We start from the raw sequence: 144,179 nt of genomic DNA, 5'->3' as shown, positions 1-144,179 counted from the left end.
GAGGAACTAAAGAGCCTCTTGATGTGGGTAAAGGAGGAGAGCGCAAAAGTTGGCTTGAAACTCAACATTAAGAAAATTAAGATCTGTGCACTCTGTGAATGTAGCTGTCCTTCTCTGTCTTTCAATTTCACGATCAATCTCTTCTCTTTTTCTTTCTTAACTTTATGTGCTTACCATCTCCCTGGTTTATTAGCGTTTTCGAAGAAATTCTGTTTGGTCAATTTCATTTGTTTAGTAAGCTCATTTGTATCCAAAAGGTTTAACTTATGCCTTAAAATATCCAGCTGAGACTTAAAACTTTGTTTTGATGGGTCCTCCTGCAGCATTTGTTCCAATTTCATCCATTCCTCTACTATCAGTGCTCGCTCTTGTTTTTTCTTTTTATTTATTTGTGCTGACTATGTTATTATCACTCCTCTAATATAGGCTTTGGCTGTATCCCAGACAGTCTGTAAAGAAGTTTCTTCTGGTTTATTTATTTGAAAAAATACTTGCATTTCCTTATTCATCTTTTCTGTGAATTTTTTATCTTTTAACAATGCTTTATCTAGGCTCCATCTGGGCGTCCTTACAGTTCCTTTTAGTGATAAGAATACCGGGTTGTGATCTGCCCAGACATTTGCCTCTATTTCAGCTTCTATCAGATCTGGTACTAAGTCTGGAGTTATCCAAACCATATCAATTCTAGGCCATGACCTATGTCTGTTTGAGTAAAAAGAGTATTTGGCAGAAGATGGATTTTTGTGCCTCCAAGTGTCTGTCAGTCTAAATTCCTCAATCATGGGAGGACTTTGGGAGTATCCTCCTATCCTTTTTTCCTTTACTAACATTCTTATAATCCATTTGTTTATCCACAATCACGTTAAAATCTCCCATTAGACACATCGTCTGGAAATCCACTTGTAGAAGTAACATGTGTAATTTTTGGTAAAAAGTCTCCTGATGATCGTTTGGTGCACATATTGCCACTAAAAGTACTTTTTTCCATTTAATTGTAATTTCAACCATCAGAATTCTACCTTCCTCATCAGCAAGAATAAATTTAGGTTCCAGTTTTTCCTTAACATAGAGTGCTAGACCTCTTTTCTTTTGAGAAGTAGAAGATACAAACAATTTTCCTAGTTTTAAACATTCCAAAAGTTTAACACTTTGCTTCTTAATATGTGTTTCTTGTAACCAAATTATATCTAATTTTCATTTTTGAAGTTGGGCGAAAACTCTTCTTCTCTTAGCGAGTCCATTCATTCCATTAACATTTAAGGAGAGGAACTCAATTCTCCCTTCTCTTTTTGTAGCCATATTTAAGAAAAATTATATGTGTGTGTGTGTATATATATATCTACTTATTTTTCGCCTTTACAGCTCTACCCTTTCTCTTCTCCTTTGGGTCCAAAATTTGTGCTTCTTGCTGTACGTCGAGATTCGTTACTTCTCCTTCTTCCAAACGATACTCTGTTACTTCCATTACTTCAATACTTTTTCCTTCTTCTTTTGCAATGCCCGGTTCAAGCATCAATCTAAATTTTTCATAGAATTCTTGGGCTTTAGAATTAGAATTTAGAATAGATTAGAATTGAATAGAATTGAATTAGAATAGAATAGAATTAGAATTTAGAATAGATTAGAATTGAGTCAATCTATATCTTACAGAGTTCCAAGTGAAAAATATTCCTTCTGGTATTAACCACTTGAAAATAATCTCTTTCTTAATCAATTTCGTGGTAAGAAATAAGTATTTCTTTCTCCCATCTCTAACTCTCCATGGTATTTGTTTCAGAACCTTCACTTCTTGATGATCATCTCTCTTTAACGGTTTCTCACGTGTAGCCCTCAAAACATTGTCTCTTATAGACCTTAGAGAAAATTTGACATGAACTTCTCTCGGGAGTTGTTTCTTCTAGTATAGCTTGAATTGACCCTATATATCAGGTCGATCCCCAATTCCATGGCTTCATTATCTACTCCTAAGAGGTCTGCCAGCATATTGGTCATCAATTCCCGCAAGTTCTCACTCTTCCCCTCTAATATATTCTGAAATCTTAAGTAATAAGATGCTTTTTCTATCTCTAGTACGGTCACGGCATCCCGTGTTGACTTACATGTTTGTTTGATTAACTGAGTTTCTTTATCCACCATTTCTAGCTTTCCCTGTTTGCTGTATTTTTTGCGTATTCTGTTCAGCTTTGAGTCGAACATCATAAAGCTGAGTTGTTATCTCCTTAATAGAGTTATCCAATTTATCCCATTGCTCTTTCTGTTCACTTGACATACTCTCCAGCCGTGTTACCATCGCTTCTTGAGAAGCTTGCATTCTCTCTTGGGATGCTTGCAAAGCTGTTAAGGCCGTCTGTATCGCCAAAGTCATCGTTTGCAATTCCCTTAAGCTTTTTGCCATCTCTTCTATCTTAGGTTGGTGAGTTGGGCTCTCAGTCACTGAACAGGCAGCTGAGGAAGAGGTCTGTGTTTTCCTCATGATGAAAGTTATTCACCAAAAAGGAGAAAAAAAAAATAGAAAAGAGAGGTGAAGTTGAAAGGAAGAAGAACTACAGGAAAAAAGGGGGAGAAAAAAAAAGAGCTTGCAGTAATTCCAATGTCCACCGTAATTCCAATGTCCACCGGGTGTCAGCAGACCACAGTCTTCTCTAATTAGCCTGTCAGGAATTTATTTTGGCAGTCATCCTATTATTATTATTATTATTATTATTATTATTATTATTTTGGCAGAAGTCCCAGAAAGCGAATAGATGGTCAAGAACACAAAAAGCCACTTTCAACAAGTTATATTCTGGTATAGCTTAATTCCACCGTAATTGTTACTTTAGTTTTTCTCCCTTGAGGAGGTTTAAGAGACATGATTTCAGCTTTTTACACAAGCCTTAAGTCCTCTCCCCATAACGTTAGATTGCTGCGGGGGGGAAAGCTTCCTCCCTCCCTCAAAGGGACTTACTTTCTTTGTTCTCATACCAATTAGTAACAAGTACAGCTTTTCCACAAATAGTCTTCTAAGAAAGGAAAGCAATGCTCACCCAAGGATGATCATAAAATAGAGAAAAACGCTACATAATACAAAAGTTTCTTGGCAGATATCCAGATATCCTTGGCAGGAGTCCAGTATAGAGAAAGATTTTCTATCAATCAATTCCACCTTAATTGCTTATTTTTTTTTATTTTTTCGCCCTGGAGAGATTAGAAAAAGAAAGACTTTTCTTTACTTACAAACGGCCCCATCTCCCTCCTTCATCTCAATTGCCGCTTGCAGTTCTGTGAAAGGAGGGCTTCCCTTATTTTCCCCTTATATCAGTTATCCAAAAAAAAAAAAAAAACCAGCATTCCCATGGGTAATAATGAAAAAAAAAAAAAGAGAGAGAGAGAAAATAAGTGTGTCCCAGTAAATCCAATGGCAAATACATTCCTAATCTTCTGGCATGTCAGAGACTGATGGGAGGCTGATCTCCTCCCTGTGATGTCCAGCTGAAAATGCCTGATTCTCCCCCAGTAGGCATGGAATTGCCGTCCTACACCGCCTAGGAGATTTCCCAAGCACTTATTTCCCACCCCGACAGAGCTTAGATTGGGCTCAGGGCCCACCACTGGACATTGACCAGCGTGATAACGACAGAGCGTCATTAATCACGTCTGCCTTGTCTCAACACCATGACCGGAATAGTGGAAGACTTTTTTACAAAGCTTTATCAGAAGGAGGAGATTTCAATCGAGAAAGTTAAAGAATATATTCAAAAGGAAGAGTTACCAAAACTACCAGAGAAATATCAAAAATTATTAAACCAAAAAGTCACAATCATGGAAGTAATAGAAGCAATCAAGCAACAAAAGAATGACAAAACTCCTGGCCCGGATGGACTACCAGCCAAGTTTTACAAATCTTTCAAAGCAATTTTTGCTACACTCTTAAAAGACATATGTAATGAAGCATTGTTAAATGATAAAATACCGACTACTTGGACCAAGGCAACTATTACATTAATACCGAAAGAAGATATGGATGTAGTACAGATTCAAAATTACCAACCTATATCACTATTGAATGTGGATTACAAAATTTTTGCTTCCATACTTGCAGAAAGATTAAAGAAGTTATTAATAGACTTTATCCATCCAGACCAGAATGGCTTTTTGCCAAAAAGACAAATGAAGAATAACCTGAGAACTATCTTGGATATTTTAGAATATTATGAGATACATACCGAAAAACCAATGGCTTTATTGTTTTTAGATGTCCAAAAAGCCTTTGATAATGTTAATTAGCAGTTTATGAAACAACAGATGATTCAAATGGAGTTTGGTGAAAGATTTATGAATGCGATATCAAGTATTTATCAAAAACAATCGGCCAGAATCTTAATTAATGGAGAACTTTCAAACCCTATAGAGATTCAAAAGGGCACAAGACAAGGATGTCCTCTGTCACCCCTCTTGTTCATTATGATTTTAGAGGTATTGAATAGATGTGTTAGGGATGACGAGGACATCAAAGGAACTAGAATTAGGGATGAAAGTTATAAATTGCAAGCATTTGCGGATGATCTGGTTTTTATAACAGAGGAACCTTTCTCAACAATGCCCAAACTTCTACAATGGATTGAAGAATATGGTGAGGTTACGGGAATGAAAATAAATAGAGAAAAAACAAAATTGTTAGTTAAAAACCTTACGCGAGAACAAAAAGACTCCAGGAACAAGTAGATTTGCAGATTGTTAAAAAGGTTAAATACTTGGGAATCTATCTTACAGCTAAATGTACTACCTTGAAAGAAGATAATTATGATAAATTATTGAAGGACATTAAAGTCTTTTTGGAAAAATGGGCCAATTTACAATTATCTTTGATGGGAAGAATAGCACTTGTCAAAATGAATATATTACCTAAACTTTTGTTTCTGTTTCAAATGATTCCCATAAAAATTGATAAAAAATTCTTTGATGACTTAAATTTTCATATCTCGAGATTTATCTGGAGAAAAAAGAAACCAAGGATTAAATTAAAAATGCTTCAGGAAGTTAAAAGGAATGGAGGTTTTGGTCTTCCTGATTGCATGTTGTATTATCAAGCGTCTGTTTTAACTTGGCTAAAAGAATGGGTAATGTTGCAAAATAAGAGAATTTTGTATCTTGAAGGTCATGACTTGCAGATGGGATGGCATGCTTATATGTGGTATGAAAAAGCTAAGTCATATGGGTCCTTCCTGAGTCATTTTATTAGAAGATCTTTAATGTCAGTGTGGGAAAAACTAAAGCTAAAACTGTATAATAAATTACCAAGATGGCTTTCACCTATGGAAGCTTTTGTCTATCCAAATGTACTGAACTTTGAAAAGATCGTAAGATATGGCAATATCCTGGATAAGGATGGTGGCCTGAAACTGGAGCAAGAAATACAAGAACAGGGACTTAATATTTCCTGGTGGTATAAGGTGCAGATGCAATCAAGATATGCCAAGGACTGTAAAACATGGGGGTTCTATAGAGACCTAACAGAATTTGATCAAGTGATGCTTAAAACAGATGAGAAAATTATTAAAAGACTGTATGATTTTTTACTTGACAGGAAAATGGAAGGGGAACAGGTTAAGGAAACTATGATAACATGGGCACAAAACTTTGGATTTAATGTTGAACTAGAAAAGTGGCAAAAACTATGGGAAAGAAACATTAAAGTAACTTTAGCAACTTTGTATAAAGAAAACTTATATAAAATGTTCTATAGATGGTATTTATCTATAGTCAACTAGCTAAGATGTTTCCAAATATGTCAAATAGATGTTGGAAATGTAAACATAAAGTGGGTACTTTTTATCATATGTGGTGGATTTGTGACAATGCAAAAAAGTACTGGATTAAAATACATAGATGGATGGAGGAAATATTACAAAAACCCTTTGCTTTTAAACCCGAAGTTTTCTTGGTAGGCATTATACCGGAAGATGTTAACAGACAGGAAATCTATTTGATGTTGCATCTAATCACAGCGGCGAGGATTGCATTTGCTCAATATTGGAAAAGTGAGGAGCTGCCCACCGGTGGATTGATTGTAAGAAAGATCTTGGACTGTGCAGAAATGGATAGACTGACTTTCTCGTTGAAGGAGAAAGAGGATACTGACTTCTATTGAACTTGGGGCTCTTTTTATAATTGGCTGGAGAAACGGGACTTGGCATAAATTTAGAGATGTTTTTCAAACTTGATAAATTAATTGGAATTTGATACTAGAATGTTAAAAAATATGTAGTAGGAGGTTGACCCAGTAAATCCAATGTTTGTGATGTTTGATTTTTTTATTTTTTTTAGTGTTAGTTTAATATATATATATATATATATATATATATATATATATATATATATTTAAAAAAGAAAATTAAGATCATGGCATCTGGTCCTATCACTTCCTGGCAAATAGATGGGGAAGAAATGGAGGTAGTAACAGATTTTATTTTTCTGGGCTCCAAGATCACCACAGATGGGGACTGCAGCCAAGAAATTAAAAGACGGTTGCTCCTTGGGAGGATTGCCCCCTTACTCACTGCTGAGAGGCAACCAAAAGGGGAGAATCAGCTGGGTAATGCTGCCCTGAACCGGGACAGCATCTTCCAACTTCCTCTCTGCACTTGAGCTGGAGGGGGAAGATCCAGCTGGGATGTGCTGTCCTGGGAAGAAGTGGGAGAGAAAGGCATTCTGGTGTGTGTTGCTGCCCACAATTGCAGAGCTGATTGCCTCCCCTTGTGCCTGTGAATGGATTAGAAAGCCAGTGTGGTATAGTGGTTAAGAGTGTGGGGTCTGGGATTCAGGCACTCTGGGTTCTAGTCTCCACTCAGTCATGGAGCCAACTGGGGTACTTTAGGTCAGGCACAGACTCCCCACCTACCTCACTGTTGCTGTGAGGAGGAGAATGAGCCACTTTAAGTTCTTTTTTAAAAGGGGGCAAAAAAGCAGAATATAAATCTAATAAATACATAAGGTACTGGAGCTGCTGTTCCGGAACAGGAGAGGGAACCTGATCAGCTTCCCTGCCGCACTTCAGGTTATGAGCCCTGTTTGTGCAGCACAGACTGCCTGACAATCGCACCAAATTGAACTTGGCTTGTGGAAACAAGCCTCATCCCTCCCTGCATTGTCCCCAGTGATACCACTAGCAGGAATGTGCGGGAAGAAGGTGCAGGGAGGAAGAAAAGCATCCATGATGAGCCCAGTCTCTGGAAGACTCATTGTGGCTGCTCGCCAGTTCAGAGCACCCCATCATAGTAATTAATCATCATGCATTTTTCTGACATGCAAAGTTTGAGTGTAAATTAGTGGTCTGTGGGCAACGTCTGTTCGGAGAGAGGAAAATGAAAGAGCTGAATGTTTTGCAGGGATCCTCCTACATCCAAGGAAATCTACTTTGAGGGCAATCTCTCTCTCTTAATGGGGCTCTAGTAGGAGACAGGGGAGAATTGAGTACATGCATTGGGGTGGAGGAAACCCTTTATGTGGATTAAATAGTTTGGGGGGGGGGCATATAAGAGCTTCCCAGGAGTAAGTCCAATTGAACTGCATCGGTCTTATTTCTCATTATAGATATGTACAGGATTCTGCTGTTAACCTTACAAGAGCTGTTTAGCATTTTACAGGTGAGATTTGTTGTGGTTTTTTATGTATTATAGGCTTAATTTGTTTTTGTTTCTGAAAGCCTCTTAAAACAATTATGAAATGTGCTCTAGAAAGAGAATCATAAATAAATAAATGAAAAGATATTCTAATTGAATTAGCAGTCCAAACTGCTATTTTTGTTCTTGCTCTCAAAGAAACTTGAGAGATGAAAAATCAGAGTGGGATGTATAAGAATGTACACCATGTTGTCTTATTTCATACCTGGACTAAATTAAGCTTGAGACAAGGATGGAACACTTACACTACAGGTGCTCCCTGAGTTATGAATGCCCTGCTTACAGGCAACCCACATTTAATGAACTACCATAAAATCCTATATGAATATCTACAGCAGAGATGGCAAACCTTTTACAGACCTAGTGCCCAAACTGCAACCCGGAACACCCTTATTTATCACAAAGTGCCAACACTACAATTAAACCTGAAAACTGAGGTTTTAGTTTAGAAAAAAAACAACTCACAGCCAGTCCAAGCAAATATATATAAATCCTTGGGAGCGCACTGACCGGCCATGCGAAAGCTCGGATGAGTCATGGCTAATGAGTCGTGGCCTGTGATGTCATTGCCTGGCACTGCTCCTCCTTTCTGAGCATGCGCATGGCCCCTATGTGCACTGTTATCCGATGCTCGGCTGCTGGGGCGATGCCGGGGCGACTTAGCTCATGTGCCAACAGAGAGGGCTCTGCGTGCCTGCTGCGGCACTCGTGCCATAGGTTCACCATCACTGATCTATAGTGAAAAGCTGTTAATACCTCTAGGGAACTATGTGACGATATTGGCAACAGGTCATCAGTGGCAGCCTAGTTCCCTAAAAATATTCATGGTTTTTCCCTAAAGATATTCATGGCTTTTTCTAGGGACCTAAGCAACACATTTGGTGACCTATCTCTCAATGGCGGCATAGTTCACTGGAAATAGTCACAGAAACCCATTTCCTTAGACCAAATGCTTTCACCTTCTCCAAAAAGCTCTTCAGCACCTCAAACAACTTGTTTGCCCCTCTTCCACATAAGCCATGTGTTCTATCAGGAACTGGAACTGGAACTGGAAGCTCAGCCAGGTCTGCCAGTGTATATGCAGCCATTGAGACAAATTCACCAGGGATTAAAGAGCTTTAAATGTAAGAAGCAGGCATTGGACTATATTGCTCTAGCAGCCCATATCAGATAAGTTCAGAAGATAATAAGGGATTGGTAAGTCACTTTTAAAGATTCAAGTTATTTTCTATTGGGCTTACGTTAAAATTAAAGATGGACAGATAGTGAAGATCATACATACATTAAGTTAGGCATAAGTGTCAAGTTACAACAGTTTTTTTACTACCAACCCACATACATACTGATTATTTCTCTCTCTTCGGTACCTGTAGTTACATTATTTTTATTACTCTATTATTATCAATATTAAATTGCTGTATTGTGTTTAATATGGTTTAATGAATATGTAAGTATTTCTTAAGTGTTTTATATGCATAGAAATGTAAAATAAATACATATACTAAGACTGAACATTTGGATTGCTCATGCGATCCAACTTACATACAAATTTTACTTAAGGACATTCCCAAGAATGGAACTTGTCCATAACCTGGGGACGACCTGTACTTTTAAAATTACTAGCTATTGGGCAGCAGAAATGCATGCACCAGCATTATATTGGTAAGGACAAGAAATTATTATTTTTGCTGTCACTACATCAAAACTGCTGAGCCCTTAAAATTCTGTTTTGGATAGTTGCTTAATTTCACTTGTTGGGAAGCCCACGGACCAACTTCCATCCATTGTCTATGTAACGTGAACTGTCTGGTGGGCTACAGAGAGCAAGGGAAGTTTAATTTTGTAACTAGGAAAATGTTGTAAACCCAGGTGCCAACCTAGTGGGGATCTGTTGCCCAAGGTCTTGGGGGTCATCCTTCTCCCTTTGTCAAGTGAACTGTCTAAAATTATGGACTCAAGGATGCCTGGAACAAATGACTGGCCCCAAGGACTGGGAGATGGGCCATCTCCCCATGGGGCAAATGACCTAGGCTGACAGGGGTGTGAGATAAAGCCAGGAGAGAGAAAGGCTCTTTCTTCCTCTCTTGGGAGGTTCTGGTCTACTGCTCTTTCTCCATGCTGAAGGCTGCTGTGTTACCCTGTGTATCCTGAGCCTGTTGAAGGTAGAAGCTCTGCATGCAAGTTGATACTAGGACCTAGATTTCTTGTTTTCTGTCCAGCAAGGCCCTGGGAGCTGGGGTTTCTTGGTTGGACAGCAACAACTTTACAGTATACAGCCAATTTCCCCTTCCCCCTTCCTTCCCTTATTTTACCTTTGAGACTGTATCCCTCCATCCCTATGTTTTATCCTTTTAATCAGTGCTTTTTTTGTCATAGAACGCACTGGAACAGCGTTCCAGCACCTTTTTTCGACAGATTTTCCAAGTTTTAAAAGTAACTTTTGATCATTTGATGTTTGGTCCACTTGGATTTGAATCGCCCTGTCGAGCGTAGCAGGTTGGCGGCAAAATCATTAATGCGGGCTGGTTGTGTGTCAAGTCCGATACATGCGTACGTCGTCCACGGTGGTCGTGATGGCGCTGCTCGGCTTGTGGCACTGCTCGGCTTGTGATTGGTCGTGTGGTCACGCGCTGAGTGCTTACTGCAGGCGGCGACCGTTATGTTTGTCACACAACTGACATGTGTGGGTGTGTGTACGGTGATTGACTGCATGCGAAAGGTAAATAATTGCATGAGTTCCGGCACCATTTTTCTTACAAAAAAAGCACTGCTTTTAATAAACTGTTTGTTCTCCAAGCTTGGGTGTGCCATGTGCTGAATCCAGTGACTGGTCCAGGATTGAGGGACCAGGGAAGTTCTGGGTGGGATTTTGCCTAGTTGGCTGGGGGTGCAGGGAGTCCTTGATGGGTTTCCATTACAGTCTATGCAACACAACATGTTGTTGCTGGCTTTATCTTACCTGCAGCATACCTTTTACTCAACTCATTAGCAAAAGAGAAGCAGAGTTATGATAATGAATTAGCCTTATGATAATGACTTCGCCTTTCAGGCACAATCTAGTACTGCCTTCATCTTTTGATTTTTAATTATTTTCCACTACAGTAGGCAGTGCATTCACAGACACTTTCTACATGTATTTGGACTAGAAGCAGGCAATGAATAATTGTAATCAGCCTGTGTTTCCAAGCACTGTATGTGTTGTGAATTAGAAATATGTATGCATGCATGCCTCGGCATGTACGCACGCGCGCAAGCACACACACAGAACTTCAAAGGAAAACAAGTATTTGCCCCCAGCTGAAGTATCTCTCTGCCTCAGGGGCTATCCTTCCAGAAAATAAAATACAACATGTTGAAAGAAAAGGGATGTCAGAAAGCAAACACTTCTGTGAGTGGAATAAAATCTGTAATTTAAGTTGTTAGTACAAAGACAGAAGATGTCACAACCAAATGAGGAGTGACATCAAATAGCGTGCTGATGAAATATCATTTAATTAATGTGTAGATAGAAATGCAGTGGCATGAAACTACAGTCTTGCCAGCTCTTCTTATTACAATTGCTGTGAGGGGTCACACTTTGCATTTCCTGCAGCAAACATGTCATGTCCTGAAATCATATACACATGGATGAGCATCCTTAAACAATATGCACATGTAGAGATATGTAGGAAAACTTGTTGGCCTAGGTTTCCAGATGCGTATGGATAGGAATTTAAAAATCAGCACATGCACATGTGCAATGCCCACAGTTTACGCATCCGGTACAGGAAACACAGATGTGATAGTGATGCAGTAAAGTAAGGCACTATCAAATAGTATTTCTGCTCAGAAGTAAGACCCACTGATACTAGTGCTCACATGGATGAACAGAACTGCAGCCTTAATAAATTAGATGGGAAAGCTATTGTAAATGGGAATAAAGAAGATTGGCTTTTCATTTAAGCTGCACATGCGCCAAAAATAACCATGATATGCATAAAGATACACATGATACACTAAAACATTTTTGAGTTAGTAAATTTTTAAAGCCTATTCACAAGATCACTCAACATGAGTGAGTACCTTTAGTGAACAGCAAAATTTTATCTTGAATTAATTTAATACATATTAAATTATTAATTTATAATTGTAGCTTGATACAACTTACTTTGTAGTAGCATTTTTTTACCAATTTGATTGCCTCATGATCACAAAGCTGTTCTTTGGTTGTGTATCTGCTCTGAAAGATTAAGTCTAATCTGCATATATCTAAGTGTATTTGTAGGCAATATCATTTCCCAGAAAAATTTCAGTCAGAGGGCAATTTCTGTTTTCAACCAAACTGCATATTTAGTCTATGAGTTCTGATTTCAGATTCACAATAGAGCATTTTTAAAATTAACAACTATCACTCCTAATTCATCATTTGTTTTAATGCTGGTTCAAGTCTCGTAGTACTCATGGTTATAACATCTAAACTGCCATGTGTACACATATAGGCTTTCTGAGGCACAAGACAACCCTGAGATGTTCCGATGCTCAAAAAGCAGGGTTAAGGGAGGACCTCAAACACAGTTCAGTAAAAACTCAGTGGCACAGACTGTTAAGAGACCAAGAAGAAAAAAAATCCTTGAAAAATGGGTAGGAAAGGGAATGGAATGATTTCCATGGTAGGGGAAATAAACGAAGTAGAGCCCCCCAGCCCCAAAATAGGGTAAAGAATAGTGGGAATGCTCAAGATACCTGTTACCTGGACTGACTGTTGACAGGTAGTGTGCAATGGAAAACCATCAGGGAGAGGTCATGGCATTAAATGGCTGGGATCTTTTATGGAGGCAGTCCACATGGAAACATTTTCTTGAGGGCCCCACTTTGGATATGAGAAAGTTACTCTGCTTCTTCTGTGTTCTGTATACATTCACTTTTGTTGTAGAAACATGTAGGATAAAAGGAAGTAAAGAAACGTAGAATATTTCCAGAATGTAAGAAGCTGCCATGCTAGAAAGGCCTGATTACATTCAATGTATCTATTGTTCTGATTCTTTACAACTACCTCCACAACAAACCCTTCTAAGATTGTAGAGTTCATTCCTCCTATAAGATTACTGAAACAATGAGAATGAGCCTGATATGGTACATGAATCTGTTAAGAGGAAGTCATTAATAACAACGTGAGAAATGTGTTTTCATTAAAAAGAGAGAGACCTTACTAATTTCCTGAAGCGTAATTGGCAAAACTTTCAGAATTATAAACTAGTTAAAGCTAGCACCTGGACAGGGTGGTGATGGAGATAAAGCTTCTTCTCCCCATTTTCTACAGTCCAGCTTCCTATATGCTCACAGAAAGAAAGACAGATATTTCTCTATCTGCATAAACCTGCCTTGAGCCATCTCTTAGTTACTGCTCATGACTTAGGCATTTATAAGCATGATAAAATGTGGGTTGCTGTTAATGTCACTGTGTTCAATACCCATTTGAAAACATTTAGGTTTTTTTTAAAAGCCTGCAAAGTTTCTGCTTCTCCTTTTAGTCCATAGGCAAAATATTATCTGAAGTAGTATTATAAGCTTGAATGTCAAATAAAACAATGTTTGAGCTCCCTCTTGTGGGACTGTAGGAGGAGTTAAAAGAAAATAAACTCAATTTCTGTACAATTAGTCATGCAGCAGCCTGGAATCCAAAAGCAAATTATATACAGATGTGCACGTGCACGCACACACATGCACACACTTAGTAACAACTATAATTTGATTATTTAATTCTGCTGTTTGTTTAATTCATTCACTCCACTTTCATTGACCATCTTCACACAACATGACAACCCTCCAGCAACTGGCAATGGTTGGTAGTCATGTCATGTGAACCTGATGCGGGGTAATCACTGCAGGCCAGCCAGCACCAAAATGACCCATGATAATAATCCATGGCCTGTTTAGAGGTTTCTTTTTGGTTTATCTCACAGCTCACTGGCCTTAATCATTGATCTCAGCATTTCAACCCCTCTCCTTCCAGTTCTGATTCAGAGTTTGAAATATCCACCTTAGAATGCTGTATTTTGGAAATAACTAACCAATCTCTACATTCATCCAAACCCAGAAAATTGGTCCCATTGTGAGTAAAGAACTGCAATTTGCTCAGTGAGAGCTTGGTGTGATCCTGGCATTGGGTGGGGGGACTACGTGGAAACTACATGGCCAGGAGAGCTATCTGCTCCCTCCCCCCCCCCCCCCAAAAAAAAAGCAAGGATCATGATATTAAAGGGTCTCTTATTGCAAATCATGAACACGTAGGGCTTTGTTGTGAATTATTAGACCTCTCAAAGGCTTACTGCTTAATCTGCATTCTGGGGCAGGTACCATATAGGGAGTATACCTTCTTGATTTGGGCAACATAAACTTCTCTTGTCCAGTACTTATACCAAGAACTTCCACACTACCTGCCCTGCTGAATTTGCACAGATCTGGCAGGACAGCTTTAAAGATGAATAATGTGCCAGATATTTATGTGCATTATCAGACATTTTAAAAAAGGAAAGGGGAAAAAGAGAGGAAGCAATTGCAAGCAGCTCTCTGATGGGGGCTACCTGGAGGAAAACCTCTCAAACTGGCTTTTGCAATCTCCCTCATTCCTAAGCTTTACAAATACAAATAAAAGTGTGGTAGAATTAAAAATGGATCATACAAAGGAGTGGGGAGGAACTCAGTGCTCCTGGAGTGTCCCCTGGGATACCTGTGGAAGGGCCGATGGGGGATGTAGGAGTCAAGCGACCCATATTGTGTCTGGTCATTTGTCAGGAGACTTCTCATGCCATCCAAATCCACCCATCGTGAGGAAAAGGCACCTTTGACTGAAAGGGCTGATGAAATGATTAAGACAAATGAACACAGTCTTGAGAGTATTTCCATACAGTATCCCATTTAATCAACAAGGATAAATAATAAGAAAATAACCCCTCTTCCATTTAATTTAAAATTAGCATTTTGAGGATATTTTTGCCTGATTTTTTCCCACCATAGGACAGGACAGGGATGTTGGATTGCAACTTCTACCACCCCTCAATTTGGCTATGCTGGCAAGGGCTGGTGTAAGCCTCACCAAGGGTGTAATGGACTCCTCAGAACATCCCCACTTATTTTGGAGGAGGCCCTCAGAGGGAATCACTGGATCCCTGAAGCCAAGGACACTGTCCCTCCTCCTCCACCTTTCAAGGGACTTAATTTTGCTGTTTTGTGACTGGTAGCTGCCATGATGTTAGGGTCCTGAATTGAATGGGTTTTATAGAAATGGAGAAAATGGCAGAAGCCTCACCTTTATAAAACACATGGGGAAGGGGATGGGGATCCAGCCAAAACACCTAGCTAGGGAATCTCCCTGACAATAGGTCCTGTGCAGGCACAGAGGCCACAAAGAAACGGGTGTTTTTTCAGCAGTTCCCAACAGTTCCTAGAAACTACCTATCTGGAAAGACCTGCCAGGCATTGTAAAGATCTCGTGTTGTTATGGGAACATGTTCCTTCAAATGTTGGGAAGTTTCAGAAGAGCGAGGGAGTAAAAGAGGTGGATGATTGAGTGGGGTGATTGCCTGGTGACTGCGAGTGTGAGGGCAGAGCTTGGAAGTATGTCAGGAGAGAGAAATAGATGTTTTCAGTCAGTCATTTGAGGTCTGTCAGCAGTTCAGTCAGGTGTGATCTGTCAGACATTAACAGACAGTGTTGTGGTCTGCCAGCAAATCTAAAGAATCTGAAGAGGCAGTCTTCTCATTACAACCCCAGATAATAAAAACATGGAAACAACGCGAGTCAGAAGAGGCCTCCCAGGCCATCTAGTCTGATGCCCGGCTCTGCTCATGACATGCCCCAGTGTGTTTGTATGTGTTGGGAAAGGGGGAGAGGAAAGTAGGAAGATGCACAAATAAGCTGAGAGCTGAGACAGAGATCTGATAGCACCCACATTACAATACACGATGTATGCAGAACCAAAGGAGCGTTCTAATTCCTGCACACAGGAAACAACAGGATACAAAGAACTTACTAAGTCAGTTGTGCTTTTGGGCACCACACACAAGCCAAAGAAATGGCACAAGAGTAACACATTCCTAAGGTTGGGCAAAATTGCAGTATGACAACAAACCTGACTGCCTCCAGGAATACAAACAAAGTTTTCAACCACAGTCCTGGGCATTCTGGAAGATGGCTAATCAATTAATTTTATTCATCTGTGGGCTTTGGGCAGCAAGCATGCCATTTTAATGTTTTCTACCAGGCTGCATAAGATTTGTAGGATTCAGTGTTAAATCATAAGCTAGTTTATACCATATTTTCCCCATATTGTGGTCTTTGGGTTTTTTATAAGGACCTTTTCCCCATCCTCGTGAGGTGAACCCCATCCCTTGCCAGAAGTTCATTGGCAAGAATCTGGGTGCCGTGGTTGAGGAACCCAAAGCGTTCTTTCTGACAGCATGCCAAGCCAGTTCACCTTGTCAACCTTCCTTTCCCAGGCTGGCTCAACTCCCCAAACAAGGGATGTGTAAAGCATTCTAAAGAAGGAAGTAGAATACTTGGAGCACATATTAGTGACTATGGAGAGTCAAAATTTGATATTGTTAAGTATGATATGTGTGTGTGAGAAGCTGACAAAAACCTGAGTGCAGGAGAGAAAGAAAGATATGTGTGTGAGGATTATGAAAGAAAGAGTGAGATACTTCAATTAGAAGTTATTATTATACATTGTTTTATTTACCAACAATGTTAACAATTGCTAAAAATTAACTAAAACAAGTATAAACAACAATAAGGCTGATCTGGGAAGTAATCTTGGAAGGCTTGTCAAAAGAGATAGATGTTTAATTTCCTCCTGAAGGTAACAATCTGAAATATCAGATTCATTGGTCCCAGCAGACCATTCCATAGTTTAGGAGAAACCACAGAGAAAATCCTTGGGTAGTTGACATTAAGCTTACAGAAGAAAACGTCAGAAGATTATCCTCAGAGAACCTTAGCAGGCATGGTGGAGTATGTGGGCAAAGGCACTCCAGAAGATTATTTAGACCCAAGCCACAAAATTGAAACAGTAATTAACAACAGCTTTTACTGTACCTGGAAGTATATTGACAGCAAGTGCAGAAAATTTAATATTGGTGATGTGTGATCACTCCTTGATGTTTCAGAGACCCACCTGGCTGCCATATTTAATATTAGTTGCAGTTTCTGGAGAAGGCACAAAGGTAGCCCTACATAGACCACATTGCAGAAATTGAGCTAGAAGTTACCAGCACATGCGGTACTGTTTTCAGCTCATTCTCCTCCAGTAAGGGACACAGTTGACAAATCAGCCGAACCTCATCGCAAAAACTCTTGACTATAGCTTCTACTTGTGCTAACATCTGAGGGCAAGGTCAAGCAACACCCACAAACTGCGAACATGGTCTTTTCAGGGGAGTGTGACCTCATCAAGAACTGGTAAACACACCTCTAATCCTGGATTTGGACCCTTTACAGCAGGGGTCTCAAACTTGCGGCCCGCAGGCCAATTGCCAGGACAGGCGGGGGCCCTGCAGCCTTCAAAGCACCAGCGGCGCCCGGGACAGCCTCCGGATGAGCGGCCCACCACCACCGCAGTGGTGGAATACTTGATGCGACCCAGCCTCACCCAGACTCTATCTCCAGTGGCCCCCAGGTAAGTTGAGTTTGAGACCACTGCTTTACAACAAGTACCTCTGTTTTGTCCAGATTCTACTTGGCTTTTCCTCATCCATCCCATTACCTGCTTCAGGCAGTCGAGGAGATGCTGTCTCTAAAAGCAGCAGCAGATAATGATGGTAAGGAGAAATGGATCTGGGTGTCATCAACATTGTGATAACATCCAGTGCTACTCCTCCAGATGATCTCTCCCAGTGGCTTCATGCAGATGTTAAACAGCATTGGAGACAAAATGGAGCCCAGTGGGACTCCACAAGTCAGCGTCTTCTTGGAGGAGAGACAGTTTCTAAACATCACTCCATCCGGAACTAATCTGAGAGGCAGGAGCAGACCCACTGCAAAGTAGTGTCTTTAATTTCTAACTCTGTCAGACAATCCAGAAGGATACTATGGGCAATAGTACAAAAGGCTGTTCGGAGATCTTACGGAATCAACAGGGACACACTCCCACTAGAGCAATCAAAGCAGTCTTAACTCTATATCCTGCTCAGAATCCTGTCTGGAGCTAGAGAGACACCACCTTCTCAATCACCTAACAGAGAAATAGTATGTTTGAGATTGGTGTAAAGCTGTTAAGGTCCAGAGGATTCAAATTAGGTTTCTTAAGGAGCGGCCATACAATAGTTCCCTTCAAGCAGGAGTCTTACCCTCTCTGAAGGAAGACATTAATGATAATAGCTCACTCAATGTTCTACCTCCTGAGCTACTAGTCAAGGACACAGATTGAGAGGGCAGGAGTGTTTTTCTCACCAGTGCAAGCAGCCTGTCAACATCATGACTTAGAAATTGAAATTGATCCAAGATAACCCCATTCACAGAGTTCCTGGACACCTCAGTGTCAATCTCCATATCCAAGATTGATCACATCAAGCTTGGTTATCAGATAAATTTTATCTACAAAATGCTGAAAGTGTCACAGCAGGCAATTGATGGTGCAAAAGATAGGTTAGAGGAAATTGGGGCTTGAGGCAAGTTCCTCACAACTCTTAAAAGCTCTGCTGAATGTAAATTTGCAGACACAGTAAGAGCAGAGAAGAAAAACCATTCTTTACTGCTTGTATTGCAATCCCATAGGAGTGAAGATGCTCTCTATACAGTGATTTGTCAGATATGAGGCCAGATTTCTGCCATCAGCAGTCCAGTTGTCCTTCCTGCTTTATATGTCAGAGTTCCTCTGTATAGTGGAGCAAAGGCTACTAAATTCCCAATTCCAATTTGTGACCAGGGACACAACAGGATCACTGACAGAACTGGGCAAAGAATCCTCCTAGACCTGACTGGAAACCTATTAGAACCCCAAGTATTTGGAAGTGGACCATTTAAATAAGACTATCATCTCTACATGGACAAAAACAAAGGGTTGTGATCTTAGCTTCAACCAAGATCAAGGCAAGACTAAGAGTATAGAAACCTCATTCTTCAAAATGAAGGGTTCAAAACTCAGTTTAGCATCGTGTGTCTAGCAGCATGTGTGGTTTAAGAAACCAACTGGGAAAGGCCCATGGCTGCCATGTTGTCATGAACTCATGGGCAGCACCTGACAAACTGGAATCAAAAGCAAGACTGAAATCCCCCAGGATTAACCATCTGGGGGAATCCAAAACCAGTTATGAATAGAGTTCTGTGAGTTTGACCAGAGATTCTGCTAGGCAACAAGGCTGGCTATGTATCAACAGAATCCTCAAGTCTGTTCCTAGTTCCCAACTCAAGCACACACACTCAGTGTATTTCAGCTCCATAATGGGGTACCTGGTTAATGGGATGGTATTCTTACAGATCACAACCACACCTTCTCCTCACCCACTTTCCCTTACTGACTCCACAACACAATAGCCATACAATGAAGAGAATAGGTAGCCAGGTGGCCTAACCTTAAAGGGCTTCCAATAGCCAAGATGTCACTTAGTCATTACAAAAGTGATCAAGAATGGCTAGTAGTCATTATGGCTATCTGAAGGATTAGAGAGAGGATGCCTCTGAATATCAGTTTGAGAAAACAACAGTTGGAGTGGGTGATTGCCCTCATGTCCTGCTTGTGGGTTTTCCACAGGCTGCAAATATTTCGCTGACGACTGCGAAATAGCATGCTGGACTAGACAGACCTTTGGCCTGAACTAGCAGGTCTCTTCTTACGTTGTTAGGAGTACCTACTGCAACGTTCTGTTACTAGTTCAATTTATATTAATACTTAACATTTACATGACACTTGTGAATGCAAACCATTGCATGTATTACTTTATTGCTTGTAACTTTTCTACCAGTATTGTGTAGGTCATTGTCATCGTCACCATCATTATCATCATTCCCATAGCACATGGAGTTAAGGCGGCCATTAGCACATGCCTTGTCTAAGGCTACCTAGTGAGCTCATCACGAGATCAAGAGCTAAAACAGGAACTAGCTGATTTATAATTCATATTCTTAACCACTACAACAGTTTTACTGCACCATAAGCAGAAAACTGTAGTGAAGAAGGAGCACTACATTAAGATCCTTGCATTGGCAGTAATAGAAAAAGAAGGACTAAGTCCAAAAGGCACAATGTGAAATATCTTTCTGTCAACTTTAATTCAGAAAGAACTGAAGGGAAAGGAGGTAGAGTAAAAATCCAAATAATCTCAAAAGTTATGAAATTATTATTATTATTATTATTATTATTAGAACAGTTCTATGCCGCCCCTTGCTGAAGCCTCGGGGCGGCTTACAACACAATAAAATACAATACAAAATTAACAATATAAAATTAAAATTAATAATATAAAATAAATAAAAAAATCTGAACAGGTGCCTTTAATGTTTGACAAGTTATCTCATATCAATAAATAAGTATCACTATGATGGTCCATCTTCTAGTCACAGGACTTCCAACATAGCCCCAAATCTATCTCAAATTCTAATTACAAGATTCTAAGATTCAGAATTAAACATTTTCGGTCTTGCATTTTAACTATAAATTTCCATTTGAATTTCTCATGCAGATTTACAGAACATTGTTCACATGTCCACTAAAATGATAATTTCTACCTCAAATTATTAATAGGCTGCAGAATGTTGCCAAATCTTGTTAGTTTTACTGATAGGTGATCATAGTTCTCCTCTGTATACTTAATGGAATCAGGAAAGATGTAGTACCTGACCTCCATTCTGCCTGTATCTTATGCCAGATGGTGACATCCTTCTTGTGTCCATTTCCATACTTCACAGACACCAAAATCTGGCCTACAAAGTGGCAAACCTCAGTCTTCACATGTGAGCCACTCCATGGGCTCCACAGCTTCATCTCGATGTCACCAAGTTCCATATACTGTCATTGCATTCTTCAAACAATAGTTTAACAGCAACATGTTGCTAAGGATATTGATGCAGTCCAGGAACATGGAGAATTTCAACCGGAGATCCTCAGTTCAGTTCCATTCTCAGTATGTAAAGTTTTTATCTTTAAACTTTCAGGATTTGGATTACATTTTTGTGTCAGATTTGACTGTAGTAGCTAACTGGACAAAATTATTAATAACAGTGATTAGTATTAATAAGACTAACTTCCTCATGAACATACTTTCAAGTCCAGGAGTGTAGTTAAAGTGATGTGAAGGAATTTGGATTAGAAAAACAATTAAATGGGAAAAATGAAGTACCTCCAATTCTTCTCAAAAATGGTACCCTTAAAATAAAAAGATAACTATTTTTATTACATGTATTTGTATGTGTTTTGTAATTTGGCCCTTGTCAAAAATTTAGTAAGTTGTAGGACAGAGTATAACATTCTCAGTAACACTTTACATGCCATATGTCAGAAAGGGTTGTATTCAATGTTAGCCCTCCCTAGAATAGGCCCACATATGTCAGAATAACACTAGACACAACCCGTAAACTATGAATCTTTGTGTCTATACACAGCTGCAGTTGCATATTATTATATCCATCATGAACTTTAATAATAATTTGGGAAAAAGCATGTTACCTCCTAATTTAGGGATGCGGTTTTGCCTGTCCTACATGAATCCAGCTACATCTGAAAGCTAATACTTTTTCCTATAAACCCTTTTTTAATACAACTTACCATTCCTTATTGGTATATTCAAGACCACAAAATGCAACTGAGACTTTTATTTATTTAAATTATTTTGATCCTATTCCCAAAAAGGCTCACAAATACAGAAGAAAGTCCCTTAGGGTTACAATCTAAAAGATATGGCTCACAAAGAAAAAAAGAATGGGAAGGTGGGAGAAATGAAACAAACCAGATGCCAGTTCTTAAAGTTAATTCTTGTAATCACCAGCTGATCACCAGCTGGAATGGAAACAGTTCAGGAAGCTTGTTGAAATGGCTACTGTTGGGGAAAAGATTAGCCAATGGTTTCTTAGTAAAGTCAATGGGATAGTGCTGTGTTCTTTCTTTCCCTGAGATGCAACATGAAAAGAACTGCAGCTAGTTGACAGTAGATGGAGAGATGCTCTTTAACACCCCATATCCTGTTATACTCAGTTACAGAGTAGGTAAAAAATGGCAATATGTATTTATGTATAGTATATTTATCCTACTTCTCACCCACAAAGGTTCCCAGAGTAGCTTACATATCAGTAAAATAAAGCAATAAAATGAAAGGCAGGCAGGTCACCTTCCATTTGTAATCTTCTGTGTGCTTCTCCACTGCTTCTTCCATCTTTTTTCCACAAAAAAAATCAGTTAGAAAGAAAGATGAAATAGCTACACAATGCCTTTTGATTGTTAGCGCTAGGAATATTCTTCCCAGAAGCACCCTAGTTCCCACTGATCTTAAGAGTTTGAGAGGCTCTAATTTCAGAGCTTCAAAGTCAGAAAGCAGATCAAGATTTACATGGAGGATCACTCAGTGACAAGGGTCCCTGCCCTCAGTTGTTTAACAATAGCAGAAACAAAATGGATTTCTTTCTTTTTCCAAATTGTTATGAGCCATCTAGTGGTCCTCCAAAATGGCCTGTTCACTACAGCTCCATTCAGCTTTTCTTTTCTTACTCTGAATAAATTATTAAAGTTTGTGAGAAAAGCAGAATACAAGTGGTGAAGAATGGACTGTGTACTGAAAGCAAACTGCTATGCTGTACACAAACTCAGAATAGTTCCATTATTTAAGTGATTGCTTCTCTGCACAAGAACCATTATGCATGCGACTCTGGTCGGTGGCCCCGAGTTCTAAAAAAATAATGTAGATCAGCAGAACCTGGTGTCTAACCACCCCTGTTCCAGATAACTACTTTGACAACTTCCTCCAGCAGAATGTAGAGGAAGAAGTAAGAGGATCAGCTATCCTTGATTTAATACCAACAGGGATGGCCTGGTAGACAAAATAGCACCCATGGGAATGCCGGGGGGGGGGGGGGGGGAGGAGTTGACCATGTGATACTTGAATTCATAATTATAAAGAGGACAAAGGTTAACTGCAGCCTAACACATATCCTGCACTTAAAGAAAGCCATGGCAACTCACTCTTAAGGCAAAAGGAGTCTAAGAGGGCTGGGAAATCTTGAAAACGAAGATTCTCCAAGCACAACTACGAACAATTTTAAAAAGAAAAAAAATGCAGAAGACAACAGAAGAAGCCCACGTGGCTCCACAAAAAAAATTAAGTGATAACATGAAACAAAAAATGAACATGCAGAAGAAGTGGAAGCAGGGCCAGGCCACAAAGGAAGAATATAAACAAACAGCAAGAAACTGCAGGGACAGCATCAGGGAGGCTAAAACAGGAACTGAGAATAGCAAGGGAGGCTAAGAACAACAAAAAAGTCTTCTTCAGATACACCCAGAATAGAAGTCATGTGAAAGAGAAGGGTGTCCAGCTACTTAAAGTGGATGGCAGAGCAATAACAGATGACAAGGAAGAGGCAGAGGCACTCAATTCCTACTTTGCCCCCGTCTTCTCCCACAAGAAAATCTACAACCAAGGAGAAGTACAAGTTGAAAGTGAGAGATGGCAGCCCAAGATTGACAGACAAATGGTCAAGGGATATCTAGATGGAATAAACACTTCCAAATCTCCAGGGTCCAATTAACTCCATGTCAGAGTAACGAAAGAGCTAGCAGAGGAACTCTCAGAACCATTGGCTATTATCTTTGATAAATCTTGGAAAACAGGAGAAGTGTCAGATGACTTGCAAAGGGCTTACATTGGTCCTTTCTTCAAAAAGGGGGAAAAGATGAATCTGGGAACTACAGACCTGTTAGTCTGACATCCATCCCTGGATAGATTCTGGAGAAATTTACTTGAAAAATCTGTCTGCAAGCATATTGATGAAAATGCAGTGATTAATAGAAGCCATCAAAGATTCATCAAAAATAGATCTTTTCAGACTAATTTAAGCTCAATTTTGTGGACATAATCTACCTAGACTTTAGCAAAGCTTTTGACGTAGTGCTCCACAACATTCTGATACGAAAATTGGCAAAAACTGGCCTAGGTAGAAAAATTATTAGGTGGATCCAAAATTGGCTGCTAAATCAGACACAAAGAGTGCTCATCAATGGCACCTTCTTAAACTGGATGGAGGTAACTGGTGGGACAAGTGCTAAGTCCTCCACCTAAGAAACCAAATGCATTGATACTAGATGGAGAATATGTGGCTCAACAGAACTGAAAAAGACCTCAGGGTAATTGTGGACAGCAAGTTAAATATGTGCCAACAATGTGATGCAGCAGTTAAAAAAAAAAAGCAAATGTTATTTTGGGATGCATTGATAGCAGTATTACTTCCAAATCACAATAAGTAGTAGTTCCCCTATACTCCTCACTAGTCAGACCTTATCTGGAATACTGTGTCCAGTTCTGGACACCAATATTTCAGAAAAATGAATTAAAAGTAGAAAGGGTGCAGAGGAGGGCAACAAAACTGATCTAGGGTTTGTAAACACTGCCCAGTGAGGCGAGACTGAGAGAACTGGGCATGTTCAGCCTTGAGAAGAGAAGACTGAGTGGGGACATGATATCCCTCTATAAGTACCTCAAAGGATGTCACAAGGAGGAGGTTCAAGATCTCTTCTTGCTGATACCAGGATGCAAGACATGGAATACTCAAGTCAAGTTGCAACAACCCACATTCAGGTTACATATCAGGAAAGAACAACACAACAGTGAAACCAGCTGCCTAGAGGTGGTGGGCTCTCCCACACTAGAGACATTCAGAAAGAAACTGGACAGCCATCTGAGTGGGATGGTGTAACTTGGTGTCCTGCAACAGCAGGAGTTCGGACCCAATGGCCTTCATGGCCCCTTCCAACTCTACTATTCTACGATTCTATGAAATCAAGGAAAATAATTTGAATACTGTATACCACTGAAAATAATTATTTTCCCCATGCTATCAGTAGTCGTTATGAATGCATGTGTACATGTATACATAGCTATAAAGAACAGCTTATTCCATAAAGTTACAGTCTGGACCTGAATTAAACAATCTATATCTAAAACATTATTTGTATGGAACATAAACTGAAAAGGAAGCAAGAGAGGGAATGGGATGGAAAAATATGCAAACACACTTTCGCCACAGTCTTAAACATATGCATTTCTCAGAAATGAGCCTATTTAAATCAACAGGATATAAATTATTTCTGAATAACCATAACATTTAATAGTGCAAGCCTACATATGTTTATTCAGAATTAAACCACATTGGGTTCAATGAGCTTGCTCATTAGTAAATCATTAGTGCACATTCACCTGGAAATAAACTCTACTGACAATAGGAATGTAGGAGGCTGTCCTTATACCAAGTCAGAGTAGCTCAGTATTGTTGATACTGGCAGATATTGTTGACTGGATTTCTAGGATTTATTTATTATTTTTCGATTTATATCCTGCCTTTTTCCTACAAAGGGCTCAAGGCAGCTTACATCTCCTCCTCCATCTTAGCCCCACAACAACAACCCTGTGAGGTAGGTTGGGCTGAGAGTCTGTGACTGGCCCAAAGTCACCCAGTTGGCTCCATGGCTGAGTGGGGACTAGAACCCAGATCATCTGAGTCCCAGTCCCAGCTCTTAACCCCTACACCACACTGGATTTAAGGAAAGATTCTTTCTAAACCCTGATGTCAGGGATTGAACCTGGAATTCTCTAGCACTATAGGGTTGCAATACTAAGGTTCAGATACTTTGTATCTAAGAAGCAAATCCCACTGAGACTTGAGAGGTTTTAGTACTAAGTTGAGCCTAAGAATCAAAGAGAGTGAGAAGTTTGACCTCCTTCTGAACATCAAAATATGAAGATCTAGGCAACTGCACAGAATGAAGCCATCAAAATAGCAGTTGATAATGTGGAAATTGAAGAGGAATTGTTTCCTGGGATCACTGATTACTTGCAGCAATGAATGAAGTCCAGAAATAAAGCAATGGATTTCACTAGGTCTTCTGGCAATGACAAGCATGAATTGTGTGTGAAAAAACAAGAACATCAGCTTGGCAACCAAGTGCAGACTGGTCTGACTGATCATTTTTCCTATAGGATCCTACAATCTACAGTTGGACAATGAAAAAGTCAGACAAGAGGAAAATCGATTTATTCAAGCTGTGGTGCTGGCGGAGGCTCCTGCACATTCCATGGACAGTGGGGGTGTCGAACAAGCAGGTGCTATAGCATATTAAACCAGGCACATCCCTTGGTCGACAAGATAACAAAGTTGAAACTCACATATTTTGGCCATGTTGTACAATCAAGCTCATTAGAAAACGATATAATATTTTGTTCTTTTAAATTTGTGTTTATCTTTTCAACTTTTGCTAACCATCCAGAAAGCCTCGATTATTGGGTGGTATAAAAACTAAATAAACAGAAGTTTTGTGGAACACAGAAGCGTCGCAAACATATGGTAGTTCTAAACAGACTGAGCTGCAATTATGGAGATACGCGAAGTGGGTGTCCATACGCGATTGCACAGCGGTGAAATTCTAATTCGTGCATGCAAGAATGCCAAAGGTCTGACCATACACGTTATTTCACGGGCTGTTCACCACCCCCTTCAGTCCCCGTGCGCCAGTCTTCGCCTCCTGAGGAAAACTTTTCTAAGATGTCAGGGCAAGAGCGCGGCCCTCGCCTTAGAAGACAGGTGAGGCCACGACGAATGAGACGAACAGGAAGCACACGTCCCGAAGCTGGCAGAGTCGGGGTATGCCCTTTCTTACAGTTTCCGGGGCGGGGGGTTGGAATCCTCTTTCCTGTGGAAAGACGAAGAGGAAGAAGAGCCCCGTTGGCGAACGCAGCCGCAACGGCGAGCGCGCCAGCACGGCCGCCCTGCCCTGGAGGACGCAGTCTCCTCCCTGCCCCGCCCGCCGCCCTCTCACCCTTCTCGTCTCCCGCTCGCGAGGTTTCCCGCAGTCTCGCGACAGCTCCACGCCACCATCTTAGTTGTTCTGGCGCGGCGGCGGCGGCAGCGGTGGCTGCGCGAGAGAAGTGCGGGGGGTGGGGGAGGAGTGGGAGGACGAGCGAGCGCTGAGCACGCGCGGGTCTGCCGGGCAAACGGGCGGCAGTCCGCCAGGATCGACGCCAGGCCGCCGCCGCCGAGGCCAAGCGCGCACTCGGGGCTGCACGGCCTGGTCCGGAGACCGCGTTCGGGCCGCCGAGGAGGGCTGTCGTGTCAACTGCCGCTGCTGGTCCCGCCCCTCTTTCGGTTCGGGCCCTGGGCCCTCGCGGCCCCCTTTTGCCATTGCTGCCTGGAGAGGCGGGGCTCGGCCGCTCTGGATGGTGGCTAAAATGATCATAGAAAACTTCGAGGCGCTGAAATCCTGGCTCAGCAAAACATTGGAGCCCATGTGAGTAACGGGGAGACCGATTGCCCCCCCCCCCTTAACGGCTTTGCAATCTACTGCATTTGCCTGTGTAGGTTAATATTTATTTAGTGGAACTTAATGTATTTATCATTTCCCATTTCACAAATATCGAGATTCGTTTACAAAGAATTATACAGCAATTGTAAAAAGCACCGTTCTGCTCCCATATGAGGTAGGGAGCACGGGAATTCCTTCTCACTGCAACTAGGATCCAATGCAAGAACCCAATTTGCAGTTGCATCAATATTACCCTCTTTATAGTAACCCCATTGACCTTCCACAATGCAGGGTCAGTGTAATGTTGATGAGCAGGGGAGGTATCTGGTACACAATGCTAAAATCTTTTCCCTTGAATGGGGAGGTAGGGAGAAGCACCTACTCATTTGAGTCCCCGTTTGCAATCTTACTGATGGGGAAGCAGCTGTATTATTTCAGTGACAACTTGATTATATAGATTAAAGCGTCTTCCCAGTCTTGTGCTTTCCACATGTGTTGGGCAACAGCTCTCATCATCTCAGCTGGGAATTCTGGTCTGGAAGGCAACAAGTTAGGGAAGACTAGAATGAAATTGCTACCAGGGTGGTAAGGCACTGGATTAAATTATACAAGAAAACGAATATTTAACTCACTCTTTCCATTTTAAAAAGTGTAATGTTCCATAAATATTTGATTGTATATTTATTTCATGCAATACAGATTTCATATGCATACTCCATATTTTCAGTTGATCGTGCACATGCAATTTTGATGTGTATGTTAAAGCTTACAACGTGTAAATAACTGATGTTTATATAATGTTTCTGCCGTATTATGGTGTCATTCAGGTTGCTTATTTCCACATGTGAAATTACTCAGTTTTACATATCCCTCTGTTTCTGCTGCTGTAACTAAGCTGTGTGCTTTGGAATTTAGTTTTCAGTGTTAGTTAAAGATGGTAATGAACAGCCAAGAACTTAAAAATTAAGTTATAAGTCATTTTCAGAATGTCAGCAACTAGAAATGAATTCTTTCCTGTTTGAGGTATTGATGAACACTGTATTAAACCAAATATTTAATGAAAATTGGATCACATTTTTGAGCTTTGAGTAGTAAAGTTGATGGCACAGATTAACTGTGCAGCTTCCTTTCATTTGGATTTTGTTTTCAGCAGCTGTTACTGGGACTGCCTTCCATTTGAAGTAACTGCAGTGTGCATCAGATCTACAAGAGCAAGTGTAAAAGAGTGAAATGTGGTAAAGCATGCCATGGTTGTAGTGAAAACTGTGCTGGGTTAAAGAATAGCCAACTTATGTAGTTATTGGACAGCCTTGTGATTCTTGCTTCAAAGGCCAAAGTGCGGGGTCCTTGAGTAGAAATGGTTGAGTACTTGAGTAGACTGCAAATGATTTTGTCTTAGAGTAAGCAACATTTTAGGTAAATAAAAGAAATAGGTTTTGATTTGTTTTTTTAAACACATGATTCTTGGAAGATCAGATTACCAGAAACTAAACTTTGGATGCGGGATGAAGACTGAAAATAAAAGGGATCCTCTTGACCTATTATGTATGACCAGGGACATGCTATGGTGTCAGTCTTCTCAAATGTAAACGTTACCCCTGTCAGTGACATCCATGTGTATACAAGTGAGCAAGCGAATATTGGATGATTTCCCTGAAGTTAGGTGCACTTTTGCATGGTTTTTTCAATTGGTTTCTAAAAAGTGGTGGCCAGTCCTTTGCTTGATTGTCTAGAAACACCATCTCTTCTTCCCCATCTTTCTGTGATAACACAGGACCAGCATGGGGAACACAAAGAGAAGGAAACAGAGTTGTCATAGTGTTGTGAATTTCTTTCAACTGAGAAGAAACATAATTCCTTTATGGGGGTTCTCTGACTTAACAAAGAATAGCGTATATGCAGCCACCATCATAGTGCTTTCTGTTGAGTTGTCCGGGGAAATGCAGCATTTTGGTTGATGTACTTCTAGTGTTCTGACTTCTGGCTTTAACAGGATAGAGGTTAGAAGACAGAGGCATAAAGAGAACCACCTACCTTGAAAAAGAATTATCCAGTGCAGCAATATTAGGATGAGATAGGTTGAATTTGCCCCTTAAAAATGGTATTTCTTGGCAACCTTTTGGGGCAGAAGTCATCCCAAGCTGGAATACATTAATAAAACACAAAATCAAAGCAGATATAATAAAACTATAAAAATATAATACGGCAGTAATAGCAGTAATCCTGAAAATAGCAAATACCAGCATAAAATAATAATTAAATCAGACAACTGCAGCTGCAGTGTAGTTGGATGAAATATAATCAGGGGAATGGCAAAGTAAAATAGTAAGTTTGTAAAGGCCTTAAGAGCCTGCCATGATGGATTTTGTCTGATCTTTGGGAACAATTACTACATGTCCCAGGTTAGTGGCAACTTGCATGATTACATGTGTGTCTACATGCACTGGACTGAATTTTAGACAATATGTGACCTTATCCATCCTGGTGCCTCCAGATGTGTTGGACAGCAACTCCCAGAATTCCAAGCCAGCACACACCAGGCTGCAGAAGAAAATAGCATACAATAAAATAACTTTCAGGCACAGCAGACCCACCATATCTGCTGACTCAGCAACTGTGTTCTTCCTTAACCACTGCTGACCAGAGTGATAAGTATCAGGTGTCTGAGAGCTGCAAGTGGGTGTGCATAGGCAGCAAATGGCTGCATGTGGCTCGCGAGTCTTGGCTCGGCCACCCCTTGTATACGTGTTGGATGGGTGGGAGTGAGGGACCCAGCACTAGCAACTCCCATGTGGAACTCTGGGGGCAGGCACCCAGGAATAGAGCTGTTGTTGGGGTTAGGAGAGAGGAGGGATAAGCTGAAGCTCAGCCTTGGCTGATAGAAGGAGATTTGGAAGCAGCAGAGTAGCAGGCTGCTTGCCAGCCCTTCTGCAGCAGCTGGCGCTTTCTAGGCTTGTGGTGCAATGTCTTATTGTGCCTAATTTATAAATTAAACATCATCACAGGTATGTGAAACATGTATAGTGTAATGTTTGGTACTATCCACAGTTTCAGGTATCCACTGGGGGATTTGGAACCTATCCCTGTGGATACAGAGGTTCTGCTGTTTACTGAACTGAACTGAAATGAAAACACATATCTTCCTGTATTTTTAACTGCATTAGATTGCAGCCTGAAACCTGGTTTGCACCTCTAACCAACCCACCGTGGCTGATCATGGTTTCTGCAGAATGGCTAATTTTTTACAAAGAAGGCTTGCTGAAAAAAAATCTGTGGCTTGTTTTAAGACTGATTGGTAGCCATGGTGGCTTATTGTGACTTCCCAGGAATAGCTGGAGAACCACCTGGTCATAGCAATGAAAACCATTGCAACTTTATGTGATCTTGTTTGTGCCACTATATTCTTTCATCCCTTCTCATTGCATTCTCTCTTAAAAAATTTAAATAGCAAATTATGACAACTAGCAGCAGAGGAAGGCAACAAGCAGGAAAGAGAAATGGGCAAAAATGGGTTAGAGAAGGGGGTTTGTCAGCTGCTGTTCTTATTCTGGTGTAAAGTGAAACAGTGTTTTAAAAGGCATGCTCTGAAATGGAAAATGAACTTGAGTAGAACAGTGACAAGAAAGGGATGTCAGTGCATGAAGCTGAAGAGTTGACCTTGTGCTATTGCATAGCAGCAAAATTTCTCCAGGGAAAAAGAAGCTGGTGGACATTCATGAGGGCTCTGAAAATTATTTCCATTAGGTGATCTGATGCAAAGAGGAGAGTTCCACTCAGCAGCCAGTAATAACAACGGACCAGTTGAAGAAACAGAGCTGACATAGAAATGGGGCTAAAGCAATGAAGGGTTCTCTCAAAAAATGTCCCGAGATATTTTCCAGAGGTGGCAAGGGGAATGAGGAGGAAAATAAGTCCTGGCAAGTGTGATTGTTTGCCACATTATTCAGGGAACAACCATCCCATGCTGGCTTAGTGTGATGTGCAAATCTGCCCCCTTCTGAGTTGATAGCTATTAAGTATGTAAAATATTTGAGTACTCTAGAACAGTGGTTTCAACCATTGGTATGTGGATTGGCGCCAGTCTGTGGTAGATTTCCTGCTGGTTCATGGGAGGGTCTCATCCTGTTTGCCACAGGCTGGCATGGGGACTGGCTGTGTTCTACCACCCTCGCTTGGCATCACAGTCATGGGGGGTGTGCCAGTGCCATGGAGGGCAGGGAGGGAAGAGATAGCTTGGTGGGAGCTGTCTGGGAGCCACCCTGTGCTGATTTCAGTATTTTGCTTTGTTGGCATTTTTTGTTGCTTGGTTTCTGGTTGTTTTGGACATTATTTTTGGTATCGTCTCTGGAAACTAATACAGAGAATACTGTATTATGTTTATGGTGCTTTTTGTTTCTGCCTTAATGGTCCCCAAGGTGGTTTTCCTGTTTTCGCTGGGCCCGCACTGTGGAAAGGTTGAAAACCACTGCTCTAGATCATTGATTCCCAAAGTGGGCAGGACTGTCTCCTGGGGATGCTGGAATGATCCAGGCAGACAGTGATGAAGAAGGCAGCTATGCGGGGGGAGAGGCATTAGGAGATTATAGATTACTACTACGAAATAAAGAGTTGAGGGCAAATTTTTAAAAATCAAATCAAGATTTTTGGTTGTCTCTCTTCCCCCCCGCCCCAATCTGCCTGCTACCCTGAACTGTGGACAAAGTCAAGATATGCTTTATTGCTGCCTCCAACATCATATTTAGTAGAGTGAGGATTCAGTGCAGTTACCCAGTTTCTTTCCACACAAACAGATTGAAAATGACTAAACTCAGAGTTTTAAGACTTCTAAGTGTCGTCCAGCCTGATATTAAAAAAAATTAATACCTCTGCACCAAGCATGTTCATCCCATTAAACTATGAAAACAATGTGTTTATAGATGAGAAGTAAATGATTTTTTATTGAAAAAATGAAACAATGTTTTCACAAAGTTAAGTTTTATTTATAAAATACATACACTTGCTTAACTTTTTAGTGCCAGATTGGTTTCTTTAAATTTGCAGTAGAGCTATAGACATAATACAGAGAAAGAGATGTGAAAGCACTTGGATTGTCACCCAAGAGGAAAGGTGGGGGAAGCCCAAAAAAATTTGAGTACCACTACTCTGCATGGTAGCTAAATGTTACATAAGGCAGTCCCCACATTATGAATGTTCGAGTTATAACAACATACTTAAGAACAAAGTGCCATAATTGATTTAAAAATTCAAGTTAAAGGTCTACTTCAGCAAATCGTCATCACCATAGAGAGAGAGGAAGTAGAAGGAGAGAGAGGGAAGGTCTCCAAAGAGAGAAGGGGAAAGGAGAGAGGGAGGCCTCCAAAGCATGCCTTCCTGTCCCACCCATCCAGAGAGGGAAATCTCACCAGGATTTCCTTGCTGGTAAGTTGCAGGAGTAGAGATATTTGCAGTTCTTCCGTTTTCATGGGGGCCCTGTGCCCCAAACTCCTGCATATGTGGAGGGTCAACTATATGTGATCCAACTTACATATAAATTCAACTTAATGACAAATTTCCATTTTCTCAGGAATGGAACTTCTTCATAACCCAGGAACTGCCTGTATATCAAACATGGAAGCATTTTGTTTGCAGTATGAAACTTGCTTTCTTACCTGTAAGCTGAAGAACACAGATCTGGTCTTCACATGCTGCAGAATGAAGTGGTAGATTTCTAGGCTGGTAGGATACTGTACCATTTCAGGCTGCTGATACAGAATGCCATCCTTCAAGTAATTAAGTTGCACATTGGGAAAAGAGGTTCCAACCCAGCTAGGAGTTTGTGCAATAGGAGTAATACAATATTTTTACAACATTTACCTCCATACACACCCTGCTTCCATACATGTCCATACAATCATATGTATGATCCAATGGAGAAAGTCTCTTCTGCCATTCTGTTTCTCATCTTATTCTGGTACATATTTAAAACCAGTTTTTTCCAGAGACTTAGGTTCTTTGTTCATTATGACTTTTTAATAATAATGAGACTTTTATGTGATGACTCCTAAAAAAAATCATATAGCTTTGCTTTCATGACTTTGCTTTCTTAACAGGCCTTTCATCTCTTAACAAACTGCATACATTTTCTTGACATAACATCAGTAAATATGGAATAGTGTGAAAATCAGTTTTGATTTATTACTCTGAGCAAATGGTCTTTTTTGTTTTCATGTCAGTTTATCAGTCTTCCAAATTGCAGCTGTCCCTAGAGGAGCTATGCATGCAGCTTGGGTAAACACTTGCAGTGTTCTTGCAACTGTTGATTCACTGCAATGCTCCCTGGGGTTTTTAATCACATTGATGTCTCATTTGAAGTTGTTGCTTTGGTTTGACTTTCATATATTGTTTTAAAGTATTTAACCAATATTGCCTTGTCCCTGTTCATATTATCGTTTCTACACAACTCGATCTTATTTGCATATTAATTAATTTCAACTTACTGGGAAATGGTAGTTGAACATTAGGTAATGCAGAGATACTGTGGCAGCATGGGCTCATTAAAAGTTTTAAAGGAAAGTTTTTCATATGCTTTGTTGAATACCTTGGGATTTTCTGTTGTAATACGTTATAAGGGGAACTTGCTCACTACACATAATGTAGTGCTCATATCCAACTTGCCTGCCTCAATTATTGTGTATTAGTTGTCAGATTAGAAAGGGTTGATTAATTGCACATCAACCTTCTTTACACATGATATTGTGTCTTGTATCCACTGGTGTCTTTCTGCTGGTGCAAATAACATTGCATTTAGAGGAAATCACTTTCCAAACTGTGCATACGGGAGAGAACCCAGCTGAAATTCCAGTTGCACAATGCGCTGCTTGAAAGATCTTAGGTTTCCAAGGTGGTCTGCTAGCATTTATATAACTTTTCACACAACAAGAAAAGGCAGCAGAGTTCTGTTAATACAACAGTTTTTTTCCACTAACAGGATGTTGTATTTAGGCTAAATACTTATAGCTTACTAATAGTTAAAGTGGATATAAGCTTCTGAACCTATGTATGCATTAGAAACATGCCATGGGAAGTTACAAATATTTTGGGCACACGAAGTGCGATCTTAACATGTCTATTGCCCTCCAGACTTGCAAGTACTATAGTACCAGCTGCTGTTCTTCCGATTCAATGACCTATTTGCTTTTTCCTTATTTGACATTGCTCTCATCCCAGAAAGGTTGTCCTGACCTTTAAGGAGTAGGTGATACTACCTAATTGTAGTGGTAGTATATTGTGCAGAATAAATTTTAGATTAAATATATGTATAAATTGATTTTTTTATTTACTCATGTGCATCTTGAATACACAAGCAAATGACCAAATACAAAACTCAGTATCTATTATTTTTAATATTTATCTTGCTAAAATAACATCATGTCACTTAGAGCACAGTGGTTTGTGCTTACTGGGAGTGAGTCCTTTTAATTCAGTGAGTCTTGCTTATTCTTATGCTGCAGCCCTCTACCTACTTTGCTATTTAAAAGCCCCATTCACTTTCATGGAAGTTTCTTACGCCTAGGCATGCATATGATTCAGCTGTTAAGCTCTTATATCCAGGCCACAAACTTTGTTTCCTTGGTGGTGCTTAATTCACTTCTAAATTAAGGCAATGGGTGGGCCTTGAAATTATTTGTGTTTCATAGAATCATATAGCATTTTAAGAATTGGAAATACCATGTTAAATATTATGCTGAGCTCTGTGCAAGTGAGTTTATTTTTTCTTTTTCTTGAAGAACATGTTTATAATTAAAATAATACAGAATTGATTCTTAAAGAACATTCTGTCTTCAGAAGATGTCTGTTCTTTTCCATTGTTCTCAGTTTCTCTGAACCATCTCTCAAGATTGCTTGGAGTATGACTTTTACTGAATATTACTTATATAAAAACAGATCAGTCAGCTACTAGGTTTAGACTCCAGGATGAAACAGAGCAGTCAGGTGTCAGTAAGGTCCTACATTATGGTTTTGTTGTGATCATCCTACATACAGTTCAAAAAGCTTCTGGTTAGATAAAACTTGGAAAGGAGCAGTCAGAGAGTTGAGACACTCTGCAGCAGTGTAAAGCTGCAGACATGTTCTCTTTCATACATGACCTAGTTCTAATGGAGTATGTTGTGAACAGGTAAACTAAAAATCATGTCCTGTCTCTGTTCAAAGTTTAGAGTAAAATCCTATTCATATTTAGGTAGAAAAAACTCTTAGCATTCCCCAGCCAGTTAAAACATGCATAGGTTACTAACAACGTGTTTAATAGGCTAAAGCAGTGATTCTCAAAGTGGGTGGTACTGTAGTGGAAAGATCCAGAGGGGTGGTGATTGGTTGTTTTAAATTTGTAGGAGAATGGTAAATCTAACGCAAAGAAAGGGGCATGAGGGCACCAGGGTTCTTGCCCAAGAGGAAAGGGTGCAGTAGCCTGAAAAATTTTGGGGACCAATGGGCTAAGGGATTCTACAGAAATCTTAGGATACAAATAAACCACCTGAGTTTTTGTCTAAGGGGTGGATTCACTTCTTTTGCTTCTTTGTTTCTTTCTCCCTATTTCTGTTCCCCTTGTGATTTGATGTAAAATAATAAACTTAAGTGTGAAGTAACCAACTCTGCTTTTGCAGTTGTATCGGTCTAAATTTTGGATATTTTAGTTAAAAAAGAATAGAGCTGCCAGGATGTTAACAGGGACCGGCAGGTATGAATGTATAATACCGGTCCTTTACCACCTACACTGCCTATCAACTGAATCCGGGCCCAATTTAAGGTGCCAGTGATCACCTATAAAGCCCTAAATGACTCAGGACCTAGATATCTGAAGCTCACTCTCTATGTGCCTTCTTGCCCCTTAAGATCTGGCACAGAGATCCTTCTTCAGGAGTCCTCCTTGAAGGAGATTAGAAGGGTGGCTACCCGGAGAAGGGCCTTCTCGGCATTGGTCCCCAGCTATGGAATGCACTCCCCAGAGAATTCTGCCTGGTGTCAACTCGGTATTCTTTTAAGCACCAGGCTAAAACCTTTTTATTCCCCATTATTTTAAGGTTGATTAGATTTTGATGTGGATTTTATTTTATTAGACTTTTTGGATACTGTGCTTCATTTTGTTCTGTTTTTATTGTAAACTATTCTGAGACTATAGTAGTCGGACGGTATATAAAAGCTTTGAATGAATGAATGAATGAATGAATGAATGAATGAATGAACAAATATTAGCAAAACTTTCTCCTTTATTGACATTTAGTATTTGGGCATTCTCTGAGATTCTCCAGTTGATTATCCCATATTCTTTGTGTGCCATTATATTATTTTTGCTTTATCTTGATTTTTTCCCCTTCTTACTTTTAACTGACACATTTTCAGTAAATCTTAATCACTAAATTTAGAAATTGTTGTACATACCAACACTTATATGCCAAGCTAGGGTTGCTAACACTTGAGGAAGCATTGCCTTCTGGTAGAATATTTCAAGACCTATTTATTTATTTATTTTATTAATTTAAAACTTACATACCATCCACTACTATGTCTTGGGACAGTCTTACAATAAAACAAAGTGGAACACAGTATCCAAATTGATTTTCTATACAGTAAAGCCCCACATTAAAATCAGACTCGTGTTAATGTTAAAATGGTCCAAAACGTGCAAGATATATTTTACTGGAGCTGTTCAACAATCACGAGGGACAGCTGCTTTGCTTATTTTTGCAGTCTAAGCATTAACCGGATTTTACATTTAAATATCACCTAATAAGGATATCAGCAGTTTTGTAATTCCGCTCAAAAGATTGAATAATTTATATCAAACTAGATCTGGGTTCAGACATGCAAAACTATAGATTGTACTAATACTAGTTAAAGACCCACACCATGGTTTGAGCTTGTCAAACAAGCCAGGATTTTAAGCCACAGTTAGATTGTTTGCAGAAACTCTAGTTAAGACTAACCACAGTTTTTCACGTTCAGAGGTAACAGTTGCAAACGAAAGCAATATTTTCAGGCTCCTCCTCTCAACTCTACAAGGTGATGATAGTACACAAGCCTGAGACTAATTCAGATAACACTAAAATATAATACAAATGCTGCTATTTAAAAAAAAATAAGTCATGGTTTCATATTTATGAACCAGTCCTGGAAGAATTCCAAAGCATTATCTTTAAAGACAGAAAATGCCCCTTGCCATTTGGAATCATAATATTTATTACTCGAGAAGCCCTTGTCATAAGCTACAGATGCATTACTTGGTTAAAAATACTCTGCAAAAAAATTGCCTGTGAAAAATTAATATTTAGTGTTATACAATTCATGGGCTAAGATGAACAAAAGTGGGTATGGTGCCTCTAGTATACCCCCACTTCTGTTTTTAATCAGTAAAGTTTGCTCTTCATAGATTGTTGTGCAAACCCAAAAATGCTGGATAGTTCAGGAGCTCAAGAGTTGAGCGGTTAACACCAAAGCATGGGTAACTGCTTGAATGTTTAGCTCCAAAACAACTCAATGATCCACATTTGCACATCAGACCCAACAACCTATGAACAAGCTGATAGCGGGTAGTTGATCAAAAGTGTACATGGGAAGTGCATAGGAGGCATTCCACACACTCTCTCCAGCTTATGTTTAACCATGACCTGCTGTGTGCAAATAGGTCACTGAGCTACCATTTTTTAAATAAGGGCAGCAGAAGCCATAATTCCCTTACCTCTTAGAATGTTAGTTACTTCAGTAGTCGAACAAAGGTTTAATCTGTCATGAGAGCTGCATTGAGGAGTGAAATGCTGATCATTTGGGGAAACATGCATATTCAGTTCATGTCAGTGAAAGCACACTCATCCTGTGTCACCCTACCCTTGACCACCTCAGCAGTTCAACATAAAATACAGTGTGTGACAGAAGGAATCTAGGAACTGGCTTGTTTGGGAGAAATTGAAACTTGGTGTGTTAGATATAACAAGTTTCAAACACCAGATTAGTGTTTGAAAGAATAGTGAACATGTTGTACAACATACTGAATTTGTTGGGCCAGTTTGATGTAACTTTTTCCAGTATCTTTGTTACCAACCATCTTGTTCGTCTTTGTTTGCAGATGTGATGCAGATCCATCAGCCCTAGCAAAGTATGTTCTTGCTTTGGTAAAGAAGGATAAAAGTGAAAAAGAACTGAAGGCGTTGTGTGTTGATCAGTTGGATGTGTTTCTCCAAAAGGGTAAGCTCTCATAAATACAAAGCTTCAGCAAGCTGATATGAATTCTAACTGCATTCAGTAATCACTGCTTTGATTTTCATTACATTTTCGATTAAATGACTCTGCATTAAGTAGGAAAAAAAGATTTATAACTCAACAGCTTTACTGCCTCATAGAAACAGAGTAAGTGCAGTACAGCAGCTAAACATCAAAACAAATATTCTAATACTCTGTGTCAAAGAAGTATCCCATGAGTTTCACTTTTGGAAGCTCTGAATAACACATCTTGAGTAATTAGTAGGCATACTTGGTGATCTGCAGTTGTTTTGGGCTACACTTCCCATAAGCTACAACAAACATGGCCACAGGTCATATCAGGGGGTTGTAATCCAAAGTTTCTGGAGGACACCAGATTGCCTTGCATTAAGTGTAAAAAACCCTTGCAAATAGTTATTTATTGTGTGCTTCACACCTCCCCTCTATGCTTTGTTTGCCTGAACTGCTCCACTTTCCTTATGTATTGACTGAAGGGTCTATTCCAGCATTTTAAGAGGTTGTCCCAACTTGAAAACTTCATCGCCATAGCAGCTGCATGTGTTTTTCCGGTTTCTTCCTTGTAAGTGGCTGATGTCTTGGTAGAGAATATGATGTAGGCTATCTACATTGTCTTTCCAAGAATGGTGGATCTGTGAAGTGGCATCTGGTACTGCACTGTGACAACATTTGGAGAGGGTTGACAACAGTGTACCAAGGGCTAAGCACTGTTTGCCATTTGTTTTCTCTCCTGATGCAGTTGCCACATATCACAACCATGTGAGTGGCCATTTACAGAAAAGACACAAAATGACTGATTAGTTTCTCAGCAGTATTTACCACAATTATTTTTTTTTCTGAATGTTAATTTGTATAACGTTTGGGCTCCATTTTAGAGACCCAGATATTTGTAGAAAAACTTTTTGATGCTGTGAATACAAAGAGCTACCTACCTCCGCCAGAGCAGCCATCATCAGGAAGCCTGAAATCAGACTTCTTTCAGCATCAAGAAAAAGACACTAAGAAGGAAGAGGTAATGCTCAGTGGTGCATATTTATTGTGCCCAGTCTGTATCTTTTGATTATGAGGCTATTGTACATTTCATTTGCTGTTTTAATTTTGGATAGCCATTAAATATCCATTTACTAAGGCTATGATAGTCCTCATGGGTGGCTCCTTGAAGATCGCCTTGAATCTTGGTGCCTTCCTGACATTAGATTTCAACTGTGGTTCAACCTCTGCCATATATGTAGAGGCCATCCTTACTCTAGTGTCCTTCAAATGTATTAAACTAAACTTCCAGCCTTTCTAATCATTGGCCTTGCTGGCTGTGGTTGATGGGAGTTGTAGTCCAAAGTAGCAGCATGTCGCTAGGCAGAAGGCTTTAGTAGAGATAGGAACCTGTAGGGACTAGGCTCTCTTCTCCTAAAATACAGTCTTCCAAAGTTTTTGTCTTAAAGTCTGAATCAGAATTGGAAGAAGAGGCAGGATCAGAATACTTAGCTGAAATGTTGAGGCCCAGAGATAAGCCAAAAGGCTGATGAGAACCAAAGTGCATCAGTTTCTGTGGGATATACTGTTGAAGAGGGGAGTAAACAGACTTTACATTATTAAGTTGATAATGATGTCTGATCAAACAGGGAGTCCAGTTGAGTCAGATGTGCTCACCAATAGTATCATGAACCACCCTGAAGGTAGAGTCAGCTGCTTTTAGTTGGAACGGGAGGAGAAGTTTGGAATCAACTGTTTATCATTAAGCTACATTTCCCTAGTGGCTGGTATACGAACATCGCTGATGCCTTTTGTTAATGACTAGTACAGTATTCTTATATTGTATCAGCAAGCCAGACTACGAGGGGTGTTCAGTGTATTCTCGGTATTGGGTTGATTTGCTATTGATGTGGGTAATTTAATTATTTCATTAGCTAATGACACTATCTGAGGGTATACATGCAAAATTTCAAATAAGTGTGGTCGTTAGTTCCCTAGTAATCCTCAGTGAAAGATGACCATAATGACTGACATGACAATGTTGAAGAAAATCGAGCACTGCACTGTGATTAAGTTCCTTACAAAACAAGGAAAAAGTAAAAATATTCACGAAGAGATGGTGGCCGTTTATCAGGACTCTGCACCTTCATTATCTACTGTTCAAAAGTGGTCAAGTGAATTTAAAAGAGGCAGAGAAAGCATTGAAGACGACCCTCGCTCGTTACTGGCTGGTTACTGCCACTACAAAAGAAAATGTGAAAAAAATTGAGAAACTTGTATTGGAAGATGCCCGAATAAAAATCAAAATGTTAGCAGAGATGACAAATGTATCCATTGGTACATATTTACTATTTTTCATGACCATCTTAACCTTTCAAAGGTCTGTGCAAGATGGGTGCCATGAATGCTCATGGCGCCTCAGAAACAAGTGCAAGTCAAGTGCTGTAGGGAGTTTTTAGAGCTCTGGTGAAGATCCATCTAGTATTTTCGACCGGATTGTTACTGGAGATGAAATTTGTGTTCATCAGTATGACTCTGAAAGTAAGCAGGAGTCCCATGCAGTGGCGTAAAAAAGGTGCTGACCTTCTGAAGAAATTCAAAGTCACTCTATCGGCTGGAAAAATCATGGCCACAGTGTTTTGAGACTCAAAGGGAATTTTATTGATCGAGTACACGAGAAAAGGTGAACCCATAAACGCAGCATTTTACACAACCACTCTGCGTAATTTAAGAGAAGCGATTAAAGAAAAAAGGCAGGGAAAACTGACCGCAGGTGTGTTGCTTCTTCACAACAGTGCACCTGTTCACACGGCACGTGTTTCGAAGGCTGCTGTGCGAGACTGTGGTTTCGAAGAAATAAACCACCCACCCTGTAGCCCAGACCTGGCCCCCAGTGACTAATACCTATTCCCTAATTTAAAGAAAGATCTTCATGGAAAGCTATTTTCTGATGATGAAGAGCTCAAGGCGGCAATTAACGCACATTTTTTAGATAAGGAGGAAGGGTTTTTTTTTAAAGGGAATTGAAAAGTTAATTTCTAGATGTAAGAAGTGTATTGAAGTTATGGGGGATTACATTGAAAAATAAAAATTATTTCAGTTTATTATTCCCTTTTCTTCATGCTGTTACCAAGAATACATTGAACGCCCCTCGTAACTGTCCAGTTTTAACATAATAAAGATTTCAGTTAGAACATTTTCCTGATGTTCTTGGAAGTAGGTGAGAAAAGGTCAGTTTATGGTGCAGCCTTAGAGATAGAAAGCGTGATTGTTAATACTGGAATATCTGAATGCAGCCATGAGAAATGAGTTGTATAGTAGCAAGAGTGAAATGACATAAAAAGGTTGAAAAGACATCGTTCATATTATATTAATAACTAGAAAATTCTTTTGTCTCTGAATGTTCTTCTGTATGGTGAAAAGTGTGCAGTGTTTTAATTCAGCAAGGCTGTTGGTGTGAGAAGAGCCCAAAAGTTGGAATAATGGTTTAAAGGAGGGACTTGAAAATGGCTTGATTTTAGTTAGTTGTTGGAAAAAATGTTTTCATGTGCTATGGTTATGCTTGAAATGCATTTTCCCGTTTCATCAAGGTCATTAAAGAGGAAGAGCGAGAGAAAAAGTTTTCTAGAAGGCTAAATCATAGTCCCCCTCAGTCAAGTTCACGATACCGAGAAACCAGGTAATCTCTTATTGTTCTTACTCTTTCAGCCAATACAGGTTTCAGTTTTTTCAAAAGCTTTGTTATAGGTTCTTATATATAAATATTCTGTCATTGGTTTATCTCAATACTTTTGATGTGGTAATTGTATCTGACAGTTACTTTTTAATACATAGTTAGGTGCAAAGACACAAATGAGCAAATTTCCATGCAAAATATAAAGTACATTTAGTTAAGCAGAATCATAATGATGCTTTGTTGTTTGATTTTTGTCATTCAGTTTATCCCTTCCTAGTCAGTAATTTTGTAGTTAAAGTACTAAATAAATTGATTAATTCTGTATTAGAAATTTCCCTGTGTCTACACCCTTATTGTTATACAGCATCAACAGGAACATCCAAATAAGCATTTAGTGGCATATATTACGAGATAAATGTCAGATTGTTATTCAGACATTCAAATGATTGATTGTTTTCTACATGATGCTTCATTCCAAGAGGGTTTATTGTGAGGATTGAATAGGAGTATCTTGTTCAAGTATCTGAACAAGTCAAGAGCCAAGATTGGCTTAAAGAAGACCTATGGTAGGTGATATGTAGTGTTCAATGTTAAGTTTTCCTAAGTATTGTGATTTAAAATATTGTGTTGTATTCGTATTTCTATTGAATATTTCCATTTATTTTGATACTAATGGATATATTTTATCTTTGCTATTAGTTCTAGGTTTCTGTTCTTTTTAGAATGTAGCATTTATTTCTGTATAATAATCCAAACTATTTAGAAGCAGGGATGAAAGAAAGAAAGAGGAACGCTCCCGCAAGAGAGAATATGATAGGAATCCTCCAAGAAGAGAGTCCTATAGAGACCGTTACAACAGAAGACGGGGCCGGAGCCGCAGCTACAGCAGAAGTCGCAGTAGAAGCTGGAGTAAAGAAAGATTACGGGATAGAGATAGGGATAGGAGCAGGAGTCGCACTAGAAGTAGAACAAGGAGCAGAGGTAATCAGCAATCTTTATTATGTCAACTTGTTGTATTGAAGTGAAGTACCATCTCAGAACTATGAGTTGGTTGTTAGTACAATGAATTGAACACTTTTCAAATTGAATAAAATTTGTGCATATACTGTTGTTAGACAGTATTTGATGCAGTTGTATGGTAATTAATATTGCATCCTATACCAGATATTCTAAAGGGTGATGATCGTTCAGTGCAAGGAGAACTATGTTTGTTGCCTTTACCTTCTTGGGGGAAAAATAGAATACAAACTATAGTAATAAATATATAAGCTATGATTACTTTAGCATGAATATTATGTGTAAATTCCAAGGAAGCCATGAGCTTTAGTTTGAGATGACTTTAGTGATGATTTACAATTATGCCACAGGAATTTGTGTAATGGTATTCTGCACTTGTTTACTTAGGAGTAAAACCTACTGTATTCAGTCAGATTTTTGTTTGACTTAAGGCCTGTTCAGACATTGTTCCTAGGATACATAAGGAGCAGGTTTCCAGTTTTATGCTCCCCCATGCTTTTTCTTTACTGTGGAAGGGCATGCTTTATTAATTTGAAAGACTCTGTCCAAGTTCAGTTGAGGATAGCACAATTTCATTGGATGACCTTTAGTTATTGGTGCCTGCATAAGTCTAGCCAAGCACTATCGTGCTCAACCCCCAACCTTTATGGCTTTAGTAAAGAAAGGATATTTATTAGGGTCCAGGAGGTTTAACATATCTCTGAGAAAGAATTCCCAGGGGTTTTTTTCTTTTAAAAATGCCTTTATCCAGTTGCTGTAGAAGAAACTGGAGACTAGCAAGTTATCAGCAATTATAGACTGTTAGCCAATTCTGGCCAAGTTGGAGAGGGCAGTGCCTGCCCAGTTCCCATGACAGATGTAGCTGGTTATTTACATAAGTGCTTGCCCAGACCTTAAGGTCACTGTCAGAGGTTCTCCTCTAGGAGCCATCTATAAAAGATACAAGGCAGGTGACTACTAGGAGAAGGGCCTTTCACCTGTGGCGCCCCATTTGTGGAACCAGCTTCCCAGAGAGGTGCACCTGTCACCCAAACTTTACAATTTTCCGTGCCAGGCTAAAACATTTTTTAAATTTTCTCAGTATTTGAATTGTTGAAATTGTACATTATATTTTATTCTATTGTGGCACTGTGGATTGTTTGATTATTTTTATTTATTATTGGTTTCATATATTGTTGCTTATTGTTATTGGGTGTTATACTTTGTTTTTATTGATTAATATTGTGAATTAATTGTTACCAGTTTTATCTCTTTGTGATGTTGGATTTTGTTTTACACATTTTAACTGCAAACCCTCCAAAGAGCTACCTGGCTAAGGGAATGGTAAAAAATGTTTTAAATAAATAATAAATAAATGTCTGGCTATGCTTCAGTCAGGCTTCAGACCTAGTTTTTGGACAGAAACTGTCTTCATCATCCTGTGTGATGTCCTTTGCTGGAAGAGATATGGGGACTGTGACCATGTTGATTCTCCTGAACCTATCAGCAATTTTTGGTACCTTCAGCATGGAATACTTCTGGATGGACCCTCCAAATTGGGTGTAGGAAACATTGCTCAATAATGATTCACAGTTAGTTCTAAATAAAGTCCCAGAAACTGGGCAGTTTTGATCATACCAGTGGATCTTTTACAGTTTGCCTACTACCCAGAGAATATTTATGAATGGGCTGCCATATAAATTGTAGTAGTAGTAGTAGTAATAATAATAATAAAGTTTCTACCTGTGGCATAGTGAAGAAGGAAAGAATTGCATACATCTGAGGCCCTCTGCTGATATTCCCTGAATGTAATTCAAAGAAACTACACCAGGACAAGTTCCTGGGTTTTGCCTTCTAATTAATGAAAGCTCATGGTAGTTTATATTCCTTTCCTCCATCAAGTACTTTAAAGTATGTGTTTCAGAAATCAAGGTGTTTAACCAATGATGTTTTAGATGCGTAACTTGAAATTGCCATCAATCGTCCTGTATGATTAATTATCCTGTATAATTTATACTAACTGGGCTTTGGAGTTTTTAAAATTTAAAAATAGTTCAGCCTGCATAATTGCAGACAATTTGCTTACATTACCATGACCCCTTGCACACTTTTTTTCTTGCAGAAAGGGATCTGGGGAAGCCAAAATATGACTTGGACAGAACTGAGCCATTAGAAAACAACTATACTCCTGTTTCTTCTGTGACAAACATTTCATCTGGCCACTACCCTGTCCCTACACTAAGTAGCACCATAACAGTTATTGCTCCTGCTCACCATGGAAATAATACTACTGAAAGTTGGTCAGAATTTCATGAGGAGCAGTTAGACCACAATTCCTATGGGAGACCTCCAATGCCCAAAAAACGTTGCAGAGACTATGATGGTAAGCCTAGAAAGTTAATGCCAAAAATGCTGCCTAGAATCATAGAATAGTAGAGTTGGAGGGGGCCATGAAGGCCATTGCATCCAACCCCCCGCTGTTGCAGGACACGGGTTTACACTCAGATGGCTGTCCAGTTTCCTTTTGAATGTATCTAGTGTGTTGCCCTGCTAGGTATTGATGAAAAATAATTATTATCTATTTCAAAAGTCTTAAATCTTTTTCTTAAATAATTTCATACCTTCAGTATTTTTATTTTATTGTGTTAAATCTACATCTAAAAAGAGAAGTTAAGAAGCCTGACTTTTTTTTTCTTTTCTTTCTTTCTTTCCTTTTTTGCAGTTTTTATAAAGCTGCAATCCCATGTCCATTAAATTCGTAAACTGAGAAAAAGTTAATTTATATTAAAACATTGCAGGATTTTCTGATACTATCTTTTAACTTCTCAGAAAAGGGATTCTGTATGAGAGGAGATATGTGTCCATTTGATCATGGAAGTGACCCTGTGGTTGTAGAAGATGTGAACCTCCCAGGCATATTACCTTTTCCAGCTCAGCCCCCAGTTGTTGAAGGACCACCTCCTCCAGGACTTCCTCCCCCTCCCCCCATTCTCACTCCTCCTCCTGTAAACCTTAGACCTCCTGTTCCACCTCCAGGCCCTTTACCACCAAGCCTTCCACCTGTTACAGGTATGGTATTTCTTTTTGAATTATAAAGTATCTTTTTAATATGTAGACATTTTAGATTTATTTTTTCTGTCGGAGCTACGTATTAGATTGTGGGACTATTTTCTTATTCTGTAAGCGGCTATAAACTGTTCACTGTGAATGCCAAATAGAGTGTATTAATAATGCTTGAATTTTATTGAAATCAATGGAAATTTAGAACACCTTAGCAGCAGCATGGGAACCTAAGATTGGTATATACTATATTTATATAATATTTCATAATGATTCTCTGAATGATTTACAACATAGCATAAAATCAAAGCCACAATATTAAGCAATCATAAAACAAAATGCTTTTAAAAATGCTCCTACATAAATGCACAGGAGAGAACTAAAACACAATACTTGAGGTTAAAATGCCATTCAGATAAAATATTACTGGAAAAAATGTTTTTTGCCTGCTTTATGAATGAATGAAAATGGGGAGGAAGATTAGACAGTTGCACAGCTGAGTTTCTATCACTGAGAAGGCTTTAAATCATATAGTTTTTTGTCCCACCTCAAACAACAGGAAGCCTTTCAAAGCCTAAGAAGTCTCACTGCATGGTGGTGGAAAAGACAGAAGGAAATAGTCCTTTAAGTAAATAGAGTCTAGACCATGTAAGTTTTACAGGTCAAATTTGGCACTTTAATGATGCTTTGAAAGGAACTGACAACCCATGTATATCTTTTAGGAAGAGTGTTACATCCTATTGTTTGCTTTGGTTAAAATGTTGGGAGTTGAATTTTGATTCTAATTCAGGTAGCAAGCTGTGACTCAGTAATATATCACTGCTGCCCCTTTTACTGCCTCTCTACTGCTATTTTTCACTTCACTCCAGTGGAGAAGAACGTGATAATATTGTTCTAGCGTGAACCAACATAGATGGATTCGTTTGTGGTTGTTACAGGCTCAAATATGTATCTATGTGCTGAGGTTTTAACAGCTTGAAGCCAAGTGAAGGAACCTATCAATAGGTTTCCCTATGGTACTCTTTGCTGAAGAAAATTCAGAACACAGTCATTGTCTGGATCTAACAGGAGTACATTTTCTGCTGAGGGTGATTGTGTGATTGCCTTTTCTTCACTTTTGATACTTTGGTATTCTGGTTTTGATAGGACCACCACCTCCACTTCCACCATTGCAGCCCTCCGGTATGGATGCGCCTCCAAATTCTGCAACCAGTTCTGTTCCCACAGTTGTAACGACGGGTATTCATCACCAGCCACCCCCTGCTCCACCTTCTTTATTTCCAGGTGCAGGACTGCATTTTTTAATCAAGGAAAAAGAAATACCTCTTTGTTGTACTTAGGATCTGTAGAAGATGAGACTGTTGTTAGATGAAATCTAACAATTCCACTTATACAGCAGGACTTTCCCACCTTTCCTGTCCATGCAACCTCCTAATGTCCCCCAAAACCTGCTCTAGAAAGCAAGACTTTGAAGTCAAATAGGGATGTTGAATGGAGAGAGAATTGCCCCTTCCACTTTCTGCTAATGGAAGATTTTACCATACAATGGAAACTTGTTACTGGCAAGGAAGGCAAACTCTAGGTATTATAAGATAGCAGACTATGCTTTAGGAGGAAAAAAATCTCATACTCAACTGGATAAAAAGTATTGTGAGACTAGTTCTGTGAGCCCAGTGGAACATTAAATTTGTTTTCCATCAAACAATCAACTTCCTTATAGCAAATTGCTTTTGAAATTCACAAGAGTTTCAAAAATAGTTTGAAAAATGTCTTAAGTAGTCAGCTATAAAAAGAAAAAAAGTTATAGTGATGTCACATAAGTTCCTAACTCTTTGGATATGATGACTGTTTTTCATCAAAAAAGAATGTTTTGATCTATTCTGTACAAATTGTGTACATTGTGGATGCAGTGTTGCAAAGTTGTTTCTCTTGTGGCTCAGCATATCTAGTTTGAACTTGGAATTTCATAATAAATGTAACTGCATTGTAATGCAACCAAATAATTTCTGTTTCCCCAGAAACATATGATACAGATGGCTATAATCCTGAAGCACCAAGTATAACCAGCACTTCAAGACCCATGTATAGGCACAGAGTGCATGCCCAAAGACCAAATTTGATAGGGCTCACATCGGGTGATATGGACTTGCCACCAAGAGGTATAGTATAAGATTAATGACTGTAAGACTCTTTTGTCTTAGATGTATTTATTGATCTTCATTGTACCCATCCTTTCTATCAAAAATGGCACTTTTATCCACTTACAGATATAATGTAAATTGATTAAAACAATACAGTATAGTAACACAAAATAAAGGCATAATGCCTACAAAATAAAAATTAAAAACAGCACTCAATCCAAAATACCCACTTAAAATCCAAAGGTCTTCTTAACTAAAGTGGTCTTTGCCTGCTAGAAGAAGGGCACTAGAGAGGAGCAGAACCTAACCTCTCTTGGGAAGGATTTCCACAGCCTGTGAACATTCACTGAAAAGGCCTTCTCTCGGATTGCCACTGAATGTGTCTCTGAAAGCAGTAGTCTTGAAGGATGGGCCTCTCCAACTGGGCGGCCATATGTGGTCATTAAACTCCTTGAATATAGCCCAGCAGTGTTATCTAAGTCCCAGTAACCTTTTTTGCACAGGCTTGCCATGCAGGCATGCTTTGTCTCCCACAATTGAATTGTGTTCCCTCAGCTTGCCAGGTTGGAGGAGGCTTGTCCTGGGAGGATGGCTCTCACTGTGTGTGCCGTTCTCCCATCACATTCCCTTTGGCCCTGTCTGTGTTGGGGGAACTTGATATAAATGGGAAGGACAGTGAAGGGGCAAAGTCAGATCTTCATGGCATCCTTCTCATTTCAGTTGCACTCCTGCCTCCCAGCTGAATAAGTTAGGATGTGATGATGGGAAATATAGGAAGGCATCTCAGTGTGAGGCTTACACTGAGATTGGAAGATTTGGGGGGGTGAGGGGGGGATGTGTTCACATATCAAACTAAGTAACCCAGGGTGTTCCTTGTGCAACAACCAACCGAGTGTAAGCCAAACAAACTGGCACTCAGACCTTGCGCTGCAGACACCTTGGAAGGAGTCTTTGCTCCCCATCCCTACCACAGCTATGTGTCCTTATGGGCTCACTGCAGTTTTCTCCCCCCCCCCCCCGCCTTTTTGTGGGAAATCATGAAAGCCTGCTGCTAAACTGACTTTTATCATTTAATCTTTGACAGTCATGAGACACCTCTGCACCTTGTGCATCCCATTTTCACCTTGAAGGAACTGCCCAACATTTCTTTTTTTAAAAGTTTGGGTAGAAACCAGTATTTTTTAATTTGCAAGGGAATAATTGTGCAAAATAAAATTAAGTAAAAAAACCTTTTTAACATAGTTATGCAGTGTGGACTTTTGCAGTAGTTTGAGCATGGGAATTTGAAGCTTTGGATGAATCAAAGTCTAGATTCATTCTGGATATTGCTATAGCCAAGGATCCAAATTCATTTTTCACTCTTTGGCTCCTTTCTAACAGCTTTGTCCTTTAAAAGGACAATTAAAAGTGTGAGGGACCTTTTGCCGAGAATGGAGACCTTTTGCTGTTTATACACCCTTCATAGCAAGATCCTCACCTTATTCCCCCCCACCCCCATTTAGTTCCCATCAGAGTATACACTTTCCCTTTTTCATTTGGGGCCCTTCTTCTTTCTGGAGATCCCTTTTGCAACTTTGGGAACCATGCAAAAATAGCAGTTGCTACTATGATTGGTGGGTTAGGACTGTGAAAGGCATGGACTTTTTCCTCTTGTTTAGCCAATGACACAGATAAGTTGCACATTAATGCAACAATAATGAGTTGCCCAACTCTCATCCTGATTCCCTATTCTGCATTCAAAATATAGGGGGTATGCCTTTTTTTACCACTGCCATCATACTGCACTTTTGAGATGCAAAAGTAACCTTGCCACAAATGTAGCAGAAGTTATCTGCATTGTTTATACAGTTGCCAGGCATCTTGGCTACTAGGGGAAAATATCACACAGCTGTTCCTTGGAAATGTTAGGCAATGACACTTTCACAAGCCACTAGATGTAACTGTGTTGGGTAGATCTGACCAAGACAAATGTACCTTGCAATAAAAGAACAATAAATTACAGTTAGGTAATAATCTTTAGTCTCAAAGTGAAGATAAATTTATACACTTCCATGTGGTAACATTTTCATTGTTCTACCGTTCTTTGTCAAGAAATTCAGAGGCATCATGATCATCAGACACCTCCCTCCCCTGTAGGCAAATATACTCACCTGTGCATAAATCTTTATTGTGAAATATCTTAAAAACTTTAGCTAACCAGCACCTTTATCACCTGTTTTCTAATTCATCTAATCAAAATATGTAAGAATTAGCACATTTTATCTTGGAGGTCAATAATTCCCAAAATTTGTAGACCAGTGTTATCACAGTGGCTTGTTTCCCTTAAACAAGGGGAAATGCTCTAGATTCAGAAAACAGCAACCCGACATGGCTAGTTAACTACAAAAGTTTGCCACATCATGTGAATGCAGTCATTGTGTAATTGCTATGCCAAAGAAACCTTGAGGAAACTTATAGAAAACTTTAGGTGGCCTAAGATAAATAAGTTTTAATACTGTTAAAATATTTTGTGTCTCAATTCCGTAATAGGAACTCGATTTTCCTATTATGTCTGATTATGAGGTTTATATGCAGTTTATATCCTTGTAGTAAAGGAAGGCTCATCCAGCTGAGGAATTCATCAGGGCTGTGCTGATAGAGGAAATTTCAGGGATTTCTCCCTCTACTCCTGGTCATCTCAAAAAAAAATTTTTTTCCGTTTTGCTGATGGAAGCATCCATCATATTTAAGGTCTTCTACTCAGTGAAGGGGCAGCAGTAGGGCAAAACGCAACCAGTAGGTGTTTTAAGTTATCTTGAAGGCTTCTTTGGCATTAAAGACTGATATTAACAACTCAGTGAAAAGGAATGTGCATTTTAGGTATTTGATATAAGATTCTTTGTATCATGAAATGTTTCCCCCTTAAATGTGAAGAAAATAATATGTTAATCTTTTTGATTTTGGCTGGTGTTGTCTACTGCAGTGAAGTTGGCTGTAGGCTTATCTCACTATTTCTCTGACTGCTGTTCCAGTCACTTCTCTAAAGAAAAATGGTGTCTTTCTGCTCATGCATTACCATGAATTCACCTTCTAATTATCTAAAGCTTTGTAAAAAATAAATGCCTTTTCTTTTTAAAAGTAGGTACATCCAAGCCTTCAGGCTCACTCTCTGATAAGAAAAAAAGAGTACATGGTGTACTGGGCAAGAGAAGAGCATTATAAATCTATGAGAAGGGGACCTGGGTTCTGGGTTTCTGATCATCCCAGTGAAACAGCTTGCACTCGTGGGATAATCAAGAATATTCATTCTTTAGGTGGTCAAAAGTGCTAGCTGATGTGATTGATGCTTACAAAATCTGTCCTCTATTATTTTCCTAGTTTGCCAAGGTTTCTTAACTATGAATAAATACTTGCTAATAGGATCAGTCCAGAATAATTTTGGGAATGGGACCACTCACTCAAGAAAATATGCCTCAAAGGATTGGGTCCTTAACTTTCTATTTTCCTTGCTTATCCAGATATGGTTGCTTTATGATGTTCACATGGCCTGTATTACAGTAATTAGTAAATGTGACTTTTATTGGATGATCCCTCAGTTGTACTTTTGCTAGTATCATTATGCAAATGCACAGATATTTCAAGATATTACATATGATCTTATAAAATTGTCATGTTAGGTGCTTGGGAACTAGTGGTGATTCTGTTATCCTAACCTTTTAATCTGCTTTTGTTAAAAAATCTGTTTGCAGAATTGGGAGTTAACATATGGGAGAAATGGAATGGGCTTGGATACTTTTGGGTACCCTGCACATTACTAAATGCTATTTCTATTTTAATGTTTCCTGGCTTTCTGAAGCATTCCATATTTTGCCAGGGAATTTTCTTAGGTTTGGGGTTCACGTTAGTTATCTAGGGTTTAAAAAGGAGAGTCCTAGAAGATCTGATGGCTTCTGCTTCAGAGCAGTGGGATCAGGGTTATTTGCCTAAGAGCAACTTAGTAAACACTTCCTTGTACTAGTCTGGGGAACAACAGGACTTGCTGAAGGACTCAGGATTGTGTCATGGGGTTGTGCCTGAAAAGAGTTGGGGAAATTTGTGTTCAGGAGAGGCATGAAGAAGGAACCTGTAAGGCACTCCTGATCTACCCATGTTACATCTGTACTGTGCTTCTGTAACATCCTCCCCCACCTCTTGTCTGTTTTTATATTGAAAAATATCAAAGGAATCTCTTTCAGGCTGCTAGTCATAAGCCATCTGCTAAATATCTAGAGTTGAAAAGAAATTTTGCTTTCTGGGCAATGTATTCTGTAGATGCCCTGTGGGGGTTCTCACTTTTCCTTTTGAAGCATCTGTTTTTGGTATCTGTTGGAGACCACTGCTGAACCAAAGGGACCTTGGGTTTGAAGAAGTACAGCACTTAGTATGTTTCCAAAAATGCAGTAAGTCAGCTGATGGTAATAAGGAGAGAAATTCCTACTAAAAAATGCACAGACAAACATCCTTTAAAAATTAATCAGTGTACTCTTTTCTCCCACACAGAAAAACCTCCTAATAAAAATAGCATGAGGATAGTGGTAGATTCTGAATCGCGAAAAAGAACGATTGGTGCAGGTGAAGGTGTTCCAGCAAAGAAGAATTGGTTTGATAAGTGAGTAGCTGTTAGACCTATTATGTAATAATGTGTAATCTTTTAAAGACTCACGTCCCTTTGAGGTCTTCCAATTAAAATAGTTGCTTTTCGTTTGGAAACACTCCTCTCCTCCCACATACATTGATACTCACAATGGAAAAGTTGTTTTATTTACCACAGGCTGCTTGATGCACACTATCTTCAGCTATCTGTACGTGGTAAGCACTGTGATAGTCAGCACTTGTCCTTACTCATTGACTAACATATATTTGAGTTAGATTATGGATGCAGCTCAAGTAATATAGGCCTTTTAGTTGTTGCCTGATCACTCTTGATTTATTTCTAAATGAGGAAAGAAACTTACTCTTCCTATTCTCTTCATTCTTAGAATAATGTTAGTGATGTTCATCATAGGAATTGTAGCAGCCCAATGCAATCCTCAGGTCATTGTTGTATTCCAGGCAAAACTTTAATAGAACAAACAGTCCAGCTTTCCAGAAGAAGGTGCAGTTTGGAAATGAAAATACCAAACTTGAATTGAGGAAAGTTCCTCCAGAACTTAATAATATCAGCAAGCTAAATGAGCACTTCAGCAAATTTGGAAATTTGGTAAACTTGCAGGTGAGTAATGTCTGACAATTTTCTTGCTTTATTGGAACAGCATTATAAAACTGATGTGCCAATTATAATTTGGATCATGAAGGTGCTTTAATAATGAAGATCTGAACAATAATTTGATGTGTTCTTAGCATAAAGAGAAACGATTTGTTCTTAGTATCTCCACAAAACAGTGCTTGGCTTTTCTACATTTATCCCCCCTTTCCTCATTCCCGTTGCCTCTGTCACTTAACAATATCAGCAAACCTAAATGGTCCCTTAGCACCCTTGCTTCTGTTCCTGCTACCTTTGTCTCCTTACTGCAGGCTTCTACCAACCACCTCTTAGAGGAAGGGTAAGCAATATTCAGGCTGCATGCATCCTTCCCCAGCCTGCTGAAGTGTTGAATTTTAGCAGTGTTAAAAAAAGGAAAAGAAAAAAGTCTGCATTTTATGCTTAAACCAGAGTGCCCCGAGGAGTGTCTAACCTATTTTAATGTAAAATTGTGCTCCCCCAACACTTCTAGGAGTGCACTTAGACATTGCAATAGATTTTGCTGATGCTACTAAATAGTGTTAGAAAGTTCTCCCATTTGTGCTGTTCACCTGATCATCTCCAAACGACTATTACTACTTGACTATCATTGAAAATCACAGGTTGCCTATCAGGGAGATCCAGAAGGTGCTCTCATCCAGTTTGCTACCCATGAAGAGGCAAAGAAAGCTATTTCAAGCACAGAAGCAGTGTTAAATAATCGGTTTATCAAAGTTTATTGGCACAGAGAAGGCAGTGCTCCGCCAATGCCAGCTTCAGTGCAAAAGGTAAAGGGGCTAGAAACTTGCTTTGTTTTGATAGCCCATTTAAACTAAAATTGTAGCACATCTTGTACTGTTAATTGTACTGTAAATTGTGTATATGAGGTAGAACTGGCCACTCATGGGCCTTTGTAGCAAAATTACTTGAACTTTCTTTAAGTAGTTTTACCCCTTGCCCCAATTGTGGTCCTGTCAAGTTTAATGACAAATATTTTCAGGCTTTGAGAAACAAAAATATTCTACATTGCTTTCTTTTGAGTTCCTTCCTTTGGGTGACAAAATGGCAAGTTATCTGAGGAATATGATGAAGTTGCCTATCTACTGTATGTTAAACTCATGGCAGCAAATCATATGACAGTTTTAAATGGAGCATGGAAGTTATTTTTGTTATTTCGATGACCCTATATGGCAGTCATATATCCTGCTATTTTAAAATAAAATTTCTTCTGTTTCTTTAACAAGACCAAGTCTGTCTGAAATAAATATATACTTAAAAGTAAATTCCTCTGATTAAACCAGTTGAGGACCAGGCTTCAATTGCTTTATAAATCCCAGTACAATATGTATCAGTCACCATAATTTGTGAAGCATTAAAAGTACTTATAGGAGAGCATTTTATAGGGAATGGCAGAAAATAGTAAATATTTTTACTGGAAAGAAAATTGAAGGATATTAAGATTTCTCAAAAAACAAAATTGTGAAGAAAGGAATATGAGAAAATATTCTTCGGGCATTTACAGGCTTTAAAAAATTGCATTCTCTAGAAAACTTCATTGATAGGAGATTGCTGGTGATAATGCTTTTCCTTGCTAGCTGTACTGTAGCAACAGCTATACTAGAGATGTCTGGAAAGCCAGTTTTGGAATAAATAGAATTAATTCTGTCCTCACCCGCAGGCAAGTATCTGCTGCTCAAATATTCTTCCAGAAAATAAGAACAAAATATAGCAAGATAATTTACACATTTGAACCTTTTCTAGAAGATAGTATATTAATTGCTGTGTGGATTTCCTTAATAACTATTATAAAAATAAGATAGCAGCCTGGTTCAGATAGAGCATAATGTTACAGAAAAAAGCCCACAAAGTCTCTGTCTTGTGCAGGGAGGATTTTTATTTTATTTTATTATTTGTGCTAAGTATGGTTTGTTGTGATGTCTGAACTCCAGAAACTATGATTTATTCCAGCTGTGATTAGGCAAAACAAACCATTGAACTGGGAAGATTTGGAAGACAATTTTCAGTTTTAAATTAATTTATTTTTAGAATTGAGTAGATAGTTTTAGGTCTGCGGCCTTATAAATCAGAGTACTGAAAATAGTAATACTTTTGCTAAAATATATAATCTTTTGCTAAGCATAATTAACTATCAGTTAAATACTCCTAATTTACAGAGCATAGTAAAAAATGGGAATATATGCACTTATAGATACATATCTAGCAACTATTTTTTTATTATTATTATTATTATTATAACATTTCTATACTTTTCTTTCAGTCAAAGTATTTATATACTACTAAGAAGATTTTCTTTTCTTTTAAGGTAATACAGCCCTTAACCCAGCAACCCATTTTACCTATTGTGAAGCAGTCAGTCAAGGAACGATTAGGCCCAGTACCTGCCAGTAACATTGAGCCTGCTGAAGCTCAGAGTGCCAGTACAGAAGCAATTCAGGTGACTATAATATTATATGTATAACATTTTATAAACATTAGATAGCAGTAAAACTAAATGTCACTTTCCTAATAGGCAAAGGCTTTTTATTCCCTATACATGGGTGACCTTTAGTAATCATAATTGTATTTTTGAATAAAACCCAAGGGTATGCAGAGAGTTGGCAGGGGGACTCTCATGCCTGCTGGCCTCCATTTTTGAGGCCTCGTGGAGAATGGGTGAGGTTCCAGAAGACTGTAGGGTGGTGTCAGTGGTCCCAGTCTTCAAAAAGGGTAGTAGAAGGGACATGGGGAATTTCAGACCGGTTACCCTTGTAGAAAAGACAATGGAAAGGCACATAATAGTGAGAGAACTAGTAACCCTAGATAGGGAATGGAGGTTGGCGGCCACACAACATGGCTTCCTCAAAAACAGGTCCTGCCAGATAAACCTTGTGGAATTCTATGACAAGTTTGCGAGGCTGCTAGACAGAGGTGACACAGTGGATGTGGTTTACCTGGATTTCAGCAAGGCCTTTGACAGAGTGCCTCATGATACCATGGTTGAGACGTTTAGGAATGTTGGGATAGACCAGTGCACTGTCCAATGGATTAGAACATGGTTGACAGACCAAAAGAAAGGGTAAGTATTAGTGGGGAATCATCGGGATGGTGGCTAGTGATGAGTGGGGTACCCCAGCGCTCAATCCTGGAACTGATCCTGTTCAGTCTTTTCATCAATGACCTGGAAGAAGGGGTGACCAGTCTGCTGATAATATTCGCAGATGATACTAAAATAAGGGCAGTGACCACAACTGAGGAGCAGGTACTCCAGATCCAGTGTGAGAGCCAGTGTGGTGTAGTGGTTAAAAGCATGGGACTGGGACTCAGATGACCTGGGTTCTAGTTCCCGCTCAGCCATGGAGCCAACTGGGTGACTTTGGGTCAGTCACAGAGTCTCAGCCCAACCTACCTCACAGGGTTGTTGTTGTGGGGATAAGATGGAGGAAGAGAATGATGTAAGCTGCCTTGAGCCCTTTGTAGGAAAAAGACAGGATATAAATCCAAAAAAATAAAAAATCCAGAAGAATCTGGACAGACTGTGCGAGTGGGAAGGTGACAACAGGATGGCGTTCAGTGCAGATGAGTGCAAGGTATTGCACTTGGGGCATAGAAATGGGTGTCATTGGTTGGGAGCATAGGAATGGGTTAGGGGACAAGTGCTAGAGAACACCACTTATGAAACGGATAACGAGGTACTGTTTGACTGCAGGCTAGACATGAGTCAGCAGTGTGACGCAGCAGTCAAGTGGGCGAACAACACCCTTGGTTGCATAGCCAGAAGCGTGGCTTCTAGATTGAGAGATGTATTATTACCACTCTATACGACTCTGGTACGCCCACACCTGGTGTATTGTGTTCAGTTTTGGGCTTCACATTACAAGAAGGATATAGCCAGGTTAGAGTCAGTGCAGCATAGGGCCACAAGGATGTCAGGATTGCAGGGAAAGCTGTATGAGAGGAGACTGAGGGAACTGGGTCTCTTCAGCCTGGAGAAGAGGAGACTCTGAGGGGATTTGTTGCAGACATATAGGTACGCGAGGGGGTGTCACACGGAGGTGGAAGACCTGTTCTCGCCTGCAGAGGAGAGCAGGACGCATTCCAAAGGGGTGAAGCTCAGGGAACCAAGGTTCAATTTGGATACCAGGAAGTACTTCCTGACAATTAGGACCCCAAGGGTATGTAATGGGCTTCTGTGGGAGGTGGTTGAAGCCCCATAGCTGGGGGTCAGACTATATGGCTTGAGCAGCCCCTTCTGACCCACTGTGTTCCTATGATATTTGTGTGCAAATCAACTGATATCAAGTGCCAGTATCAGATGACATTAGCATTTTCTCTTCAACCTATAAAAAGTCCAAAGACCACAATATGGGGAAAATATAGTATAAACTAGCTTGTGATTTAACATTGAGTCCTACAAATCTTATGCAGCCTGGTAGAAAACATTAACATGGCATGCTTGCTGCCCAAAGCCCCACAGATGAATAAAATTAATTGATTAGCCATTTTCCTGAATGCTCAGGACTACGGTTGAAAATGTTGTTTGTATTCCTGGAGGCAGTCAGGTTTTTTGTCATACTGCTCTTTTGCCCAACCTTAGGAATGTTTTACTCTTGTGCCATTTCTTTGGCTTGTGTGTGGTGCCCATAAGCACAATTGACTTGTTACGTTCTTCATACCCTGTTGTTCCTGGTGTACAGGAATTAGAACACGTCTTTGGTTCTGCATACATTGTGTATTGTATAGTGGTATTATCAGATCTCTGTCTCTCAACTCATTTGTGTATCTTCCTAGTTTTCTCTCCCCCTTTCCCAACACTTAGAAGCACACTGGGGCAGGGTGTAGAATTGGATCTCTAAACCTGCTTTTTGAAGTCTCAGCTAAAAGCTCAACTTTTTTGGTCTATGGTATGGCACATTTGCAGGAGATATACTTTGATAAGCTAAAGTTGTTTTCTTTCCTCCTGTACTTTTCCATCTAAATAAAACAACACTAATGGCAAATGATACTCTGCTAAGTCCAGTAGTCAAGAGCTGTAGTTCAAAAACTGTAGCTGTAGTGCTGCCTTTGTCAGTGGAGCCTTATAATTATGTAGAATTGCTTATATAGATTATGGATGCAATTTTAGGGGAGCAAGGTTTAATCTTGCATGGGTGGAAGTAAGTCTCAGTTGTTGGACACAGTAGCAAGCAGTGAGCTCCAGTGCAGAGCTTGGCTAACCATGTTTCACTAACCTTTCTCCTGGCATTGAAGAGCTACATGTGTACAGTACAGCAGCTCATTTTACAAAACGAGTTTGCCACAGTTTGTTCTGGAGCTGAACTCATATGGCCATGGTTGACAGGTAAATTGCAGTGCTGCCTTGAAATATCTATTTTATGCATCTAATGGAGATATATTTTGGACAGAGATGACTTTCTAGAGCTGAATTTTTGAAGCAACATATGCAGCTATCAGCCCATTAATTAGTATTATTGTATTATTACTTTCATTTATTTTTCCTCTTGTGAGGAATCCAAGGCAGCTTACATGGGTCTTCTCCACTTCATTTTATCCTCATAACAACCCTGTGAGGTAGGTTAAACCAAGAGTCTTTGACTGGCCTAAAGGTACTTGGTGAGCTTCATGGCTTAGGTGTGGGCTATAACCCAGATCTTCCAAGTCCCCAGTCTAACAATCTTAACTACCACACCACCTCTCAGATTGAATTCATTAAGCCAAATATTCAGGTACAGCTTCTCCCACTAGTTGACTTTCTTGAATTCTTGTATCCTGTAGTCTGGATCACCTTAGATCAGATTCCTTTTGCTTGGCAAGACTGGGAAGAAATTTATATTATGATCCTAACTGAAAGAGTTTCAACCTTTTCATATTCCTGTAGTCACATGTGAGAGGAGAGGGTTGGAACATTAGCAGTCTGTGGACTAAGTCTTAGGCTTTGGAGTAAGAGGAGGAGGACAGTTGTATACTGTAAGACTGCCTTTGTTGTTGGACTGTCCTGAGACTTTTATGTATACGACAGGGTACAAAAGTTTTAAATAAATAAATACAACACCTTGGTGGCACCTGCATCATATAACTGGGAAAATATAAAACCTGCTTCTGTGTGTAGCAGTCAGCTACCTAAATTGACCTCCTTTTATTCCATTCTTCTCTTTTCTGCCTAGCAGATGCTGTTGGTACTACCTTCTCTCTTGGTGTCAATTCATATACTTGTTTGCATTATATCTGTTCACAGCCTCTTTCCTCTCCAAGGTTGCTACTGTATGTTTGGGGCGGAGGTGACACAGAGCTTGAATCTACATACAGGAGCAGTATGGTGTCTGCCACAGGACAGTTTGTCCATTATTAGTAGTACAATAATACTAATTAATGGGTTGATAGCAGCCTCATCATTCTCCATCCTGGGCTCTTTCCAGACATTTTGTGAGCTCTGGGGCCTTCTTGATTTGCTGCTGACAATAATTCCCATTCAAACTCTTCGTATGTCTGCCTCCCCTAAACATCCTGCAATGCAAACAGCTCTTGTAGTAATAGAGAAAGGTGTGGTACCATGTTGATGTGATGATGATGCTCTGCCTTGACATCCTTGCTGAGAGGATGGGCAGATGCAACTGACTTCCTGAAACCTGCTGTACCCAGTAAGGAAACAACTTCCTGACCATCACCATGACAGCTAAATTGGGGCTTCTTGCTTTCCTGTGTGGCAAGCACTGCCTCTTGCTCTTGAAAACTGCAGGAGGCTGTGCCAAACCCAGCTCTCCACCCTGCCTGCTGCTTTGGACACTTGTGAGCCCCTTTGCTTGTTTAGTCATCCTAACTGTAGTGTACTTAGAAAACATCTAAAATTGAAAGTACTTCAGAAATGCTAGCTTTGTGTAGATTGCTTTACACAGCAATGGCTGTGACTGATTTGAAAATACATAATTATTAATCCTTAAAGAAGTACTTCTTTTTTCCTAGAATGTTACAAAGCTGTCTGTGAAGGACAGATTGGGGTTTGTACCTAAACCACCTATTCCAACTACTGAGAAGGTAAGTACATAATAGTGCTTGCTCAGTGAACTGTCAAACTGCTGCATTATCACTCTTACATTTTGCAAATGCAAAATGGCTGCATGCAGTTTTAAAACTGGTAATAGAATGCTGACATAAATTAAACCTCTGATAAAGTTGATGAAGTAGCTGTGTTTGTGTAGGTATCTTCAACAAAACTAAATTGCGGTTATTGGTATGCATTTCAGGAGAGGATTGTTAGCAAGGCTTGCTTGAGTTTGCATGGAGGAGGACCTTTAAAATGGCAAAATGATTATAGATTGGGAAATGTCCTTTGGTGTGGTGGGGAGGATGATCATTTCTTACTGTGATCCTGCCCCATTGGTACTCAGTGGTGGTTGGACCCACTGAGGTGTGCTGCCTCATTCCCAAAGACCTTGAATGCTCTTGGCAAGGGGTCAGTCACACTGTATTTTACTTGTGGTATTGCACCTTTATTTCTTGCATGGTCTCCTTAGTTATGTGACCTGCATTCGGTCCTGCCTGAACCTATGCTATTCTGCCAGATGAAACTACATGATAGAAAGTGTATATACCAACTAAGTAAACTGGGTGTAGCATCTTAGATTACTAATTTCATTTATTGCTTTGATTCTAGGCTTAGATTCTTTGGATTGCTGAATTAATATGAATGATGGGCCTCATGATCATTTATCTAGTTTAAACATGTCCATATTCATATTTGTTAGAATCTGTGTAGCAAAAAGGACAGGGGAATAGTAACAGGGGAAGTCTTTAATGGAGAACTTAAATGTTTGTGAGTACAGAAAATAGCTTTTGATAGTCTTGAATGCATTTCTTCTGGCTCTTATCAAGTAACTTATCAAAGCACAAAAACACACCTCTCCACTTACAACTATATCATCTCCCATATAAAACCTATGACTTGTTTTAATAAAGCTACTTCCATATATGAGGACACAAAATACCATCTACTACTAATTTTTGAATTTTGGATCCTTTAATATGCAACGGCATGAGAGAAAAGATACTGGTTTTCCTTTGCTATTCTTTTTGTGGAGAGAACAAGGACTATGCTAGGCTTCTGAAACAGATAGTTAGTTCATCCTGGTACTTTTGCAAGTTTAATTTCCTCTCTGAATTAAAGCTATTTATGTCTTTGATTTTGTGCCAGGTGTGTAAAAACAGCCACCAGCTGTTCCATATTTGTTGCAGATCAGAGTAGCCCACTGTAGGCATGCTTGAAGAATGCAGAGTTGCATATTCCAGAGCATATCACCTGATTTACAGCTACTTAATTGATCTGAAGTGGTGGAATCCACACTACATTTTTGAGGCAGTCTAAGGGCTGCATATATATAGACAGAGACAGAGATAGAAGTTTTTTGCCAACATGTCAATCATACTGGCACATCATCCTGCACAGGGATCGGTGTTCCGGAAAAAAAAGATGGCTGCTGTTAAGTACTCATAGATAAAACCAGCTTTTTATCTATGGAGCTGCTCCAGGTTGCTAGAAAACTTTAGTCATAGAGGCCCATTTATTTGCTCCAAAACTATAGAATGTGCTTCCAAAATAATTATGTTTGGCTCCCACGCCTGTGGCTTTTGGAAAGGTTGAAAGGACACATCTTCTTTAATTAGTCTTTTATATTATGTTCCTCCCATACAGTCCTCTGCCTAGCAAATCTCTCTTGAAACTGAGAAAAGTTTAAAAGCAATTTGGAGTGTATAATGGAGATCTTACATTTAAAGGGAAAAAGTAAAAATCTTGTTGGACATCTCTAAGCCTTAAGTAAAGATCATTAGGAAGATATGTTTTTGAGTTTTTCTCTTGCAGGCGTTTGCCTGGAGAAACATTTCTCTCTGGAGAATTTGTTCTTATAAAAAACTTTGTAGCCTTATAGTAAACAGTTAGATGGGGAAGAGGGAATCTCCTTCAGTTGTACTGATACAATTTCCTAATGAAATTTAGACAAAAGAGTATTGTTCAGTGTTTTGTACATGTACTTGGCCTGAATTGGTTAGAAACAAAACTCTCCCCATGTCTGATTTACTGGTGGCTTGTAAGAGTTTTACCTTCTCATGACTTGCTTGTTTGAGTTACTGCCTTTTGTTGTTGTTTTTAATGAAACAATATTGTATATTGTACATATGTGGTTCTTCTTAGGCATATGATAGTGGTATACCTATAGCGAGTCACTGATAGCTGGGGAATTAGCTGCTCTCTGCAGCCTAAAATGCCTCACACATGTCTTGGGCTTCCCCCCAGCTGATCAGCTGTTATCTAGGACAGGGATAACAGATTGTATGTCTGCCAGTGATTCCTGTGCAGAGTTGGCTGATGGGGTCAGGCTTTTAAGTTTGCTGCCTTCCCAAAGATCAGAATTGCTGGGATGTGGGACAGCGATCTTAATTATCACCCATGATTCCTGTGATCCAATTGCCTGATCTCAGTAGGCAGGAAAGGAGGTTTAAATTGCTCTGTCCTTGCATGCTGAAATGTTGGGAGGTGGGGAAAGAATGTATGCACATGGCTGTGTACATGCACACCACACTTGATCCACCACATATTGGAACATGTGGCCCTCAGGGCCAAAGCAGTTGCCTTTCTCTGGAATAGGTGGCAAAATGCACTTCGGCTAAAGAGCTCTATGGCTTTATAAATGAGGCCATTGGTCAGCACGTACAGTATTCATCCAAAGAAAAGTGAGAGAATTGGAAGTATCAAATTTTTGTAATCAGCAGGTGATGTTGAATGGGCTGACAGTATTCACTGGCTTAAAAATCATCCACAACATGCATGTTGACAGAGGGACATGTTAATGAAGATCAGGTGCCTATTCATGTAGCTAGCTGTTCTTCGTCGTGGCCTCTGTGCATCACACATATGGGTGCTGTGCCTGCACAGTGCCTAGGTCGGAAAGATTAAAAAGCTAATGGTTTTTAGCAGGAAAACTCCGCTCCCCTCCCCCTCAGTACTATATATAGAGCAGAGTGTCCGCCATTTTCTCAGTCTTTTGTGACCGCCGTTCGCTGTGCCTTGTGCCTGTTCGCTCTCGCACTGACTATCTTCCTTGCTACTTACCGCTAGGACAGACAAGTGTGGCCACTGCCTGGCTTTCACCTAGCAAGCCAGGAAGAACCGGGAGAATCATCTCCGTAAACTGCTCTGGGACCAGGCCCTGATGCAGTCAGACCAGTTGGTCTCAAAACCTGGCTCTGCTTTGGCCGCGCCTCCTCAGCACTCTGCCTTGGCCGCGCCCTCTCAGCGCCCTGCCTTGGCCTCTGCTGTTCCTTCATCATGCCCTTTGGATGAAGGCACTTCCTCAATGGGAACCCAACAGCTTCCTTCCCCCCTACTAAACAATGGGAGAAGAGAAAGCACAGCAGCTCCGATAAGTCCTCTGGCCATAAGAAGGCGAAGAAGGACAAGGAGGATAAGCCGGCTCAAAAGGGGAAGAAGCCCAACCACTCTAAGCATCGTGGTTCGGGTTTGTCTGGGCTCTCGGGACCGGCGGCTGCTACGGTACTGACCCCATCGGGACCGGCCCTGCAATCGGCTAGGCAGGTTACTCCGCTGGGATCCCCCAGACGCGTTGTATGTGCCAAGAGTGCGTCCCCTCGATGGTCTGAGGCGCCGATGCGGGAGTCTTATCTCGGATGGGGAAATCTGTGACTCCCCACCGAGGACCCGCTCACCAACCCCGATGCCTCTGTCTGGTCCGGCTGCGGAATCTTTTCCACCTTCTCGACACCGAAGCTTCTCCGCTGAAACACATCGAAGCCGCTCCGCTGAAAGGCAGGCCCATGACTGGGACCGACCCAGCTACGGAGGCTTCACGGGCTGGGGTGAATATCACTCATTCGGATATTACCCGTCGGCACAGGACCATCCATCGCCATCGGTCCCAAGGGAGGCGCCGTCCACTTCTGGTCATGGAGAAAGGAGGCACCCCACTTCACCGGGGAATTCATCATCTAACGAGCACTACTGCTATGAAGGCAACTCGGATGAGTCGGAGGTTGACTCTATCTCCCCTGATGTGGCCATTACCTCCCAAGGCCCAGGGTCCCCAGATGAGTCCCACATTACTTTTGGGGAGCTCATGTCTAGGCTTGTTCGGTCGCTGGAGATCGAGGCACAACATCGCCCCGGTCCCAGCACCGATAAGTTCTATGACATCATCAGGGGGGAGCATTCAGCGGCCATCGTATTGCCCCTTATTACCACGTTTCGCCAAGCGATGGTTCAGCCCTGGGATCTACTGGCTCAGCCGCAGGCCACCTCTCGTCAATACCAGGCAATGTACCGGGTTTGGGAGGACGATATTCCATTCCTCCTACGTCATCCGAAACTGAACTCAGTGGTGGTCGAGTCGTCCCAGAGCAGGGAAGCGAGGGGCCATACAGCCCCCCGTGACAAGGAGGGCAGTAAGATCGATATGCTAGCACGCCGAGTCTATGCGGCCTCTGGACTCGGCCTCTGCATATCAAACTACGAGGCGACACTTGCACAATACCAATTTTTTATCATGCAAAAGTTGGAGAACTTCGCCTCCTCCCTGCCTTACCACCAAGCGAACTTGACCAAAGTTTTTATAAAAGAAGCGATGCAAGTGACCATACAGCAACTTTCAGCTGCACGGCATCATGTAGACACTGACTCCAGGGCCCTAGTCGGTGCCATCTCCCTCCGGAGGCACGCTTGGCTAAGAAGCTGCAGCTTCCCGGAGGAGATGAAAAGGAGAATTGAGGAGAAGCCATTCATTAGGATGGGACTCTTCCACGCTAAGACGGATCGCAAGCTTAAGTCAATTCACGAATCGCGAGTGACAGTGCGTCGTATGGAGATCCCAATGTAGCAAAGGTGTAAGTGGTCCTGGTCCCGCCCATCGTACCGCCAGCAATTCCAACCATGACAGCAGTACCAGCAGAGTCAACAGCGCAGAAAGCAGCAGCCACAGCAACGCTTCTCTCAGGGCCGTCGGCATTTTGATAATGACAAGCACCAACGCTGACGGGCCCGGCAGACCTTTCCATCTCTCCAACTCCCACCTTTCCCTCTCCCTTTTGGGGATCGGCTCCAAAGCTGACTCCCCATTTGGGAGTCCATCACATCTGATCTGTGGGTTTTATCCATCATACAGCTCAGATACAGAATAGAATTTGACATCGTTCCTCCGTCGAGCCCGATCTGATTTACACCTTGCTCTTCGGTATTGCGAGATGAAGTTTGTCAACTACTTCGTAAAGGAGCGATTGGACAGATCTCTCATTCTGAGGGACTCCATGGATTCTATTCCAGATATTTTACAGTCCCTAAGCAGGACGGTGGTCTCCGTCCTATCCTGGACTTACGAAACATTAATAGGTTTATCAAGCCTAAGAAATTTCAGATGACCACTCTTCAAAATATCCTTATGTTCCACTCTTCAAAATATCCTTATGTTGCTGAGGAGAGAGGATTGGTTTGCCTCACTGGACTTAAAGGATGCTTATTTTCACATCTCAGTTCATCCTTGTCACAGATGCTTGTTACAATTCACCATCGGTTCCGACATCTTTGAATTCAATGTCCTTCCATTCGACTTGCCACTGCTCCAAGAGTCTTCACAAAGTGCCTGGCTCTGTGTGTACATATCTGCGGCTTCAGGGTATCCAAGTGTATCCTTATCTGGACGACTGGCTTATTGTTTCCCAGACTAGGGATTGCCTTCTGTCAGCGGTCCATACAACTTGATCACGTGCAGAACCTTGATCACGTACAGAGTCTTTTAGACGCTCTAATAGACTCTTTGTGAAATATTCAGAACAAGACAAAGGCTCTCCAGTCACGTCTCAAAGACTATCGAAATGGATTGTTCAAACTATTGTGTTGGCATATCAACTATCAAAGATAGACTTACCTGTCTCTCCTCCGAAGGGTCACTCTACACGAGCAGTAGCGGCATCATCTGCATTCGTTGCGGGGATCCCGATTCAGGATATCTGCAGAGCTGCAACCTGGGCTGCTCCATGTACCTTCGCCAAGCATTATCGCCTCGATGTGCGTGCCAGACAGGATTGTTCTTTTGGCAGAGCAGTCCTCTCAGCCATTCTTCACTGATGACACCTCCCTCCTCCGAGTCTGGTAAGCTTGCTAGTCACCCATATGTGTGATGCACAGAGGCCACGACGAAGAAAAGCAGGTTGCTTACCTGTAACTGATGTTCTTCAAGTGGCCATCTGTGCATTCACACAACCCACCCGCCGGCCCTGCTCAGTGTCGGTGAGTGGATTCGTCTGTCGGTACCATACTCTTATAGTCATGGTATGTATATTTTAAACTTATTCTAATACTTTTCTCCCGAAAGGGGGTGAATGATCGGTCGTTTAAAGACTGAGAAAATGGCGGACACTCCGCTCTTTATATAGTACTGAGGGGGAGGGGAGCAGAGTTTTCCCACCAAAAACAGTTAGCTTTTTAATCTTTCCGGCCTAGGCACTGCACAGGCGCAGCACCCATATGTGTGAATGCTCAGATGGCCACTTGAAGAACATCAGTTACAGGTAAGCAACCTGCTTTTTTCCATAGTTTATATAAAGTACAGTGGTACCTCGGCTCACGAACACCTCAGTTCACGACCAATTTGAGTTGCAAACAGAAATTTTTGAAATTTTTTCCTCAGGTCATGAACTTTGCATCAGGTGACGATCGTGATCACACCATCTTCCCTTCATGGGCGTGATCACGGTCGTGCTCTGGAGGGGGGGGGTAGATGGCCGTGATCATACTTGGGGGGAAGATGACCGCAATTGCACCTGTCTTCCCTCCACGATCGCGCCCGTCTCTCCCCATCCCTGAGCGTGCCTGTGATGGTGCCCGTCTTCCCTATGATTAAAAAAAAAAAAAACCTTATTTACATTGAACCTTATGAGGAAATTTGACTTGGCTTATGACCAATTTGGGTCACGACCAGAGTCGTGGAATGGATTAAGTTCGTGAGCCAAGGTACCACTGTATACAAGGTACCACTGTATACTGAATGTTGAGTCAGCAGATGTTTCTGTTTAACTTGACCTTTGTACTTAAGGTTTAAGCATGATTGCTGTCTTCACAATCACAGCATAAAATAAAACAGTTTCCTTCTGTAGGTCTTGTCGACTTCTACTGGCTTGACAAAAACAGTGTATAATCCAGCTGCATTGAAGGCAGCTCAGAAAACGTTGCCTGCTGTTAACACTTCCATGCTAGATTCTAGTGAAGCACAGAAGAAAAAACAGGTAAATTTAACTATGTATTTCCATCAGTAGTTGATTTTGTTAGTTACCACATCTAATATATGTATTTCTTAGAAATTCTTAGAATTTGTAAAAGACCAAATTACCTTTGTTCACTGGGATCTTTGTTTCGTTTTAAAATTTAGTTTATCAGTTGCAATTTGAGATGTTTATTTGCAACACAGACTAAATTTGAAACTGATTGCATGGATACATTTAGGAAGGAATGTAATTTTTTTTCTTTTATCAAGAGGTAGCAGCTTGTTACTCAGGTACTATTCGAATAATTCATCTGCCTTCTAGGGTTACATGGCCCCATGTTGACTTGTTTAGTATTACTTTGATCATCTTTTTTTTCTGTGATTCATATAGAATTGTGTTTACAGTTGTGAGTTTTGGATAAAAGAAGCATTTCTTCATTCTGTGTTTCTGCTCTTACTCTGTTAGGAAAATGAGTAGCACTTGCAATTTTCACTCTCCCCTCTCTTTCCGTCTTTTTCTTCTCTTTGGAGCTGACTGTAGCTACTAACAGTGTTTACCATCAAATCACACATTGCAAGTATGGTTAGAAGTGGTTTGTAAACTTGTGTTCAAGCTATCTCGGGAAAACATGGATTCACATGTAATGCTGCACAGGCATTATAGAACAAAGAGGAGGAAGGAAAGTTGAACGCGGAAGGAGAGAAGGATGGGGGATATTCCACATGAGCTGTTGCTATCTTCTAATTAGGGCCTCAGATTTGCCTCAGTGCCTGACTTCCAGTACTGTGATGTTAGCTACACACATAAAATCATCATAGATTCTATCTGGCCTGCTGCAATACTTTATCTTATATCTGTATGGTCAAGAGATCACAAAAGAGGCTCCTCTAGAAATAAAGGTATTATATTTTAATAGTGTGAAATACTTTTCAGTGCCAATATTTCCTTTGTGTCATAGAAACATAGAAACAGAGCGAGTCAGAAGGGGCCTCCCGGGCCATCTAGTCTGACCTCCGGCACCAGCCGGCTCCGCTCACAACATGCCCACCATGTGGACGTCCAGCCTATCCTTGAACAATGTTACAGTATTATCCATTTTCTGATTTTGCTAATGTACTCCTTTGTTTTATGTATTTGAATTTATATCACTCCTTCATTTATCTCACTCTTCTAAACAATCCTGATTTTTTCATCCTTTTTTAAAGGAAAGATTATCTGCCTTGGCTCTTTCTTTACTCTAAACTTTTTTGTATTTCCATATTCTTAGAGATTATCTTATTTCCATTTCTGCATGATTAGGATGAGGATGAAACACTGTTATACCAATATTTTCTGTAAAATGTTTATGGTGTTTTTTATATGACAGATTTGTTGTGAACAGATTGCATTCTGCATAGTATCCTTCTGGAATACATGTAGTACATAAAACTCTGTAAAGGGGTGTATAAGCTTATGTTAAAATTAAAAAGTTAGAAATGTTAAATTTTCATCCAAGGAAACAGATTTATCAGCTTATACTTAGAAGTTATTAGTCTTTGAAATTTGTTAAGAGCATGAACATTTGCTTTTAATGTTTGGGCAGGAGATGAGGATTTCAGTTGAGCAATATAGCTAATAAAGTTTGTTAGCCTCTGTGATTCATTCCCATATGTAATATTTTGTCATTTTGGTGACCTGTTGCAATAGCAGCATAGTAAAAATTCCATAGATCTTGATCTCCTTCATCCCTACCACCAGAATCAAATGAGTAGCATACTGTCATGCTTGCTGTATGCTGTATGTAAGAAAAAGAGTGAGTCAGAAGGGGCCTCCCGGGCCATCCAGACTGACCCCCGTTTCTAGCCGACTCTGCTCAAGACATGCCTACCATGTGCATTTCCAGCCTAACACCTTCACCAATGGGCCTTCACCTATACATTTAGGTTCTAAAGTTGATCTTTTCATTAGACTATGGTAGAAAATTCCTTGGATGCAACAAAGAAAAAGACCAATACTGCATATTGCATTATATTTGCAGTTGGTCGAACTTAATTGTATATAAGAACATAAGAAAAGCCATGCTGGGCCCAATCACTGGTCCCTCTAGTCCAGCATTCTTTTCACACAATGTCAAACCTGCTGCCTACAGGCTTCCCTCGAGTAAAATGAGTACAACAGCTCACTCCTGCAGCCTCCCCTGCAACTGTTGTACACAAGCAGAATGCATCTGCTGTTAGAGGTACTACATAACCATTAAGACTTGGTAGTCATCACTACTTCCTGTTGCAGTGAATTCCATAGTTTAACTATGCATTGTGTGAAGAAATACTTCCTTTTATCTGTCCTGAATCTCTCACTGGTCAGCTTCATCAGATGATGCCAAGTTCAAGTATTATCAAAGAGGGAGAAAAAGTATCCCTCTATCATGTTTCTTTTTTTCTGAGCTAAATAATACCAGCTGTTGGAGCTGCTCCAACCACTTGATCATTTTGTTTTCTCTTCTCTGTGCTTTTTCCAGCTTAGTAATGTTCTTTCTCATGTATGTGGACATTTTCATTGAATGGATACTACAACCTCTTTCTTGATCGGTCATTGCTAACTCGAATCCTACCAGCCTATACTTGAAAGTGATATTTTCTGCCTCAACATGCATTACTTGTTTACTTGCTTACATGGAACTGCATTTATCATTTTAATGCCCATTCTCTCAACTAGGAAAGATCCCTTTGGACTCCTCACAATTCTTTCTGGTTTTAACTACCCTAAATAGTTTAGTATCCATAGCAAACTTGGCTGTTTCACTCCTCTCTCCAAATTCTGGATCATTTATTAAAATGGCTGAAAAGCATTGGTCCTGATGCAGAATGCTGTGCATCTGATTATGTTGTACCAAACTGATAATGTTAGACATTTAAATATTTTAAATGCTTTTTAAACACATGTTACATATTTTTGTAAGAAGGTCAACAGTTACATATTTGAGCTTTTAACATACTCAGTTTATCAGTAAGGTTGAAAACGTTGTCTTTTGTCACCATTATCTGCTTTAATTCCTCAGACTCCTGGAATGCATACACCCAAGAACAAGAGACTGTCCTGAATTCTTCATTCAGTTTCTCTGAAGTCTATTTATCTTTATTTAGTGCTCCTTTAATTTCTTTATCATCCAATGATACTGGCTAGTTTCTTTCCTTTGATATATTTGAAGAATTCTTTATTATTGGCCTTGGTGTTATGGGCGATATACTGAGCTTTATTTCTCCCCTTTTATCATTTCTTATTGTCTGCTTACCTCTCCCTTGAGCAAGTTTGTACTCTACTTTGGGAAAGCCTGAAGCCTTCTTGGCTCTAATAGCCTCCTTGATATTCTTCCTTATCCAGCAGAGTCTTCCTAAGAATTAAATACCTTTAATTTTTAGAATTTAATGGAGTGGAAATATGCTTTTTTCAATTTTGTCAGCACCTGTTCTAGAATTGATATTAAAAAATGGACATGGACATAAATGTGCTTCACCTTTTTACACAGAAAAAGCTTAAATGTTTTTGATATTGATAAAGTTATGTTAACAGCTTACCTTTTTCCTGTTTGTGCTTCAGATTTGTGGGTTTTGCCTGTAAGTGCAACACTTTTAGTAGAGAAAACTTGCTATTCTGCATGAACACAGTAAGTTCTGTTTAGGAGGGGCTAAATGATTCCATGATAGATCACATATTTTGCATGCTGAAGGTCCTAGGTCAGACCACCAGTAAGGCAGGACTATTTGCTTTTGAAATCCCATACAGTTGATGTCAGTTAATGTCAATAATACTGGACCAGATGAACCAGTGATATACCTCAGTATAAAGGAGTTCTTTGTCGTGGTCTCTGTGCATTCACATATACAGTATATCACAGAAGTGAGTACACCCCTCACATTTTGTAAATATTTGACGGTATCTTATGTGACAACACTGAAGAAATGACACTTTGCTGCAATGTAAAGTAGTGAGTATACAGCTTGTATAACAGTATAAATTTGCTGTCCCCTCAAAATAACTCAAAACACAGCCATTAATGTCTAAACCGCTGGCAACAAAAGTGAGTACACCCCTAAGTGAAACGGTCCAAATTGGGCCCAAAGTGTCAATATTTTGTGTGGCCAACATTATTTTCCAGCACTGCCTTAACCCTCTTGGGTGTGGAGTTCACCAGAGCTTCACAGGCTGCCACTGGAGTCCTCTTCCATTCCTCCATGACGACATCACGGAGCTGGTGGATGTTAGAGACCTTGCGCTCCTCCACCTTCCGTTTCAGGATGCCCCACAGATGCTTGATAGGGTTTAGGTCTTGAGACATGCTTGGCCAGTCCATCACCGTTACCCTCAGCTTCTTTAGCAAGGCAGTGGTCGTCTTGGAGGTGTGTTTGGGGTCGTTATCATGTTGGAATACTGCCCTGCAGCCCAGTCTCCGAAGGGAGGGGATCATGCTCTGCTTCAGTATGTCACAGTACATGTTGGCATTCAAGGTTCCCTCAATGAACTGTAGCTCCCCAGTGCCGGCAGCACTCATGCTACCCCAGACCATGACACTCCCACCACCATGCTTGACTGTAGGCAAGACACACTTGTCTTTGTACTCCTCACCTGGTTGTCGCCACACACACTTGACACTATCTGAACCAAATAAATTTATCTTGGTCTCATCAGACCACAGAACATGGTTCCAGTAATCCATGTCTTTAGTCTGCTTGTCTTCAGCAAACTGTTTGCGGGCTTTCTTGTGCATCATCTTTAGAAGAGGCTTCCTTCTGGGACGACAGCCCTGCAGACCAATTTGATGCAGTGTGCAGCGTATGGTCTGAGCACTGACAGGCTGACCCACCACCCTTCAACCTCTGCAGCAATGCTGGCAGTACTCATATGTCTGTTTCCCAAAGCCAGCCTCTGGATATGATGCTGAGCACATGCACTCAACTTCTTTGGTCAACCATGGCGAGGCCTGTTCTGAGTGGAACCTGTCCTGTTAAACCACAGAATGGTCTTGGCCACCATGCTGCAGCTCAGTTTCAGGGTCTTGGCAATCTTCTTATAGCCTAGGCCATCTTTATGTAGAGCAACAATTAATTCTTTTTTTCAGATCCTCAGAGAGTTCTTTGCCAGGAGGTGCCATGTTGAACTTCCAGTGACCAGTATGAGGGAGTGAGAGCGATAACACCAAATTTAACGCACCTGCTCCGCATTCACACCTGAGACCTTGTAACCCTAATGAGTCACATGACACTGGGGAGGGAAAATGGCTAATAATGCCCAATTTGGACAGTTTCACTTAGGGGTGTACTCACTTTTGCTGCCAGTGGTTTAGACATTAATGGCTGTGTGTTGAGTTATTTTGAGGGGACAGCAAATTTACACTGTTATACAAGCTGTATACTCACTACTTTATGTTGTAGCAAAGTGTCATTTCTTCAGTGTTGTCACATAAAAAGATATAATAAAATATTTACAAAATGTGAGGGGTGTACTCACTTCTGTGATATACTGTATGGGTGCTGCAACCTGCACAGTGCCTATGCTCAGGAAGCTCTCTCTAGCTAAGCCTAGAATTTATGGCAGGAACCCTGCCTCCCTTTCTCCTTTATATAAAGAGGCAGACTCTCTCCCATTTTCTCAGTCCAGCTGGAGCTTTCGATTTCCTGAGCCTTTCCTCACAAACCCTCGTTTTTACTTCTCAACTCTCTTTACAAATATTTCTCATTACTTCTGATTTCTGCTCTCTGATTTTCTTCATTCTCATTCTCAAAGTCCTCCTCTTCCACCTTTATCCCTCAAAATAAAATAAACTGCTTCTATCATTACTTGTTCTTGCATTTCTCTCTTCTTCCTCCTGATGTCGCTCAAACCTGCGTTTTGGAAGTGTGCTGAAGGTGGCATTAAGATGCCCTCAATTGATGGCCATTCTCTGTTTTTTTCTGCTTGGGCAAAGAACATAGAGTGGACAAGTGTCCACACTGCCAAGCCTTCATCAAACAGGCTAGAATGGAATGGAGATGTGAGAGTGGGCTCTTGGTGCCATGAAAGATGTAACTTCCGATTAGAGTAAAGGCCAGTGAGAGGCAACTAAAGGGAGAGGACACTAAAAAGAACTGGTGCTTTGGGCAAGCCAAAACCAGTTTCAATGGCTTCCAGACCATCTACTGCATCCCATGTGCCCAAAAAGCACAAGGAGAAAAGAAAGCATCTGGAATCTGAGGAGCATAAAGTGACCAAGAAGCCTCATAAGGCTAAACATGGCAAAACATGTCCAGGCAAGTAGAGACAGGTTCCACAGAGGAGTCTGCATGTGAGTTAGAGTCTGAGTCATAATCCATCAATATGGACAGCAACCACCATACCGCCAACACCATCAGGTTGGTGCCAGATTTGTACAAACCAAGAAATGGCCTGAGGCCAAAAGAGATACAGGGCTGATGGGCAGTACAAACTAGTCTCTCGTCTAACATCCTACCCTCATTTGGGGACTGCCTAAGTTACCATCTTCCCACCTGGGAATCCAACACTTCTGACCAATGGGTACAGCATGGATACAAAATTGAATTTAAGACCTTACTTCCTCTCGGATTGGTCTGCTTCACTCCTCCTCCTCCTGCCATAATGGAAGAAGTTGCCAATTTACTAGTAAAATGGGATACCTGACCAGCAGACCAATCTGAAGCTAAGCACAGTTTCTATTTGCGTGACTTCACTGTTTTGAAAAAAAGATGGTGGTCAGCAGCCAGTTTTGGATCTGCGGGGAGTAAACCATTTAATTTCACCTAAAAAGTTCTGAATGGTCTCCCTGCAAGGCATTATAGTGCTGTTACAAAAAGGGGACTGATTCGCATCCATCTATTTAAAGGATGTGAATTTTTACATCGGTATCCATCCCAACTATACCTGCTTGCTGCATTTCCATATTGGTGCCAACCCCTTCAAGTTCAAGGTGCTACTGTTGGGTCTCCCTACAACACTGAGGGTATTTACCATACACAAGGCTCCAGTGTATGCACATTTGCAACTCTGGGGGATACACGTTTACCCCTGCTTAGACATTTGGCTGCTAGTAGCCAACACTAAACGGTACTTATTGTGGTCAGTCAAAATCATCTGCACTATTTTTAACTCCTTGAGTCAGTATATTAACATTGAAAAATCCATGCTTGCTCCTTCACAGACCATCCTATACATTGGAGCGGTCCTTGGTTCTGTGTTGGCTCAAGCATACCTAGTCCGAGACTGGATGGAGAAGCTTATGACTAGAGCCTTCAACCTTTGCACCAGCTCAAGATTTCCGCTCAAAATATCCAGCAGCTGAGCCTATACAGTATATAATAATAATAATAATAATAATAATAATAATAATAACAACAACAACAACAACAACAACAACAACAACAACAACAACAATAATAACAATAATAATAATAATAATAATATGGAGCAAATTGAAAGATTTGGACTTTATTCAGGATACAAGATCAATAAGAAAAAAGCAATAAATATATTAACATTTATAACAAAGCTGGAAGAGGAGAATATAAAAAAAATTCAGGATGTGAAATAACTTCAAACCCAGTCAAATATTTAGGAATAAATGTCATGAGACATAATGACACCCTATTTCAAAGCAATTATCAAATAACTTGTACGAAGATCCAAAAAGATTTACAAAAATGGACTCAATTAAAAGCGTCTTGCTTGGGAAGAATTTCAATTATGAAAATAAATGTACTACCTAAACTGAACTTTCTCTTTCAAATGATACCAATTGCAATATCAGGAAAAGTTCTCCAAGAATGACAGGGACAAGTAGATATTTTTATTTGGAATGGCAAGATATTAAGGATCAGATTTAAAATCCTTCAGAATGTAAAGAAGAGAACAGGCCTTGTAGTACCTGATTTGAACTTATACAGTTATGCTATGCACCTGGTTTATATTGCAGATTGGATAATAAATGCCAATAATAGGCGAGTGAAGTTGCAGTCTCAAAGATGAAATAAATAATCTCCTGTGGATTAAAGTATCTGTTAAGAAGGCCTTGATATCAAACAACAATCATGTGTTAAGAGACGGCCTAAGAAAAACTTGGTATTTCAGGAGGGAAAAAACCAGTCCTCCAATCTCCCCTCTGATGTCCCTGGTTGAAGCATACGGAAAACACTTAAGGAGAAATAATGATCTTAAAACATAGCGAGATGCTATTGATCAATTAGGATGAGTCAAATCTTGGCAACAACTAAAGGGAAAGAGAAAATATACAATGGCTTGGATATCATCAAATGATTTCAAGATTGAAAAAGGAAATACAACTAGGAGAAGGCTTTTTAAGAGATTTGACAGATTTTGAAAAGCTGATTACACAACAGAATGATCATCTACTGGGAAGACTTTACAAATTGCTATTACAGTATGATATTGAAAGCCCTCAAGATAAGAAATGCTTGACAATTTGGAAGCAGAATCTTGGAGCAGAACTGCCAGTGGGAAGCTCTTTGGAAGAAAGATATTAAATTTTCTGCTAGTCAAGCATTAAAAGAAAATTGAGGTTTTATCAATAGTAAGGTAAAGATAAGGGGAAAGTAAAGGTCTCCCCATGACATTAAAGTCCAGTCATGTCTGACTCTTGGGGGCTGTGTTCATTTCCATTTCCTAGCTTGTTCCCATTGTTTGTCCGCAGACCATTTCCATGGCCATGTGGCCAGCGTAACTAAACACCTAAGTGCACAGAACGCTATTACCTTCCCACCAAAGTTTTTATCTACTTGCATTTGTACGCTTTCGAGCAGCAAGGTTGGCAGGAGCTGGGACAGAGTACCAGAGCTCACCCTGTCTGCGGATTTGAACTGTTGACCTTTTGATCAACCAGCCCAGCGGCTCAATCCTCTGTGCCACTGCATCCCTTTATCAATGTTATAGTACTTTAAAAGATACTGAAAAAATGGACAAGAATTATAATAGAAAATACTGGAAATCTAACAGGTTGGATGGGACTTTTTATCATACGCAGTGGACTTGTGAAATAATGAAGAAAAATGGAAACTGATACATGCAGAAATGCAGAGCATCTTTAAAATTGAGTTTCCCATGAGTTCCACGGATATGCTTTTGAATATAGTGCCAGAGACCTTTTCAAAGAATATGTCAGTTATTTTAGTATATGACAACTGCAGCAAGAATCGCAATTGCTTCTAAATAGAAATCATTGGAGTCCCCAACAATGGAAGAATGGAGAAATAGACCAGCAGAATACTCTGTGATGGCAATGTTAATTAGCTATGTAAACAGAAGACCATTAGAAGAATTGAATGATAAATGCAAAGTTTATTATGCTCAGTATGGTTAATGAAATCTGAAGGGACTTTGGAAAAGAAAGAAAAGCAGTGGAGGATTTGAAGCAGTTGGAAGATTTGTTGTTGTATGGATTAATGATTTTCTTGTTGTTAAACTCGCGTGGAGCATTGAAAGACAGAAAGATGATAGATTTACGGGCTGAATGTATAGATTGTATTTGTATCGAATTCAACTTGGCAACTTTGCATTTCAGCTTGCTTTGCTCATTTTAGTTTGTTCTGCTTTATATTCTTTTGTGTACTTGTTTATGTTAAGAAAATTTAAAAATTAAAACAAAAACAAAAAAACCAAAACCAGCCGCTGTTAGGACACATGGCATCAACTGTTGCCATGGTACATTATGGCAGACTATGAATGTGCCTGCTCCAGCTCTGGTTCATGAGATCATTCTGACCCATTCCATTTTCCCTATATATGCTGGTAGGGGTGGGAAATCTTGAAAAAGAAGCATTTTACCCATCACAATCAATAGACGTTGAAAAGGCTCTACATACACTCAATGTTTGTCGCACAGTAGTCTTCTATTGTTCCCAAACCAAGTTGGTTCACAAAACAGTGTGAATGTTCATCACATATGTGGACCACTCAAAGGAGAACCGATTGGGCCCCAGCATCTTGCCTGCTGGATTGTACAGACAATTAAATTAGCATACCAGCTAGCGGAATTGGACTTGCCAGATCAGTCTAGGGCTCATTCCACCAGACTGTCATCAACATCGATGGCCTTCTGTGCTGGGCTACTGCTAGACGCATTATGTAGAACAATCCCCAACCTTTTTGGTACCAGGGTCTGGTTTCATGGAAGACAATTTTCTCACAGACCAGGGGTGGTGTGTTTTCGGGATGATTCAAGGCATTGTGTTTATTGTGCACTATATTTCAATTATTATTACATTGTACTATATACAGTGGGACCTCGGCTCACGAATGCCTCAGTTCACAACCAAATTGGGTAGCGGAGAAAAATTTTGTAAAAAATTTGACTCAGGTCACGAACTCCATATCGGGTGGTGACCACAATCACGGCCATCTCCCCCCCCCCACCACATCTAATTCCTTAAATCTATTTGTCGCCTCTATTGTATATTCATACGGAATATGATTCATGTCATGCCTGAGTGGTCTAGTTCTTTTCCCTACATTCTTCAAGTTAGGCCTAAATTTTGCAACAAGAAGCTCATGATCTGAGCCACAGTCAGCTCCTGGTCTTGTTTTTACTGACTGTATAGAGCTTTCCATCTTTGGCTTCAGAGCACATAGTCACTCTGATTTCTGTGTTAACCATCTGGTGATGTCCATGTGTAGAGTTGTCTCTTGGGTTGTTGGAAAAGAGTGTGTGCTATAACCAGTGTGTTCTCTTGACAGAATTCTTCCAGCCTGTGCCCTGCTTCATTTTGTACTCCAAGGCCAAACTCGCCTGTTATTCTGGTTATCTTTTGGCTTCCTACTTTAGCATTCCAATCCCCCATGATGATAAGGACATCATTTTTTGGTGTTAATTCTAGAAGGTGTAGTCAGTCAGTCAGTCAGTCAGTCAGTTTATTGCAGTTGGCCATAGGCCATTATAAATTAACAAGGTAAAACATTGAATTAAAACCACAAATCAAAAGTATTAGAAGGTGATGTAGGTCTTCATAGAACCCATCAACTTCAGCCTGTTCAGCATTGGTGGTTGGGGCATAGACTGTGATGTTGAATGGTTTGCTTTGGATTTGAACTGAGATCATTCTGTCATTTTGGAGATTATATCCCAGTACTGCTTTTCCTATTCTTTTATTGACTATGAAGGCTACTCCATTTCTTCTGAGGGATTCTTCCCGCAGTAGTATACCTGATGGTCATCTGAATTAAATTCACTCATTCCTGTCCATTTTAGTTTGCTGATTCCCAAGATGTCGATGTTCAGTCTTGTCATCTCATGTTTGACCACATCCAGCTTGCCTTGATTCATGGATCTTACATTCCAGGTTCCTATGGAGTATAGATCTTTACAGCATCCGACTTTCTTTTCATTACCAGATGCATTCATAACTGAGTGTCCTTTCAGCTTTGACCCATTTGCTTCATTCTTTCTGGTGCTACTAGTACTAGCCCTCTGCTCTTCCCCAGTAGCACATTGGACATCTTCTGGCATCATATCTCTTTGCCTTTTGGTACAGTCCATGGGGTTTTCATGGCAAGGGTACTGGAGTGAGTTGCCATTTCCTTCTCCAGTGGATCAGCTTTTCTCAAAGCTCTCTGCTATAATAAGTCCGTCTTGGGTGCCCCGGCACAGCATAGCTCATAGCTTCATTGTGCTACACAAGCTCCTTCGCCGTGCCAAGGCAGTGATCCATGAAGGGGATGCATTCAGTTACATCCATGATAAACATCTATTTATATTAGTAAAATAAAACAATGCACTTTTCTTCTCATTATTCAAAGAATCAGTTAAAGAAGAGGAAAAGGGTTTTCAAAACCATTTACTGAAACAGATTGTCTTGCAGTGTTTAATAATAATGTATTTGCAGTTGTTAATACATATAAACTGGAAAGCCAATATACTTGATATAACATAAGCCTCCCAATATTTCAAGATTATTTTAGCCACCAAAAAGGTACAAGTTAACCATAATATTTATATATCCCATAGATTCAGAACTATAGGAAATCTTTTATAACTTCCTGGTATACAAAATACACCAGTGATATAGAAATAAGTATATAAGTGAGGCATTGCATCGTAGACAGTTTATACTGTTCCATTCTTCTAAAATGTATGGATAACATTGGAACTTATAAACTCTTTCCCATTTGTTTGACTTGTCAAACTAGTACATATATTTCTTCAGCAGATTTGAATTTCTGAATTACTATGTTTTTGCTTTATGTGGTAATACAATCATTCAGAGTGCTTGTGCCCCAGGTCAATGCACTTTCCACATTATTAGGTTATTCTCCATGCACAGTGCTGGTCGCCCAGATCGGATTCAGGTAAACAGGTAAATAAGTCAAAATTCTAAACTCGGTATGAATTACTCAACTTTGATAATATAAATTACACTGATGATGATGGTGATGATGATGCTGATGATTGGAGGACTCTAGTTTTGCATAAAGTACTGAGATGGTCATTTTTATGCTTGCAGGAGGCACTAAGGCTTCAACAAGATGTGAGGAAGAAAAAACAAGAGATCTTAGAAAAACATATTGAAACACAAAAGGTAATATAAGCATTAAGTTGGGTAGACTACTGCTAAAAACAGTAATTAGGAAGGATATGTTGTAAGACCTTACTAGTTATGTCATAGGAAATACTGCAGCTGAGGTTCCAGTAAGACACAAATGTTCTTATGTATCTATAATGCTCAGTTGGAGCTAACAGAAGTGTGTAAAACTTGGATTGGACTTTTTTAATGCTTAAGCTACCTAGTTGAATCATTGCATGAAACAATATCTTACTTCCTCTGTTTGTTTTTTTCTTTGCTGCCCAGCAGAATTTTTCAAGTTTGTCCAGGGCTTGCTTGCCCCCCTCCTCTGTCTGTCTTTCTATCTCTAATTTCTTATATACCTTCCAATTATTATAAAATCTAAAGACACTTTACATAAAATGGGTTATTACATTCTGGCCCCAGCAACACCTTGGAGCCATCTCCGTCCTGTTGTGATTTATTTATTTAAACATTTATATCCTTTCCAATACCAAGGGTCTCATTTACTCAGTGGGCACTTACAGGAAAAAATCTGTGGTATCCACCAGGACTCCAGAGTTACAGCAGTTGAATCAGTGGAGATGTCCAGAGCACAGTCTGTTCCAGTTTTATTGAATGATTTTCAGTCAGTACAGTTCAAGGATGTGTACAAGATGTTTGGACAGGTTTGTGCAACCACCTCTATACTGGATCCTTGCTCCTGCTGGCTTATAAAAGCCAATAAGGAGGGGATAACCAGCTGGGCCAGGGAGGTCATTCATGCCACTTTGCAAGGCGGAGTGGTCCCATGATGTCTTAAAGAGGTGGTGGTGAGACCTCAAGAAGGGATAGAACCTTTTCAGTGGTTCCTCCCCCCCCCCCCCGATATCTTTGGATTAACCTCCCTGTTGTGGCCCACTTGGTTCCAAATTTGTCATCTTTTTGGCAGCAGGCCAAGACAGCCCTCTGGAGAAGCCGTTAAGGACCTTCCTGGTCATTCAGGGACCTGACACAATTAGCCAGGTGCCTTTTATACTTGCCTGGGTCTTTTTAAATTGTCTTTTATTGTTGTTATGCTTTTAGGCTAACTCTTGTTAGTTTGCAATTTTTAACTCGTTAGTGGCTTTATCTATAGTATTTTATTGTTTTTATACCTCTTTTAAACCACCCAGAGAGCTTTGGCTGTGGTTGGTATAGAATGTAAATGGTAATAATTGCGATAAACCTTTTGAAGTAGAGCAGTAGGCAGGTAAAAGAGGAATTAATTGCAGAAGTAGTGAGTGTGCAGGTTTTGCCACTGTGTCGTGGCTAAGGAGGCTAAAAAAATTAGAGTTGCATGTAAAACATGAGGCTGGATCCAGAGCTCTGTGTGTGGAGTTTTGTTCCTGGAACAGAATACATGAAATAGGTCTGGTTGACTTAAGAGTCATTCTAGCACAGTGTGTGATGTGGTGCTAGGGGGCTACAGGGGAAAAAAGACATTGGCAAATTCTTCTCTAATGGAAAAACTCAGTGTTTGCAATCAGTGGTTTTTAACTTCTTCAAAAGTGACTTGAAATTATGAGTTAGCAGTGAAATGGAAGATTTGGCAGATGACACCACATTATTTGGGGTTATTAAAACAAAAAGGGATAGCAAGTCGCTCCAAAAGGATCTGTACACTGGGATAATGGGCATCAAAATGGTGAATGTGGTTCAAACAAGCGTAGACTGATGTACATGGGAGAAAAAACATCCCAAATTCCCATATAAGCTGATAGATCCAGACATCTGAGGTTATGGTGGTCTTAACAATTAGAACATCAACCCAATATGCCGCTGCTGTGAAAAGCAGGATGGATAAAGATCAATGAGGTTTTTAAACAGAAAATGCAGATTTTTAAAATTTAAGTTGGATTTTTAAATAAATGCTTTTTGAGGAAAAATCTATCTAAAGGTGGTTTTCTATTTAAGTTGCATTATAGTCCAAAGGTTATTCATCATGAAATAAGGATTGGTTTTTAGTTATGTAGCATGAGGCTATATATTCATGCAATGTTTACGTTTTTTGGTAAATGAATTCCATTAATCCATTCACAATGTCATTATCTTCCTGAAGTTCCTGTAAGCTTATTGAACACTCTTTCTATCTAGCAGATATAATCACAGTTGCTTTGTTTTATAGTTCTCAAAACTGTGAATCTGTGTCTGCAGAAAACACATGCCCCTTCTTCACAGCAAATATGTTCCTTTGCAAATCTAAGTACACACCAGCAATCCCTTACCTCTTCAGTGTTAAGTTTCAAACAATTGAGTGGACAGAAGATGGTTGAGGATGGAGGGGAGGGGAGGGCATTGTTGAGGAGAGCGGGGCAAGCAGCAAAAGTGAAAGCAAAACCTTTTGAGCAGAATGCTCCACAAGTCTTTGGCTCTTTTTGTGTATTTATTTATTTATTTATTTATTAAAACATTTTTATGTCGCCCCATTCGCCGAAGCCTCGGGGCGGCTTACAACAAAAAATTAAAATAACATTTTAAAATATATACAATAAAATACAAATATATAATATAAAACATACACTATAAAACAAGCCGCCCTGGCCAAATAAAATTCAATAATATTAACATTTAAAATACTGCTTAAATAAAAAGGTCTTCGCCTGGCGCCGAAAAACAAATAACGACGGCGCCAGGCGGACCTCTCTGGGGAGCGCATTCCATAACTTAGGCGCCACCGCTGAGAAAGCCCTCCTCCGAGTAACCACCCTCCTAACTTCTTCCATGGAGGGCTCCCGGAGAAGGGCCTCTCCCGCCGATCTCAGGGGGCGGCTGGGCATATAAGGATGTAAGCGCTCCTTCAGGTAACCAGGACCCAAGCCGCTTAGGGCTTTATAGGTCATAACCAACACCTTGAATTGGGCCCGGACTTCAATGGGAAGCCAGTGAAGCTGACGGAGAACTGGAGTCATGTGAACATAACGTCCAGTCCCCGTCAGCAGCCTGGCAGCTCTATTTTGGACCAATTGAAGTATCCGGACCGTCTTCAAGGGTAGCCCCACGTAGAGCGCGTTACAGAAGTCCAAACGGGAAGTCACCAACGCATGTGTCACTGTCGCAAGGCAGTCATTCTCCAGATAGGGGCGCAGCTGATGAATTAGCCGAAGCTGGAGGAAAGCGCTCCTCGCCACTGCTGTTACCTGAGCTTCCAGTGAAAGCTCTGGGTCGAGGAGCACTCCCAAGCTGCGGACCTTGTCCCTAAGAGGGAGTGCAACCCCATTCAGGACAAGGTTCAATTCACCCTCTCCGAAGCCCGATCCACCAACCAACAGGACCTCCGTCTTGTCTGGATTGAGCTTCAGTTTATTGGCCCTCATCCAGCCCATTACCTCGGCCAGGCACCGGTTCAGCACAGCCACTGCCTCACCTGGATTGGTGGAAAACGAGAGGTAGAGCTGGGTATCATCAGCGTACTGATGGTTCCGCAGCCCACACCTCCTGATGACCTCTCCCAGCGGTTTCATGTATATGTTGAACAGCAAAGGGGACAAAATGGACCCCTGCGGTACTCCATGGCATAGCTGCCATGGCGCAGAGCCATAGTCCCCCAGCACCACCTTCTGGAACCGGCCATTGAGATAGGAGCGGAACCACTGCAAAGCAGTGCCTCCAACCCCCAATCCCGCAAGCCTATCCAGAAGGATACCATGGTCGATGGTATCGAAAGCCGCTGAGAGGTCCAGCAGAACCAACAGGGACGCACTCCCCCTGTCCTTCTCCCTGCACAGGTCATCATACAGGGCGACCAAGGCAGATTCAGTACCGTACCCGGGTCTGAAGCCGGACTGCAATGGGTCCAGATAATCAGTTTCATCCAAGAGTGCTTGGGGTTGTCCCGCCACCACTCGTTCTAACACCTTGCCCAGAAACGGGATGTTGGCCACTGGTCTATAATTAGTGGCCATCTCTGGATCCAGTGACGCCTTCTTCAGGACCGGTCGGACTACCGCCTCCTTCAAAGGGGCAGGCACCCGACCCTCCCTCAGAGAAGCGTTAACCACTTCCAAGATCCAGGTTCCAATCCCGTGCTTGGAATCATTTATTAACCAAGACGGGCAAGGGTCCAAAAGGCAAGTGGTTGGACGTACTCGCCCAAGCACCTTGTCCACATCATCGGGCCACAATAACTGAAATTCATCCAATAAATCTGGACCAGACGGCAGCGTTGGTGTCTCCTTTGAAACCTCTGAATCAATAGTGGTGTCCAGCTCGTGACGAATCTGAGCGATTTTCTCCCTGAAATGCCTGGCAAAGTTGTCACAGCGGGCCTTTGAGGGTGGAATCAGGTCTTCCTTTGGACCTGGACGGACCAGGCCTTGCACCACTCGAAAGAGCTCCGCCGGACGGCATTGTGAGGAGGCAATGGAAGCGGAAAAGAATCTCTTTTTTGCCGCCCTCACCGCCACAGCATAGGCCCGATAGTGGGCTCTTAAGTGTGTTCGGTCAGATTCATCTCGTGATTTCCTCCACCTACGCTCTAGTCGTCTCCCAACCTGCTTCATCGCCCTCAATTCAGGAGTATACCAAGGGGAAGAGCGGGCTCTGCCCGGTGGGAGAGGACGCTTAGGAGCGATCGTGTCTACAGCCCTGGTCATCTCCCCATTCCACAGTTCGACCAGAGCCTCGACAGGAGCACCCATCTTGTCAGCCGGAAACTCCCCCAGGGCCTTCAGGAATCCTTCTGGATCCATCCGGCTCCGGGGGCGGACCCACATAATCGGGTCCGCACCCTTACAGAGGGAGAAGTCGCTCTCGAGCATAAACCTCACCAGGAAGTGATCTGACCATGACAGGGGAGTCAAGCCTGAAGTTTGTCATATTATTCTTTACCTGGAGGAGAAAACCTATACTGGCAGCGGGCTGTAAAAGAGACACAGTTTGGAAATATTTTAATGAAATTCCTCTTCCTATGGGTAAGGCAAGCAAACATACAAATTATGTAGAAAACCATGATTTAAATCTAATCTTATTGACTAGTGATTTAAACAGTGATTTAAATCAAATCCACTCTAGTGAAAAGGTAATTTCCATGTTAGGCATAACCAGGAAGGGAATTGAAAATGAACCACCAAAACCATATTTCCACTATACTGTAAGGGTATTACAGAGTTGGAACATATGAAGCAAAAGGAAATTAAAATGATCAAGGAGCTGCAACCATTCCCATATGAAGAAAGATTATATCTGGAACAGTTTAGTTTAGAGAAAAGCAAAGTGAGGGAAGAAATGATAGAGGTGTATAAAACTGTGTGTGGTATGGAGAAAGCAGAAAGGCAACTTAATTCTCCCTCACTCATAACATGGTAGGACATGGGGTCATCCAATGATGCTGATTGGTGGGAGGTTCAGGACTGACAAAGGAAGTACTTCTTTACACAGTGCAAAGTTATACTGTGGAACTCACTTCTGCAGGATGTGGTCATGGCTACCAATCTGCTTAGCTTGAGAAGTCACTTTAATGGAGGATAGGGCTGGCAGTGGCTCCTGGTCACAATAGCTATATGCTATATAATAGCTACACGCTTCATTCTTCGTCGTGGCCTCTGTGCATCGCACATATGGGTGCTGCGCCTGCGCAGTGCCTTTGGCTGGAAGATTACAAGCTAACGGTTTTTGGCGGGAAAGCTCCGCTCCCCCTCCCCCATGGCCTGTAAAGAGCAGAGCGCCCGCCATTTTGTTCAGTCTTTGCGACTGCCATTCGCTGTGCTTCGTGCCGCTTTCAACTATCGCTCTGACCGTTACTTGTATAGTACTCTTCTTCTCTATTATTCTCCCAGTTATTATATCCCTGTTAGTTCTCGTTGTCTCTATAGTTCTTGTTAGTCCTGTAGTTCTATCGTTCTACCTTTCTTTTGGTTTTCTATAAAAAAACCCGAACAAACCAAAAATATATTCTTACCCTCTGCACTGTCTTCTTTTTTCCCTTTCTTGTGATGGCGCAGCGAGCGGCTTTCTGCAAATGCACGGAATGCGGGTCGAAGATGTCTCCATCTGACCCGCATGACCTATGCCTCCTCTGCCTGGGGGAGGGGCATAGGACCGACAAGTACTCTCACTGCCTGGCCTTCTCTAAGCAGGCCAGGAAAAATCATGAGAACCGCCTCCAGAGGCTCTTGTGGGATCGGGCTCTCATGCAGTCCGACCCACTCGTCATCTCTCCGAAGCCTGGCCCTACCATGGTGGTCCCGCCCTCACGCCCTTCAGACGAAGGTGCGTCTACCATGAGGGTCCCACCCGCTTCTCCGAAAAAGAAGCGTGAGAAGCACAAACATGCTGATACCGAGAAATCAGCAAAGAAGGCCAGGAAAGAGAAGCCTCCTAAACCGACCCAGAAGACCTGGAGCGCCCACGGCACCGTGACTTGGGTTCGACGGCCGCCTCGGTACCGGCGGCAGCTACCATACCGACCCCACCCGAGCCGGTACTCCAGGCAGCTATGAGGGTTACCCCCCAAGGATCCCCTCGACGTGTGGCCGACCTTCCCACCGAGCCGCTGCCAACTCTTCAGCGGGGGTCGATTTCTGATGGGGAAATTCAAGACTCTCCCCCCAGGGCTAGGTCACCCACGCCTATGCCCATGACCACGACAGAGGCGGATGTGGTCATATCCCCGAGTTCCTCCGAGGAAGTTGCTCCGAGTTCCATCCTCAGTGCTCCACTCTCTCCTATGGTGGTCGGTCCCGGCCAATTTGACTGTTGGGGTCCCCTTCAGGCCCCGATGCCCATCGATAACCATCGGTACCGACGCGTCTCCTCTGGGGTGGGGAGCAGTATGCTCCAGCCTGTATACCCAGGGCACGTGGACTCATCAGGAATCCACGAATCATATCAACTTCCTGGAGCTCTTGGCAGTATTCAAAGCCCTATGTTCTTTCGAAGATGTTCTTCAACGTCGGGTCGTTCAGATAATGTCGGACAACATAGCTACTGTCTTTTATCTGAACAAACAAGGTGGGACGAAATCTCCAACCCTGGCCAGACTTTATGCAGATCTGGGACTGGTGCATTCTGAGAGACATTACACTAATGGCAGTCTATCTGGCCAGTACGGGCAATGTGGAAGCGGACCTTCTCAGCAGGCGCATACTTACCTCTCATGAATGGGAACGAGTGTCGTGCATGAAGCTCTGACAGAAACAGTGACTCACGAGGAGACCTTGCACTTGGCACCCTGTGCCCAAGAGTCGCCCCCACAACCCAATGCAGGGGCAGCTGAACCAGCTACTGCGTCTTCCCCTGAGCCCCAGCTCGTTGAGCAAACACCTGGACCTTTATCAGAGAGAGAGAGTCATGAGAAAGAGGGAGCTGCAAGTTCTACTCAGAAAGAGGCAGCGCAAACTGTCTCCTCCCCTCCTGACACTGATCTCCCTGAGGCAGAAACAGAAGACACTATAGGTGTCATAGATTTCTCAAAAACCGAGAACAGACATCTTTTATGTAGATTTGAACAATTACAAAGTAGACAGCGTAAGAGAGAAGAAAGGCGTGACTTGGGAGAATGATCCCATGTGGGCTCAGAAAGAGAAGCCATTATGGGGCTGACATCTGCTTAGCTGGGACCGCTATTAGGGAACTTATCTATAGTATTGTAAATCTTGTAGACAATTAACATTAAAGGACTTTAGTTTTATTGCTCTGTGGAGAGTTGAATGTTTATACATTCGGCACATGACAACTAGATCCTCAGGCACGCAACAATCTTTTCCATCGCTGGGGCTTTCCCGACGTGGACTTGTTCGCCACCCAACAGAACAAGGTGTGCGAGACTTTCTGTTTGGGAGCGGGGATAGGGTGCGAATCCCTAGGGGACGCCTTCATGATCCCATGGAACAACCTAAATTTTTATGCCTTCCCGCCGATTCCTCTTGTGATGAGAGTCATAGCGAAGATTGTAAACAATCGGGTCACGGGGATACTGATTACACCTTGGTGGCCACACCAACCTTGGTTTGCCACACTGCTTGACATTTCTCACGGGGAGTACCTTCATCTTCCACTGCTTCCGTACCTCATAACCCAGCAGGACAGTACGCTTCGCCATCCAGATATACTGTCATTGAAACTAACAGCGTGGCGAATCCGATAGTTAATTTTGCTACATCTGTACCAACGGCAACTTCAAGTGGTTCGAATCCTGCCCTCGAATCAGAGGGCAGGATCCTGCCCTGCATTCGAATTCTGCCCTGCACTCAGAGCCTTCGAATCTGCTGGGGTCGACGTTGCTTCCTCTTTCGATCCACCAGCACTGTCGGATCCGAGGATTGTTCCACCGAATCCGACAACCTTGCATCTGGATATTCAACACATCTTGGACTCCACTCTAAAGCTTCCACACAGAAGTCTTATGCGGCTAAATGGCGAAGATTTTCAACCTTTGCCGAGTCTCATTCGTTCTCTCCACTTACATCATCGATACACCAAATTCTCCAGTTCCTCTTAGAACTACACCACTCTGAACTGAAACCATCTTCGATTAAGGTGTATACGGCAGCAATCACCTATCATCGTGGCATGCTAGATGGATCGTCCATCTTTTCTCAACCTACTATTAAGAGGTTTCTGAAGGGGCTTTATAATCTGAATCCATCGATCAGGCCAGTAATGCCTAACTGGAGTCTCTCTGTTGTTTTGCAAGCGCTTACAAGAGCTCCTTTCGAACTGTTAACAGTCGATTTACGTCTTGTTTCATGGAAGACAGCGTTTCTAGTGGCGGTTACCTCGGCCCGAAGGGCCAGTGAGCTCTGTGCTCTCCGCGTAGACCCACCTTACCTCAACTTTCATAGAGAAAAGGTCGTCCTGCGGCTCGATCCATCTTTTCTCCAAAAGGTGTCCACTCCCTTTCATATGGGACAAGATATCAATTTGCTGGCCTTCTTTCGGTCTCCGTCGACTCTGCTAGAGAGACCATTGCACTCACTTGACGTTCGGCACTGTTTAGCCTTCTACAGATCTAGGACGGAATCTATTCGGCGTTCAAATAGACTTTTCGTTAAATATGCTACCAGAGATCAGGGCGCTCCTGTCACTCCGCAGAGACTTTCTAAGTGGATAGTCCATACTGTCACTTTATCCTATCAACTGGCTAAGATTGACTTACCCACAGCTCCTCGAAGCCATTCAACTAGGGCTGTTGCTACCTCCTCTGCCTTCGCATCAGAAGTACCGATTGACGATGTATGTCGGGCTGCTACTTGGGCAAACCCTTGCACGTTCGCCAAACATCATCGTTTAGACGTTCGGGCTCAACAAGATTGCTCCTTTGGCAGAGCCGTTCTTTCATCTGTTCTTCGTTGAGGACACCTCCCCTCCTCCATTATGGTAAGCTTGTTAATCTACCCATATTTGTGATGCACAGAGGCCACGACGAAGAAAAGCAGGTTGCTTACCTGTAACTGATGTTCTTCGAGTGGCCATCTGTGCAGTCACACAACCCACCCACCGGCCCCGCTCAGTGTCGGTGAGTGGATATTTTCTTCGGTACCGAACATTTCCATTTTTTCTTGGTACCGATATCGTTTACAGTAGGAATATTTTTTCCACATGGGGGTGTACGTTCGGTCGTCAAAGACTGAACAAAATGGCGGACGCTCCGCTCTTTATAGGCCATGGGGGAGGGGGAGCGGAGCTTTCCCGCCAAAAACCGTTAGCTTGTAATCTTCCGGCCAAAGGCACTGCACAGGCACAGCATCCATATGTGTGACTGCAGAGATGGCCACTCGAAGAACATCAGTTACAGGTAAGCAACCTGCTTTTATCAGTTGCAGTGTGACTGTGTACAAGGGGGAACCCCCCTCCAAAAAACCCAGGAATTACCTTCTTGAGGGCAGGTCCCTTGCAGTACAGGATTCCCCCTCTAGGTGAGTGTTCTAGGAACCCCTCTGCATCAGTGGACCCAGCTGGGTTGTTGTCAGAGGGAGCATTCAGCTTCAGTGAGGGTTTTCCTCTTTTTTGTGGGGGGGCGGGGAAATCTTTCAGTGCATTTACCAATTTTGTGATGGCTGACTTACACAAACAACGTGTGTCAGTGAAATTTTGTTCATCTGAGTGTTCAGCAGTTTTTGACCAAAAACAGCATGCCTCTTGTGCCCACCCTTCCCGTTCACCCAATCTCCCAACCATGTGACTTTTTGTTTGCTTGTTCATTTCCCCGGATGAAAAAAGTCCTCAAAGGGAAATGTTTTGCCAATGTGGAAGAGGTAAAACAAAAAACAGCAGATGGCATCAAAAGACACCAAAACCAACAAATTCAAAACCTGTTTTGAGCAGTGAAAAAACATGTATTGATAGCTGTATTACATCAAACGGAGTGTACTTTGAAGATGACTGAAGTTTGAACATGTAAAAATAAATGCATGGTTTTTTATAAATAAATTCTTGGGGGATTTTGTCCCCCTTCATACACAAGATGGAGGTGAACTTGATCGGGAAGCTGCTGTTGCAGCTTGTATGGATTTTGGTTGGCTGGTGTGTGAATAGAATTCTGGAATAGATGGGCCTTTGGTCTGATCCAGCAGGGTTCTTAAATTCTTATACCAGAACATAACTGGCATCAAATCTTCTCCTTTGCTCATTTCACCTGTTTTAGTGAACCATCTTCATGCCTGTTTGATTACTTTCAAAGTTTCATATTACTCTGTGAAACCTTTATTGCAGTCTAAATTTCCAAAAATTGAGAAATGGTACTCCTGCAGAAGACTTTTGTCATGAATATGTATTATTTCAATAGATGCTGATTTCAAAGCTGGAAAAGAATAAAACAATGAAATCAGAAGACAAGGCTGAAATCATGAAAACTCTGGAGACTTTGACTAACAGTATCACCAAGTTAAAGGATGAATTGAAAGGAATCTCCTCCCCTGCAAGCACTCCAATGAAAAACATAAAAACGAAGACACAGGTACTCAGATTTTGTATTTTTCAGAAACTTTTATTCTGTTTTTTTACTTAATTTTTTATACTGTCTAAGATTGACAGGACAGCCTTAGCAGATGTCTTGATCACACATTTGTCTTACACTTTCTCAAAGGATTCTTCACAGCAGTCTCAAAAAAAGTAGATGAGGTAGAGAGGCAGTGTCTGGCCTAAAACCACTCAGTGAGATTCATGGTCAAACAGAATTTGAACCCAGGTCTTTCCATTAAGGTCAAGTGTTTTTTCTCTGCACCATTCACTTTCTTTTGGGTCATGAGAAATAACTTGGTCAAGTAATATCCCAAGGTATACTTGGTACTGCAGTTTTTTTTCTATATTTGTTTTTTTGAGAAGAGAGGAGGGTGGTCTGCTTGTGATAATAGAAATTTAGTTTCATTCCTTTTTCCTCTTGTGCTCAAGATGAATTCTAGAACCTTAGTTTCCTTTCTCATTTAAAAAAGGGAGAGTTGAGTCCTTTAGTTTAGTTAGCCATCTTCCTTCACTTGGAGGTCTGCTAATGTCTGTGTGACTTGCCCTTCAGACTTGCCAGTAAATTTTGGTGATTTATTGTCATCTTTTTATGTGATTGAAGAAATGATACTTTTTAAGCTAAATATTAAATACTTCCTTAGATGCAAAAAGAGCTACTAGATACAGAGTTGGACTTGTATAAAAAGATGCAGGCTGGGGAAGAGGTTACTGAACTGAGAAGAAGATACACAGAACTGCAGCTTGAAGTAAGTTTATTTATTTATGATACTGCTGTTTTTTTAACTTGTCAGTATTGCTCACTTGTCTTCCAGCACTTCTAAACATCAAAATGTAAAATATCCAGTATAAGCTTGTGAGCAGCATATGCATTTTTTTGAACGTGCCCATAGATGGTGCTGTTGGTATTTAGAACTGGTAACCATTTCTTGAACTGACTTTTTCAAAGGGCAGACTTATAATAATGTATTAAACAAAACGGACCCATGTTAATCCTACACCTACTGGATTGCATGGCAGTCTAAAACAGTTGCTTTGATTCCTTCAAGCCATTAATAAATGTTACAGATTATTGCCTCCAGGCTTTACTTGCAATAAAAGTCTGGAGGTATGTTAATAGCCATATAAAAGCATGTAGGCAGTAGTGACAATTTATATAATATTTCAGATGTCATTTCTTTGAAAGTGACTTTTCTGTGTCCAAACTTCATTTTGGCATTTACTGCCCTATTAGATGACTTGCAGTCACCCAGTATAGTTGTCATGTTGTCCCAAAGAACAGGGAAATAAAAAATAAGTTAAAAGTCTCAAGGAATTCTTTGGCCATGTATTTTCTGCCTGTTTTGTACCTGTGACTCTAGACAACATAAATTGATTGATTGATTGATTGATTGATTGATGGTGATCACGAGAGCTTTATTGCCCCATAGGAATACAGTATTTCCTAAGTGGCTTGTGCATGAACAAATGCCAAGACAGACAAAACAGACTGCTACAGGTTATGAGAAAAGATCAGTACTGAATGGTTAGAGAATGGTGGAAACAAAAGTTTCTGGGTACTTTGCTTCCACTGTGAATGTTGTTACATGAATTTACTCTAGATGCATCTGTTTTAGTTTCAGTGATCTTTAAAAAGAGGTTGTGAAATGTAGTGTACTAACCAATGAATCAAGAAATCTCTAATGCAGAACTCCCTCTGCCTTGGATCCATTATACACATTTAGACAGCATTTTTCTCCCTTTTTCTGAACCCACCCATTTTCTGTGCAACATGGGGCTGATAGTTCTATCAATCCTAGAATTGTAAAGTAGAAATAGCAAATCCAACAGCGATATTAGTAACAACAATGGTAATGTATATTAAGCACTTAGTCTATATGGAGACTAAGCCTTCTTGTTATTGCTTATTAGGCTGCAAAACGAGGAATTCTTTCCTCAGGTCGTGGGAGAGGACTTCACACACGAGGTCGTGGTGTCTCTCGTGGAAGAGGCAGGGGAGGACGAGGACGGGGACGAGGAAGAGGTGTTTCTGTTCATGCTGTGGTGGATCATCGTCCTAGGGCACTTGAGATCACTGCTTTTACAGAGAATGACCGAGAAGATCTCCTTCCTCATTTTGCGGTATGTGCAAACTGCCTTGTTCTTATCTGAATGGGGATGCTTTTTGGCAGTGTAATCTCCTGTGATGCTTTTGGTTGTGATAACATGAAAATGAAATGCTTGGCCACAGGGAATGTAGATCAATTTATAACGTGAACTTCTTCATAAATCCCTTGTATTGTGTTTGCTTAATCCATTTCTGAAGAAATGGAAAGAGTTATGTTAAAAAAGTGCAGGAGAGGATGGTAAAATGACAGGGAAGTCTGGTTCTTGCAGCTGTAACAGTAGCTTTGCTTTAATGCCACTCTGGACTAGTTTGTCTGTGTTAAAATGGTACAAACCAGTAATTATTCGAAGAGACACAATAAGAGATGCTTCTTACATGATTATTTTTCTACATGGGAATTGTTTTAGCTTTGAGGGTAGGGTGGTTGTAACAGTAGGAGTCCTGGCAGCAATTGGTGGTTAATTCACCCATGATTTGTTGCCATGCACGCAATGCTAGTTCTGTTTTCTGTAGAGAACCTCTGATGTGCAAAACCCAAACTGATGGGTTGTTTGGTCCTTAAGCAACCAATCAACAAACCATGGTACTATGTACGTACAGCATAGAAAAACTGGTGTACATAGTCATTTCCTTACCTGTGTAAAACACTTGATGCCTTGGTTTTCCTACCTGGAGTTTATTGTCACATAGTTCTAGTAAAGTGGGGGAAATATGTATTGCATTTTATTCTTTTAAATATTAGTATTGCATGTTATAAGGGATGCAGGTGGTGCAGTGGGTTATATATTCAATTGTGTTCTCAGATACTAATATATAAATAAGATCAGTTTTTCATGAATTATTTCAGGAACTGAAAATATGTCTTTTGATTAGAAGTCAAAATCAATTTAACTTCAGGGTCTTGCCGCTAATGTTTGACATTTTGGGGTTTTTCTTTACTACTATAAGTTTCATAATCAGAGTGATGTCTGTGATTGGTTAAAATGTATTTTTCCCTGATATTCAAAATAATTTTTCCTTTTGACCCTTTTAAAAACTTTGTGGGAGTGTTCTGGATCCTACACCTTATCATAGAATGTTTGGGATCATAAGGTCATATTGTCATACCAGGACTCTTAATAGTCTTTTTGTTCCATGTTTGCATGGAGAAGAAATATTTCAACTAGTTGACAGTTTTCTTCCTCTTAAAAAGCAATATGGTGAAATTGAAGACTGCCAGATAGATGACTCATCTCTCCATGCAGTGATTACCTTCAAAACAAGAGCAGAAGCTGAAGCAGTAAGTATGTTGGTGAGGGGAATTCAGACAGGCTTTTGTGTTAGAAAGCAAGTTTGAATTTTTCTGTCGTTAAACATTATATAGGGGCTCTATGTTCCTAAAGATTATATGTCTGAGGTTTTAAATAAAATTATTCACAGCATTTTATCTAGCTTAAATTACATCTCTTCCTCATACTTGTATGTAATGATCTATTGGCAAAGAGAAGTATAATAAGAGATCACAATGAACAGTTTCTGAAAGTATAATTACCCACATTTATTTAGCTGTTTGTGGAAGCCTAGGCATTTGGAAACATTTGTCTTTCTTCTATTTGTTGTTATTTTCGGTATATCAAAGGTTATTTGGCTTAGTTTTCTACTTCAGATTTAAACTGAAAATGAAAAATCAAGGAGAAATATGAATAATGTAAGTTAACAATTCTAGAAAGAACTGTGGCATGGATTTCTTGTTGCACTGTTGTGAATAATAGCAGCTTAAAAATGGAATCTCTCAGAAATGGTTGGTTTTAATAGTATATTGCCAGCTAATGGTGAAACCAGAAAGTCTGTAGCAACATTAGTTTAGTAAATGCATATCAGAAAAAAAGGAAACTCCACAATAAATCATCACACGAAAAGGAGTTCTTTACTATACACAGTGAATTGAATATTTACTTCGCTCACATCATTCATAATAAGAGATCTTAAAATACTTTTTCGGTGCACTTCTCTCAGGTTCAAATTTCTGTTTAAGCAATGAATAGGGGCAGCTTCTCAAACAGAAGGAGAAAAGCATGATAAGCTTGAAACCAACAGCAAAAAAGTTAATATGTATAAATCAGCAATTTACAAGTTAAGTTTCTAGTTGTTAGTAAATAAAGTATATTTTTAATAGTAATTGGTAGTAAAAATGTAATCTCTGAAGCAGTCACACCTTCATAAAAGCTTTCTTTGAAGGAACAGTAGCTAATATTTTATTGCCTTGAATAAAAAAAGGTTTAACTTTTATGGTCATGTACTTTCGAGCTTGGGAGAGTGGGATTCCCTAGTCATCAGATGTTGCATTTTTATGTTGTAGTAATTTCTTTCAAAGATTACAAGTTGTTTCTGAACTCAAATGTCATATATATAAGTATTCTTTAAAATTCTAGTTTGTGACATTGTGATGAGACTATGGACAAAAAACCCCCTCTTCCTTAGCTGCATTTTAATAGGTGTGGAATCTTTTAAAATTTATCATAAATTTATATGTACAGATTTAAAATTTATACCTGGGGACTTTGATATCACACAATTCATGTTCAGATGTCATTGAACATGTAATTGTTTCCACATTTCACATTATGCTGTACTTTCAGATTGTGCTATAAATCTTTTGTGACTGTGGCAGTTATTTCGGAATGTTGCTAACGCTGATTTATGCTAGTTCATGTTACTTTAATTTGAACATACTATTTCCAAAGCAGTCACTTAATGCATCTGGTACTTAAGAAGGCATGAATATCCCATAGGTTAATTTTTTTTTATTTTTCAATTACCAAGCCTTTGTAGAAAATGGAATGCTTTCAGCAGGAGACATGATGCTTACTAAGTTTAAATTTATTTACATCAACTCATTTTCAGGATAACTTACTTTGGAGAGTAGTGATATCTGAAGATTAAAAATTATCAATATTTCAGAAGCAAAATACCAATAAGGAGATTATTCAATAACAATTGATTGCATTTTACAACATGTTACCAGCATCTTGAAGTAATTCAGGACCTTGAGTTCTTTTTTTTTTTTTTTTTCATTGCACTGTGCATTCTAGGCATTCTTTACACGATCTAGTAATCTGTACATTATGCTAAGATTATCCCATGCTCTAGTGAGCATCTGTAGTCACAGAAGTAGGGTTTACTCACACCTGGATTAAATGCTGGGGGCCGGACCTATTGGTCTTGGATTTAGGATGCCACGTGGGGTTTGTATTTTCTTTGAAGAGCAAACTCTGATACCATATCAGAAATTGATTTTGATAATTTGAAAAGGGGCTTATCATGAGGCATTGAAACCAAGTCTATTCTTGAAACAAATCCAGAAAACACAGAGACCCAGTTTTCATGTAGTGATAGCAAATCATGAGTTAATTAAAGCACAGTTTCACCAAAGCAGCATATTCGTGCCATTTTGAATATGCAGCTGCTAGTCAGAGGTTATTCCTTGAGACATAAACCCAGATAATGTGCAGCTGTTCATATGGTGCCTGTTCACGGGCCTGTGCACTTTGCAAACAAGGCTTTTGTTTTCTAGCAACAACCTATGAAAAATTCATTCAAAGGTTTCTACCATGATAGCCAAACCATGTCTTTGTCTTACTTGTGGGTTTCATGAACCCAAGTACATCCATGAATTGCTCTTGAACACTCCTGTAACTTCCATGTAAAATATTTGCGTTAATCATGAGTTAAATGACCCATGGTTAACTCACAGTTGATTCAGCCATAGTCCTGGTTCACATGTAACAAATCAGAGTGTGGGTTGTTGTTACATATGAACTGTACACTGTGGCTTAACCTTGGGCTGTTTGCCACAAAGAGCTCCTGAAGAGAATGCTTATGCTGTTGGGCTGTTTGTGTAATTGACCCATGAGTCAAGAACAGTCTATACTCAACTCATACTCAGGGTTGTTTTTATTTACAGACCAGGTCATAGTGTTTGCACATAATAGAATAAATTCTATTGAAGCAGTCCAAAGCTATGTATTCAAAATGGCAGGAAGGTAGGCCAAAAATGTACTGTGACAAATCATAGGTTAATTAACTACTATTTGCCACTGTTACATGCAAATGAGTGAGAGAAATAATTTGGGACAATTCTTTGGGCTTCAACCAGGGTGCTCAGGGGATCTCACACAATAGCTCAGTTGTGGCCCTATTTTCTTTTCCCTTTGGGTTGTTGATTCTCACTGCTCCCATTTTAAAGAAGCATTCACAGAAGATGTTCTTCTGGAATGTGGATCTAAAATTGGGTGTGAGCAGTGAGGTGGTCAGATTTGCTGTAGACAATTAATTAGTTTGATTAAAGGAAAAAGAAATTGTGAGGATTTCTCCAAACTGGGAGAATGGACATCAAGGGGCCAAATACAAGTTGACCTAAGCAAGTGTGAAAGTGATGGTTGTTGGTGCAAAAAATAATGTGTATACTAATGGGAACTGAGCTAACAGCGATCGACAAGGAAAGAAATCTTGGGACCATGGTAGACAGCTAAATGTAGATTTTGATCTAGTTTTTAGCTGTGGTGAAACAGTGAAATTCTCTGTTAAACATATTCTAGAAAGGAATTGAGCATGAACTGCCAATATCATACCCTAGTTAAACAAATCTATGATACAACCTCACTTGGAATACTGTGTATTGTTCTAGTCAGTGTAATTAGAAAAGGTATAGAGTTGGAAAAAGTGCAGTAGAGGACAACTAAGATGATCAAAGTCCTGGAGTAACTTCCCTCTGGTTTTAACTTCTGGGACAGTTTTGCTTAGAGAAAAGAGAAACATGATAGAAGTATACAAAATTGTGCTTGGTGTTACGAAAGTAGAAAGGGACATTTTTCTCCTCTTCCATAATGCTAGAACCTAGAGGCATCTGATGAAACTGATTGGTAGGAGATTCAGGACAGATAAAAGGAAGTACTTCTTTACACAATGGCCACCAATTTCAGTAGTTTTAAAAGGGGATTAGACAGATTTGTGGAGAATAAGCTATCAATGATTACTAGTCCTCATGTTATATGCTGCGTCCAGTATTAAGAGGCAGTATGCATATGTACGTCTGTGACTGGAGAACATGGCAGGGGAGAATTTTCCATTGGCCATTGTATGAAAAGAATGCTAGACTGATCCTTGTGAACAAACATCCTTCTGAACAAACATCCCTCTTGTGCTCCTCTTTAGGCTGCTATCCATGGAGCACGATTCAAAGGACAAGACTTGAAGTTGGCCTGGAACAAGCCAGTCGCAAATATGTCAGCAGTGGAAACAGAGGAGACTGAGCCAGATGAGGAAGAAGTAAGTATATACCTTTTTGTTCTGTCCCATATTGCTTTATGGTTAAGTAGAAATATGTACCTGGGTTTCCCCAGCCTTTCTGCAGTGCCTACCGCATGCTCTCAGAAATACAATGCTTACTTAATCTTCATACAGAACTGTCACAAGTAGTTGATAATACAGATCTTAGCTTAGCTTGCAGCTTTTTCATCTTCACTCCATTGGAAGTACAACTTTTTTCTTGGTCTGGTTTGGTCTCACCTTCTCAAAGTTTGTACTTAGTATTTCATGTAGTATTGATGCAGCACACACCTATATTTTGTAAATCCTTTGTTTTACTAGATTGTACTTTAAAAAGATGATCTGCTTTCTGTCCTACATGTATCAGCCTTTTCCTGGTTTATCTAGCCAGGTCATATGAATTTATGTTCTCTTCCACTATTACTGAACCTGTCAGCTCTGTTCTTCAGTAAATTCCCATACATAATGGATTTCCAATCAAAGTTCCCCCAAGTATTTTGTATTTCTTAAATGTCAGTTTTTCCTAAAATAAAAATTCTCTACTCGAGTTTGGCACAGATACCTAGAAATAGCAAAATAGAATATTTGAAATCAACAGATCCTATGTATTAGATGTAAAGTATAAGTGCAAACCTATATTGCTTTCACCATAAATTTTGTCGGATTTGCTGTTCCAGTGTCAGGACATTTTCTCTTATTTATGGCCTTCAGCTCTGCCCTTTGTATAAGCACCTCCTAAAAGATGTGTTTCATTTGTGAACATTACTTTTATAGCTTCTCACCCAGAACTGATTACCTCTGGTTCTGAACTCCAGTGGTATATGTTAATTGCAGAAAGGTTACATTTGTTTAAATAAATGTTAAAGTTATTTTTTGTGATTAAGCGTATTTTGGTACAGTAGGAGGATAGTCCAAGATGCGTGCTTGCTTTTTAATCCAGGTTCTTTTCTTCCATATTGAAAAAACTTGAAGCTGGTAGTAGATGCCTTGCTTTCCATGAAGGCTTTCAAGTATATTTTTAAAAATCAGATTAATAAATGCTGTGTAATCATTGATTATGCAGCAAGATGGCAGCCAGGTTATAGATGCAGAATGCAAGCCTGTGCATTCATTTGTTGAACTGTGGGCAGTGGCTAAGCAGACTGTTACACATTTCAAGATGATTCCTACTGCTTGCCCTAGAGGGATTTAGTGCTTCTTCTAAGATCCAGAAACAAGTGGAATTACCCATAAGGAGCTTCACCAACCTGCCCTGATCCAGAAACTAGCATTTCTGCTTGTTTCAAAACTTTCTAAAGGAAACATAAATCCCTGTTGTGCAAACAGTGGGGCTTACAATATGGAATCAGCGGAGGCCCCCACTTATGGAGCAGAATCTGTTGTCAGGGCCACTTGTGGCATAGCCTGGTTGGATTCTGCCCTGTATCAGGCTCTCAGTGCTGGTAAACTGGATTGGTTGGTGTAGTGGAATGGTTACAGTGCTGTTTATTGTTACATGCACGAGCTTTGTGCTTTTATGGTTTCTTCTCATCCTCTGGTGTACAAGAAGATGAGAAAGCTCTTATCTCCTCTTTGATGCCATGCAAGACGAGAATAAAGGAGTACACAAGTGTGCTCAAGGATTATGGTCTAGCTGAATCATGGTCTAGCACTATGTTCAAATATGACTGCTGGCCACCTTCTCACATAATGCTTACCAAGTACTTAGCATGAGTATCTGCACATTGAGTAAAGGAAGATTCCTGGAATATTTTACTGGATTTTTTAGCTATTTTAAATCCATTTTAAATGCATTTTAGTGTTATTTTGTTTTTATGATACTTTTATTCTTATTTTATTGTTTTATACACTGTTGTTTTATGCACATAGATTGCTTTGGTTATGGGAAGGTATAGAATTGAAACAATAAATACATAAATGCTTTCAGTTTCTCCAAATCCTGGCATACAAATTAGAAACTGCATTTTAAAGAAACTCTAGTCAGTTACTAAACAAGCCAAAAATGAGTCCCGTATTCCTTTGTTGACTAGATTGGCAAATCATTTATTGGTTGATTTGATTTGTACTTCTCTTCTTCTAAGAAAATAGCATTTTAAAGTGACTTACAATCATAGGAACACACTCAAAAATGCAATTGTAAGAGACTGAAAACAGCACCTGATCCCACAAACTGGCTTATACACCAAAGGCAGCTTAAATAAATATATTCATCTGCTGGCAGATGGACAACAGAGTGGTAACCAGACTAGTCTCCCTCAGCAAGGAGTTCTCAGCCCTGCCAACAAGACCCTGTCTTGTACAACTGGAAAATATGCCACTGAAGGTGGTGGTACTAAGGGAAGGGCTACTCTCAAAGACGGTAAAAGCTGTGCAGGCTCGTATGAAAGAAGAGTGTGTGGACCAAGCTGTATAGAAACTAGAGTTTGCATCATATAACATTTCTTGGCTTGACCATTGTGTAACTGGGAAAAATGAAACTAAAATTTGCTGGAATTCTTCTAGTCACAGGGGATGGGGGGAGCACATGTGCTTGAGGCGTCACTTGAGCTTGCTGATGCTCCTGTGCACAACATGCCAACAGACACCTTCTGTCTTGAAATCCAGTCTATGGAAGCAATGTTAGACATCAGCCTTTGTTTTTGGATTGGGAAAGCCTGAGATTCAGTCAGTTATGCAATAAACCAAATATAGTAAGAATTGAAGTCGGAGCGCTTTTCATATTATTGCTATACAGTTTGTAGCAGAATACCAGTTTGATTTTAATATGTAAATTTCAACAGGAGGGATATATCTGTTGATTCTTAAGAGATTTTTTCCCATTGATATCTTTATAGAGGCAGATAAATATTTTTGACTGGAGATATTAAACAATTTATTATCAGAAATAGTTGTTCAGTGATTGACAGCCCACCCTGGGTTGGCCATGGAGAGGCTGTGGTACATGTAGCTGCCATCTTGGATTTACAGCTGCTGCTCAGAATTTGCAACCTTTAGATAAGTTTTGGTGTGTTTTAGGGTTATAGGAGGTTTGTTTCATATGCCGTGAATATAGCTTGCTGCCTATGGGTGCCATGCTTCCTCGTGGATAAATTAAGTCACAAGAAGTTTCAGCGTGTCATCTAAACCCAGTCAGCCTGTTCCTCATTTTTTCAACTTGTGGTAACTGTTTGCACAGTCTTAAAAGTATAGAAATTCTCCCCTTTTTTCATGGTGTGCTCTATCAGCTCCTCAAGAAGTATCTTATTAAGCATTTTCTTTATAGTTTCAGGAAGAATCCTTGGTAGATGACTCATTGCTTCAAGATGATGATGAAGATGACGATGACAATGAATCTCGTTCTTGGAGAAGATGATTCAGTTTTCAACAATGCTAGAACTGTACCTGTGTTGCATTAGCATTTCCTAATGTACTTTTGCATATTTCTACTACAAGGAGTTTGGGTGAAAGCAATGGGTTTTCAGATAAGACACAAGCAGCTGATTGATCCTGTATTTTGAGTGATTGATGTTCAAGTTGCATTTACATTTGGGTAAATGATTGCTAAAGACATCATATTAGGAACATATGCAAGGTTTTTATTACTTCTACAGAAACATTGCAGAATTCTTTGGGTTCTTTGTAATTTAAAGAATTGGTCACACAACCAAATGACCAACAGTTGTTATAATATAGCTATTTTTGTTTGTTTTATTCCAAGTATGGAATGAAAATTGGCATAAGATCTTTGTGAATGTTTTCAGACATTATAGATAACAGTACTAAACTGAAGTCTCTCTAAAGTTATGTATTCATAATATTGCATAGTAGTATGCTTAGGCTTTACTATGTACTAGCCTTTTGTTGGATTTGTGTACGTATTTTACGTATGAGTTTTAATGATACAGTGTATGACTGCTTTGCATATATCTCCTTATCACCTTAAGATGTTTAAAAAATAAAGAAATGGAATGGTCTTCAAGAAAAAAAAGAGAAAAGAAAAAAAAGCAATAATGAAGTTATACTATGGCCCATGATAACAGAGAAAAAAAATTAAAAAGAAAAAAAGAATGTGACCATTCCAAGTGGTGACCCCACCCCCCCCATACTCAAAAAAAGAGCTGAATCACTGTCACTTCTTTCAACATCATGAACAATAAACAATATAGAAAACAAGGCATTGAAGACATATGCTTTGGCTAACATACAGGGTGTGTGCTTGAAAGCACACCTTATTGCAAAATGACTGCCTAACTTCGGAAATAAGGCTTTGCGACTTGTTGGTTCAAGAACAGGACAATCACTCTCATATTTTGTAAACTGAAGAGAACTTCTTTTGTGGTGAAACTCAAGATTTAAAAAACAGTAAAATGGCTTAAAATACTGGTAGGTATCAATTTAATTTATTCCTGAGAGCTGAAAATGTGCAAGGTACCCGAATATAGGCCCTTTGCAACATGATTTATCATCTAATAGGACATAAGGGAGAATGGAAGGAAGAAGAAATCATGCCTCTGCAGAGGTCTTGTTCATTTACTTTAAAAAAATGAGGAATGGCTTCAAATGGAATCTGTTACAGGGAAGAACTGAGAAACAGTCCCGGGCAGGCTGAAAGAGCCTGGTCTCCTATCTTGCAGCTGCAGTTCCACAATAGATTATAGTTTGCTTACCTTCCATGATCAGCTTTCTGCATGTTTTTATATTGTAAATACTACATTTAAAAAGTATAATAAAACTCTCCCCTCCTGCAGCCACATGTGGCCCTCACAAAATTCTCCGTGGAGGGTTAAGGGGCCTTCCTGAGCAATAGGGACTAGCTTTATTTATTTATTATTTCAATTTATAGGTGGTTGTGGGGTGTCTGCTTTCAAAGGAAGGGATTGTGAAATTTCTGCCTTCGATGCTAAGATAAACCTCATGGAAGGCCTGCCCCATCTTCTGCTGTGTTCCCCCAACATGGTTCAAGAGGAGTCCCCAGTACTCCAGAAAAAATTTTTTATGAGTCATAACAGGTTGCTGCAGTACAGATTCTTTCCATGAACTTCCTTAAGTTGTCCTAGAATACAAACCACTGAGTTGTAAGCTAGAAATGTAGTTTTAAGCAGTCTTCTCCAACTTGGTGCTTTCTAGATATTTTGGACTTTTAATTCCCGTGGGCTCATAGCCAGCATGAACAATGATCATGAATACTGGGAATTGTCATAGGAGAGACTATATAGTGTAAACACTGAATGCATGTTTTGCTTGCAGAAGGTTCCAAATTCAGTCCTCAGCATCTTTAGCCTGGGCTGAAAAAAGATCCTGGACTGGTTGGTACCAGTCAATGTCAACTGTTCTGGGCTAGATGGATCAATGTTTTGATTCAACATTAAACAGCTTTCTTTGTTTCTATGACACACAAAACAACTAAATGGGAGCAAGTTAGGAAAGGCTATTCCAGGAACATGTACATAGAGTTTCTTTCCCAGGAAGCTTGCTGGGAAAAAAACCCTATGTACCTGTTCCTGAGGTCTCTCTAAGCAAGTTCAAGTATAGCAGTAATAACAGTTCTATAATCACAGAGTTACCAGTTCATATAACATTATACTAACATTTCACAGGTGTGTTCTAAATGCATGCTTGCAATAAGGACACTTTTTATCAAGCCTTTGCATTTTACCTTGTGCAAGATTAACTTTAAGATCATATTGTTTCAAATAAGCTATTCAGTGACCTGGTTTACAAGTAAAGAAATGGCATTGGTTTAAAAACCAAAGAGTTGTTGAGGATGAGTGGGAAGCAGTGCACATGCCTCTTCTACCTTCCCAGCCAAAAATCTGCACTTTCATAGAATGTGGAACATGATGTGTGGACCCATATTGCTAATTTTTTTTGAGACTAAACAACCCAGCAGTTAACTGCTGGTTTGTTTAGCCCCTAAATAGCCCAGTATTTCAGATTCATATGCGAGCCTCTGCAATCTATGTAGTATTTGATCATGTACTGTAAAGTAAAAGTAGAAGAGATAAGTATTCTGCAGGCAACACACCTACTCTCTTCTGCTTATGCACAAAAACAATGGCTTTTATATCAGTGGGTTGTTATCAGTAGGTACAAACAGGGCAACTCAGTTTGTAAACTGAGTAATGTAAACTTTTAAAACTTGAGATGAGTTTGACATACAGTGAAGACTGAAGTGCAAATAATTACAACCCACATGTCAATGATAGCACATAATTCCATGGACTATGACAATTTCTTCTGTCAAGAGGTGAGGGAAGTTTTAACATAATTCTGTACCTCAGCAGAAACCTAAAGAATTCATAGAATTCATTTTGCCTGTTCACAGGGCTATACAGATGTCAGATTTGCCAAGTGATTGCATACACACTGTAACTCCTAATCCATCTGACTCTGAATGTACCCCATAGTTTCTATTTCCTGATACACCCTGACAGTTTTTACAAGCTTACATTGGTTGCATTCTATTTCCAACAGTTATAAAGTGGATGAGATATTTGCAGAAGACTGTATATTGCCACTTCTGAAAACACTCGCATAGCTTTGAAATGTCTTTTTCTACTCCTCAGGTAACCTCCAAACAGTGGTGCATTCAGCTGAAAAGGGTTTTTTCTATACTTTGAATTGCTTCCTGAACAATGGTACAAAGTGGAGAGATCTCTGGTGGCCACTGTAGCACATCAGCATATCGTCTGAGAATTGCTGAACCCTGGACCAAGGTTATAAATGAAAACGTGAATGCATTGATAAAATGCCAAGAATGCTTTGCCCTGGAAAATGACATATGAAGGTGGCCTTAATTTTTATTTAATCAGGTATGCATAATTACATTTGGTATTTCTCTGTAAGTTTTTTTGGGATTATTCTGACAATGAGGTGAAAGTGAAAGAGTCTTTGTGACTGGCTTTTCTTTCTTGGGCAAGGAGCATATTCAATACAATGTCAAATTGGAAAACAGTCGTGAGCCAAACAAACATAGCCAACTTCCCTGTTTTATTCAATTAGCTTGGAAACAGTGGCTTGGATCCTAATTCATGAACTTCTCCCCTACTGCAGCTTTCTGCTTTTTCAAAAGGTTTCTCTGGAGTCAGGTCTATCCTGAAAAATGTGGGGTAATGGGAAGTAAGCTGTTGGAGGGATCTTCTCAAGACTTCTTTGAATTCTAAGAGAAGTTAATCTAAAGAAATGTAAAAAAGGAAAGTTCCCTTTCCCCACTAGTAATTCAGTTCTCTTTTATTACCTACTTGTGGGCTTCCCAGCAGCGTATGGGAGAAACGAAATTCAGGATTAGAAGGGAGTTTTGGTCTGATCCAGCAGGGCTGTACTTGAATAAATATTTTGGTCCATCTTGGTTCAAAAATTTTGTTTTTCTAATCTAATGCAGAGCAATGCTTCTGCATGAAAGTCAATATTTTAGGCATCAGTATTTCAAGTTGCTCCTTCATGGATCACTGCCTTGTCTTGGCGAAGAGGCTTGTATAGCTCAATGACGCTATGAGCTATGCCGTGCAGGGTCACCCAAGATGGACAGGTCATAGCAGAGAGCTCTGACAAAACGTGACCCACCAGAGAAGGAAATGGCAACCCACTCCAGTATCTTTGCCATAAAAACCCATGGACAGTACCAAAAGGCAAAAAGATATGATGCTGGAAGATGAGCCCCTCAGATCGGAAGGTGTGCAATATACTACTGGGGAAGAGCAGAGGACTAGTACTAGTAGCGCCAGAAAGAATGAAAGGACTGGGTCAAAGCCAAAAGGACACTCAGTTGCTGATGTATCTGGTGGTGAAAGGAGAGTCCGATGCTGCAAAGATCTATACTCCATAGGAACCTGGAATGTAAGATCCATGAATCAAGGCAAGCTGGATGTGGTCAAACAAGAGATGACAAGACTGAACATCAACATCTTAGGAATCAGTGAACTAAAATGGACAGGAATGGGTGAATTTAATTCAGATGACCATCAGGTATACTACTGCGGGCAAGAATCTCTTAGAAGAAATGGAGTAGCCTTCATAGTCAATAAAAGAGTAGGAAAAGCAGTACTGGGATACAATCTCCAAAATGACAGAATGATCTCAGTTCAAATCCAAGGCAAACCATTCAACATCACAAAAGTTCAAGTCTATGCCCCAACCACTGGTGCTGAAGGGGTTGAAGTTGACCAGTTCTATGAAGGCCTACAACACCTTCTAGAATTAACATCAAAAAATGAAGTCCTTATCATCATGGGGGATTGGAATGCTAAAGTAGGAAGCCAAAAGATAACCAGAATAACAGGCAAGTTTGGCCTTGGAGTGCAAAATGAAGCAGGGCACAGGCTGGAAGAATTCTGTCAAGAGAACACACTGGTTATAGCACACACTCTTTTCCAACAACCCAAGAGACAACTCTACACATGGACATCACCAGATGGTTAACACAGAAATCAGAGTGACTATGTGCTCTGCAGCCAAAGATGGAGAAGCTCTATACAGTCAGTAAAAACAAGACCAGGAACTGACTGTGGCTCAGATCATGAGCTTCTGGTTGCAAAATTTAGGCTTAAGTTGAAGAAAGTAGGGAAAAGCACTAGGCCACTCAGGTATGACCTAAATCATATCCCTGATGAATATACAGTAGAGGTGACAAATGGATTTAAGGAATTAGATCTGATAGACTGCGTGAAGAACTATGGCTTGAGGTTTGCAACATTGTACAAGAGGCAGCAACTAAAACCATCCCAAAGAAAAAGAAATGCAAGAAAGCAAAATGGCTGTCTGAGGAAGCTTTACAAATAGCTGAGGAAAGAAGGGAAGCAAAAGGCAAGGGAGAAGGAGAAAGATACAAACAATTGAATGCAGAATTCCAGAGAACAGCTAGAAGAGATAAGAATGCCTTCTTAAATGAACAGTGCAAAGAAATAGAAGAAAACAATAGAATAGGGAGGACCAGAGATCTCTTCAAGAAAATTGGAGATATGAAGGGAACATTTCATGCAAAGATGGGCATGATAAAGGACCAAAATGGCAGGGACCTAACAGAGGCAGAAGATATTAAGAAGAGATGGCAAGATTACACAGAAGAACTATACATGAAAGAGCTTAACGTCCCTGATAACCACAATGGGGTAGTCACTGACCTCGAGCCAGACATCCTGGAATGTGAACTCAAATGGGCCTTAGGAAGTCTGATCAACAACAAAGCTAGTGGAGGCGACAGTATTCCAGTTGAGCTATTCAAAATCCTAAAAGACGATGCAGTAAAAGTGCTACACTAAATATGCCAGCAAATTTGGAAAACTCAACAGTGGCCACAGGATTGAAAAAGGTCAGTTTACATTCCGATCCCAAAGAAGGGCAATGCCAAAGAATGTTCAAACTACTGCACCATTGCACTCATTTTCCATGCTAGCAAAGTTATGCTCAAAATCCTACAAGCTAGGCTCCAGCAGTATGTGGACCGAGAACTACCAGAAGTACAGGCAGGATTTCGAAGAGGGAGAGGAACTAGAGATCAAATTGCCAACATATGCTGGATCATGGAGAAAGCTAGGGAGTTCCAGAAAAACATCTACTTCTGCTTCATTGACTATGCTAAAGCCTTTGATTGTGTGGATCACAACAAATTCTTAAAGTTCTTAAAGAGATGGGAGTACCAGACCATCTTATTTGTCTCTTGAGAAACCTATATGCGGATCAAGAAGCAACAGTGAGAATTGGACACGGAACCACTGATTGGTTCAAAATTGAGAAAGGAGTTCAGCAAGGCTGTATACTGTCGCCCTGCCTATTTAACTTATATGCAGAGCACATCATGAGAAGGCGGGGCCAGATGAATCACCAGTTGGAATTAAGATTGCTGGGAGAAATATCAACAACCTCAGATATGCAGATGATACCACTCTCATGGCAGAAAGTGAAGAGGAACTCAGGAGCCTCTTGATGCGGGTGAAGGAGGAGAGTGCAAAAGTTGGCTTGAAACTCAACATTAAGAAAACTAAGATCATGGCATCCGGTCCTCTCACTTCCTGGCAAATAGATGGGGAAGAAATGGAGGTAGTGACAGATTTTACTTTCCTGGGCTCCAAGATCACTGCAGATGGGGTCTGCAGTCATGGAATTAAAAGGCGCTTGCTCCTGGGGAGGAAAGCTATGGCAAATCTAGACAGCATACTAAAAAGCAGAGACATCACCCTGCCAACAGAAGTGCATATAGTCAAGGCTATGGTTTTCCAAGTTGCAATGTATGGCTGTGAAAGCTGGACCATAAGGAAGGTTGAGTGCAAAAGGATTGAGGCCTTTGAATTGTGGTGCTGGAGGAGACTCCTGTGAGTCCCTTGGACCGCCAGGTGATCAAACCGGTCAGTCCTAGTTGAGATCAACCCTGACTGCTCTTTAGAAGGCTAGATACTGAAGGTGAAACTCAAATACTTTGGCCACCTAATGAGAAGGAAGGACTCCCTGGAGAAGAGTTTAATGCTGGGAACAATAGATGGCAAAAGAAGAAGGGGACGGCAGAGGATGAGGTGGCTAGATGGAGTCACTGAGGCAGTTGGTGTGAGCTTGAGTGGACTCCAGGAGATGGTGGAAGACAGGAAGGCCTGAAGGAATGTTGTCCATGGGGTCGCGATGGGTCGGACACGACTTCGCGACAACAACAACATTTCAAGTTGAGCTAAGAGATAAGCAATTCGCTGGGTACACAGTAGCACCCCTGGTATGGGTTTTAGAATTCTGTACTGCCATGTTTTGGAGACCCAGCTACACTAACAAACCATGGTTTGTTAGCCATAAAAAGCTGTCCCAAGTGGTGGACGGGGTATAAGCATTGGAAGGAAGGGAGAGAGGACCCCTTTTTATTGTTAGGTTGCAAACTGGGTTGTTTACTCCATGGATTGTCACTTTGTATTAACTGAAAACATGGGTTTTTTTACCTGGCTGCAGAAGTAGTGGAATGGTAAAAACAGTAACAGCTGCTCTGCATTGAGGAAGTGGACAAAAGAGGAGGAAAACACCCAGTTCATGAAATGAAAGCAAAGCATGATTTGTTTAAGCATGTCCAAGGCAGACCAAATCACTGTGTTGAATGCAGACTAACTCATACTTGGACAAGGGCCACTGAAATCAGGGCTTAGACATGTCTGAAGACCAATTGATTTCAATGCATCTAAGGAATTCTGGATCCAACCCATTGTCTCCATGCACTGAGGGTTTGCAAAGGACCCTGCCTTGAATGGTCCAATATTTCTATAGGCCCAAATGCCACAGCTAAAGGAAGGTTGGAATAAAGAATGCACCCTTGTCAAGTTCCTCCATTTCCTCATTTTTTCTGTCCAGCTTTCCATTTAAAGAAGCTCTAAGCAATAGCTTTATTTATACAATGCTGTTATCCATCAAGTCAACTTGTTATCCAGCAAGTCAAGGATATGGCAAGGAAGGCCATTCAGTTTGTTAGCATGCATTTTCTGAATTCAGGCATTTCTCTATTTCTAATCGTTTTAATGGATGTGCAATGTCATTATTTAAAGTTATGTGATTAATAACATTTTTGTAAATACAGTTGTGTTCTTTTGAAACAACATGGGTCTCTGTGAGTCTGAGAGAGTTGCATATTCCTAGGCTTCTAAACTGTCACCAGTGACCTTTTCTCAACTTTATAAATTGCATTTCTTACACATGCATGAGACATGTTTCAGTCTGTATTACATTTGATGTGTTGATATTCTTCCCAGTTTATTTTTATTATTCAATTTATGCCCCATTCCTCTATACACTTATACTAAGTAGCTTGCCAAAAATGCAACCAATATTAACAATAACCACTTCAAATTTAAAATATAATACAATAGCCTTAATGTTGCAACACAGCAGTGTCCAAAAACCTACTTGTTTCTTCCCTTGTGGTGATGGGGCAGATAGTGGGGCCTTTTAAACCAGCCTTTGGATTTAAGGCAGGTTCAATATGAGAAAAAAGTGGTTCTTGGTTATCCTGCTCTTTAAAGGCTAACACACTAGCAACTTGGATTATTGTTGTAATAGAAAAACAGGATAGAAATAAAACTAAACTTGATCCAGAAATAGATAAGCATCCAGCAACACTGATATAAGATCAGAGCTCTATGGCCTGATCTGTCGGTTTAAGCAGGAATCCTGGTGAAACACATTTTGGACCACAGAATCACAGAATACTAGAGTTGGAAGGAGCCTTGAAGGCCATTGGGTCCAACCCCCTGCTTTTGCAGGACCAGTTGTACTTTCTGAACTGTTTTTGAAAGTAATTTTACAAGAACAATATTGCAGAAGTCCAATCTATTAGTAATTAAGGCATGATTAAACAAGGTCTAGTCCAGTTTCTTTAGGAAACCCAGTTGTTGGCAAACCAGCAGCTTTTGAGTTCCTGTTCAATATGATCTTAAAAGTGTGTTCCACTGAGTTTTTTACAACTTCAGAATGTGTTGTGATTACATTATGTGCTACCTCTTTCCTCTTGCAAGGACCCCACTGTTGTTAGATTGTCCTCATCTTCTCCTTTTTGTTTCTCACAACAACCCATTGCAGTAAGTCAGGTTGAGAGACAATGGCTGCCCAAAATCTCAGAGTCAGCTTCATGGCCAGGAGGAGTGGGAGGTGGACTAGAATCCAGATCTCACACATCTCAGTCCAACATTCTGCTCACTATACCATGAACCATTTTGTGCATATTGACCTTCCTCACACTGTTGCTTTGTTTAACCCTCTTTTAATGTTTTGTTGTGTTGTTTTATCTAAAATGTACAGATGAACAGTTGATCAATATGAAGAAGATCTCCCTATCTATTTTTATAAACTATTCAGATTTTCTAAGAGGAGGAAAAAGGTAACTATTAAGATAATTATAAAATTGTATATGTAAGCTCCCTGGAGCATAAAATATGTAATAACATCTTTTTAAACTGTACACACATTTATATATAACTATAAACATGGAAAAGAAATGAGTAGAATGGCGTAAGAGTGAGTTTCCTTTTTAGATTTGCAATCATTCATAGAATATGTCTCCCTCTCCAACTCCCTTCCAAACTTCCTTGTGCTTGGCAGAAACTTTTATGTTAAAGAATTGTAGTTTCTTGAATGCCAGCTATGGCATGAAGTGGTAGCCATGGTTTCTTCTATATGGCGTCTTCTGTATTCCCAGACTATTCTTGGGTTCTTGTATTCTTGTAAGACACAGGAAGGCCTTACAAGATCCAATTGAGTTCCACTGAAAACTGAGGAAGCTATGGCTAAAGTGAGAAGAAATATCTATTCATCCATCCATCTAAAATTATTTATTGGTGGCCTCTAAGGTTAGAACCCTTAGGCACTAAAATACTGTTTCAGGTTGGACACATTGTGGCACCACTGTTGAATATATAACAAAATATATATTTGTTAATATTGTATAGCAAAAAATCAAGCTGCTCAAAAACAACAGCTCAATGTGAAATGTTCAAATCTCTGAAAACATATAAAACCTTTTTTAATACATGATTGGTTTCAAAAATGGGATTAGTTGAAATATGTTTCAATGGTAATGCTAATGTTGATAAATTCATACGTGAATTTTGACATTAACAGGCATGGAGTGTCATGCTATTCCTGGTTGAAAGTTTGCAGAATTTGCTAATACACACATTGTCTGCATCAAGGGTGTAGAAGAAGAGCACAAAGGATGCTGATTTTGAGATATTTTGAGGGTCTTTATAATTAGCGGGAAGTTTCTGTTCTAGCAAAAGGAATATCTTTCAGCCATACCTGAAAATGAAGTAAAAAAAATTAAGGCTGATGAACATTATATGTATACTTCTCCTATTGAAGGCTAGGGGGCACTCTATCTACATAAGTGAAGCCAAATTTATTTTCTGTACTTATTGGCTCGTCTGAAGTCAATTTCTCTTCTCTTGGGCTTTTCTAATCCACTGAATGAATGTTTATGCATCTCTGTGCACAGTATTTTGCATTTTCTTACAGAGACTACACTTAAAAACTGATTTCATAGAAAGTTAAACATTCGGTTTGTTTGGCTTTGAGAGCTGTTGAAAGAATGTGATTACAGATGCTTGCATTTTGTTAACTAAATGTCCCAACCTTGTAAGTTAGTATGTTGCTTCCTCAAAAATGTATTGGCTATGGTTTGTTATGGCACCATGATCAAAAAGGCATTTGGAGAGCTCTTACTAATTCTGAATAGTAGGAACTATTATCTTCACCTACAGTTCATTGTCTGGTCCCCATTCATACAGCTACTAAAGAGAGTACAAAGCATAGAAATAAGAGGAACGTTGCTAATCCTACAGAGAATTTGCACAACTGTGCAGTTTTCTTGGGGGGGAGGGGTTCATTTGCTGTTAATAATTCTGACTTCTTTTCACATAATCTCCAGATGGGCACAATACTATCTCCTTAGGTAGCCAGCCATCCTGCCAAGTGTTTGACTCCTTTCTTACAATCTTTCTGTATATAAGCCACACTAAAATGTTTTCAGTGCTTATACAGTAAAATGAGAACTGGCACCTCACATTCCAGTATGATCCCACCATCTTACAGATCATGGCATTATACAAATGGGGAAGTTAAAGCAAAGTAAGGAAAACTTACTTGAAAATATGAATTAAGGTTGGGAGAAAAAAATAACACAAATCAAGCGGTATCCCCTCTATTTGAGGAATTGAGCTTTGGCTCACAAAAGCTTAGGCTATAATGAATGTGTTTGTTTTAAGGTACCAGAAGATACTTTGTTGTTTTCTGCCACAGTGAACTTACATGGATACCCCTTTCCAAATTAAAAATGGTCACTTATTCTTAAACATTCCTCATTTTTACTCCTTGTAACAATAGAAATGTACATGTTCACCAGCAATAAAGATGAATTATGTTTTCATAATGTTATGACATTCTTTAATCAGGGCTGAGCGATGGGTCAAGTGCTATGAGATGGGACTTCACAAGAGCCAACTTTGGTCAACTGAAGGCCAGGCTGGGGAAAATCTCCTGTGAGAGGGCACTGAAAGGCAAGGGAGTTCAGGAGGGGTAGATGGCATTAAAAAGGGAGGTCTTGGAGGTGTGAGCCTTAAAGATACCACTGATTAGCAAAGTGGAGAGTCATAGGAGGGTGCCACCGTGGATGAGAAGAGAGGTGGTAAGAGGGATTTGAACTAAAAAAGGATTCCCACAGGAAAAAGACACTGGGCAAGTGGACAAGTGTATAACCAAGAAGAGGCAGCTGATTATGAGCTAAGACTTGCAAAAAATGACAAGAGCAACAAAAAGGGCTTCTACCTTCATGTAAAGAAGAAGGGGAAGATGGGATGAGGGGATCTGGTAATTGATGTGAGGGAACAGGCACAGATGATTATTTTGCTGCTGTATTCTCCCCAAAGCAGGTTGGGGGAGATCTACTTTGGGGGATGGATGAGGTTGGGGTTAAGGGGTAAAGATTGGAGTCACTGCCTAGAAGTTGAGGAACACCTAGGGCCTTGGACTGTGCAAAAGCACTTGGTCATGACAGGTTACACCTGAGGGTACTTCAGGAATGGCAGGGGTCCTCTCACATCCATTGGCCTTCATTTTTCAGGCTTCACAGAAATCAGAAGTACCGGAGGACTGGAGGGTAGCATCAGTGGTCCCAATCTTCAAAAAGGGTAACAGAGGAGACAAGAGGAATTACAGGCCAGTTAGCCTAATGTCCATTCTGGGAAAGAAAATGGAAAAGTTCATAAGGAAAACTTTAGAAACCCTAGATAGGGGAGAGTGGTTGACAGCCACGCAACATGGCTTCCACAAAAATGGGTCCTGCCAGATGAACCTTGGTGGAATTCTATGGCAAGGTTTCAAGGTAGCTAGATGGAGGGGACGTGGTGCATGTGGTTTACCTGGATTTCAGCAGGGTTTTGGATTCAGTGATACCCTGCTTCAGAAATGGATGAGCTTCAGGATAGATTGATGCACTGTCTGATGGATTGGGGCATGGTTGACAGACTGCAAGCAGAGGCTGACTAAGTGGAGAATCATCAGGATGGCAGCTAGTGATGAGTGGAGACCCCCAAGACTCAATTCTAGGATTGATTCTGTTCAACCTCTTTATCAATGACCTGGAGGAGGGAGGGGATAACCAGTCTGCTGACAAAAATTTGTGGGTGGTGGCCACAACTGAGGAGCAAGTTCTCTGGATACAAAAGGATCTGGACAGGCTGTGGAAGTGGGTGGGGGGCAACAGGACAGAGTTCAGTGTGGATAAGTGCAAGATCTTGAACTTGGGACTTAGGGATAGGTGCTATAGGTACAGGATGGGGGATAAGAGCCCGGAGAGCAGCACTTGTGAAGGGGATCTTGGAGTACTTATCAATAGCAAGTTAAACATCAGCCAGCCAACAGTGTGATATGATTAAGAAGACAAACGCCACCCTTGGATGTATAGCCAGAAGCATGGCTTCCAGATTGAGAAAGGTGTTAGTACCTCTCTATAAGATTCCGGTGAGTCCACAACTGGAGTACTGTGTCAAATTCTGTTCCACATTATAGAAGAGACATAGCTAGGTTAGAATCAGTTCAACGTAGGGTCACACTGATGATAGCTGCATTGGTTGGGGGTGGAGGGGGACATATGAGATTACATTGAGGGAACTGGGTCTTTTCAGCCTGGAAAAAAGAAGAATCCAAGGGGATCTTTTAGTGACTTATAGGTACGTAGGGGATGTTATGTGGAGGTGGGCCATGACCTGTTCTTCCCTGTAGTGAAGGGCAGGATTCATTCCAATGAGGCAAAGCTCAAGGAACCAGGCTTCAGTTTGGATATCAGGAAGTACTTCCTGACAGTTAGGAATCCTAGGGTATGGAATGGGCTTCCATGGGAGGTGGTGGGAGTCCCATCAGTGAGGGTTCAAAGAAAGATTGGACAACCACATGTTAAATATTACAAGAATGGAGCCAGCTGGAGACTAGATGACCCGGGAGACCCCTTCTGACTCACTATGTTTCTATGTGTCTTTGTTTAAACAGTTTTTTAAACAATCCTCTTCTTGTCAAGCAAGAAAACACATTTTCTATGTGTCACTATTAGAAAATGTCTGTCATTGTTCCCTTGTCTTTTACTTGTGATAGCAATGTTTTGGACAGCTTAGTCTCAAGTATTGCCATACTTAAAATTAGCAACTTGTACATAATGCACCACAGTCTGGTTAATTTAAAAGCTTACAGCCAAACACACTAGATAATCATTGGGGTGGGCTCTTGCCTCCTTTCCTCTTCTCATTCTATCCTTTCTTTAACTTTTTCTAGTTCAGCAGTTCTTCATCGTTCTTGCACATCATTCTTATTTCTATTCACTGTACTGTTACCTTCCCCTACTTTTACTTAATCTTTCCATCACTCACTTTATTCTTTCATTTTTCAGAGAATATCTTTAATAATATTCCTGCTATGAAAGCTGACCAAGAGTAGCGGGTATATGCAGGACACAAGAAACAGTTAAAATATAAGTTTCCTTTTCTATTTTTTTCTTCTACATATAACACTAAAGATGTTGAATGAAATCTTTGGCTAGAAACGACCAGTAACAGTAGCAACAATAACAATAAAAATCATATGAATCTACCTTTTACATTTCGCTGGGTTCAACACTCATCCCTGGAAGAGTATCTCAGAGAACATAGGACTGATGGATTCCCATGCCTTCCTGTTCATCTCCTTCAGGCAGATTTCTCTGGGCAAGAAGGCACCTGTTCCATGCCCATATCCTGCACAAGTGTAGCACACTGACTTATTCTTCCAGTAATTAAAGGTGTCCAGTGGGATCCTAGCTCATTCTGTCAGGGCCCACCACCCCCAGTCAGGGAGCGGCGAGCAATGGCGGTGGCTGCGGGTGTTGTCCTCAGGGCTGCTGCGGAAGCGGGTCTCCATCCAGATGGCTTCCTGCCGTAGTTTTGGGGCCATGTCATCCCAGCAGCAGAATTCCACAGCCAGCTATGAGACCCCAAATGTGGAGTGGGTGTGAGACAAGGTGTTGCACGTGGAGATCAACCAGCTGGAGAAAAGGAATGCAATGCATGCCGCCTTGTGGAGAGAGATGGTTGAGTGCTTCCAAAAGATTGCTGAAGACTCAGAGTGCCAGGCCATGGTGTTATCTGGTGCCGGGAAAATATTCACAGCAGGCATCGACCTGATGGAAATGGGCAGCACATTCCTGATGATGCCAGGAGAAGACACGACCCTGAAGGCTTGGAACATTCACCAGAAGGAACTTTCACGGTGCTGGAGAAAGTATGAGCTTCCTCTCAGCCTGCGATATCCGCTACTGCACCCATGACACCTGGTTCCAGGTCACATTCATTTCCTAGGTCTCTGCACTTTTCCTTCCCTGTCATCTGATGTCTGAAAACATTTCTCCTCCCGCTGCAACCCCTTGCAGGAAGTGAACATTGGCTGGCAGATGATGTGGGTGCTTTACATTGGTTACCACATATCATTGGCCGCCGCAGCCTGGTGAGCGAGCTGCTTTTCACTGCCAGGAAAATGATGGCACCAGAAGCTGAGAAGAGTGGTCTGGGCAGTCACATGTTCCAAGATAAGGAGGCCATGATAGAGAGCAGCTTTGACTTGGCCTCTGAGATCACCAGCAAGAGCCCCGTCGCGGTGCAGGGTGCCAAGGTCAATCTCATCTATGCCAGGGACCATCCCGTGCCGCAAAGCCTGAAGTTTATGGCTGCCTGGAACATGAGCGTGCTGCAGATGGAGGACATCGTGAAGTCGACCCAAGCCACCATGGAGAAGACGACGCCCATGGAGGTCACCTACTCCAAGCTGTAGCTGGGCTGCCTGGCTCAGGGTGGCGCAAACATCCCTGAAAGCCATGGTGCCTCCCACTGCCTCGTGCATGGCTTGACTGGGCCCCAGGTCCCTGCGAGAAGTGCCTTTGAAGGGTGGCCGAGCCTTACGGTCTGGTTCCACCCCTGTGATACGGGCTTCTGCTAAAGCAGGTCGCTCGGGGCCTGTCTTCTGAAAAACTGTCTTTTCCAAATGTGATGGTGAGCAACAGAAGGGAAATAAATGTTCTGTGAGCTCGGATTTTTTTTTTTTTTTTTTAAAAAGCTAATTCTGTCAGGGAAATGACCATCACTGCAGCTTTCCGGTTGGACCTCCAAGATGACACATGAAGGGTGGCTGGCTACATAGTCATTGGTACATGCCTTCATGAGACATTTCAGGATAGACTGGATGGTCTGCAGGAGGCAAGTTCAGCAGTTCCATCTTCCAGAGGGTGCTTGCATCTAGCAGGAGGCTGGATAAAGGAGTCTGTTGACCCACCTGGGAATGCCCTGCATTTTTACATCCCCACAGGTAGGTGGCACTCAGGGAGAAATGGAAATAATCTATTCACTTTTCCATGAATAGAGAAAGCCAGCTAGGCTGAGTCTTTGTTGGCTTCATTCTAGGATTCTTCATTCCACCTAGGTCAGCTTAGGTAGGGTTCTCCCTTCACAGACTGATAACCTCTTGAAAAGCTCAGAGTTTTCAATATGAAGCAGTTCTGCTGTCTTCCTACAAGATCCAATGTGCTGAAAAATTCAACTGCAGTCCATGGCAGAGCACTTGTTTCCTCTAGGAGGATCAGATTAAAGCCTGCCCCATAAGCAGGACATTCCCCACAGTGGCCTCCTTCACTTGCTGAGAACGGAAATTCAGTGACTAAAGAATTTCTATTTTTCTTGAAACCACATGTAATGCTATTTTTACTGGTTCGTTGCATATGTGTTTGCATTCTGTATCTGGTTTTCTGATTTAAATAAAAGTTGTATTCAAATATGTGAAGTGGAGTGCCCAGAACCAAGTGCGGCTAGGAGGTGCATAAAAACTGCTATTATTTCTTTTAAGTATTTATGTATATTGACTGTTACTAGGTACCAGCTCTTTGGCTTAAAAATTGAGCCTTATTTTTTCCTTTGTGGGTACAGATGATCTTCCTATATTCTAGCCTTCCTCAACCTGGTGCTATGCAGAAGTTTCCCACTACAACTTCCAGGGTTCCTATGCTGACTGGAACTGACAGAGTTGAAGTCCCATCAGCCCCAGTTGGGGGTTGGGGCTGGTACATCGACTGCAACTCTTTCTAGAAGGGGGATGGTTTTGCCTTGGCCATCCATGCTTTGGAGACATCCAGCCTTGACAATTTCAGTGCATACTATATGGAGTTTAAAGATGTCTTGGAAAGTTCAGCTGGTGCAGAATATAACTGCACAGATATTGATAGAGACTGGGCAATCTGTTGTTACGACACTGATACTGCACCAACTACATTGACTACCAGTGCATTTCTAAACACAATGCTCTCATATACTAGCCAGTCATCCACAGAAGCCTTTCCCACTTGCTGAACACCAAGGGCTGTTAAGTCATTGAGTACAAGAGGTGGACCTTTTTGGTGGTGGCTCTGTAATGAACTATCAGGGACGGTCAGGACTTTCTTTGCAAGTGTTTAGGAAGGCTCTGGATACCCAGTTGGTTTTTTGCTTTCCTTTTTATTAACTCTGGTCTGCATGTTCTATTCTGTTGCTTTTTAATACTGGTTTTTGATAGTGTTTTACTGTATATTCACTGCTTGTTTGTATACTTGTGTTTTTCACAAGACTGATACATAAAAGGACCTTGTATCTTACAGCCATCTCCTTGCTAAGATGCTGGGGCATGTGGTGATGGCATATAAAAGTAATAAATAAATAAATAAATAAATAAATAAATAAATAAATAAATAAATAAGGGGGCTTTGATGAGAGACGAATAAAAGAAAGAAAGAAAGAAAGAAAGAAAGAAAGAAAGAAAGAAAGAAATAAGAGGGCTCTGATGAGAGACGATCAAACACATTTGGAAAGCCCAAGAATACGATGACCCAGTTTGCACATAATGACAAACTGGTTGTTTGAACCTTGAGTTGTCAGGGCCACATAACAGCAAGTGAGTGAGCAGACTGGTTCCCAACAGCTCACCACTTCCAATCTGCATCAGCTTGCATTGACCAAAGAAATAAAACTGGGTTGTTGAGGAGCAAACAATTTGGAGTTTTCATCTATGCTTGTTGTCGGTTTATTGTGTACTTTTGTTAGAAGATTACTGATCCCACATTTTAAGAGTTCTCAGATGGATACCTTAGGCCACAGTAATTTATTTATTTTCAATTTGTCAATAACTTAGAAACATAGAAACAGAGCGAGTCATAAGGGGTCTCCCAGGCCATCTAGTCTGACTCCCAGCTCCAGCTGGCTCCATTTTTTAAAAAATAAATTTTATTATTTTCGCTACTGTCTAACATTAAAAACATCAATTATTTAAGGCATCAGACATACTGGGTTGACATCTTACTCTTTTTAACAGTTAATAACCATATTCAAATCTACACATAGTCCCGTTTCTCTAACCAATAATAAAAAGAGTTCCAAGTTTGGTAGAAATATGCATCCTCCTCCTTCAGAGACAAGGTCAATCTGTCCATTTCTGCACAGTTCAAAATCTTTTTTAAGATCAGCTCTTCAATAAGTGGCTCTTCATTCTTTCAGTGTTGAGCAAATACAATCCTCGCTGCAGTAATTACATGTAAAATCAAATATATAGCTTATTTATTAAAGTCATCAAGAATAATGCTTAATCAGCTGGCTCCATTCATGGCATGCCTAACATGTGCATGTCCAGCCTATCCTTGAACACCCTCACTGATGGAGCTTCAGCCACTACCTGTGGAAGCCCATTCCATACCCTCAGGGTCCTAACTGTCAGGAAGTGCTTCCTGGCATCCAGATTGAACCTTGGTTCCCTGAGCTTTGCTCCACTGGAATGCATCCTGTCTTCCTCCGCAAGGGAAAACAGGCTTTGACCCAACTCCACGTAACACCCCCTCATGTACCTATATGTTGCCAACAGATCCCCCTGGAGTTTCCTCTTTATCAGGCTGAAAAAAACCAGTTCCCTCAGTCTTGCCTCATATGTCTTTCCCTGCAATCCAGCCACCATCCCTGTGGCCCTTTGCTGCACCAATTCTAGCTTGGCTATATACTTCCTGTAATGAGGGGCCCAAAACTGAACACAATACTCCAGCTGTGGGTGCACCAGAATCATAGAGTGGTATTAATACTGGTCTCGATTTAGAATCCATGCTTCTGGCTATGCATCATGTTAGCCTGCAGTCGACCAGTACCCCAAGATCCCTTTCACTAGTGCTGCTCCCCTGCCACTTGTCCCCTAACCTGTACTTATGACAGCTATTCCTATGCCCCAAGTGCAAGACCTTGCACTTACCCACACTGAACACCATCCTGTTGTCTCCTGCCCACTTCCATAGTCTGTCCAGATCCTTGAGGATCTGGAGTAACTGTTCCTCAGTTGTGACCACCACCCCCATTTTAATATCATCTGTGAATTTGATCAACAGATTGGTCACCCCTTCTTCCAGGTCATTGATGAACAGATTGAACAGGATAGGTCCCCGGACAGAGCCCTGGGGGACCCTGCTTGTCACCAGCCAGCATCTCAATGATTCCCCACTAACAGTTCCCCTACTTCTAGAGGGGAACAGTTCCCCTACTTCTGCCATCTCCTAATGCTCCTGTTCCTCAGATTCCATTCCTGAAATTAACAGTTCAGGCTAGGGTAGCTGCCCTTATATTTTCTGCTGTGAAGACATATTTAATTTAGCATATATTATTTCAGTTCAGAAATAGGCAACCTGATGCTATCCACATGTTTTGGACTGCAATTCCCATGAGCCTCAATCAGCCTGGCAAATGGTCAGGAATTATGAGATTTGTAGTCCAAAACACCTAGAGCATCAACCTGCCTCTGCCAATTTAGTTTCTGTGCTATTCCTTCCATATCATTCAGTGATTCATTTACTTCCCTAGCAACTTTTTGCTTCTGATACATGATGATGATGCCAAAGTTATTAGCAATATGCTCCTCCAAATCCTTTTCTGCATCCCGTATTGTCTCCTGGCATTTCTTCAGTGCGAGTTCATGTTTGTTTTCCTTCTCATTTGGGCAGACTCCTGAAGAAAGGTTTCCATTCTCTGATAGCTTTCTTGGTACTACCTTTTTTCCATGCTGGAAGACAGCAGTTCTCAGGTGTTCTCTTTTGGCTTATATTCCCAGAGGAATGTAGCACATGGATGATATCTTTTACTTTTGTTCAGGGCAGCTGAACACACCTCTTTTTAGGTTTGTTTGTTTGTTTCCTGGTAAAAGCTGAGGTACTTAGCAGGTTGCAGTGGGATTTCTCTGAATAAAGAGGTTTGGGAGGACATGACTGCCCCGTTTAATGAGGCAGTGTAATAACTGACATAAGACTGACTTGCTACCTCTTGATGAAGTATATGTATATACATAAAGTATTACACTTAAGGTGAATTGCCTGACAAGTTAACTTTTGAGCTCGCGGTTTCTTCTTTGTTCGCATTTTCTTTCATCTTCCCACGTCCCATGTTTCTTAAGCACATTTCCACAAAACGTCACATATTCACACTCATAAAGAACCTTGAACTGAGTGAGTACAATCATGTCTCTGCTTCCTGATAGAAGACAAATGCATTGACTTTACTAGAGAGTTACGCACAACCAGAACGTTCTGTCTTATGTTTGGAGATATCACGATATATATTAAAGGTTATCATGCGAGGTTCTGTGCCTCCTTCTCTGAGAAGTTTTAAATCAGCTCACGAGATTCTCTGCACTTCTTCCTTGTCACTTCTCCATCAGCAATCAGTCCATTTAATCCCAGCCTCTCAGCTGTACAGCTTCAGCTCCTGTTGTGAGTGATCGGCCTGTTTGAGTGCTCTCAGCTTCCCCTGTCACATCACATTTGCATAAAAGAGGACAGATAACCAAATTTGAGCACACAAATGAAAACGCTAAGCGCTGAACCTGTCACAGTTGTTGTTCAACTAATTGTGAAAAATTTGATTTGCTGGCATTTCACTGTTCATCATGCAGACCCCCTTCTCAAATTTGCTGCAGCTTTATGCTTCTGTACATGTACCTTTTAAACTGTCTATACAAGCTACCCACCCTGGGGATTACTTACGTCTCCTACCAGCTTTTAATGTTGCCTCATCTACTTGACTAAATTAGGCCACCATGGCAAACAAACACATAATTAACAAACCTGTAAGACAGCGGCATTTGCATGCCCCTAAATTGATTTTTTTCCAGTTGTGTGCTGGATGTGATTGCCAGTACCCCTACCTTTTTCTGTGTGATTTTGATCACGGTGACAGAATATATTATTTTATAGTTGCTGGCTATTCAGACTAAAACACAATGCTTTGGCATTACATAGATTGATGTATGCTTTATTTCCATAAAAGTATGTTATATTTCTAATAAAAAGTTAAAATGTTAAATGAGTCTTTTTATTGTCTCCTTAGTGGTTCTGTTAATTGTATTTTATTACTATCCTGTGCCCTTTATCAAAGTGCAAGAGATTACTATCAATCTGTCTCTCGAGGAGATTGTTGTAAAGTCTCTTTCACATGTCAGGACTCCAATGTTATTCCAGTAGAATCAGGAGAAAAATTCAGAGTATGGCCTGGTGATTGATTGATTGATTAAATGAGTTATACTTAGTACAGCTTGAAGGTGTTGACAAGGTGCATGGACAGGTTCATGCAACCATGCCTATGCTATCGGATCCTTGTTCTTGGCTAATAAAAACTAGCAAGAAGAAAACAGGGCCAGATAGGTTATTCATGTCTCTTTCCAGGAAGGAGAAATCCCATGCCAGCGGAAGCAGTCATTCATGAGGTCACTCTCATGGACCCAAAAAATATTAACAGGCCAGTGGCAAACATTCCCTTCCTGGGTATGGTTCTTGAGCAGGTGGTGACCAATCATATCCAGGCACTCTTGGATGACTATCTGGGTCCATTTTAGTTGGTGTTCAGGTCCAGTTTTGGTATGGGAACATCTTTGGTCACCCTGTATGATGACCTATGCCAGGAGAGAGGCAAAGGAGGTATGACCCTGTTGGTACTCTTGCATCTCTTGTTGGTTTTTGACACCATCAGCCACGGTATCCTTGAGTTGGAGTGTGGGTCACTGCATTGCAGTAGTTCCATTCCTCCTTGGATGGCCAGTTCCAGAAGGAACTGCTTGGATTCTCCAAAATGGGGTTCTCGGAGATCAGTCTTGTCTCCCATGCATGAAACTGCTGGATGAGGTCATTCAGAGTTTTGGCATGTGCTGTCACCTGTATGCCGGTGACCAGAAGCTCTGTTTCTCCCTTTCATCTTCAGTTGGTACAACTGTGAAAGTCCTACACTGGTACCTAACTGCAACAATGAACTGGATGAGGGCTAACAAACTGAAGCACAATCCAGACAGGACAGGAATGCTGTTAGTGTGAGTGCTTTCTGAGGTATCTTTGTCACTTGAGGCCCAGGCGGCTACAGTAGTTTGGAGTATCTTCCATCAGTTTTGGTTGGTGGCCCTGCTATGCCCCCATCTGGATAGAGAGAGCTTGGTATCAATAAGCTGTGCTCTGGTCATCCCAAAACTGGGTTACTGCAATTAATTCTACATGGCATACAAATAAAGTAATGAATGATGGCGGGAACTGCTTAGAAACTTGTGGCTTGTGGAAAATGCAGCTGCCAGATTAATAACAGGGACCAGATGGTCCAAACCATATAACACCGGTTTTGTTCCACTTGTGTTAGAAACATAGAAACATAGAAAACAGAGCGAGTCAGAAGGGACCTCCCGGGCCATCTAGTCTGACCTCCGGCACCAGCCAGCTCTGCTCCTGACATGCCCACCATGTGGACGTCCAGCCTATCCTTGAACATCCACACCGATGGGGCCTCAATGACCTCTAGTGGAAGCCCATTCCACAGCCTTGGGGTCCGGACTGTCAGGAAGTTCTTCCTGGCATCCAAACAAAACCTTGGCTCCCTGAGCTTTCCTCCGTTGGAGTGCGTTCTGCCTTCCTCTGCAGGGGAGAACAGGTCTCTACGCATCTCCATGTGACATCCCCTCACATACCTGTATGTCACCAACAGATCCCCTCTGAGTCTCCTCCAGGCTGAAGAGACCCAGTTCCCTCAGTCTCGCCTCATACGGCATCCCCTGCAAACCGGCCACCAACCTTGTGGCCCTATGCTGCACTGACTCCAACCTGGTTATATCCTTTCTGTACTGAGGGGCCCAAAACTGAGCACAATACTCCAGTGGCGGGCGCACCAGAGTCGTGTAGAGTGGTAGTAATACCTCTCTTGATCTAGAAGCCACACTTCTGGCTATGCAACCAAGGGTGGCATTTGCCCTCTTGACCACCGCATCACACTTCTGACACATGTTTAGCCTGCAGTCAACCAGTACCCCGAGGTCCCTTTCACAAGTGCTGCTCTCCAGCCACTTGTCACCTAACCTGTACTTATGACAGCTATTCCTGTGCCCCAAGTGCAAGGCCTTGCACTTATCTACATTGAACGCCATCCTGTTGTCTCCTGCCCACTTCCATAGTCTGTCCAGATCCTTTTGGATCTGGAGTACCTGCTCCTCTGTTGTGGCCACTGCCCTGGTTTTAGTGTCGTCTGCGAATTTGATCAGCAGACTGTTCACCCCTTCTTCCATGTCGTTAATGAAAATATTTGTTACAGTTGGCTGCCTGTATGCTTTTGAGCCCAATTCAAGGTGCTGGTTTTAACCTATCAAGCCCTATACCACAACACCTTACAGAATGGCTCTCCCCAGTGTAGTCTACCCAAAAACTATGATCACGCTGTAGAGCCTGTTTCCAATTGCCACCTCTAAAGACAATTTTCCCTGTCAAGGAGACTGGCCTTTTCAGCAGTGGCCCCTCGGTTTTGGAACAAACTCCCCATGGAGGGCTGCCTGGCTCTGACTTTAATATCCTTTCAGTTAAGACAGTTCTTTATCTCAGGGCAATTTAGTTTACTGGGGCATTATTAGCTGCTTAAACAGGTCTTATGATTTAATTTGTATAAGAAATTGTAACTTTCTATATGTGTTTTAAATTTGGTAATGGATGTATGTATGGTATATTTTATATTGTAAACCACCTAAAGAAATAGCATTTATTTAATGTTCCTGGATTTGGCTTTCAACAGGAAACAAAAACCTGGAAATATTTAAAACTGATCTATGGTTTTACTCTAGTAAAAGTATTTTAAAAAATCAAAGGCTTGGACACAGAGGCTTACTCAGCTTTGATTTCTCAAGAGTTGTCTGGCAGGTTAATATGGATACAGAATCAACTAGAAAAACATGTCAAAAAAGATGCAGTTCTGTGCCAATTGATCCGAGATGGATTGTTTGCAGTTGTAAGGCAATTAATGGGATCCACAGATTAACCAGCTTTAGGAGAATTAGTGCATAAGATAGGGATGGCAAGATCCTCGGCCTGCAGTTGATGTCCACCTCAAGTCGCATCATCCCTGACACCCAACCATGCACTCCTAACCTACATCTACTGGAATTTAACAGCCTATCCGCTGTAAATATATTGTTTCAGAGACTGAAGAATAATGTCTTTGAGGCTGTACCTTCTTTTATTCCTCACCTTACACGATGCAATCTTAATTCCTAAAATGCACTAATTGATCTTTGAATACCTGTGGTCTAACTTTACTTCTGGACAGTTCTGTGGCATCCTTTTTCTTGACTGGATTATGACATTGCTTGATGGAATGTTTGTTCAGAACTGACATAAGGTATGTGCAAAGTCTAACAATCCATTTAATTTTTGAACAAATATTAGTGGGAAACTGTTTTCTGCCATTCCCCGAGGCCCCAAACATGCAGCAGCTTCTTATCCTCCTATTAGACATCTATTGACATTTGATTAACAGCAGTCCTTTTCCCCGTTCCCATTAGTACCTCTGTGTATTGTGCAAGGATTTTTCTCATTTCCCCCTGTCTACCTGGGCAAATAACCTTCTGTCCCCGTTGCTTGCTCTCTCTGTCTGCTGGAACTAACAAACTTCCTCACACACGTGGTTCAATTTGCTACATGCCAGATGCAGCTGTTTGTCAGTAATCTCAGCCTGGAAGGAATCTGGTTCCTGCTTACCCGTGCAATTTGGGCATGTGCGTGCATGTGCGCATATGTGCTTGAGTGGTCTTAGTCACAGTTTATAGCTGTAACACTTTTACTAGAAGCTTGGATCAAGTGATCAGACAATTTCACCTAAAGTGAGGTTTTACGTACTTTGAAGTGCGCCATAAAAGCAGTGTGGTTCTTCGTGGTCTCCATGCAAACACACAATGGACTTGACGCACGGCACAAGGCCTTGTTCGGAGAAAACTTCCAAAGCTCAGCACCATGGAGTGGACGGGAGCCAGGCCAGCCCCTTGCACAGGCAGTATATAGGAGGCGGCTCCTGCCCAGTCCCTCAGTTCCTTTTCTATCGCACTTTGAGCTCGCCTTGGATCAGATCCTTCCACCCGCTCTACTTACCAGTTCACCATTTTGCCTTCTTTCTTTAAAAAGAAGAAGAAAAACTTTTTTCTTTGGCACCTTTCATCCCTTGACTGTGGAGAGAAGCCTACCGCATCTCTCCCCCTCATTCTCTCTCCCTCTCCTCTCACTCCAGCTCTTTCTCTCTCCTTTCTCTCTGCCATGTGCGCTCCATTTCGGACATGGCCAGCTCAGCTCCGCGCCGCTGCACCTCCTGCGTGGCGAGGGTGCCTGCCACCGACGGGCATTCCAAGTGCCCCTTCTGCCTAGGCGAGGGGCACAGCGTGGAGGCCTGCCCACCTGCCAGACCTTGAAAGAGCAGCTGTGCCGGCAGAGAGGCACACGTTTCAGGCAGGCCCTGCGGCAGCAGGCTCCTACAGCCTTCACCCCAGGAGTGGATAACCCCCCTGGGGAAGGCCCCTCCAAGCCCCTCAGGGCAAGGAGGAGAGCAGCATTGCCGGGAGAGGGTCTCTCCAGCACCGCTGCACCGGCAAAAAGGTGAAAACGCCATGCCACGAGGGAACCTGCCCCCCTGGCCCTGGAGTCAACCCACGGCTGCCCAGAATCCCCGGACCCCAAGGCATCCCTGGATGCAGCACTGGAGTCCCCAGGCGCCAATGTTCCGGCAACACAGCCTGTGCCCCAGGCCACTCTGGCGTGAGGCCCAACCGCCATAGCAGTGGCGGAGGCAGCTGCCCGCACGTCCCCCCCTCGGGGGACCACCGCTCCTCCACGGCACCTTCAGGCGACACCTCCCGGCGCCGGAGCTGGCAGGTGTGCCACCCCCACCCACCGCCGGAGCTGAGGGGGTTCTTCACCATGCTCCAAGGCATCCCTGGTTTCTAGCTCACTGATCTCTACACCGCCTACAGGGAGGCCCTGTCCTGCCGATTTTGACTCCGTGTCCTCGGAGGCCTGTGCTCCCTATGCCTGGCCCAGGTTCGTGGCCTCCAGGTGAAGACCGAAGGACAAACTTCGCGCACAGAGCCCTACCTCCTCCTCCACCGACAACTCCGCTCCTGGGGAGTGTCACCACCGCCACTCTTCTGCCTCCCCACCCGTGCCCAGGGTGCACATGCGAGGGTGCGGCAACCAGCAGGAGCACACCGGGACCACATGGCGCTCTGAACACCCTGGCGGGAAGCAGGGTACATGCGGCCGGGATCACAGTGCCGCAGCCTCCTGCCATTGGCAGATCTCACCCAGCGACGAATCAAGCTGTGCCTCCAGGCCCAGGGACAAGCCACGCCCCAACAGCGCCACGGGCACAGCGAGGACTCCTCAAGCGATGTGGCCGATACCAGGTCTCCCCGCCAGCACTGCTGCTCCTGCAGCCCGACTCTTCGCCAAGAATGCCCACACACCGCTCACCGGGACAGGAGCAGCCACCGCTTGCATTCCAGATCTCAGGACTCAGGTCAGAGCCACTCCCCAGCCCCGGGATGCTCCCCCTCGTCCGTGGCCTCCATCCACTCCCCAGATGACCAGCCCCTGGACCAGGACATCTCCTCCTCACCTGCCAAAGGGGGTGGCTTCTCCAACCTGGTGCTCTGCATGGCCGAGGAACTTGGCTTCCAAACCTCCCAGCCACCTGAGCCCGAGGCAGACCCATGCTATGATGCCCTGGCATCAGGGGGCACTACCGCCGTGTCCATCCCAGCCGTGCTTGCAGTGCTCTGCACAGCGCAGAGGTCTTGGGAAGCCCCAGCTGGCCCGCTGGCCACCTCTCACAGGGCAGAATCCACCTACAAGCCTTTCCCCTCCTCCTCCAGCACCCTAGGCCCAACTCCATCATACTGGAGTCCATGCAGGGCACCCCCCAGAGGAAGCACTCCACCCCAGTGGACAGGGAGGTATGTCGCCTGGATGCCATGGCAAAAAGTATTTATGTTGTGGCTGCCCTTGGCTTCAGGGTCTCCAACTACGAGGCCACCATGGCTAGGTAACAGGAATTCCTATGGGAGAAGATGGGTGCCATAGTTGAGCAGCTTCCCGACCACCTACGGGACACTGTCCACCACATCTACACTGAGGCAGAGGACCTCTCCAGATTCCATTAGAAGCAGCTTGACATCACGTCTACTGCACCAGCGAGGCCATGATGGGGGCAGTGGCCATTCGCTACCATGCCTGGTTGCGCTCCGCCTCCCTGTCCCCAGAGACCTGAGCCTGCATCGAGGACCTGCCCTTCAACGGCCTCTTCAGTGCTCACACTGACAAGAATATGGACTCCCTCCATAAGGCTTGTACCATGCTTAGCGCATGGGCTTCGGCCAGAGCTCAGCACAGAGGAGATGGCAAGGAACCCCATCAGCCTCCAGCCACTACCCCTTCCCTGACTGCCCCATGTGCCCCAGAGGGCCACCCACCAGCAAAAGGCAGGACTACCAATCCTGCCAGAGGCTCCCGCAGAAGCACCAGGACACCAGGTGCAGGTGCTGATGCTCTGGTCCAGGCAGCCCCACCTCCACTCCCCCCTACTGCTTAGCTGACCACCTGGCACAATTCCTCCCAGCATGGGAGGCCATCACCTCCGACTCCCGGGCCCTCTCCATAGCCAGAACGGGGTACAGGATTGCATATGATGCCCTCCCACCCCTCGGTTGTGTTAAGACCACGACCCCATCTCCCGCCCTCTGGGTGGAGGTACAAGCCATGCTGGAGAAAGGGATGATAGAGCACATCCCCCCGTCGGCCTGCAGGGGCTTCTGCTCCAGGTACTTCACAGTGCCTAAATGGGACAGGACTCTGAGGCCCATCTTAGACTTAAGGAGGGTGAACAAGTTCATCACCCCGAAGAAGTTCAGGATGTCACCCATTGCTGTGTTTGTACAGAGACCACGAAGAAGAAAGGCCGGTTGCTTACCTGTAACTGTTGTTCTTCTAGCGGTCATCCGTGCATTCACACAACCCACCCTCCACCCCACTGGTTATCGTCAGCCTCTGCCCCATATGTGCTGGGGCAGGGCATGGTCACCACTTCCTCCACAGGACACCTAGGATCCCTTGCATGCCTGCGGTCTTCAGGCACCGAGGGACTGGCCAGGAGCTGCCTCCTTTATACTGCCCACACAAGGGGCGGGCCCGCTCCTGCCCACTCCATGACGCTGAGCTTTGGAAGTTTTCTCCGATCGAGGCCTTGTGCGGCACATCGAGCCCATTGGCGTGAATGCACAGATGACCTCTCGAAGAATGACAGTTACAGGTAAGCAACGTGCCTTTCCTAAAGCAGGCCTGCAGCTGCGGGGGGGGGGGGGCAATGAGGACCACTGCTGAAACCTGCCTGGGCCCCCTCCCTTCTTTAGAAAGTGGCCTCCATTTAAATTTCCCAGAGGGACACTGTATCTGGGCTTTGAGCTGCCTATTCCTGATTTCAACTGTGCCATTGCTGTTCTCAGAGCAGAGAGCCTACTAGAAGGCACGTTGACAAGAACCCCTCGTGCCTTGGCCAGCAGAGTTTCACTTAAGGAATACAGCTCTCCCATCTTCTTCCTGCTGCAGCCCCTAAGGATTGACACATAGGCAGTAGGACACACAGACACTACTAGAAATGTTCAAAGCTGTGCCAAGCGCACAAGCTGTGAGGGGAAATCAAAGACTGTCCCTCATGCAAATGGCTTTAGTTCACTGGAGCTGCACTAAATCGGAGCTTGCAACCTAATTTTGGCAGGTAGGCCACAGAGAGAGAGGAGGAGAAAGGCAAGGCCAGCCAAGGATTAACGTAAGCAAATGAAGCTACTGGCAGGGCTTCGGTTATTCAGGAATATGCCTTGATAATGCATTTGGTTACATTGGTCTGTTAGCACATTTCAGTGTTTTACTAATGTACCTGCAATAGGAAAGATTAAATAAGACTGGCACTGTAGGAATGTTCCTTTAGCAGCCTAGCTCTCTACCTGGTAGGATGGGAGTCAAATTATGAAGGAAGCTCCTCAGGCAGCCATCAAGCTGAATCTTAAAAGTTGGCTATAGTATAAGTTAGATGAACTTTGGTTTTCATAGAAATCACAGGGAGTTAATGTAAGTCGAGAGCACATGTTCATTCTTGTCTCATTGAGGACCCACGTTCAATTAACAGGCTGGATCCAATCCTAAAATATTAGCAACATTTGTAGCAGTAAAAAAGGCAGAGAGATGTAATGTGGCGTGTGCTGCCGCTCTTGGGTGGTAAAGCAATATAATGAATGAAGGTTATCTAGATGTCTGAAGTGATGAGGGTATGAACCCTCTTCAGGTATTCTTTCTTCCATGCTGAAGGTGCAAGGAAAGGCGCTCTGGAGCCCCACCCTATTCTTTCATGGTGTACAGCACCCTGTATGCATTGCTAGAGATGGTTGTATCCACAGAGGTTTTCCCTACGGTTGAGAAGTCTGATTTTCCAGCATTCTCAAATTATGTGGAGAACCTCCATGGGGACAGGAAGCTGTCCAGTTTGCATTCTTTTCCTCCATATATACGGGGCAGCAGATGCAACCCTGGAGTCAGTGGTGCTGAAGCACTGCACCATTCATAGGTATATATATGTTCAACATGGAGGAAAGAATGTTTCAAGAGGCTTGTGAGTGTATCAACACCTAGAGAGCTGTGTGTAAAAAGTAGAAATAATGACATAGAAATGCATAGCTTAATTTAGATTAGATGAGCTAACCTATGCATAGAGGTCAAAGGGAGGAGATGTGTTCTGGAAATCTGTAAGAAGTAAGTTGTGGGGGCTTTTTATATTTTATTTTCACTTATATGTGCCCTGCTGAGCATTCTTTCCACTGATGTGAACATTTGGTACACATTTGTTTCTTCCGTAATTTATGGAGAAGTACAAGTACGGAAGTATAACTGACTTTAGTTTGCTTACCATTTTTGCAAAATATGAATAAGTCGGGATCACATTAAAATGCAGTCTGAACACATCTCACTTGTTGGGCCCCCAGAAGAAGGAACCAAACAGGAGTTCCCTGACAGAAGAGCTGCTGTGTGTTATTTTGCAGAGGAAGAGTCATAAGCTAAACTGGATCCCTAAATGCCTACACTGAAAAGTTACTTCAGATAGCATTAAAACAGTGTGATATTTTGTTTTATTGAGTAACTGAAGTGGCAAATTCCTCCACCAGCCCAGAAAGCAATAAGAAAAAATGCTAGTGGAATTTCGATTGGGATTGTTCATAATTCCTTTGCAGACTCACGTGGTGGCTGCATGCCTTAGAAGAGCAGTAGAGAGACCAGCAACAGAAGGGCTACATACTAGCTAAGGGTTGGCTCATTTTCCTTTCCCTGTTCTCCATGTTTTGGTGGAGCGCCCTGGGCCCACTTTGGAGGGAAATCTGAAAAAAAGGTCAATTTTACAGTAGGCAAGTTGTGCCTCTTTCAGCCCAAAGGCCAGATTTAATTTTAGAGAAGTTCTCAGGGACCGCATTCCAGTGTGTGTGTGTGGGGGGGGGTCAAAAGGCCAAAGGGACAAAGCAAAAAAAAAAAAAAAATGCCAGCCTATTTGAGCTTAAAGCTCTTACTGTCAGTGTAGGGAAGTTCAACCTTGTAGAATAGGGAAATAAAGTGCAAAACGGGGAAACCCACAATCAACAGAACCCTGAAGGACCAGGTTGGTACCTCAAGAGGGCTGGATTTAACCCAACAGCCTGAGGTTCAACACACCTGCTTTACAGATTGCATGCTGGGTGTATATGTTTGAGCTACAAATTTTTTACACCTCCAGCCTTTGATACATTAATGTGTGTACTGGATTTGGCTCACAGAACTGTGTTTCTGTACCCTTGTCCTACATACTCAGACCAGTGAGCAAAAGGTTTCTTAACCTGGAGGCTGCTATAGGTGCCAGTGAATACTGTCCTTTCTTTTTGATCAGAGGAAGATGGTAGCGCACAGGCTGAGTTCCCACCTGAGCCACCAGTTCTAAGCCCTACTGTGGGCTCAAGCCTTCCCATTTTTCTGCTTAACTCCTGCTTTTCCTTGACCAGCCAAGTTTTTGAATGCCTTTAAGTATGCCATTGATATCTTTGCCAGTGCATGTGTTGGCTGCTGGGAAGGGCAATTAGCATTTCTACAGAACATTGGTTAAAATGATTTAACAAGTCCTTTCACAAAATAATATAAGCTCCTAGAGTAATTACATCCTTTTGCTCAGTATTGAGAATAATAAGATTATATGGAGAAGATGTCACTGGTCAGGCTTTTTAGGCATTTGAACCATTGTTCAAGAACATGCTGTAAAATGTACATGGTTTTGTTTGTTAGTTTACATATTGAAATATAGATATAACAAGAGAACAAGAAAATAACTTAAGACCAAACTGAAAAGGAATATAACAAGAGACAAAATGGGAAAGAAGAGTTGGGTACCTGTACATAACCAGGTTCTAAGCTCACTAACCTATGCCAAACTTTTAAAAGTACATATTCCCAATGCAGAGGTCATCTGGAGAATTGCAAAATTAATAACATCTTTAGATGGTCAATTGAGTAGGTGACCTGGATATTTTGTATGACAAAGAAATAAAGAACCCATATTTCATTTCTGTTGCGCTTGGCAGGTGAAGGTCACTGCCCAACAGAAACATAAAAACAGAACAAGTCAGAAAGGGTCTCCCGGGCCATCTAGTCTGACCCCTGGTTCTAGCCGAGTTCACTCATGACATGCCTACCATGTGCATGTCCAGCCTGTCCTTAAACACCCTCACTGATTGGAGTTTAACCACCTCCCTGTGGAATTCCATTCCATACCGTAGGGGTCCTAACTGTCAGGAAGTATTTCCTGGTGTACAAACTGAACCTTGGTTCCTTGACCTTTGCTCTATTGGAATGTGTCCTGCCCTCCTCTGCAGGGGAGAACAGGTCTCTGCCCATCTCCATGTGACACCCCCTCACATACCTTGCTTGCTTGCTAGTTGCGAAGTCACGTGCAACCCATCACGACCCAATGGACAACATTCCTCCAGGCCTTCCTGTCCTCTATCATCTCCCGAAGTCCACTTAAGCTCACGCTGACTGCTTCAGTGACTCCATCTAGCCACCTCATTCTCTGCCGTCCCCTTCTTCTCTTGCCATCAATTGTTCCCAGCATTACGCTCTTCACCAGGGAGTCCTTCCTTCTCATTAGGTGACCGAAGTATTTGAGTTTCATCTTCAGGATCTGGCCTTCTAAAGAGCAGTCAGGGTTGATCTCCTCTGACTGGTTTGAAGTCCTTGCGGTCCAAGGTACTCACAAGAGTCTCTTCCAGCACCACAACTCAAAGGCCTCAATTCTTTGGCACTCAGCTTTCCTTATGGTCCAACTTCCACAGTCATGCAATCTGTCCACCACCCTGGTGGCCCTACACTGCACCAATTCTAACCTGGCTATATCCTTCCTGTAATGTATCCTTCCTGTAATGGAGGCTCAATCCTGACAAGACAGAGGTGCTGCTAGTGAGGGGGTGGGAGTATCTGACAGGTTGGAGGGGCATTGCCCTGTACTTGATGTGGTTGCACTCCCCCTAAGGGACAGGGACCGCAGTCTGGGGTGCTCCTGGACCTGGCTTTGTCCCTGGAATATCGGGTGAGCTCGGTGTCCAGGTGCTTTCCACCTGGTGGACGATATACCAGCTTTATCCCTACCTTGGCAGATTGAGCCTGAAAACAGTTACCCATGCCCTGGTAACATCCAAAATAGATTACTGCAATGCACTCTACGTGGGGCTGCCCTTGAAGATGGTCTAGCAATTACAAATGGAACAGAATAGGGCCGCTCGGTTGGTGATGAGAGCTCCTAGAATGGCTCACAGAACACCTATACCAAAAGATCTGCATTGGTTACCAATTGTGGCCCAGACCCAATTCAAGGTGCTTGTGTTGACATATAAAGCCCTAAATGGCTGAGGCTCCGGTTATCTTAGGGAGCACCTGCACCCTTATGTGCCTACCCAGCCTTTGAGATGTATGTGGGGGGACCTCCTGTGTGAGCCGTCCCTTAAGGAGGTGAGAGGGGTGGTCACAAGGAGGAAGGCCTTTTCCGCAGCTGCTCCCCATATTTGGAATGCCGTCCCTCAGGAGATTCACCTGGCGCCTTCCTTACTTTCTTTTCAGCAGCAGGCAAAAACCGTCCTTTTTAAAAAATAATTTTAATAACTAATTGCCATAAGACCTTGGTTTTGTAATATTTGCTGTATTTATTGTTATTTTTAATGTGTTATGGTTTTTATTATGTATTATTGTGTTTTTATCTTGTGGTTGTGAGCCGCCCAGAGGTGCTATGGCACAATTGGGTGGCATACAAAAGTTTTAAATAAATAAATCATTGTGGAGCCCAGAACAGAACACAGTACTCCAGTTGTGGGCGCACCAGAGTCATATAGAGTGGCAGTAATACCTCTCTCGATCTAGAAGGCATTTGCCCTCTTGACCACCATGTCACACTGCTGGCTCAAGTGTAGCCTGCAGTCAACCAGCGCCCCGAGTTTCCTTTCACCAGTGCTCCTCGTCAGCCACTCGTCCCCTAACCTGTACTTATAACACCTATTCCTATGACATTGAACGCCATCCTCTTGTCTCCTGCCCACTTCCATAGTCTGTCCAGATCCTTTTGGATCTGGAGTACCTGCTCCTCAGTTGTGGCCACCACCCCCATTTTAGTATCTTGTGTGAATTTGATCAGCAGACTTGTCACCGCCCTCCTCCTGGTCATTGATGAAAAGGTCACTGATGCATTCATCTGTCCCAGAACTCCTCAGTTTCTTAACCAGGATATCATGTGGCACTTTGGCCCCCCAAATACCATTTTAGAATGCTACACTGAGGCGAGCATGGTAGGTAAGAGAACAAAGAATAGAAGGCATTTGTAACTGACAATACAAGAGGTGGAGAGGCCATCGCTTGTAATTAGAAATACAAGCGCTTTAGTGACAGTGCATGCGTTGGGTACCGTGAGCATCCCTGTCACAGAATTATAGAATTGGAAAGGACCTCAAAGGTAACTTAATCCAGCCTTTGCCAATGAGGTTTCTCTCCAGTTTGTGTTGGACTGCAGCACCCCACTGATCATGCTTCCTGAGAAAAGTCTGTTCCCAGGTTTCCAGGAACTCCAGCGATGGCAGGGAAAGCTTCCTGCCCGGAACGCTGGACAGTCATTGCTGCCAGTCAGTGTTGTTAATAGTGAACTAAATGGACCAGTGGTATGACTCAGTATAAGACAGCTTTGCACGTTCTTGTGTCATAATGAGCCATCCCGAGGCGATAAGTGATGGGACAGGATACAAAAACATTAAATAAATAAATAAATAAATAAATAAATAAATAAATAAATAATTCTTTTATTCATGCATGCGATTTTTTTCCATCTAATTGCAGAACCTTGAATTTATCTCTATTGAAATTAATGTGTTCTTTTGAGCCCAGTTTTCCATGGTTTCATTTTTCATTTATTTATTTATTTAATTATTTATATCGCCATTTATATCCTGCCTTTTTCCTACAAAGGGCTCAAGGCAGCTTACATCATCTCTCCTCCTCCATCTTATCCCCACAACAACAACCCTGTGAGGTAGGTTGGTCTGAGAGTCTGTGACTGGCCCAAAGTCACCCAGTTGGCTCCATGGCTGAGTGGGGACTAGAACCCAGCTCCTCTGAGTCCCAGTCCCATGCTCTTAACCACTACACCACACTGGCTCTTTTGAAAGCTTTTTATTAGTTTCTTTCAGTTGATTTTTAAAAATATTCATATCATAAGTCACTTTCAGTGAACAGTAAGCATGGTTAAACAGAAGTGTGGTGGGTTTTCTTTTTGAAAAATAAAATATGCTGGGAATTGTAGTTTGGTCAAGATGCTAAGAATTCTGTTGGCCATCTTCACAGATAAGAACTACAGCTCCCAGAATTCCATGAGGAAAGGGCAAGATAATTAAACCAGCCTTAAGTCTGTTGTGTGGCAATGATGTTCATGGTTAATATAAACTGAAATAGCAAACCGGCAAGATATTTAAGGTACATTTTGATTAAGGTACATTTTATAATCATTCAATGCAACAGATATACATTTTTTGGTGAACAGCTGGCTGTATCTGTTATCTCCATTGAATCTTCAAGGATCTGGCTCCTTGCTGGATTTAGTTGGGTTAGCTTTAAGGATTTCTCTAAAAGCTAGCCCATTTCAATAGAGGTGGCATGTGAATAGGGATAAAGAGACCAATTAACCAATTTTTCTTGTCTGTTCCCTCATACCCAGCCATGTTCTGTACAATCCCCAGTTTTGATGTATTATTTTAATTAATCCAAGTCTCTTTGATTTCTGGGGGGAGAAGAAGCAGGTTAGCAAATGTAACAATGCTCGAGAGTTTCTTTATCGTAAAAGACACATAATTTCAACCATTTAATAAGGTAGATTTATTCTGGGTAGTTTAGTTTGCCCATGCACTCAAACAGCCCTCCCCAAAGACAACATTAAAAATGTGATTAGTTAGCTGCCATCAATAACACAAAATAGAAAAACACTCTCTGAAGGGACAGCTTTGTGGAGGGCACTGCACAGTGTGTAGTAAAAATATATGGCCTAATAAGTTTACATTTGCAGGCTCATTTGTTAAAACTCTTGAATTTCTAATTTGTGTCGGAAAGATAAATGGACGGCGCCTCAGTAAAGTGTGAGATTAATACTGATAGATGGGGATTCAGTTTTTTGCTAGGCTCTTACTTCCTTGCAACCCAGTAGGCATTTTATTGGGTGGGGGAAACCAAATGTAAATAAAAAAGAAGGACATTATTTACATTGGTCAAGACCAATTACTTGGAATATTGTTCTTTGCAACTTTATGCTATTGATGTAAATTACCCTTATATAATTATTGCTTTACAGCATTTTGGTGATCAAAATGGGACTGGCAGCTATCAAGTGCTCAGCAATTTATTTATTTGTTTATTTTTAGGAAATTGAGCCTCTTGGGATACTTTCTGGGAGTACATAAAGCAGGACAAGACAACTGCATTTCAACTCAGAATCAAAACATACATGTGGAAAGAAGGCAAGGGAGGATCAATCAAGGTGGCAAAGTATTTTCACACACCTACAACCTTCTGGGCATTATCACCTGCATGTAAGAAATGATTCGCTCACATTTCAGTCACTTATCACTTGTTTTCACCCAGGATGTAGAATACCCTAGAAAACTGCAAAACTGCACAGGACATAAAATATCCCTTGAAATAATATTTGCCACTGGGATATGGATTTTTTGTCCCAGACAATGGAATGTATTGGGGTAAATAATGTTCCATGGAGTTTTGTGGATAATAGATCTGCGGAAACAGACTTAAGTGTCCTCCTTCTGTTACCACACCCACGGGTTTGTTTGAGGACATTTTATCACTCTGAAATACTTTAGAATTTCTTTGGGGGTTCCTTTTCCCAAAGTTTGTTTATTTTAAACACTGTAATTTAAAAGCTAAAGCAGTGTTATGTGTGTGCATTTATGTATGAATATGATCTCCAGTGTTACTACGTATCTCCTTGGAGAAATCTCTCAGACTTTCCAGGAAACATTAGAAAATTAGATGTTTACAGAGCTCTCATGAACCATTTTTCTGCCAAAGAGTAATTATACTCTAACGCAGCATTTTTATTATGGTGTGTGTGTGTGATATGTGTGTGTGTGTGAGAGAGAGAGAGGGAGGGCTTGTTTGTGCATAATGGCAGCAAATTATGGGTTAAATGGCTATAGTTGATCATTGACTAAACATCACACAGTTAACCAAAGTAATAATAGTGCCGTGGTTTGGATGGATTTGATTCAACCAGAGGTTGAATATTCAAAATACCTGGCATTCGTGGTAGGAAATCATGATAAGCCACAATTTACTGCCATTATATGCACACCATGGCCTTCTTCTTCTTCAAATATGTAAATGTATTTTTAACAAATATAAAACTAAATATTTATGTAAATTGAATGTTCGGATTCAGTTCTACTGGTGATTACTTAAACTGATCAAGGCCTAATTCAGCTCTGTTGAATGAATATAAAAAGCTTTTCCAAAAAAGATGCTGTTCTTTTAGAGTGAATTCTGGACCACCACCCATTGCAAGGTATGGGGTTACCTCCACGAAAGAGAACAAGAGGCACCTTGTTTGTGAAGAAAGTGTCCACAGAAGATAGGGAAGCTGGAGAAATCCACAATGAAGCCAAACAAATTTTTCAGCAAACGGCATTTTCCCCAGTCACACAAATTCTGCAGACGTATGGACTGCTTTTTCACAGCTGGGATGGATGCTCACTAATTTGCATTAGCTCTAACGTGCTACTGTGCACCATCGTGCATTTGTGCTAGTACAAATCAATGTAAGCAAAATGAAATTCTAGTTTAAAGAATCAAATTATGTCACTGATAGAGTGAATGATAGAGTGAATGTCTGCCATTCCTTGAAACACAAAAGGAATGGATTTAGAATGGTCTCAGTTGTTAGTCACAAGGCCAGAGTTCCCTGAGTAATACCTTCTCTTCTATCCGAGCAAGAGCCTAAGGACAGAAAGATCAGCTTGAACCCAACAAGGAATGCAACTCACCTCTTCATTCTCACACAGTCGTCCCCCCACTTCTCTTCCTTTGTGTATCTAGTTTTTGCATTGGAAGCCTGAGGACAGGTCTTGTATCTTTATTTTGATTTATGTAGAACATCTAGTTAACATCGAAGCTGCAAAAACAATAAACTTTCCATGTATCACTTCTCCCTTTGCCTAAAGCTAGTAATGCTCTGCTGGGTGTTGGACTTGGGTCTTAAAATGGAGGCTAAAATTTAGCCTCATCATCAACCTTCTGTATATAGGGATGCCCTGTCTCTTGACCTCAACCCTCTCTTTGAAAAATGGGAGTAATGTATAATGCACTAAAGATATTGTGGGTGTTGCAAAGATATTGAGAAGGAGCAAGAGTGCCGGACCAGCACATGCAGCAGATCTGAGATGGTCAATTCATGTGGTAAAAGAGGCAAAGTAGAAAAAAGAATGTTTCAGGGAAAAGGGTTCTAACCCTCCCTCCCTCCCTGCCATTAAAAGGATTGGTTCCCTGCCTTTCAGAGCACAGTTTGGGCACAGGCACCTTCCATAGTGCAGTGCTCACGGAAAGTGCCTCTTCCCAGCCTTTAGTGACCTTCTCCCCTGGTCACTTCTCCCCTTGAGGAGCATCTCTCAACTCAGCACGTGTGTGAGAGTGCTGTGGTGGGGGAGCCAACGATACCATTCGCCGACTCAATTCCACAGGTGTTTCCCTAGACCCAAATCAACAATGACGTAATAGCTCCTACTAAAAATAACACATAGGTTGCTATGTACAAGTGTAAAAGCAGGATAGTGAAGAAAAATAACAAATAGAAAATGAATGCATTTGAAAGATTTATTTATTTAAAACATTTCTATGCCGCCCCCATCGCAACAAAGCCTCGGGGCGGCTCACAACAAAAACAAACAAACGCATATAAAAATTATACAATAAAAATATTAAAAACCGTTGCATCTCGGCTTAAATTTTTTTTTAAAAAAAACCTACATAATAAATTAACAATTAAAATAAGTTTTAAATAAAAAGGTCTTCGCCTGGCGCCGAAAAACAAGTAACGACGGTGCCAGGCGGACCTCTCTAGGGAGCGCATTCCATAGGTGGGGCTCCACTGCAGAGAAAGCCCTCCTCCGGGTACTCACCCTCCTAATCTCATTCACAGAGGGTTCCCAGAGAAGGGCATCCGTTGCTGATCTCAAGGGGTGGGAGGGCATATATAGCTCTCCAAGATGGTGCTCTTGGAGAGCTTTGTAAATACCTTGGACTGACAAAAGACAACAAATGGATTCTAGATCAAATTAAGCCAAAAGGTGCCCTGGAAGCTGTCATATCTTGAGGACATTGTGAGAATGCAAGGCTCATTGGAGAAACAATAATGTCAGGAAACGTGTCTCTGTGTGTGCATACCTATACAACAGTATTCCTGATTGATGCGACATCTGATTTATACAAGCTTTTATTATTATACTGGCAAGAGTATCCCCAATAATGGCTTGAATTCTAAGGTAGTTTACTTTAAGGATGTTTATAAGAGGAAAGTTTCCAGTCTCTCCAGTCTGTCTCTTGTAGCTACCTGGAATCCCCCCCCCCCTCAATATCTATAGAGGATCAAGAGGCCCTCCTGAGTAATGGGGAATGGGATGCAGGGGGTTGTTGGGTGGAGAAGGGGAGAAGAGATGTTTCATATTGTAATCTCTCTGAAATAAATTCATTTGGGATCTAAGATGGTTGGTTTTGGATGGTTTTCCTTCCCACATCCCATCCTATATAGTTCAGGAATGTCTCATCTGGCAATGCTTTTGAGGGCCAAAGGTGAAGGACAATATATGAACCTTTCTTTCTGTGAACCCCTTTGGTTTATTTATCTAAGTATCCAATTTTCCCAAAATGTGGTTTGGGCAATTCTTCCTTGGAAGTTTCTCGAAGTCCTCCCTACATGAAAATAGAGTCACCATGTAGATTATACTCTCTTGAAAAGGGATGACCATACATTGTGCAAGGAAAAACACATCAGAAGCTGATTGTCAGAAGCTGATTAAAAATAATGGTGACAGGAATAGGAACACCATTTGAACTAGCAACAAGACTGCAGAGTCTCACGGATGAACAAACTACATTAATTTCCATTTTAAACCTAACATTTGGAGCCCTGTAGGGATCAGATGCATTCTTTAGTTCAGCTTAAAGACTTAGTACTAATGAATCTTTTATTTGAGAGATAATGGTTACTAATTAAAGAGTTTTATTTTAAGCTGTCTCCAAAAATACTTTGCTTTATCATTTCATGAAACAAATACTTCCAGTAAGCCTGTAATATGGTAGGTGAATAGTAACATAGAAACATAGTGAGTCAGAAGGGGTCTCTTAGGCCATCTAGTCTGACCCCTGGCACAAGCCAACTCTGTTCATGTGATGTCCAGCATGTGGTTGTCCAATTTTTCCTTGAATGCCCTCACTGATGGGGCCTCCTCCACCTCCCGTGGAAGCCCATTTCATATCCTAGAGGTCCTAACCTTCAGGAAGAACTTCCTATCATCCAACCTAAAGCCTGGTTCATTTAGCTTTGCTCTACTGGGGCAAAAGAAGATCTCGCTCTCTAAATCACGCCAAAACGTTTGGGAAGGTATCACCCATTCTTTGTTTTTTGCTCAGTGAGGAGTTTAAGCCTATCCGTATTTCACCTGAACACCGTAGCATCTGTGACAATGCAAGGCATATGGAATGTCACAACAGTTTCAGGGGACAGTGAGACAAAATGGCAGAAAGACAATGATGGAATATCCCACATTTTTATAAGGGACAGATGAGCTCTGGATTCATTTGGACAGGGTGCTTCAGGTAGCCCCTTTCCCTGACATTCTTTTCTCACCCAAATCACCACAAATTCAGGTTCTGTTTGGAGAGCCTGTATTTCCCTTCCACGGGGCAAATAGGAGCTGTGGGAGTGGGAACAGGAGGGAGGGCTGCCTAGCATTTGGGTCAGGAAGGTGACTTGGAAGGAAAATAATCAAACTCTTGCCTACACACACAGAGGGTGGGGGAGGATAGGTAACAGTATTTAGTAACCTTTATTGGCATAATAAAAAAGGAAACAGCATTATACATAAAACCGAGGTTGGGCAATATCCTGAGTGTACAGACCCAAGTAGCTCATTTACTACAAAACTTTACTATATGGGATAAAAAGATGCTACCTTCTCAGTCATGTCTACCACGGCATTGTTCAAAATATGGCAATTTTTTTCAGAATCTGACCTACCTGTCATATTTATTAGGATCAGGTCCAAATACTTAGTGCACAATCCAGTGCAGAATGGACACTAGAAACATTATGAGATGCTTATGAAGCGTATGAATAGCATATGAATAGAAGCATATGCAATATTGACTCCAGTCGACCCAGTTCTCAGAAGCAACTCTCTCATTAAATGGTGTTCTTTGGAATCTTATATATAGAATTGCTGAAGGCATAGCATAAAATCTGGCCAGGGTAAAAGCTCTATGCTTCTGGAGGCATTGTAAATAATATAGATATGGAGCCAGTTGGGATCATCAAATTGAAAGAACACTGTTTGCCACACTCTGTAGGTCTTGAAATTCAATATCTAAAATCCTGCATTTAATCCTTCAATATGCCTCTGCTTGGGAGAGTGATCCTAACACCTCCAATGACAACCCTATAGATCTAATTTTCTTTTCAGTATGGTTAGCTCATTAAGAGTATCAGAGTTTGAAAGCAGATGGCAGAGAAAGATATCCTGCTCAGAGTTATAATGGGTTCTTAACAAAAAACTGATGGAACTTCAGCCACGCTCCAGTTTCCACCAAAGATTGGCCTGTCTCTAAGCAAAAATGCAGCATGGAGGAACATGGGCTGAATCCATTCCATGGAGTAATCTGTAGCTCCCATCTATAATTGGACACACCATGCAATAATTGTGGAACACCCTTGGCATTGAAGATTTCTAGAGCAGCAGGCATATTTCTGTTCCCCCTGTTATTAAAACAAACAAACAATTGAGCAGTAATCCTGGCCAGGTTTGTAGCAATGAATGCTCCAAGAGGTTAAAATGGAAATGAATACTCAAATATTCAAATGTATATTTGAAATGTTTTACTTGTTCTATCTTTTTCTCATTAAATTTCCAACTCAGTAGTTTCCATGTTCTGGCAAAAACACGAATTATAGATTTATCGTAATTCAGTTGGAGGTTATTAATTGCCAAATACTCCAAACACCTGTTCATCAGGTGCTTCAGACCATTCCATGTACAACATAATACTGCATCAACTGCATACAGTAATACTTGGACATGAATGGGCCCAAGTTTAGGACAATGCACCTCCACATTATCTAAACAAGGGGCTAAAAAGATGTTAAACAATCTAGGGACTAACATGAAGTCCTTGTTTAACACCTCTATTGGTGGGGTTTTACACCGTTAATTTCCCTGTCAAAGAACATTTGATTTGGCAGAATGAAACTTGCTAATGAGGAATAATGGACATTTATCAGCCTTCAATTCACTAAGCTTGGTAACTCTGGTAATTTCCTAATTGGATTACTGCAACATGCTCTACGTGGGGCTGCCCTTGAAGACAGTCCAGATACTTCAGTTGGTTCAGAATAGA

General features: G+C 41.3%; 1 protein-coding gene and 1 pseudogene across 2 annotated transcripts; both read left to right on the top strand.

The window, feature by feature from the left end:
- Nucleotides 1-26,769: 26,769 nt before the first annotated feature.
- On the top strand, nucleotides 26,770-113,447 carry RBM26 (RNA binding motif protein 26). 2 transcript variants are annotated; one of them, XM_044429667.1, is made up of 25 exons: nucleotides 26,770-27,120; nucleotides 38,234-38,352; nucleotides 39,261-39,397; nucleotides 41,946-42,034; nucleotides 42,795-43,012; nucleotides 45,150-45,410; nucleotides 45,857-46,096; nucleotides 47,234-47,371; nucleotides 48,106-48,246; nucleotides 52,747-52,855; nucleotides 53,299-53,458; nucleotides 54,091-54,255; nucleotides 55,791-55,922; nucleotides 60,425-60,496; nucleotides 67,616-67,744; nucleotides 80,200-80,274; nucleotides 91,004-91,174; nucleotides 91,821-91,925; nucleotides 93,088-93,297; nucleotides 94,476-94,562; nucleotides 98,477-98,590; nucleotides 101,853-102,952; nucleotides 105,136-105,381; nucleotides 111,326-111,404; nucleotides 112,145-113,447. In XM_044429667.1, the coding sequence occupies exons 1-22, from the start codon at nucleotides 27,050-27,052 to the stop codon at nucleotides 101,940-101,942; spliced, it is 3,033 nt and encodes a 1,010-aa protein (XP_044285602.1). In that variant the 5' UTR covers nucleotides 26,770-27,049; the 3' UTR covers nucleotides 101,943-102,952; nucleotides 105,136-105,381; nucleotides 111,326-111,404; nucleotides 112,145-113,447. The 2 variants fall into 2 exon arrangements, with proteins under 2 accessions (XP_044285602.1, XP_044285601.1); XM_044429666.1 differs by having other exon boundaries at nucleotides 111,326-113,447.
- Nucleotides 113,448-116,407: 2,960 nt separating this feature from the next.
- Nucleotides 116,408-117,370, top strand: LOC123023199 (annotated as a pseudogene).
- Nucleotides 117,371-144,179: the final 26,809 nt, after the last annotated feature.

This window comes from Varanus komodoensis, unplaced genomic scaffold (genome assembly GCF_004798865.1).
Source record: "Varanus komodoensis strain SLA01 unplaced genomic scaffold, ASM479886v1 scaffold2, whole genome shotgun sequence".
Lineage (NCBI taxonomy): Eukaryota > Metazoa > Chordata > Lepidosauria > Squamata > Varanidae > Varanus > Varanus komodoensis.
The sequence above is the reverse complement of the archived record's forward strand: the minus strand, read 5'-3'. Positions and strand labels throughout refer to the sequence as shown.

Excerpts from the sequence above, each read along its gene's own strand:
- RBM26 (XM_044429667.1), top strand. The coding sequence starts at position 27,050 with ATGGTGGCTAAAATGATCATAGAAAACTTCGAGGCGCTGAAATCCTGG. Across the intron at positions 39,398-41,945 it reads AAGACACTAAGAAGGAAGAG|GTCATTAAAGAGGAAGAGCG; the intron begins GTAATGCTCAGT and ends CGTTTCATCAAG. Across the intron at positions 94,563-98,476 it reads CAAGAGCAGAAGCTGAAGCA|GCTGCTATCCATGGAGCACG; the intron begins GTAAGTATGTTG and ends GCTCCTCTTTAG.